The sequence below is a fragment of the Mya arenaria genome, chromosome 8 (assembly GCF_026914265.1).
Source record: "Mya arenaria isolate MELC-2E11 chromosome 8, ASM2691426v1".
Lineage (NCBI taxonomy): Eukaryota > Metazoa > Mollusca > Bivalvia > Myida > Myidae > Mya > Mya arenaria.
Window position 1 is genome coordinate 37,910,921 of NC_069129.1, and position 144,179 is coordinate 38,055,099.

Genomic DNA, 144,179 nt, shown 5'->3' on the forward strand with positions numbered 1-144,179 from the left:
ACATGATTGCGCCGTATTGCACCTCTTTGGGTTCCCGCGTAATTGCGCCAAAATGCGCCATCCTTATTTACGGTCATTTATTTATATATCTGATGGGGGGGGGGGGGGGTCGCAAAAAAATGCATTTTAATGTAGAATAAACATCGATAGATCGGCATCAAATTGTGTAATGCAGCCATTACAACTACAATGTCATTCAATAAAGTAAGTTGAGTAACACAACTACTCGAGTCCAGTATAAGAGACTTCCTCATTCTCCCTATGACACGCTCAACATGTAATCTCACATTGTGCTAATTTTCTGGACGCCCCCCCCCCCCCCCCGCCACGAAAGTGGAAAGTGTTAATCTATATGATATATTAGTTTGAAAGACCTAATCTATTGTTCATTAACACAATCAAGATATGGTCTTTGAGTGAAAGTCTTGCTAGTCTTTTTTTAAAGTGACCGTCTGATTCAAAATAAATACATACACATGTATAACAAACATACATTTTGAGTGATAAACCTTTATTTACTTACTTAATGATGCATTTATGGAAAATATTAATAATTGATAACAAGATTGTAACCGTGTATTTAATATCTGAAAACGCAAAAATATTAAATGATTGGTGAGCGCTAAAATATTCACTGCGATCTACTTTCGTTTAATAAGATAGAAATATCGTGTTTTCTGCGCCTTTCTTTCAAATTCATCTCGGTATCCTTCATAAGAACCATTGTTTTCGACATGTATTTATCTTTTTTGTATATTAAATTTTTTATATAAATTGTGGTAAATCTTATTTGGGAGTAAGAGTACATGGGGTTCTATCTGAGTATATCGAGGGGTGAATGCGAAAAGGTTCTAAGTGACATTAAATAAAGAAGCAGATAGAACCTTTTCGCTTTCACCCCTCGATATACATCCACAAGAATAAATCACGGGATATATATATATATACCTGTAAAAATGTCACCTTGGTGTTGTCAGTATTGTCAAATGTTATTTCAGAATCTTTCATTTTTGGACTAGGTCACTTGTGGGCGCTATCTGCATTCTCAAGCCGCATCTGAGGGTTCACTGACGTAATGTATTCATACGCTGTATTTTGATTGGATTGCCGTTAGCGAATTTGAATAATCAAAGTAATACCAGAACTGATTACAATGAAAACATCCAATAAAAATAGTTCTCCTAACAATTCAAGCTAACTGTATGTTCTTTTAATGAAGCACAAGAAATGCATACGTAGCGAGTGAGTTAATCGGGTTAACTACATGAATGTTCTTGCATACGGTCAGATATGCAATAAGAACATGAACATATTGGAAAAGTACGCATCGAATTTTTTACGTTAAATGCTCTGTATTGATCGACTGGTACAGTACCCTCTTTCTCTTTTATCCGAAAAGAAACCAGTATCAGCTAACCGCGTTGCTCGTCGCGCATTCGAAATGTCTTGTGAATTCATACGTATTAAAAGCGAATAAAGCGTGCGGTCTAAGTAGAAAACAACCAGAAAAGTTGGTTTAAAAAAACTATTGTTATCCTTTGTATACAATGTTGGTATTCCGACATTGCCAACTTTGGAGAAATCCGCTGAAGCGAAAGTGCCTATACAGTTATATAGGGAAAATATGGTTAAACAGTGTTCACGACTTAGTCTTTCAACAGATGAACTTACTTCCTACATATATATTAGGATAATTCTTGCACTTGAAGATGATGGTTTTGTATTGTATGATTTTTACATTTTGGTCCTTTTTAAGGGTTTTGTTGGTCATTAAAATTTACATTGAAATAAGAAGGAGCTAAAAAATGTTTTGCTGTTTAAAGTTGTTATAGACATCCGATCGCTTAGCTTCCAACGGATTACGATGCAGAATTTTTTTCTCTTTCAAATGCACTTTCCGAAATAATGATTTTTTAAATATCTTTTGGTCCTTTTTGAACATTTATGTAAAATTTGTAGAAAATCGATGCCCATAAATTGTGTATTCAACTGTACGATAATGGTTTTATGGCCCACCCCGCGGCGTATTCACAGCAGGATAGAAATAATCCATCGGCAAGGTTATGACACTGGGTATGACATGTGCAGCGAAGTTTGTCATTTATAGCAATGAAATTATTCCATTTTTTTTCCTTTTATCATTATTATATAATTGAAATTATATATGATACTCGATTATTCATTTACATTAGTTGTTAAGAAATGTCATATATTGTTTTTGTGTAAAAAAAAAGAAAAAAAAGAAATATATTAAGCAAAAATTATTCCCATTTTTAATCGCAATCACTATTACAGACAGTTAAAACGTAACACTTTTTCTTATAAAATATTAAAGTTTCAAGTTTAGTTGGCAATTTTGGAAATACATATGGGCTATGAAAGGCTATTGTTCATTAGTAATGCTTAAGTTCTAATTCTTAATGGTAAACATTTTGGTCTACCATTTTGCACTCAACCAAACATGTTCATAAACTTAGCGTAAATATAATTACTTATTTCATTTTAGCTGTTCCTTTCCGAAATTTCACACCCAATTTTGTGTTACACTGCTATTAGAAAAATTACCAAACTGTTAAAGGTGTGGAAATGGTCCCAATTAAATGTCTTGATAAACGATCAATTATAGACTTTTACAAAAAGACACGGAATATAATATGTATAAGAAGTAAGTTACTCAGAGATTATTTGATATTTCAGTACTTTATCAACTAACGTTTCCCCTATAGAACAGCTCTTCCTAATTATGGCTCGATCTAAAACCGCCCAAAACTGAAATTTTCTATCGCAACTTATAATAAAAGAACGGGTCAACTTTATGACCCTCATTAAATCTGTATTTCCTATCTGTCTTAATCTTACACTGCGTCCAGTAGACAAATAAGTGCTAAACTAGCGTATCTTAACGCTACTATTGCTCTGAGAAGAGAAATCGATAGAGACCGTCGTTACCCTGATAAGCTCCAAAGTTGGCAATGAGTCGGTCCCTGATCTTTTTTCGGCATAATTTGCATGTTTCCGTGATATTTTCTTTTCGATACAAAGTTTTTTTAACTAATCAACGCATGGCACTTAGCACTTTTTTTTTAAATACAACATGATTTTTGGTATTTATTGTTCAAATACTATTAATGTTAACTAAAAACCATATGCCGCGTACCTATATAACTTTATATTTTTGAGGAAAAGTAAATCAGGGTACCAGTCTACTTATTGACCTCAAAATTTACTCTGATCAGAGCGGCCGAATGATTCAGACATGTATGTTATCACTACTTCCGGATGCTGATGATGTGAATTTCATAGTGTTTTATTGAGGAAATTTATCAATAAAGCCGCCATTGTTGTTGTCGTTGTTGTTGTTGTATATCTTGTCCCTCCTTCTTAGGAGAACCGCACGGTGTGCGTAGTAAAAATTCACCTTCGCCCGTAAAATGTCAATTATATTTACGAATCACACTTTATGTACGCACATATTATGTTAAAAGTTCACAGGATTTAAAATGCTATCGCGTAGGTTTATGTATGTACGCACTATATAATAGATATTGTCACACTGGCATAAAAATAGTTCATAGTCAGCCAAATTCTCGTAACATACTAGTGTCAACTGACTGGTTTGTGGGGGGCTGGCAGACCTTGGCGCAGTGTTGCTTTGGGTTTTCTTCTCCTGGGTTGGGATGCGCCAATTGTTCGGATTCGGACCAGGTCCAGGTTATACAGGAGCCTGCAGCACTGTGTTTCATAAGGTCGTAGTTCCTCTGGATTAAGTCTTCTTGTACCAACCAGCGGCCAACAGTTGAGTATGTACTGTATCTTGAGGGCGTTGCTCTGCGCTGCAAAATCGATGTTAAACGTCTGGTCCAGTTCCGAGATGATGTCACTGAGAATTAGCCTGCGGACACCCTCTAACACTGGACAGGTTAACACAAAGTGCTCAGCTGTTTCGGCTTCGGAGTTGCACAGCGTGCAGGTATCTGGGACTCCATGCTGGTTGAAACTCTTTCTGTTAGTCTGAAAAATGTAGGTTCCTGTTGCCAGCTTCAGCTTTGGTTTTAACCTTTCGCTTTCCCGTGCGGTGTAGTCGATTCTGAAGAGTGGATGTACATTTGCTGGGATGTAACTGTCATCTGCCAGGTATTGTAATGACTTGTAAAGTTTCAAACTATGGGATATCTTCTCTCCCCAGTATTTGTTTATTACTGTATATAGTATATACTTGTGTTTTCCAACTGGCTTTAGTATATACTTGTGTTTTCCAACTGGCTTTAGTAGTATGTTGTTCTAGGAACTCACCCAGAGATGGAAGGTCATATTTCCACAGTATTTTTTGCACACATATAACCCAGCTGCTGCTGTCGACTGTTTTCATAGCATATTGTCTTTCCAATAGCTGTCTTTCAATACTGCATGGATCCTGTGCAGCCAAGTTATAAAGAAAAGTTAATGTTCGGATATGGATTTGAGCTTCTACTGGTAATAATCCTGTGATCAGGTACACCGCCGGATTTGCTGTGTTGTTTGGTAACTGCAGTAGTTGTTTCAGGAATTTCTTCTGGAACACTTCAAGTTTGTCAGTTTGACCGGCACTCGGCTGGATCAGTTCTAGTCCGTATAATAGAACACTAGCGTCCTAATGTTAAGACCATCATGGCCCCTAAGACCACTTCCAAACAAACTGTATGATGCCCGTCTAGTCTTCCGTAGGTTTTCTTCGATATTCTCGTTCTGATTACTGGCCAAGGATTCTGTTCTGATGATACCTAAATGAGTAGCCTTTTTAACAGTAGGAATATCTCTGTTGTTAATTGTGTATTTTTGTTCATCAGATTTCTTTCCATTGGTTACTGGAATGTGCACACTTTTCGTAGGTTGCAGTATGTATCTCTCCATATTGGCGAAGTCTGTGGATATATCCAGCAGGAGCTGAGCTCTGTCAGGTGTTCTGGCTGCCAAGCACACATCATCGGCACATGCACTTGCCGCACATCTGATATTGCCAATACTGTGTCCATGGTGTGTGCCCTGCAGTCTATCCAAGAGGGGGTTCACATACGCTTTATACAGGTCTGTACTCAGGATGCCGCCCTGGCGTACACCTTGGTTGATTTGGAACTTCTCGGAGAACTGGTCCTTCCACTTCACCACCGCGGAGCCATTCTGGTGAAAACTTTCTATCAGTGACCAATGCTTGTCGTCAATCCCCATCTGGTATAGTCTTCTCAGCAGGTGTTTGTGGTCTACTACATCGAATGCCACCTTTGCGTCTAGCAGGATCAAGTGCAGGGTTTCCTTGTTGTCTTTGGTTTCTCTATACAGCTCTTCGACGATGAATGCCGAGTTCAAAGGAGAAGCATTTCTCGTGAAACTTCTTTGGACAATGTTCTGTCTTGCCTCTATACGTGCCTCTAGGAACTCACCCAGAGATGGAAGGTCATATTTCCACAGTATTTTTTGCACACATATAACCCAGCTGCTGCTGTCGACTGTTTTCATAGCATATTGTCTTTCCAATAGCTGTCTTTCAATACTGCATGGATCCTGTGCAGCCAAGTTATAAAGAAAAGTTAATGTTCGGATATGGATTTGAGCTTCTACTGGTAATAATCCTGTGATCAGGTACACCGCCGGATTTGCTGTGTTGTTTGGTAACTGCAGTAGTTGTTTCAGGAATTTCTTCTGGAACACTTCAAGTTTGTCAGTTTGACCGGCACTCGGCTGGATCAGTTCTAGTCCGTATAATAGAACACTAGCGTCCTAATGTTAAGACCATCATGGCCCCTAAGACCACTTCCAAACAAACTGTATGATGCCCGTCTAGTCTTCCGTAGGTTTTCTTCGATATTCTCGTTCTGATTACTGGCCAAGGATTCTGTTCTGATGATACCTAAATGAGTAGCCTTTTTAACAGTAGGAATATCTCTGTTGTTAATTGTGTATTTTTGTTCATCAGATTTCTTTCCATTGGTTACTGGAATGTGCACACTTTTCGTAGGTTGCAGTATGTATCTCTCCATATTGGCGAAGTCTGTGGATATATCCAGCAGGAGCTGAGCTCTGTCAGGTGTTCTGGCTGCCAAGCACACATCATCGGCACATGCACTTGCCGCACATCTGATATTGCCAATACTGTGTCCATGGTGTGTGCCTTGCAGTCTATCCAAGAGGGGGTTCACATACGCTTTATACAGGTCTGTACTCAGGATGCCGCCCTGGCGTACACCTTGGTTGATTTGGAACTTCTCGGAGAACTGGTCCTTCCACTTCACCACCGCGGAGCCATTCTGGTGAAAACTTTCTATCAGTGACCAATGCTTGTCGTCAATCCCCATCTGGTATAGTCTTCTCAGCAGGTGTTTGTGGTCTACTACATCGAATGCCACCTTTGCGTCTAGCAGGATCAAGTGCAGGGTTTCCTTGTTGTCTTTGGTTTCTCTATACAGCTCTTCGACGATGAATGCCGAGTTCAAAGGAGAAGCATTTCTCGTGAAACTTCTTTGGACAATGTTCTGTCTTGCCTCTATACGTGGCGCTATACGGGCCCGGAGGACAGCTTCAACAACTTTTCCAAGCACTGGTAGTACAGGTATTCCTCTATAATTCGACGAGATGTTTGCCAAACCCTTGTTCTTGAAGATAGGTGTGAGAAGACCCGATTTTAGTGTATTAGGGTATTTTCCTGTTCTAATTATACAGTTCACAATATATAATATCACATTAATCAGCTTTGAGGTTTCAGCGTTACCACTTTTTAGGATATGTTCTTTAGTGATGTTGTAGATATCTGGCGACTTCCCAGTGTTGATACTGCCAATTGCTTGTAGCATCTCTTCACGTGTCACCGAAATAACTTCTTTGCTAGACGCAAGTTCGGACATGGCTAATGCATCCTCTTTAACCAGAGAGTGGTACTGGTCGTCGTACAGGTCATTACTGCTCTCTTGGGCGAGGCTCTCAAAGTGCTGCTTGAAGCCTTCTAGGATATTTTCTTCTGGGAATCTTCTTTCTCCCACATGCAGGTCATTAATGAAGACACTCCCTTTCTTTCGCTGTGCGCTGACCAATCTATGGAAGAGTTTGGAGTCGGACTGTCTTGCTTCTAGTATTTTCTGTTTCTCCATCCTGTCCTTGTTTGCTAGATTCTGTCTGTATACACTTCTGAATTTCTTTTTGCTCTCTTGTCGTTTTATCAACAGAGGATTGTCTTCTTCAGTAGGTTTTCCTACTTTTTTCCAGTTTTTATAGTGGAGTTTCATCGATTCTAATGATAGCTTTATTTCAGAGTTCCAGATACGTAGTTTTGGCTTTGCTTTCACCGGTCTTATTGGTTTACTGGACTTGGTAGCTGAGTCTTCCATCAGATGGCATAGTGTCTTCAGGGTATTGTCTACGCCAAGATCCTCAACGGGTGTTAAGTTTACATGGTCTAATCCCGAGTCTATAAAGGCTGCATACAGGTCTGTATCTACACGGTTCCAATTAATTCTGGACACTCAGGTTTTTTTACTGTTTCTTTCCTATGAGCAGGCTTGGTCCACTGTATCTCGCAACTGATTGGATAATGATCTGACGTGTTGTTACAGATATCTTGTAGAATGTTTTTTCTTTGCACTAAAAGGGAATCAGTAATGTTCATTAGAAAATAGTCTATTTCTGAGCAGTCTTTACCACTAGGAGAGAGGTATGTCTTCCCTGTCGTTTGCCACTTCAGGTCCAATTCTTCTAGGAAATCACACAAATAGTCACGCCTTTTACCGCCTACGCTGTGGTCTAGCGCTTCATTCAGGTCTCCTCCTATAAGAATATATGAGTTATCTATATGTTTTAAACAGATTTCTCTTATTTGGTCTATAGTGTCAAGAAGTCATTTGTATTGCCGGAGATGCCTCTTGTAGGAAGGTAGACAGACATTGAATGATTACCACCATCAAACGGATTTATTTTCATCTTACCGTGGGTAGCATTTTTAATTTGACACGTTAATTTTCAAGCAATACAAGTTCGTTTGAAAAAAATCATGTGATTTCAATTTTGCAAAATGGAGATAAAAAATATCAAATATGCGCATACTTATTTATGAAGTTTCATTCTAAATGAAGCCAAATGTATGAATATGTGCACAGCATCTGTGAATAAGATGATTGCTTACCTATGTGCATAGAAAAATATTGGAGCCACTCTCAGTGTAAGTACATGGCATTGTGATAAACCATTGCCATTGATAAAACAATCTTGCATGCTCAATTTTGATTTCCTCTCTTATATAATGTACCAGTGAATTGTTACCACGGCCCCCTCGGGGATATACCAGGGAAAAGGGCTGTGTTTTTACGTTTCAGGTGTCCTCGTAGCTAAAGAACTTCAGCGAACACATTATATATTACCTTTTTGGACGTGTTGTAAACATCAAAAAAAAAATATCAACATTACAGTTATGGAAGCTAGAACTAGTGTCCTCGCAATGCCGGGTGATTGCGGTGGTTTTGTCTTCCCTCAAAATATATCAGGAAATTGCTCTTACCTTAGATCCCCAGGGTGTGGGGCTATTCACGGGATTTTACCACCAGTTCATTCTCGCAGGGCAGGGATTTTACCGGGGACTCGCTGGATGGAAATCCGGGGGCGGGGAGGGGGGCGTGGTTACAATTGACTGGTGCATACTTTACAAGTTCTTTTTCTGAAGACGCTTTGTGCTCACTTTTTGTTTTCTAGCCAAGAATGAAAATCAAAAATCAGTCAGAGATACAGTATGGTGATGCATTGTTGTTGATAGATCAATATAAATTTGTGAAATATTTGAGGGAAAGGTATTTGGTTAAATAATTTACAAGTGTAACTTTTGAGTTTTATTTAACAATGCAGTGCCGAATATTGTGGAGATAGAATAATCAGTTGACTTGTGGCGTTTAGGGAACAAAATCAAAATATTCAATAAAGATCCCTAATCACCCAATGTTGTGGAATAGTAAAGTAATGAAGATTTAATAATTTAATCTCACAACAGTCTTTCTCAAATGCTGTCAAGGCTTTTTTTATGCTTTAGAATATCTAACCCCGCGATGTCAGACCAGAAATCATCTTGGCATGAGATTGGATCACTATGTATCATTATGCACCAGTCAATTGTAACCACGGCTCCCACATATGGGGGTATACCGGGGATAGCCGGCGAAATGGGCCATGTTTTTACCTTTCAGGTGGCCCCGCAGTGCCAGGTCTTCCCGGAAAATACAGTGTGGATGGGGCTTAACCTAATGTCCCTTGGGAGCGGGGCATTTGGTGGGGACTTTACCATCAGAGTATCTCCGCAGGTCGGGGATTTTAGCTGGGGTTGGCTGGACCGAAAGTAAAAGTCCCCGCTATTCCGGGACCGGGGGCCGGGGGGGGGGGCATGGTTACAATTGACTGATGCATTAGCTTGTGTATTCAGATAAAGTTAAGAATATATATTTATTTATATAAGTTATACTTTGTAATCTAAATCAAAGATTTGAAAAAGCTATCCTTTATCAATAAATACAAGTATACATAAATGACTGTGTAAATCTTTATACATGTATCATCCAAATATGAGTACCTTGCAGGATGAATGATATTTGTAAAAATTATACTAAGTGAGCTGTCAAGATTACCTTTCTAATCGCATACACAATGCAGTTTGAAACCTGAATAATTAAAACAAATCTTGGTTGTAGACCATTACTATTAAATATTTGATAAGTCACAGACATTATAAGGTACTGTTTAAAGGGGCTGTACTCAGTAAATGATGAAAAAGCAAAAATTTAAAGAAAACTGTAGAAAATTGACATAAACTTGGCATCGATGTGTACAATTAATGCATTGAAACTTACTAACTGATGATCCCCATAGTTTACAAATGTTTAATTAATAGCAGCTATTTCGTGTTTTTCCATTAAAAAAGATTACTAGGTATTGTCGTTCCAAGACAAAAATTTAAAAAGTTGTCAAAATGAGATTGCAGCTTTAAACTCATAATAAAATGTCAATGCACTTCATTTGACATAATTTTAAACAGATGAAAAAATGTTATTTTTAAAAAGCACAATATATCCTTCATGTGACCTTACATTATAATGCATTTATTCAGATCAGTGACTTTTCTTGCACTTAAACGTGAACAAGAAAGCTTGGGATTGAACACTTAATGAAACAAGAATGAAAATAAATGAATCACAAAATATCATCAAAACTATACACACAAATGTTCTTTGATATACCAAAAAATGAAACTTTTTAGACTTTCAAAAATTTAACATTTACTAAATACGGTTATATAAAATGATGAATACATTTGTAGGATTTGATATCCTACTAGATGTAACTCGGCTTCGTTCATTTTTCTAAACTTTCTCTCAGTGATGAGGAATAAATTTTATTCACTTCAGTTGTGTTTTCTAAGTTTATGAAAATAAGAACAATTGAAACAATTCATTAACTACTGTTGATCAGTGCAGCTTGTGGGAGGTCATGGTTGATTTCAATGAACCACCAATAAGCTCTGCCAAAATTGCATACTGATTGGTCAGTCAGGTGCTTTTGGTAGGCATGATTAGCATGAATGTTAATTTTAACCATCATTTATGAATGTTTACACAATCATTGAATATTGAAATAACAAGCGAAATGTTAGTTTGAATGATGAAAGCCATGAAATATGTGAAGTATTCAAAAAGAGACCAATTTTTCAGCTTGTGTAAAAAATGAGAAAATTGTTAAGTAAAATTATTCATTGTTTATCAGGAAAATGTTGAAATCTCATGTTTAGGCCTATAGTGATCATACTTGATTGCTATGTTTTATTCATTGCAATATTTATGTAAAACATTAATTTTTATGTTGACTTAAGTTTGTAGATAAGAACTAATGGTATAGGTGATGTGATAATGATCTCATAAGTATTTAAAACCCCTTTTGGTATTGTGAGTTTTTTGCTCAAGTCTTGTTCAGTTTAGCTTTTGAAGATTTTCAAAGTAACTGCAAAACAAGTCCAGCTGTCTAGAAAGACTAAGTCAAACCCTGACCAGATATAATTTCTTGTCTTTTCAAATTACCAATTTGGCAATGGTTTTATCATAACATAGGATATTGGTTTGAACATGTTAGTGTTTTTGAATGTGGAATGAAATATCATAAGTGGCACTAAATTGAACATAATTTATAGTTCTCATTGATATTACACATAGCCCCAAGTACATGTTGATGGAGATTTAAGGCTTGGATGGAGTCAGGGCAAGAAAAATGCATGTTAATATATTGTACTTTCCATCACAAGAACTGTTTGTTTATTCAAGTAAATCAGTGGCGGATCCAGGTTTCTCAGTTGGGGGGGGGGGGGGGGCGTAACTTCTGAAATTGACTTCTGTTGGCCGCTAAGGGCCCCATGTGTTTTCATGGTAATTCAGGGGGTCGGAGGCCTTCGCGACGGCCTCAAGCTCTTAAACAATTGCATGTGTTTACTATGGAACGCCGGGGCTCAATGCTTCTTGCGAAATGCGTTATGCAAATGCTATATATAAAACAATAGTTTCATTTTCGACCAATCGAATGGCCGGGTACGGAATTACGGAAGCTCGTGCTATGTGAAATCTAAATATAGTAATACCTCCTGAATAACGGATTTCCTTCGCATCTCGCATGAAGCATTTTAAAAGCATTTAGCATCTCGCATTTTGCACAAAAATCATTTCCCAAAAAGCATTTCGCATATGGCATAACACAATCAAATTGAATCGGACGAAATATTGTGCACGCTCCGAACTGCTACCGGCAGTGAAGGGGATGTAAGACATAGGCTACTGATACTGCTACAGAAATATTATTATACGGTGGAAGAAACGATACTCTTTCTAACCTAACCTAAAAGATGATACTATAAAATATTTTCATGTTTGATGGCGTGCGTGCCTCGTTTATTCCATGGAAAAATCCCCAAATACGTCAGTACTTATTTACAACTACCAATTATAAATATCATATATATATATATATGATATTTATAATTGGTAGTTGTAAATAAGTACTGACGTATCAAACCAGTCATATAGCATACTGCGGACAATCGAGCCCCGCTTTAACTCTGATGCGAATATGTATCACCACTTGCCATACTGTCTGCCAAGTTCTCTAACAAGGTCTGCAACCCACTGGGTCGCAATTTTGTCCATAAGCTGTAGGGCCTGCGAAATGTCAAACACGAACCCCTCGTAGTCAGCTTTGTAGATGCGACCTTTGTGGTATTCACTGTCACAGTTCCATCCCCAGTTACACACATTCCCTGAAACTGTTATGGTTTAAAAGCAGCAAATAAGACTAAATTTGACATTAATATTGCAGCAAATGATTTGTTTGAACAATGAATACTACAGATATAAACCCAATCGTGCAACATTTAACAAAGGACCTATATATCGACATAAGGATCAAGACAAATGATCCACTTTAAGAATGACATGTCGTAAGGTAATTCAAGAAAGAACCAATAAACATTAAACAACACGATATAGTTAAACTTGTTACACAAATACTAAAATATCGTTTGTGTATATGACGGGATAACCGCATTAAAAAGCTTAAAGAAATAGCTGATGTCCTAAGTAATGATTTTTATTATAAGTATGTACTCTAAAGCTTTAAGTTCATACATTTTCACATTTACACAAACGTTACATCCTTATAATAGATAATGTTGACTAAATACCAAACCCGAGTGATATCCATTTTCACATTCCATTACACCGTTCTCATTGATAAATACATCACTCTTATCAACGGCACAAACTCAGTTTCGTCCCAAACTATAATCATTGAACAAAATAAGAGATATTGTGATGAAAACCTTTCACTAAATTTTGATTACATATAACCATACAGTATTAAAAATGTTTTATATGTTTGGTTTGACTAATTGCGCAAAGACGATATTGTTTCGATTATTCAAACACTGACAAAGACCGATGGTAACATTATTAGAGCATTTTTTCACTTCAACGATACATTTATTAACCTTATTCAAATCTTGACTTTATCATCACTACATTACTATGTTTCATTAAACATAAAAAGTCAATATCAGATTGTAAACTTCACTCGACTACAACGAACAACCATGCAAATAAAGCCAAAGACGCCCAGGATTGTTCTAGCCATGCATGGATGCTTCGTAGCAGTACAATCAAGTGCATTTCAAGTAAAATCATTCTCTTTACAGAATGATTTTAATTAAAATATAAGAAAACATATGAATCGCTCACCCAGAAGGGCACGTAGGACACTGGAATTTTTCTTACTTTGTCCAAACCATATTTTCTTTCTTTAAAGCTGCGCTCTCACAGATTGATCTTTTTTTATTTTTTGTCATGGAACGAGCCAAATTTGCGAAAATGCATGGAAACCAGTTATATAAGACTGCTGACAAAGAATAGATCGCAGGTTTATATATTTGAGATCAAAAAATGAAAAACATTAATTTTCGAAATATGAATAATCTGATCTTATGTGAGTAATCTTTTATCATTGGTTTGCAGATATTTACGCAAAATCACTTTTGTGCTCTTTTGAAGACAAAAAATAAAAACAAAGTTGTAAAAATGATAAATCTGTGAGATTGCAGCTTTAAAGCAGAATAATGAATAAAGGAAATTCTGTAATATCAGTTAACAAACATTTAATTGTGCATTAAAACTCAGAGGACGAATGCAATTGGCAGATCTTACTTGAAAAATCAAAATACCTGTTATAGCAAAACAAAACAAGATTTTACGAATTTAATAAACTTCCTATTCTGGGTATTTTCACTATCTAAATCATTATTACATAATTTGATTTCTATTTAAATATCTACAGGCCGATTGTTACCGTTTTAACAGTACGTTCTTTAATCTGAGGGATTCCATGTTTACTTTTTGCATTTCTTGGAAGAAGGACCTGCTGCTTCTGGTTTATCCAACGAACGCTACTTCAAAAGTGTGAAATGTCATGATATAAGTGTGGGAAGCGCTTTTCTTACGCTTAAGTGTTCGGAATACAAGCAAAACAGATCATGTTAATATTTATTCATCGTAGCGTATGCACGATTTAAAAAATAAATACTATTATACATAATTACAGGTTAAACAAATAAATTTATTTTTGCATCATTGTTTTTTATGTTCTTGCTGTTTTCTATCTATCGTATTGCTCTCCAAGTGCCCGTATCAATGAAGCAGCCCACTCACTTCCATGTTTTCCAGCAAACTGTATTGCCATGGACAACGAGAAGCAAAACCCTTCAAAATCAGCTTTGAAATACTCCCCCTGGTGACAGTCCTGTTTGCATTTCCATCCCCACTCTACAATCTTTCCTAAAAAATAAATATGTATGTATTTAATATTGATCACACACGAATGACTTCACAGGTCATGGACCAGAAATGTGTCAAAATGGCTGTTTTACGATGTAGTAAACAAGAGTCTGGCTTTAATAATCACATGTCATTTGTCACTTCTGTTTCCAAAAATGGAATGTTTATCCGGGAATAAAAATGTCCCCGTACGTCTGTTTATCAAAGATAGTATTTTGTTATGAATACACGAATTATATTAATATTATATGTGATATGACCCAGATTCACAGCTGTTAAAACACGTGTTCTCGCGATCTCGATAAATACACAAGAATGCTGTCGTAATGATGCATTTCAGACCCTGATTTATTGCCTTGTTGACAAAGTATGATTATATTACTACGAAATTACTGTATTTTTTCAGAAAGCGATTTTTACGTTTAAAATTTTGAGTTGTACTATATGGCTTTGTTGAGGGCAATATCCAGTACGACATCGAGTTAATTAAATCCATTCCCAATGATGTTAAAACCGTTGCCAGTAGCTGACTCAGCATTTTATTTTAATATTTACAAATATTTTATTTAATTCATTTAAAAAACAACGAACGTAGACATTCGATTTATATTTAAACTTAATCAAAAATAGTTTTTTGTTTGTTTGCCCAATAATATTGAGTTTTTTCTTTGAACAGTACGTACATGATTTCTGCGATTTGAATATAAGTTTATTGTCAAATTTTCCGTTATGATTAAACTTATATCATTGGATTCGAGATTCAATACACTATTGACATTTATCAAATCAAAAGAAATACTACAAAAATAAGTTTGTGATATAAAGGTCTCAATTAATCTTCTATGCAGTAGGGGTACTAAAAGAGGCTTATTATCTATTGGGTACTGGTAATCAATGTACTGATAAGCCATGCCTAATATGGCTTGATTTGACATGAGGGAAAGGGGAAATAAATTATCTTAATGCGTTTTCTTCTATGTATATATTTCAACTAACAAATAAATAATTTGAATAATACGAATTTATTAAATTTGTAAATATTTAGTGAGCCTTGTTTTTTTCAAATTTAGATAAAAAAATGGTTTTCTGTGTCTTGGACCATAAAGAGCATACTAATTGAAAAACGATAATAAGACAATGGCAATATTTTCCAGTAACAATATGTATTTAAAAATACTGTGTAATATTATTATTATTATTATTATTATTATTATTATTATTATTATTATTATTTTGACTGATGGAAAGTACATAATAATAAACAAATAAAGGAAAAGGTGTTTCATTCCTTTTATGTTGTATAATATAAATCATATTAATGGGTTAATAACCCATATTTATAAGAATAAGAGTAATGTGAGATTATATATATATTATACCCGTTATTATATATATTACATCTAACATTACTCTTATTCTTACTCTTTAGCATTGTATTAATGATTTTAATATGATTATTATGATAAGTTAACAAAATGACACAATAAGATGTTCTGTTGATTTCTTAAAAAATACCTTCAATACTGCATATCTAACGCTGACAGATCTGAGACTTATAGACAGCAGGAGGCAAGAAAGATAAAGATCATTATAAAGATCAATACACAGAATTGTGTACTATGGGGAGGAGGTGCGGGCTTAAATTACTCCTTCAACTGATATTATTTCATTTTATAATGAAGCTGCAACACGAATAGACTAACCTCTAAAATATATGTTTATCTATATTATTTAGATTGCGGCGCCAAGGGACTTTGAAGTAACCGAGTAAAGGAGAACAATAAATAATGATATATCGGTATTAATGCTGGAGATGTTGGAAACAACAGCTGTTATTATTAAAAAATATTATAAACTTATACAATTGGCATTTCCTCTCCCAGTACAAGGAATGACTGAGCATGTAACAGGTTGTTATTTCTGACTTGTGGAACCTCAGTGACTCAGTTATGACAATTCCACTTGCAGCTGAATTTGGTACAGAATGCCAAACTATTGGATAATCAGTTATTTGCTTGTGATTCACTTGTAGTAATAGTGCTAAATATAATTTCAACAAATTCCAACAATCGTTTTCTAGTGATGTAAGTCTGCGTGGGAAAAAGCTAGGGAACTGAACTAGAAAATTCCCGTAATGTGTTAGCAATGACTGATACTAAGTGCTTACTGCTCACCACATTGTGGCACTTGATTTTTTTTGTATTTTGTCAATCTTGAATCCATGTCAGGTTAAGCAGAGAAATTAACTTGAAGAAAAAGTATTGGGAGCTTGCAAGTGGATATATAAAAAAGAAACAATTTGTTACCTTTTTTGAATATTTATATAGCACATTTAGTTTATAGTTTTTGAAAATGAAAGGTTAACATCTGTCATTCTTCAGTAGTGTCCCCTGGAATAATCAAACGATCCAAATCAGCAAACATTCTGGTAAATTACTGTAATTTGGTACTAATAGATTTCTTTATAAATGGACACATTTTTGTGTTTTATTATGCTATTATGTTGTTTTTCATTGAAAAAGGAACATAAACTGTTTTAGTTATGGCCAAGGTTAAGTTTGTGCACACCCAGGACAACAATGCTAAGGCTATGACAGTACCTAGACTTATTTGTGCACACCCATGACAACAATGCTAAGGCTATGACAATACCTAGACTTATTTGTGCACACCCAGGACAACAATGCTAAGGCTATGACAATACCTAGACTTATTTGTGCACACCCAGGACAACAATGCTAAGGCTATGACAATACCTAGACTTATTTGTGCACACCCAGGACAACAATGCTAAGGATATGACAATACCTAGACTTATTTGTGCACACCCAGGACAACAATGCTAAGGCTATGACAATACCTAGACTTATTTGTGCACACCCAGGACAACAATGCTAAGGCTATGGCAATACCTAGACTTATTTGTGCACACCCAGGACAACAATGCTAAGGCTATGACAATACCTAGACTTATTTGTGCACACCCAGGACAACAATGCTAAGGCTATGACAATACCAAGACTTATTTGTGCACACCCAGGACAACAATGCTAAGGCTATGACAATACCTAGACTTATTTGTGCACACCCAGGACAACAATGCTAAGGCTATGACAATACCTAGACTTTTTTGTGCACACCCAGGACAACAATGCTAAGGCTATGACAATACCTAGACTTATTTGTGCACACCCAGGACAACAATGCTAAGGCTATGACAATACCTAGACTTATTTGTGCACACCCAGGACAACAATGCTAAGGCTATGACAATACCTAGACTTATTTGTGCACACCCAGGACAACAATGCTAAGGCTATGACAATACCTAGACCTATTTTATAGCTAATAAAATGGAATTCTCCCGAGGACATTTTGGTAGACAAATTTTGAGTGGTATTTGATAAACAAATGTATGTGTATTCTTGAAACAATACTAACTTACAAAATCGAATTATGTATATTGTACAGTACATGAATTTGTAACATGTTCAAAGTATTATATATGTACATCTTTATAGCTCCCCTTTAAGGTATTCAATGCACATGTTGAATAGATGAATTGTTAACATGCTTGTTTTTAGTTGTAACAGGAGAAAAATGACCACAATAAATGGTAGCAAAATGCTATATTTCTATGTTTATACTTTACCACAATTTACATGTACACATACATTATATAGCTTTGTTACTGCTTGGGAACATGCACACATTTATTTGGCTTTGCAAGCACGGGTGAACTTCCACACTATCATTTACTTAGCTTTTGTTAGAACTGGTGAAATTGCTCACTAACATGTGCTTGGCTTTTGTAAGAACTGGAAAAAATGCACACATTTGTTTTTGGCTTTGTAAGCACTGCTGAAATTGAACACATTCATGCTTTTGGCTTTTGTAAGAACTGGTGAATTGCACACATGTTTTTGGCTTTTGTTAGCACTGGTGAAATTGCAAACATACATGTTTTTGGCTTTTCTTAGCGCTGGTGAAATAACACACATACACGTTTTTGGCTTTGTTAGCACTGGTGAAATTGCACACATACATGTTTTTGGCTTTTCTTAGCGCTGGTGAAATAACACACATACACATTTTTTGGCTTTATTAGCACTGGTGAAATTGCACACATACATGTATACGACTTTTGTAAGCACGTTTAAAATTGCGCATAAACAGGTTTTTTGGCGTTTGTTAGCTCTGATGAAATTGCACTCCTACATATTTTTGGCTTTTGTTAGCACTGGTGAAATTGCAAATATACATGTTTTTGGTTTTTGTTAGCGCTGGTGAAATTGCACAATATCATGTTTTTGGCTTTGTAAGCACTGATGAAATTGCACAAAAACATGTATTTGGCTTTGTTAGCACTGTTGAAATTTTACACAAACAGGTATTTGGCCTTGTAAGCACTGGTGTAATTGCACACATGTTTTTGGCTTTTGTTAGCACTAGAATTGCACACATGTTTTTAGCTTTATTTGCACTGGTGAATTGCACTTATGTTCTTGGCTTTTGTTAGCACTGGTGAATTGCACCCATGTTTTTGGCTTTGTTAGCACTGGTGAATAGCACTTATGCCCCTGGCTTTGTTAGCGCTTGTGAAATTTCATACATTCATGTTTTTGGCTTTGTTAGCGCTGGTGAACATATACACAGTCATGTTTTTGGCTTTTTTAGCACTGGTAACCATTTACAGAGTCATGTATTTGGCTTTGTTTGCACTGAAGAACAGTCATGTATTTGGCTTTGTCAGCGCTGGTGAACATTTACATGTATCTGGCTTTTGTTAGCACGTTTAAAATTGCGCATAAACATGTTTTTGGCTTTTGTTAGAACAGGTGAAATTGCATAAAAACATTTATTTGGCTTTGTAAGCACTGGTAAATTGCACTCATGTATTTGGCTTTTGTTAACTGTGGTGAAATTGCAAAATTGTTTTTTAATTTCTTAGCACTGGTGAAATTACACACATAAATGTATTTGGCTTTATTAGCACTGGTGATATTGCACACATACATATATTTGGCTTTGTTAGCACTGGTCAAATCGCACACATGTTTTTGGCTTTGTAAGCACTGGTGAAATTGCATACAAGTTTTTGGCTTTTGTTAGTATTGGTGAAATTGCACACATACATATATTTGGCTTTGTTAGCACTGGTCAAATTGCACACATGTTTTTGGCTTTGTTAGCACTGGTGAAATTGCACACAAGTTTTTGGCTTTTGTTAGCATTAGTGAAATTGCACACATTCATGTATTTGGCTTTGTTAGCACGGGTGAATATATACACAGTCATGTATTTGGCTGTAAGCACTGGTGAATATATACACAGTCATGTAATTGGCTTTTGTTAGAACTGGTGAAATTGCCCACATACATTAAGTTTTTGGCTTCGTAAGCACTGGTGAATTGCACACATACATGTCTTTTGTTTTGTTTGCTGGTGAACATATATACACAGTCATGAATTTGGCTTTGTTAGCTCTGGTGAACATTTACTTATACATGTATTTGGCTTTTGTTAGTACTGGTGAAATTGCACACATGCTTTTGGCGTTTGTTACCACTGGATAAATTGCACACATGTGTTTGGCTTTTGTTAGAAATGGTGAAATTTCACATATACATGTTTTCAGCTTTTATTAGAACTGGTGAAGTTACACATAAGTATTTGGCTTTGTTAGCACTAGTTAAATTGTACACATTTATTTGTTTGGCTTTTGTTAGCATTGGTGAAATTGCACACATTTATGTATTTGGCTTTGTTAGTACTGGTTAATATATGAAAAGTCATGTATTTGGCTGTTAGTACTGGTGAATATATACACAGTCATGTAGTTGGCTTTTGTTAGAACTGGTGAAATTGCTCACATACAAGTTTTTGACATCATAATACATGTATCTGGCTTTGTTTCCACTGGTGAATATATTCAGTCATTTGTATTTGGCTTTGTTAGCGCTGGTGAACATTTACAGTCATGTATTGGGTTTGTTAGCGCTGGTGAACATTTACACAGTCATGTATTGGGTTTGTTAGCACTGGTGAACATACATACAGTCATGTATTTGGCTTTGTTAGCGCTGGTGAAATTGGACACATTCATGTATTTGCCTTGTTAGCGCTGTTGAAATTGGACACATTCATGTATTTGGCTTTGTTAGCATTGGTGAATATTTACAGTCATGTATGTGGCTTTGTTAGCACTGGTGAAAATATACACAGGCTTTCAAGTAACCGTAACAAAAAAGTGGGAATAAAAGTAGGAGGATTTTTTTTTAAAAAGTAGGGAAAGTACGGATAGTAGGGCTCTTCACTTACCTTTTTGGATGCAAATAAATGACAACTAAACCTATTCATCAATTGTAATATACATGTAGTTATCTTTGATTAGAAACCAGTGCTTCAAGCGGAATTTAGCCACAGGATGAGGAGATGCGCCTGGAATAGTTGTCTTGACTTGTCAACATGCACCACTCATTCTCATCATAGAACCCCTCTTGCAGCACTGGTGACAAACTTATGCTCCAAAAATACTAGAAATTGCTTCAAGATTTAGATAAGTTCAAACAATGAATTTAGTTTAAACTTTTTATTATTTCTCAAACTATTTTTGTAAAAAAAGAAGAGCTAGTAGGGCTTTTTCAAGAAAAAAAAGGGAAAAGTAGGAAAAGAAGGGCCTGCTTGAAAGCCTGTATACACAGTCATGTATTAAGCTTTTGTTAGTATTGAAATTGCGCACATACGTGTTTTTGACTTTTGTTAATACTGGTGAAACTCCACACATACATGTATTTGGCTTTGTTAGGACTGGTGAAATTCCACACATGTTTTTGACTTTTGTAAGCGCTGGTGAAATTGCATACCTACATGTTTTTTACTTTTGTTAGCGCTGGTGAAATTGCACACATACATGTATTTGGCTTTGTTAGGACTGGTGAAATTCCATACATGTTTTTGACTTTTGTAAGCGCTGGTGAAATTGCACACATACATGTTTTTGACTTTTGTAAGCGCTGGTGAAATTGCACACACCCATGTTTTTGACTTTTGTGAGCGCTGGTGAAATTGCACACACACGTTTTTGACTTTTGAAAGCGCTGGTGAAATTGCACAAATACATGTTTTTGACTTTTGTAAGCGCTGGTGAAATTGCACACACACATGTTTTTGACTTTTGTGAGCGCTGGTGAAATTGCACACATACATGTATTTGGCTTTGTTAGCACTGGTGAAATTGCATACATGTTTTTGACTTTTGTAAGCGCTGGTGAAATTGCACACATACATGTATTTGGCTTTGTTAGCACTGGTGAAATTGCATACATGTTTTTGACTTTTGTAAGCGCTGGTGAAATTGCATACCTACATGTTTTTTACTTTTGTTAGCGCTGGTGAAATTGCACACATACATGTATTTGGCTTTGTTAGGACTGGTGAAATTCCATACATGTTTTTGACTTTTGTAAGCGCTGGTGAAATTGCACACATACATGTTTTTGACTTTTGTAAGCGCTGGTGAAATTGCACACACCCATGTTTTTGACTTTTGTGAGCGCTGGTGAAATTGCACACACACGTTTTTGACTTTTGAAAGCGCTGGTGAAATTGCACAAATACATGTTTTTGACTTTTGTAAGCGCTGGTGAAATTGCACACACACATGTTTTTGACTTTTGTGAGCGCTGGTGAAATTGCACACATACATGTATTTGGCTTTGTTAGCACTGGTGAAATTGCATACATGTTTTTGACTTTTGTAAGCGCTGGTGAAATTGCACACATACATGTATTTGGCTTTGTTAGCACTGGTGAAATTGCATACATGTTTTTGACTTTTGTAAGCGCTGGTGAAATTGCACACATACATGTTTTTGACGTTTGTTAGCACTGGCGAAATTGCACACATGGTTTTGACTTTTGTTAGCGCTTGTAAAATGCATAATTACATGTTTTTGGCTTTGTTAGCACTGGTGAAATTGCACACATACACGATTTTGGTTTTGTTAGCGCTAGTGAACATGTACAAAGTCATGCATTTGGATTTTGCTAGCACTGGTGAGCATTTACACAGTCATGTTTTTGGCTTTGTTAGTGCTTGTGAAAATTTCATACATTCATGTTTTTGGCTTTGTTAGCGCTGGTGAAATTGCATACATGTTTTTGAATTTTGTAAGTGCTGGGGAAATTGCACAATTACATGTTTTTGGATTTGTTAGCACTGTTGAAATTGCACACATACATGTCTTTGGTTTCGTAAGCGCTGGTGAACATATATATATACACAGTCATGCATTTGGCTTTGTTAGCGCTGGTGAAATTGCACACACAATGTTTGGCTTTATTAGCGCTGTTGAACATATACAAAGTCATGCATTTGGCTTTTGTTAGCACTGGTGATCATTTACACAGTCCTGTATTAGGCTTTGTTAGCACTAGTTAATTTGCACACATTCATGTGTTTGGCTTTAATAGCGCTGGTGAAATTTCACACATACGTACTTTTGGTTTTGTTAGCGCTGGTGAACATATACACAGTCATGTACTTGGCTTTGTTAGCGCTTGTGAAATTTCATTCATTCATGTTTTTGGCTTTGCTAGCGCTGGTGAGCATACACACAGTCATGTATTTGGCTTTGTTAGCGCTGGTGAACATATACACAGTTATGTATTTGGCTTTGTTAGCACTGGTGGACATTTACAGTAATGTTTTTTGCTTTGTTAGCACTGAAGAACATATACACAGTCATATATTTGGCTTTGTTAGCGCTGGTAAAATAGCACACATACATGTTTTTGGCTTTTTAGCGCTGGTAAAATTGCACACATACATGTTTTTGGTTTTGTTAGCGCAAGTGAACATATACAAAGTCATGTTTTTGGTTTTGTTAGCGCTGTTGAACATTTACACATACATGCATTTCGCTTGTGTAAGAACTGGAGAAATTGCACACAAAGTTTTGGCTTTTGTTAGCACTGGTGAAATTACACACTTGTTTTTAGCTTTTGTTTGAACTGGTAAAATTACACACACACACACGCACGCACGCACACACGCACGCACGCACACACACACACACACACAAATTTTTTGCCTTTCTTAGCACTGGTGAAATTACACACAAGTTTTTGGCTTTTGTTTGCACTGGTGAAATTGCATATATACATGTTTTCGGCTTTTGTTAGAAATTGCACACATGTATTTGGCTTTGTTAGCACTGGTGAAATTGCATGCATTTATGTTTTTGGCTTTTGTAAGCACTGGTGAAATTGCACACATTTATGTATATGGCTTTGTTAGCACTGGTGAATATAAACACAGTCATGCATTTGTCTGTTAGCACTGGTGGATATATACACAGTCATGCATTTGGATGTTAGCACTGGTGGATATATACACAGTCATGTATTTGGCTTTTGTTGTTACTGGTGAAATTGCGGACATGATGTTTTTGCCTTTTGTTATACTGGTGAAACTCCACACATACAAGTATTCGGCTTTGTTAGCGCTGGTAAAATTGCACACATGTTTTTGGCTTTTGTTAGGACTGGTGAAATTGCACACATGTTTTTGACTTTTGTAAGCGCTGGTGAAATTGCACACATACATGTTTTTTGTTTTGTTAGCACTGGTGAACATATACACAGTCAAGTATTCCGCTTTGTTAGCGCTGGTAAAATTGCATGCATGTTTTTGACTTTTGTGAGCGCTAGTGAAATTGCACACATACATGTTTTTGCCTTTTGTTAGCACTGGTGAACATATACACAGTCAAGTATTCAGCTTTGTTAGCGCTGGTGAACATACACAGTCATGTATTTGGCGTTATTCGCGCTGGTGAAATTGCACACGTTCTCTTTTTGGCTTTGTTAGGGCTGGTGAACATACACACAGTCATGTTTTTGTCTTTGTTAGCGCTGGTGAACATTTACACAGTCATGTATTTGGCTTTGTTAGCACTGGAGAACATATACACAGTCAAGTATTTGGCTTTATTGGTGCTTGTGAAATTGCACACATTCATGTTTTTGGCTTTATTAGCACTGGTGAACATTTACACAGTCATGTATTTGGCTTTGTTAGCACTGGAGAACATATACACAGTCAAATATTTGGCTTTGTTAGCTCTGGTGAACATTTACACAGACATGTATTTGGCTTTGTTAGCGCTGGTGAAATTGCACATATTCTTATATTTGGCTTTGTTCACACAGCAGAACATATACACAGTCATGTATTTGGCTTTGTGAAAGGTGGTGAACATTTACACAGTCATGTATTTGGCTTTGTTTGCGCTGGTGAAATTGCACACATTTATATATTTGGCTTTGTTATTGCTGGTGAACATATGCACAGTCATATATTTGGCTTTGTTTGTACTGGTTAATATTTACACAGTCATGTATTTGGCTTTGTTTGTACTGGTTAATCTTTACAGTCATGTATTTGGCTTTGTTTGTACTGGTGAATATTTACACAGTCATGTATTTGGCTTTGTTTGTGCTGGTTAATATTTACACAGTCATGTATTTGGCTTTGTTAGCGCTGTTGAACATACACACAGTCATGTATTTGGCTTTGTTAGTGCTGGTGAAATTGCACACATTCATGTTTTTGTTTTTTTAGGGCTGGTGAACATATACACAGTCATGTATTTGGCTTTGTGAGCGCTAGTGAACATTTACACGGTCATGCATTTGGCTTTGTTAGCGCTGGTGAAATTGTACACATTCATGTTTATGGCTTTGTTAGCGCTGGTGAACATAATTATACATACACATTCATGTTTATGGCTTTGTTAGCGCTGGTGAACATAATTATACAAAGTCATGCATTTGGCTTTTGTTAGCGCTGGTGAACATTTACACGGTCATGTATTTGGCTTTGTTAGCGCTGGTGAACATTTACACGGTCATGTATTTGGCTTTGTTAGCACTGATGAAAATATACACAGTCATGCATTTGGCTTGGTTAGCACTGATGAAAATATACACAGTCATGCATTTGGCTTTTGTTAGCGCTGGTGAATATACACAGTCATGCATTTGGCTTTGTTAGCACTAATGAAAATATACACAGTCATGTATTTCGCTTTGTTGGCACTGGTGAACTTCCACACATACATGTTTTTGGCTTTTTAGCGCTGGTGAACATCCATACATTAATCTTTTTGGCTTTGTGAGCAGTCACCAGGTAGCAATATATACATGGTACATTCAAAAGATAGTTTTAAAGTTGCTGTTCTTCGAATATTGGATACTAAGTTTATTGTCATTTGTATATTTAAAATACCATGATAAGGGTCAATGGCTATACTTGAGACTAAAAATCTCAAGTTCCATTTGATGTTACTAAATGTTGGTGGAGAAGAAAAATGTAAAAGACACCATGTTTAAAACTGTGTTGATTTAATTTGCTTGTAGTCAGTTATAATGATTGCACAAGAAAATATCTACCTAACATCATGTCATAAACACCTTGATTTAGAGAAAACTAGACTGTGCCCTTTCTAGCAAAAACAAAACAAAACAAAAAAAGCAAAACTATTTGTGTAAATAATTCTTAATTTTATAGTATAACACTATTTGGATATTCAAACCTACCTTGATATCTAGGCTTTCAAAAATGTTCACTGCAGGCTCAGTGAAAGATAGACTTAGAATTTTTCATATGCATTTACATCTGCTTTCGCTGACTACATGGTAAGATTAGAACAAACTATAGGGGCAAAACTATTTAAAAAAACCCTCAACATTTTAAGCCCAATCTATGGTGGACAAGTACTAATGTACATTGATTTTACCTAACCACTGGATTATCCATGGGCATCTGCATTTACTAGTTACATATCAGTCTTGGTTTTGTTTGGCATACAGTAAAAGGCACAGTCTGGTTCATTATCTATTAAACCAGAATGGCTATGATAAATGTCACAGTTCAACTTGATGATACTTAACAATCTATACAATATATAGAATATTTATCTGTAACAAGATGATACTTCACAATAAACTGATCAAATACTTCACAGAATGTACACCAATCAGCTACCTACAACATCTGTTAACATAATTAATATCTTTAACAAACTTGATCATGTTAATCTTAACATGTTAATCTTAACAAACTTAATCATGTTACATCTAAAAGCATGAATATAACAACTTAACAAAATGAAAACAAGTCCAAACAGGGAGACATGATTTAGTATAAAGGAGCAACATTGCTTTCAATTATAAATAGCGGTTAAATGGAGTTCATGTGAGTACTTTTAAATTCAGTGCCATGTCCCCATGTTTTGACTGGAACTTGTCAGTGTTTCAAAGGAGGCATTCAAGAAATATTATTTGCATTTCATGAAAGTTCTAAGATGATGCATGTAACCAAGCAACACTTTGTGCTGCAATTAAAATCATAAAATATTGATAAGGGAATTTTTTACTTAAACATTGAAGATTGCATTTAAAATAAACTAAAATACACAAAGTTTTTGATAAAATAACAAAGTAACAGCATGGGTTAGAGTGGAGTAAAACATGTAAAGCAAACTAAAAAGCATTATAAAAGTAATTTGTCTGTAGACATCAATATCTCCAGATTCGTATGTATAATAGCAGCAAATAGAATTTTAATGATTTTATCACTGTACATCTCAACTTGTACAAATACACTGTTTTTCATTCAGTATTAAATTCCTTTACATTTTTCCTTTAAAGATGTAATATTTTCTGACTGAAATACAGACAGACTGCATCCCAAGAGATTATGAAGTGACTTTGATCAGAATGCTTAATATTCAAACTACAACAATGTAAACAAAACAAAACAAACATACTGCACCAACATGGCAACTATCAGCACTTGAGAAAAACAGGGTTGTTTTTTTAAACAAATTAAACATAAACCCATACATGTGATAACGTCCCGGACGTCCGGGATTGTCCCGGAAATCGTATCTCTGTCACAGAGGGTGCATGTTTGTCCCGGAAAGTCATAAAAAAAAAACGAAAAAAATAATCTCGGAATCGATTACCTTAATTTTACCAATGTAAGTCATTTTATTTGCCTGTCCCGGACACTGGTAGTAAAACACAGGACATGTTGACACTAATCCGTTAATTGCTACGTGTGTCATAGAGGTCATCGATAATCACCCGATAATTGATCTATTGGCCTTTTGTTGTGCTTAACTAGTCGGGGAGGGTTCTTGTATACAAATTCATTGTTTTCATATGGATTTGTTTGGTCTTATGAATGATAGCTTTTAATTGATAAATTGATATTTTTCACACATTTTACCAACAAACGAGCATGAAGGTAAGTTCGAAGAAAGTGACAAAATGAGTAAAAAACAAAATTAAAACACGGAAAACATCCCATATTCCATTCAAATTTCAAAGTCGATACGTAGTTATACTTCAAACAACTTACGCGTCCATAAGGAATTTTAGTGTTTTGAACTTTTTTTCGAACTATCGTTGTGTATTTTTACGCCGAAATAAAACTGACGATATGGGGTTTTCAGGTGGTTATATAGAGTGCTTTAATCACGAGACCATGGTAAGTCACGTGATCGCTTTATACAGCCGATTGTTGACACGTCTCTATCAAAGTTATATGCATCTTCAAACGGAAAAAAGCTCATCGACTGGATAATCTTCTTGATCGTCTGGAAAATATTGTGTGGCATAAATTGCAAACATTTTAAATGTGATGAAAAAATAAATATTTTGTAACGCATGTTCTCAAAAGCGCGGGAAAACAGGTGCCCGTATAGTTGTTTATTTCCTGTTTTGATGAAACCGAAAGTAGACTGCATATCTTCCTGGTTAGCACTTCATTTAAAGCCTGGGAAAATATCTGGTGGTTTTATTTTTTCAAAAAAATGCAGAAAAAAACAACCCATGTCAAGTCAAAAATACGTCTTGGCAGTCAAAATAGGTACATTTTCCCGATGTTAAAAACGACTAAAATAGTCCCAGATATGCTCTAGAATGCACCACAGATGTTTCCCATTAAAAAAATATTCCGGGGGAAACCCCCCTAGTGTCCGAATGTCCCGGAATCGACCCAAGAAATTGTCACATGTATGATAAACCATTTAATACAATTGCAAACAGTTAAATAAAAATATTCACCATTTCACCTTGGGACCATATTCATATAGACTCCAAGTGAAAATTGTGTACTTATTTTGACAATGACATTATTAAATACCCTACTTTTCATCAAAAAGTTTAAAATCTAACCTAAGATGTTTTATGCTCCTTGAGGTAACGTAATAACATGGAATTGTTATCAAGTTATTTGCGAAGTTCTCTCCCCTGCGGTTCAAAACTTTTCATTGACCCCACAGTATTTGACACATCTCGCTATATCGCTGGTCAGCTTTTACACTAAGAAAATTGTGTTGGAATTGTGTGTGTAATATGTTACTTAAATATATACTCAAATTGATACCTCAACACTTATAATTATATACTATGATGATTTCAGTTTTATTAAATGTGTGTATATTTAGAACGTCATATACCTAGTTTTAGGTTTAATATAACTATCACATATTCTTTTGTATTACACACATGTAATATAACAATATCACTCTGCTTGTTTGGAAACTATTTCATTGGAAACTATAATTGCTCAATTGGTAATATTCCAAGAAGTCATACCTTTGTTTCTAAATTTGTTTTTTAAGATAAAGATTTATTTGAATCAAGTAGTTCATATTACATTTAAATTATTGGAGGAAAACTTTCTTTTTTCCTCTTGATTTCATAAAACGGATTTTTAAAACATTTGTCTCTTTTTGTATTAAATTCAAAATGATGTCATGAGCATACAACAAAATTATGACATCATGTGTGATGTCTCCATTTATAAGAAAGCAAATTTTTAATTTACCGTATGTTGTGATTCTAACTGGATATTATCTCAGTATTCATTTTACTTATTAACAGAATTAAAATGATCCGATATACATTTTGCTTTAAATATACAGTAAAACTGAGATCGCTCGAGGACACTGGGGCCTATAAGCTAAAACCTCGAGTGATCTGATGTTTCCAACAACCCAAGTTTCCATCTAGTCCATTATGAAATATTTAAACCTCAACTTCCATCCTTAAATGAACTGCCTTTCAGCAATGGCAAATATATTCTGAAGAACAAAACATCTTTGCATATGTTCAGATCGGGAATCATATCGCATAACAATGTACATGAACATTGAAAATTGTTTATCTTGTTATTGTTTGTATTGTGTCAGCAGGCCCCCCAAAAAATAAATCAACACTTATGAAAGTTAATTTATGATATGATAAATGTATTGTTGTCATTAGTGTTTCAATTTTATGTTTAAAAGTGATATTTCCCAAGTTATTGTGTCGTAATTTGATAAACTGTTTCTGGTTACAATTTGGTCAGTCTTTTTACAGAATGGGTGAGAACAAATAACTGTAAGGTTTTCTCAAATGATATGAAGTATTTTTTAAACAATTCTTGTGCATTTGGGACCAGAAATGGTGCTCGAGTCCGCGACTAATTTAGGTTTGGATTCATCGCCATGAAAATAGAAGGAATAATGATCGGGACTTAGCCTTGACCGATCAACAGTTCTCGAATGACCACCTGTTCAAATGATCTAAATTTTAGTGTATATTTTGTCAAAGGCTAACACATTTTCTGAACTCATTCAATGAATTAAATTGTGAAATTTAAAGATTTAAAAATTTGCTGATTTTATGACTTATTTACTTCAAAATAACATATTTAATAATTTATCAAAAATGTGTTGGTTTTTTTTCATAATCATAATAATGCTGAAAAATTATTAAAAATATTTTTTTGCAAAATTAATCTTTCAAACATTAATAGTAAATAATCTGCACAAGGGCAAATCCTTTTCAAAAATTAGATCGGATAAGATATTTTTTAAGTATTGTTGGGAAATAAAGGGCCCTAACTCCTAAATGATTAAAGCGATTTCCATGGCTATCGAACTTGATCAAGGTATTATGGTCACAAACATGTGTTAAAAGTTTGGTGAGGATTGGACAAACAGTTTTCAAGAATTAGATCGGAAACAATCCTCGGGACGTATTTTTCAAGTCTTTTTTTGCAAATAAAGGGCCGTAACTCCTAAATGACAAAAGCGATTTCCATGGCTATCGAACTTGATCAAGATATTATGGTCACAATCATGTATGTAAAGTTTGGTGAGGATTGGACACATACTTTTCAAGAATTAGATTGGAAACATATATTTTTGAAGTATTTTTGGCAAAAAAGGGCCGTAACTCCTAAATGACTAAAGCGATTTCCATGACTATCGAACTTGATCAAGATATTATGGTCACAAACATGTGTTTAAAGTTTGGTGAGGATTGGACAAACGGTTTTCAAGAATTAGATCGGAAACAATCTTCGGGACGTACGTACGTACAGACAGACAGACGTACGTACGGACAAGGGCAACCCTATATGCCGCCACTTTGTGGGGGCATAAAAAATAGTAATGGTAATACATTCTATTTCTTCATTAGATTTCTTAATTCATTGAAAAAAAAATCTTAATTCACTGAAAAAATATCGCGACAATACGACATGAAATGCTATATATAATATAGGAGCTTACAGCATATAGTATATTTTCATAAAGCTGCAGTTAGTCAATGATATATTAACATTTAAAACTTCTGATGTACAAGTAATTATGATAAATGTCAACACAGCTTAAATGAATAGGAAAACATTATATATATATAACATAGCCTCAATGTGCTGATGTAACAAACATCAACAACACATTGGTATTTTAGTATAAATATCTGTACACTTTGCCCTCATAACATCTCGAAATGTATTGTTAGAATATGTACGTAATAGAAAGGAGTTTCCTCCTGGAATTGTTTTAATTGTTCATATTTCCCATGAAAGAAAACAGTTACATTTCCAAGTACAAAATTTCTTTCTAAATAAACAAAGCCAACCTACTCAAGTTTTAATCTTGCAATAAAAGAAATCTAATTGATTTGAGGATTTTTAAAGACTAAATCATATAAGGTTAAGTCCTTAAATACAAGTATCTGTTCCACATATCAGTTGTTCTTGTCCCTTTTGATTAGCACAAAGCAGTGTAGTAGATGCAGTCATATTAATGTTTTAGGGGCCTACATTTATATAGCCGAAGTTATATGCATTTGTGAACTTATATCTTTAATGACAAAGATCTTTTTAAAAAAACGAATGGAAAAAAAACATCAATTGCAAAAACATGTATGCAGTATCATGTATGTCATAAAAATAAGCTCCAATGCTACTTAACAACCCAAACTGGGATAAAACCTTCACAGTTTGGCTAGTTTGTGAGAAATCAGTCTATCACAGTCATGTTTAAATGTACTTGGAGGAAAGACAATTCATTCACCTTGGGTTTGCCTTAAAAAACATGCATCCCTTTCATTTTCAAAGGAAATTCTGAGCTCAAATGCTGCTCCAATTAATGTCACAAAGAAAAAGAAGAGAGAAATATTTAAAAAACTTATATCCTTTTGATTATCAAATTTCAAAACAATTTTTACAGAATTTTGTTACTAATTTTTAAGTAACATGTCAATGTGCTCATCATTGCATGATTATTTAATTATAAAAAATCAAGTACTGTGAAATCATTAATGTTCGTGGGCATGAAATTTCGTGGTTTGCCGAAAAAAAACAATTTCGTGGGTACTTAAATTCGTGGATTTTCATTTTTGAAAAAAAAATCGAAGATGCGATCGTCCTAGATCGTCTGCATAATATCCACGCGCTGGCCCGTGATTTCCGTCTTCTACGTCACTCGGTTTATGACACTCGCTAATGTGGTACGACATGCCAATTAGTGCATATACCCATGTCACTTATCGATTTAATTGGGAATAAAGGTAATAAAAGAAGATGTACCCTGATCATAAATACAGATAGGGGAAGCCATTTAATTCTAATTAAGAATTTTGCAAACTGTGAAAACACCGAAAAGTGCGTATATTGTCACGTTCGGTGCTTAGTAACCTTCAATGTACTAGTAATCGATTAATTATTTCATTAAATAAAAAAATCGAGTACAGACACTCATCACGCACATCTTGTAAACTTGGAGATTTTCATTAACAGCACACGTGCTTATAACTGTCATTTGCTGCATAAAACACATTTAATTGATTTGGTTCATTATTTGTTAAAGGTAGTTATAATATATTAACAGAATAATGATCGTAAGTTATACAGTGAGACAGGTTTTAACACACTATACTGCGACCTCTGTAAATAATATACTAGAGTATGTACGTAACAAGGCAATTGAAAAAGTGAATAAAGGGTTTATATTTCGTGGGATCTTGAATTCGTGGATCACCTAACCCACGAAAACCACGAACATAAATGCCCCACGAACATTAATGATTTCACAGTATCACATCCCATGTTTATGCAGTGTTATGAATGATAATGTATCAATTCCAATTTTAATGCAGTGTAATAATTGATGAATGATAACAAACAAGCTAGAAATCCTTTGCTTCTAACATTTGTTTTCATATTTCAAAAAGAGCGGGCAAACATGAGCTAAAGTTCTTTTACACAGCCATGCACTTGGCTTAAGGCGTGGGGGAGGGTAGATGTTCCTGAGCTGACGTTGAACTGGGAATCTGTGAAGAGCCAGGGGAACTAAACGAACACTCCGTCTTCACCGGAGCACTGCTCAATTCATTGTGTCCAGAATCAGATCTATAACCTTGACCTTGGGGCTGAGACGAACCAGGGTTGAGTGAGAGCTGCCCCATGAATTGGTATCGGCTCTCCTTGCTCTTAGGGGAGGTGGCAGATTTCTGAATAATATCCTTTTCATACACAGAACTGCCCTCAATTTTGTTTTGCTGCTTGGAGATTTCTGCTGCGTGGACATCTACTTCTTTATGAGTGAGAGATATACACACATCACCCACAGTCAGTGTGTGACACTCAAGCCCATACCGTTTCATGGTCCATCCTGGTTGGCATGACGACCAGCCTCGCCCAAAGACAAAGAATGGATGCTCTGGCGGGGCTTCAATTTTTACCTGAAAATAAATAATACCAGAATTAAATATTTGAATTATTATTTTGTTAACGATAATATAAATTAAAGGAATAATTTAATCTCCAATAGTTTGTCTGATAATATGTAAATCTATCATGCAACTGTCAAGATCAAAATGAAACCATCTACCTTTGAAAACAAGCAATAATGTGTGTAAAACCTTGGGGAAACAAAGATTTCTCCCTCCTCAGATAAGTAGATACAATAATTTAACCATGCTAGAAATTCTTATCTTGCCCACGGGTGAAGATAAAATGCCCGTATGAAACTCCTTTTTAATGGTCAACACATTGTAATAACCTCCCTTCTAGCATCATGGAAACCTTATCTTGTGGCAAAATTTGGAACGCTAATTAATTATTTCTCGCTTCAAATGTCACAATAAAACAGTGTTCACGCGCCTTTCAAGAAATAATGCTTCACTCTCCTTAGAACTATTTAAAGACCGATTTTACTATTAACTTAATCTGAATCTGACTGCGCACATATCCATGACAACCACGAATTATCGCATATCCATATGCAATTATTTTCACTAAGCACAAAAGCAAACAATACATTTTTACTTAATTTTGTTTAACTGAGGTGGGAAAAAAAGCATCTACCATAGCCGCTCGTGTAAGATAGATTCATCACGACCCTACTGAGGGGTTTTTGCAGAAACTCGGTAAACCTCGTTTCCGCTAAACACCCTACGCTTGGGTCGGGATGAACCTATCTTACACTGTCGGCCATGGAAGATACTTAATATCTCTTTGAATTTAAAAGGGAATATTATTAACGTTCAAAGGAAAATAGAAGAGCACAAAGCTCAGCCTTAAATATTTCATAAAGAGGATGCAATTATCTGTTGACCAATGAGTATTGATTTTTATTCAAACTTCTGTGTCACAACAGTCAATGATGTCAGATAGACATCAATCAAACCTTCAATAATAATTGACATAATCTTCGATAGCTTAGTTAGGATTGATGCGGACAAATAGCTAAGAACAGACATTTTGTTGTAGGTTAGAATTTCAGCATATCTAGGAACCTCTCAGTCCTCTGTAAATTATATGTACTTAGTGTTTAGGCTCATGCTTCCGACACTTGGATCACAGATTTACAATTAATCATCTAGAAGAGCTCTGTCAACCAAAAATCCAATAGGTAGATTACAATGGTAAACTTCCATTCAGTAAAGAGGTAATTTCTATGATTAGAGCGCAATTACTCTCGGGTTACTACAGCAATTTTGCTAATTATCAAACACGTTCATACACATTCAGACCAAATTTGGTCATGATTGGTCAAGTAATTGATAGGACTACATACTGGATGGTGCCTGTCTGCCCTTCCATACGCCATAGGTGTAGCTATTATATGTCCAGTTTTTCAAACACATGACAAATATGTATTTGTTTAAAAAGATACAAAGGGCAATAACAATATTTTGGTCACAATTTACTGTGAATAAGTTCATAAAGTTTAAAGTTGGTACCTTCAATGATTTTAAAACAATATATAACAATAAAAAACAGATGACCCATATTCGAACTTGACTTAAAAATTATCAAAACAACCTTTCTGACATATTTCCAGGATATTTGGGCTGTAAATGTTACCTCTAGAGTGTTAACAAGGTATTTCCATATTTGGGCTCTGTAATCTAGTTTTTGACCCCAGATGACCCATATTCGAACTTGAGCTAGAAATCATCAAACAACTTTTCTGACAAATTTCTAGGATAGTTGGGCTGAAAATGTTACCTCTAGAGTGTTAACAAGGTATTTTCATATTTGGGCTCTGTGACCTAGTTTTTAGCCCCAGATGACCCATATTCAAACTTGAGCTAGAAATCATCAAAACAGCCTTTCAAACAAATTTTCGGGATATTTGGGCTGAAAATGTTACCTCTAGAGTGTTAACAAGGTATTACCATATATGGGCTCTGTGACTTAGTTTTTGACCCCAGATGACCCATATTCGAACTTGAGCTAGAAATCATCAAACAACTTTTCTGACAAATTTCCAGGATATTTGGGCTGAAAATGTTACCTCTAGAGTGTTAACAAGGTATTTTCATATTTGGGCTCTGTGACCTAGTTTTTGACTCCAGATGACCCATATTTGAACTTGAGCTAGAAATCATCAAAACAACCTTTCTGACAAATTTCCAGGATATTTGGGCTAAAAAATGTTACCTCGAGAGTGTTAACAAGGTATTTCCATATTTGGGCTCTGTGACCTGGTTTTTGACCCCAGAAGACCCATATTTGAACTTGAGCTAGAAATCATTAAAACAACCTTTCTGACAATTTCCAGGATATTTGGGCTGAAAATGTTACCTCTAGAGTGTTAACAAGGTTTTTCCATATTTGGGCTCTGTGACCTAGTTTTTGACCCCAGATGACCCATATTTGAACTTGTCTGAGTAATTACTGGGACAAACATCTCAATTTTCCAGTATTTTTTGCATTTTTTTTATTTGAGAATAGCGTGCACCACAAGATCAAAGTATGAACTTTATTTATGAAAATAATACATGATTGACCATGGCTTTTGGTTGATTGCCCAAGTGAAAATAATTGCCCTCGGGCAATTATTTCTTCCACTGGACCAATTATCAACCAAAAGTCATGGTCAATCATGTATTATTCTATAATTAGTTAATGAGGTCCCAACGACTTCAACATAACAGGTTTGGCTGTTTACGAGATTAATCATTGGGACCAACAAATAAGGTCAGGAACAAGGCGGAATCTAGCGATTGTATCTTCTAAACACAGAGTATTTTCTTGTCAGTATTAAAAGCGGTTCACCCATAAATAAACATGCTGCCTATTCTTTCTAGGAATACAGACATGAAATGCTTATCATCTCCCATCTAAACAAGAATAAAAAACTTCTGTACTCTAATCGGGTCAAAGTTTTCAAGTAAAGTCATGAAGAAGCCTATCCTTAACTTGTGATGGCAATGTGCCACATATCAATTGTCGGATATACTCTGACACTGGAACTGGTGGGGTTTCTTTAACTGAATCAAGTTATTCTATTCTGTTGGATTAAAATAAGTCTTTCAGACATTGAACATAAGCAAATGGGGGGGGGGGGGGGGATTTATGAGATAATGAGTGCAACATTTAGACCCATCCCCCAGTCCCCTCCTGGGTAATCAATATCCCCTGGAATTAAAAACATTAAAGCCAGATTTTTTATTTGAAAATGATTTGAGCTAGTGAACTAGTTTTTTAACCAAGAAGACCCATATCTAAACTTATCGGAGATATGTTCATACAAATAATATTATAAAATTTTATGAAGATCAACAGAAACTATTCCATTTCTGTGAGGAAAAATGAACATAAAATATAGGTCCCAGAAACCTAGATTTTGAACCCGAAGACACACTATTGTCTAAGATTTCATGCACACAAATATTTTAATCAAAGTGTTGAAAGCACTGATGGACTAGGGCTTCATTCAGGGGAATGTTGACAACCATGTTCTAAGCATTGAAAAAATCGGCTCACATCACAAGGGGTCACTGTTTAATGGGCTAGCTTAAACTTTAGACTAAAACTGCTTGCAGGCTGCAAAGGAAATTTGAAAAATCTAGTTAAGTGTGTGTAGAGTGAGGGGGATGTGTGTGTGGGGGGGGGGGGAGTCGTTAAATCAGACTTGTACAATTTAATTTACATGGTTGGCACACATACTTCTTTAATTTGATCAATTCCTTTTATATCAAAGGACTGTTATTTGCAGTTTCAGAGACGATTTTCAATGATGTAATTATATACTATATACAAAACCTGTCACCTCTTTTTCAGGGGAGCTTTAAACCGCAGGGCCATACTTTGAACAATCTTTGTAAAAGTCATCTACATTGTACACTTATGTCAGACTGCATACACAATGCTATTAGGAAGTAGTTTTTATTTAAAAAGTGAAGAATTATTTTCTCCCTCTTAATTTGTGCTTGGTATTCAATTCATATAACATGTTACCATGATAATGTAGTGCTGTTGATAAATATTAGGCACTGCCTTCTGTCTAATGCTATTCATATAACTGCTGCAGACTTTTGTACATAGCAAGGCAAGTTGAGTAGACTAAGATGAGATGAATATCGTTTTTAAAGAATGAAATATTGAAATACTTTGACCATCAAATTTCATAACATGGTGTCAGCAGTTCATCACACTGCTAGTGAGAATGGAATACCAAACAATTTTATTCTTTATTATACCCATCATCAATCCACATGCAATACATATCACAAAATACTTTAACCCATATTCCGCTCCAGTGCAATACGGCCATATACCACTCTTGTGACGTCACGTCATAACAAGTATGTTGCGCAATATTAAATTGACGTCATTAAACCAATGAGTGCATCCTTAAAATGAAATTTATTATGCAAAGATGTGGCTTCTAAGTGATCTAATCAGTAATGTATATAATAAAAGGATTATTAGTACTGCGTTTTGATCCGGATATGGCGGAATGTCATATTTGATTCTGGTAGTTTTTTTGTAGATTTTGATTTTACTCGGCTTGTGCCTTGTGGTGTCCGAATCTGCAAAAATCTACTTGAGTCGAATACAACCTCCTGGATCAAAACGCAGTACTTATAACCCTATTATGTACAAAACCTGTTACCCCGTGGACAGAGCATCTTTAACCCACAGGGCCATTGTAACTTTGAACAACCATTGTAAAAGACAACTACATACATGTACAAGATGCTTAAGGAAGTAGTTAGGAAATATTAAGAATTATTTTTTCCGTCTTAATTTGTATGCATTAGATAACTCAATAAATGCAGCAGTTGGCCATTCTTATATTGCCCTCTGTCACTGTCCTGATAGCTCCCTATCTCAATAGATGCAAAAGGTTTTGGTTCATGATTCTCATGGTCCAATATGTCATACAGAAAAAAGATGTTGAATGTAGAATCAAGAAGCTTTCTTTTCAGGCACTCCAAATTGAAAAGTACTGTAACATTTGGAGTGCTAAGAATTTGTTGGATTCCTAGGCAACAGGTATCAGGTGTTGCAGTACAAATACTTTGGCAAATACTTTTCACCCGTCCTTGTAAATCTAAAAAAGCTTTCATTTCGCAAAAGTAGTTCATATAACTAAATTAAGGTTGCTAAATCAGAGTTTGAATAATTCTGAAAACTAGATGTGCCTTTAATTGCAGCAATTTGAACTCCAACTGATAATGTCAATTAAGCTGGTTATGCAATACTGCAGTTCCTTGGTGTTGGGATTGCTTTATTTACTTGAATAAACAAACAGTTCTTGTGTTGGAAAGTACAATGTATTAACATGCATTTTTCTTGCCCTGACTCCATCCAAGCCTTAAATCTTAGATCAACACGTACTTGGGGCTATGTGTAATATTAATGAGAACTATAAATTATGTTCAATTTAGTGCCACTTATGATATTTCATTCCACATACAAAAACACTTACATGTTCAAACCAATATCCTATGTTATGATAAAACCATTGCCAAGTTGGTAATTTGAAAAGACAAGAAAGTATATCTGGTCAAAAGCTAAACTGAACAAGACTTGAGCAAAAAACTCACAATACCAAAAGGGGTTTTAAATACTTATGAGATCATTCTCACATCACCTATACCATTAGTTCTTATCTACAAACTTAAGTCAACATAATAATTAATGTTTTACATAAATATTGCAATGAATAAAACATATTGCAATAAGTGCCAATAACATATAAAGCAATCAAGTATGATCACTATAGGCCTAAACATGAGATTTCAACATTTTCCTGATAAACAATAAATAATTTTACTTAACAATTTTCTCATTTTTTACACAAGCTGAAAAAATGGTCTCTTTTTGAATACTTCACATATTTCATGGCTTTCATCATTCAAACTAACATTTCGCTTGTTATTTCAATATTCAATGATTGTGTAAACATTCATAAATGATGGTTAAAATTAACATTCATGCTAATCATGCCTACCAAAAGCACCTGACTGACCAATCAGTATCCAATTTTGGTAGGGCTTATTGGTGGTTCATTGAAATCAACCATGACCTCCCACAATATGCACTGATCAACAGTAGTTAATGAATTGTTTCAATTGTTCTTATTTTCATAAACTTAGAAAACACAACTGCAGTGAATAAAATTTATTCCTCATCACTGAGAGAAAGTTTTAAAAAAAATGAACGAAGCTGAGTTACATCTAGTAGGATATCATATCCTACAAATGTATTTATCATTTTATATAACCGTATTTAGTAAATGTTAATTTTTTGAAAGTCTAAAAAGTTTCATTTTTTGGTATATCAAAGAACATTTGTGTGTATAATTTTGATGATATTTTGTGATTCATTTAATTTCATTCTTGTTTCATTTAGTGTTCAATCCCAAGCTTTCTTGTTCACGTTTAGGCCAACCTTAAAAAAATTCTTGTTTGGAGTAACCCTACCCAGATTTTTTAAGGTGGGTAGGTAGGTAGGTTTTTTTTTTTTTTTCTCCAATGACAACTGGATCTTGTGTACAGTACATTCACTACATAACACTAGTTATTCAAGGCATTGTAATAAACTTTTGAACAACAAACATCTTAACTTCTGATCCTTTATTTTTTTAATTTCAAAGAATTTCAATCTACTTAAGACTGACACAGAGATGAACTCAACAAAACAAACTTATGACACTCAAGATAAGCAAACGAAAATGTGAAACAAATTGGTTTACATACAATCATACAATGGCTTTGTGTACTTGTAGTTCACTTGATTTTACATTGTAAAATGTTTCATTATGTTTTACCAAATAAAATCAATTCTATCGGAATTTTCATTCTCCATTAAAATATCAAATACATCGTACCATGTGTAGTCGACATTGAATTTTCTTACAAAGTTGTTTTTAATTTTTTTATTTAAGTAATTTATTGTCACACAAAACGTAAATTCGTTCGGTTCACGTTCGACAAACTTGCAGTCAGCCATGTTTTCGAAACGCTCATTGCGATCAGCGATAAAAAACCGAAGCTCTACGAGTGTGTCTACAAATCGAAAAGAACCGAAACAGAAGAAAAGAGCAGAAACAGAAAATAGTAGCGGAAAGGCGTTGAAAAAAAAATTCGCGGATCAAAATGAAAAAAAAAAAATTGAGTCGGCAACGATTTTTATGGGTCGGTCGCGTTACTCCAAACAAGAATTTTTTTATTTTAGGCCTTAAGTGCAAGAAAAGTCACTGATCAATCTGAATAAATTCATTATAATGTAAGGTCACATGAAGGATATATTGTGCTTTTTAAAAATAACATTTTTTCATCTGTTTAAAATTATGTCAAATGAAGTGCATTGACATTTTATTATGAGTTTAACTTATATAAATAAATATATATTCTTAACTTTATCTGAATACACAAGCTAATGCATCAGTCAATTGTAACCATGCCCCCCGGCCCCCGGTTCCGGAATAGCGGGGACTTTCACTTTCGATCCAGCCAACCCCAGCTAAAATCCCCGACCTGCGGAGATAATCTGATGGTAAAGTCCCCACCAAATGCCCCGCATCCAAGGGACATTAGGTTAAGCCCCTTCCACACTGTGTTTTCCGGGAAGACCTGGCACTGCGAGGCCACCTGAAAGGTAAAAACATGGCCCATTTCGCCGGCTTTCCCCGGTATACCCCCGGATGTGGGAGCCGTGGTTACAATTGACTGGTGCATAATGATACATAGTGATCCAATCTCATGCCAAGATGATTTCTGGTCTGACATCACGAGGTTAGATATTCTTAAGCATAAAAAAACCTTGACAGCATTTGAGAAAGACTGAACCTAAGGTAAGAGCAACTTCCTGATATATTTTGAGGGAAGACAAAACCACCGCAATCACCCTGCATTGCGAGGACACTAGTTCAGGCTTCCATACATGTAATGTTGATATTTATTTTTTTGATGTTTACAACACTTCCAAAAAGGTAATATATAATGTGTTCGCTGAAGTTCTTTAGCTACGAGGACACCTGAAAGGTAAAAACACAGCCCTTTTCCCTGGTATATCCCCGAGGGGGCCGTGGTAACAATTGACTGGTGATTATATAAGAGAGGAAATCAAAATTGAGCATGCAAGATTGTTTTATCAATGGCGATGGTTTATCACAATGCCATGTTCTTACACTGAGAGTGGCTCCAAGATTTTTCTATGCACATAGGTAAACAATCATCTTATTCACAGATGCTGTGCACATATTCATTCATTTGGCTTCATTTAGAATGAAACTTCAAAAATAAGTATACGCATATTTGATATTTTTTTATCTTCATTTTGCAAAATTGAAATCACATGATTTTTTCAAACAAACTTGTTTTGTTTGAAAATTAATGTGTCAAATTAAAAATGCTACCCACGGTAAGATGAAAATAAATCCGTTTGATGGTGGTAATCATTCAATGGCGGCTTTATTAATAAATTTCCTCAATAAAACACTATGAAATTCACATCATCAGCATCCTGAAGTAGTGATAACATACATGTCTGAATCATTCGGCTACTCTGATCAGAGTAAATTTTGAGGTCAATAAGTAGTTTGGTACCCTGATTTACTTTTCCTAAAAAATATTAAGTTATACAGGTACGCGGCATATGGTTTTTAGTTAACATTAATAGTATTTGAACAATTAATACCAAAAATCATGTTGTATTTAAAAAAGTGCTAAGTGCCATGCGATGATTAGTTAAAAAAACTTTGTATCGATAAGAAAATATCACGGAAACATGCAAATTATGTCGAAAAAAAGACTTCGGAATACCAACATTGTATACAAAGGATAACAATACTTTTTTTAAACCAACTTTCCTGGTTGTTTTCTACTTAGACCGCACGCTTTATTCGCTTTTAATACGTATGAATTCACAAGACATTTCGAATGCGCGACGGGCACCGCGGTTAGCTGATTCTGGTTTCTTTTCGGATAAAAGAGAAAGAGAGTACCAGTCTATCAATACAGAAAAAATTTCGATGCATACTTTTCCAATATGTTCATATTCTTATTGCATATAATCTGACCGTATGCAAGAACATTCATGTAGTTAACCCGATTAACTCACTCGCTACGTATGCATTTCTTGTGCTTCATTAAAAGAACATACAGTTAGCTTGAATTGAGAACTATTTTTATTGGATGTTTTCATTGTAATCAGTTCTGGTACTACTTTGCTTATTCAAATTTGCTAGCGGCAATCCAATCAAAAAACAGCGTATGAATACATTACATCAAATGCGGCTTGAGAATGCAGATAGCGCGGCTATGAACTAGGCCACAAGTGCCCTAGTCCAAAAATGTTAATTAAAATTTGGATTTAAATCTAGATTCTAAAATTTAAAATAAATAAATGCTGGGCTGCTTCTGGCACCGGTTTTTGACACGGTTCTGAACCATGACCTGTGATGTCATTCGCAAGTGATCACTAAAATATATTTAAAGACATGGGAACCTTTAACAATGATAGAGAGGTAGATTTAGGCCTCAAAAGCGGTAGAATTTCTAATTCCTTTAATTTTCAGTCAAAAACAATGATGGAAACCATGTAAACAAAAACATGATATTTGTTACTATGTTTAGATTTTCGGAAAATACGCAAAAAATATGTTGTGGTTGAGACTTGTCAAGTGTCAGTGTTTTTGATTGAGAAACAGAAGGAATAATACCTCTGACTTGTAAAAACAAGATTTTATTCAGAAGAGCTGCTAAAAAAATCAAATCAACCAAAACAGGTCGGAGTGTATTAGTGCAGACGACTGCAGAACTGTATGTCAAATTTCCCGCCAAATTGTCGTAAAATTTTATACACTAGATAATTAATAACACCTTGGAAATGTTGTTTTCTTTGATGTTTTGACAGTTTTATAATGTCTTTGATATTTACAAAAATGCTGATTAGTAGGATGCCAATTAACAAAGAATGCTGATTAGTGGTCTTTTGTACCTACTGGTAATTTAGCAATGATCTCAAGTGTGAAGTGATTTGACAAGTTGTTTATTGCACCATGTTCCTTAAAGTGACAGATTAATATGGTATCTTAGCATGGTGGATAGAATTTTGAGGTTTATAATAGAAAATTTAAGGCCAATTTGATACAAATACTATTTTTTTTAAGGGCTTTCAATAACGGTTGATTTCGACGGGAAAGCGGAATGGCGTTAGAAGGGTCTCAAAAGTGGTATATTTTACCTACTGCTGGTAGAGTTCACATGTATGTATTTATATGATACTTATTATTGGTAGTTTAAAATAGCTAATGATGTATTTGGGAATTTTCCATGGAAAAACGAGGCAAAAACGCCCTCAAACATGCGTGGTGAATTGTGAACGAATATTTTGACCCCAGTCACTTTCAAGTCGCCTTTTCTGAAAATCTTTAATTTTTAAAAATATATATTTATCGATGTTTATAATTCATAAGATGGATTTGTTCTGAAAATATAAGCAACAGATATGTAAATAAATGACCCTTAACAACGTAACGGTGCATTTTGGCTCAATCATGCGGGAATTGATCGAGGAGCATTTTGGTGCAATCATTCAGTAATGGGTAAAGGGGCCACTTGGAGTAATTATGTGGAAATAGATATCAGAGCATCATCGCACAATTATGGGGTCAAGGGTTATCTTAATAAAGTTCATATTTAAGGTTTCTTTCTACAATGACAGGATCCTGTGCAAAATTCCTCTGGATCTAATCACCCACATACTTAATTTATTCCCTGCATGTATTGATCTTAATATTGCCCTTAATCTATGTCTCTCTTGGACAAAATGACAGATTTATATCAGTGGTTTATAAATATGCATATGCAACATGCTCAAGACTCTGGGCTGAAATTACTGAGACAAACTGAGTAATCACCACACACTTTCCTTTCCATTTGGCATTACATGACTATTACTCACAAATTGTAGCAGGCCGAAAGTCTGTCAATACTTGAAGTGCTTTGATTTGAATTGTTAAAGCTGCACTCTCACAGATTGGCCATTTAAACAACTTTTTTATTTTTTGTCTTGGAAAGAGTAAATTTTTGCATAAATATCTGCAAACCAATGATACAAGATTGCTGACAAAAGATTAGATCGCAGATTTTCATATTTCAGTTCGAAAATTAATGATTTATGGCTTAAACCGTTATTAACAGTTTAAGAAAAATGCATAAAACATCAATTTTTTAACTTAAATATAAAATTCTGTGATCTGATTTTTTGTCAGCAGTCTTATATAACTGGTATCCATGGATATTCGCAAAAATTGTCTCGTTCCAAGACAAAAATAAAAAAGTTGTCAAAACGTTCAATCTGTGAGAGTGCAGCTTTAAAGTGTATAATATGCATTTAGTATTTATTAAAGGTTGTATGTACTTACAAAAAAAATGGTTTGATCCCACACAGGCTCATAACCTTTTATTTTGCGATAGTACATACGAACAATCTTAATAAAAACAAGAGGGCCCTGAAGGCCCTGAATCGCTCACCTGATCCAATAAAGATCATCAACAATAACATTTTGATCAAGTTCCATGAACATATGGTCATAAATGTGGCCTCTGGAGTGTTAAAATACTTTTCCTATTATTTGACCTGGTGATTCAAACTTGGCCTAGAGCTAATCAATATAAACATTCTGACTAAGTTTCATGAACATACAGTCATAAATGTCACTTCTAGTGCTAACAAGCTTTTCCTATGATTTGACCGAATGACCTATATTTTTACCGCACATGACCCAGATTTTAACTTGGCTTAGAGATTACTTATATTAACATTCTGACCAACTGTCATTAAGATATATTATAAATGTGACCACTAGAGTGTTAACAAGCTTTTTTCTTAAATTTGACCTAGTGACCTAGTTTTTGACCGCACATGACCCAGATTCAAACTTGGCCTAGAGGTAATCAATATAAACATTCTGACCAAGATTCCTGATGATACCGATGATACAGTCATAAATGTGACCTCTACGAGTGCTAACAAGCTTTTCCTATGATTTGACCTTATGACCTAGTTTTTGACCGCACATGACCCAGTTTTAAACTTGACTTAGAGATAATTAATGTAAACATTCTGACCAACTTTCACGAAGAAACCTTTGTAAATGTGACCTTTGGAGTGTTAACAAGCTTTTCCTTTAATTTGACCTAGTGACTTAGTTTTTGACCGCACATGACCCAGATACAAACTTGGCCTAGAGCTAATTAATATAAACATTCTGACTAAGTTTCATGAATATACAGTCATAAATGTGACCTCTAGAGTGCTAAAAAGCTTTTCCAATGATTTGACCTGGTGACCTAGTTTTTGACCGCACATGACCAAGATTTAAACTTGACTTAAAGATTATTAATATAAACATTCTGACCAACTTTCATGAAGATACAGTCATAAATGAGACCTCTAGCGTGTTAACAAGATTTTCCTTCAATTTGACCTGGTGACCTAGTTTTTGACCGCACACGACCCAGAATCGAACTTGACCTAGAGAGCATTAATATTAACATTCTGACCAAGTTTCCTGGAGATACAGTCATAAATGTGACCTCTATAATTTCCCGCCGAGGCCCAAACGTAAACACAGATATATACATGTATTTGTTATAATTCAGTACACTTTCATTTTAAAACTATTTGCTTATTCTTCTTTTTATATTGCTTTTTGTGACTTGTCAATATTAAAAAAAATGCGTTTTCTATGCTTTTAATTGCATAAATAACGCAGCTTATTAACTACCTTATTAGAGCAGATTGGTAATGTAAATTAGGTCTTAATTTAAATTAGGTCTTTGACCACAGCAGTTCTAACAGTGCTGGGGTTGATATGCCCATATGCGCATTGTCAAATGTTTAAAATGTAATGTGGATCTGCTGATGGTAGATTTCGATTTACAGGTATAGAAGTCTAGCGGCCTACAGCTTTAAAATTGTTGTAAATTGAGTTAGGTTCAGTTTGTGTGGAGAGAGTGGAAGAGTGGAAGGGAGGGAGGAAGGGAGGGAGGGAGTGAGGTTCAGTTTGTACAGAGAGAGTGGAAGGGAGGGAGGAAGGGAGGGAGGAAGTGAGGTTCAGTTTCTGTGGAGAGAGTGGAAGGGAGAGAGGAAGGGAGGGAGGAAGTGAGGTTCAGTTTGTACAGAGAGAGTGGAAGGGAGGGAGGGAGTGAGGTTCAGTTTGTACAGAGAGAGTGGAAGGGAGAGAGGAAGGGAGGGAGGAAGTGAGGTTCAGTTTGTACAGAGAGAGAGGAAGGGAGGGAGGGAGTGAGGTTCAGTTTGTACAGAGAGAGTGGAAGGGAGAGAGGAAGGGAGGGAGGAAGTGAGGTTCAGTTTGTGTGGAGAGAGTGGAAGGGAGAGAGGAAGGGAGGGAGGAAGTGAGGTTCAGTTTGTACAGAGAGAGTGGAAGGGAGAGAGGAAGGGAGGGAGGAAGTGAGGTTCAGTTTGTGTGGAGAGAGTGTTGGAGGTTAGAGTCAAGGTTGAATGGACTATATCCAACTTAAAAACAGAGTGGTTGTAAGTGTGTGTGTGTGTGTGTGTGGGGGGGGGGGGGTCCTGAAATGGCTCATTTGTATTGTTTTTTTCTCTCCAAATCCACTAGTGCAAACTCTGAAATTTCTAAAGCAGGGCTTGTTAAGAATTAGTGTAAGAATTCTGGCTTGTTCATCTTTAAGTATAATTTTAAGAGTGAGAGTGTTTGGCTCATTCATTTTAAAGAATTCGTCAAGGTTTGGCTTTTACCGGTTAAAACTTTCAAAGGCAAAAAAGATCAAGGTTTCTTTTTTTCAAAAAATTAAGACATTGAAGTCCCAGACTTGTTCACAGAGCAGTTTTTGAACAGGGTTGTTTTCAACCCTGTTAAGTGTAGCCACAAATTCGACACTCACAACATAAAATTCCTATTAATAGTAACAAATGTCGCCTGCCGATTTACCACCAAAAATATAGTTTGAGAAAGTGCGGACTATTTAAATTGCAAGCTATGTTTCCAATAACCAAGGTAGATTTGACAAAGCAAGAAGCAATCATAACGCAATATCTATTTAAATTATTTAATCTGTTGAACTAGATAAAGATAACATTAAAGTAGTATCCCTGCGCCAAAATATGAATGAACATCGAAACGTAAACAAAGAATTACTATCCAGTCAAAGCGCGTCATTCAATCACGTGACACGATGATGAAGCCAAGTGAATTTACAGTCGAAGAGAGATAATCCTGTAATGAGATAATGCAGTAAGTTAATCAGATTTGTCTCCCTTGCCTTTGTAAAGAAGAAGCGGGAAATCTCAAGCTTGAGAGATGTCGTTTTAGAAAACTTGATTGTTTTACTTGGAATCTGATAGTTAGTATTGATTTGCGTTTGTAGTCTTTTGTGTTTGTCTTGGGCTAGCAATGGATAGGAATGATCATTATTTCATTCAGCTGCATTTATTTAGTTTTGTCATCAGGGTTTCCGCCAGGAATTTCATAAGGCATGTCGGAAGGGGAGGGTTTGGGAGGGGTGTTTCACGAACATAGTCAATTTTTTTTTTTTTTTTGTATCCAAAATGGTGCAATTTCCTGCATTTTAAACAAGTTTACAGTTATGTTCCTATGACTTACAATTACCAACTCAAGTCCGATTAACATTAAAAATATTTTGGTTTCTCCTCATTAATTATTGGTATTTCTCAAGTTTTCTGACTATACAATATCGATGATATTGATCGACTCTTGTTTCGTTTAGTGAGGGTATTATTTATATTGACACCGTTGACGTCACAGCAAAACGTGTAAAGCACGCTGCATGCTGGAACACAAAAGAGCCCCGGAGCAAAGCGACTGCAGTGGGTGTATTCGTATTTAAAGTTACAACAGCTTATATTTTTAAAGCCGGGACGGCTAAATAATAACTTAAAGGGAATGTAATTTCAGTATTTTCAGATTTATTTATCTTTTTCTAAATAAATTAAAAGAATGATAAAATTATCGAAGTTTAATAATAAGCAACACAAAATATAACTTTACACTAAACTAAAGACGGGAAACAGACTCAATTAAATACGACGACATAGCATAACCCTTGTTTATAATAACACAGATATCTTAACACGGTTCTCAATTACAATTTAATATTTGGTTAACAAACGGACTCGGGATTAAGAAACAAAATATAACAACACATGATTTATGTTTCCGAAATCAATTAACACTTATTGTTTACTTTGCGTTCATAGATGATTATAGGGATGGAGGTCGCAATTACGACAGTGGTGTTTTTCACACATTCCCATTTTAATAAAATAGGAGGAGTTTGGTTAATTGCACTGTTGAACCTCACCGACACGCCTTCATGCTGTCGTCGATCCTGAATGGCTGATACAAATGCCCTAATAGTCCTGACACGCCTTCTGGCTGTCAAGTCAACCGTTGCAACCGCAACTAAACTGTCAAAACTGATGATTGTTTTGATAAGGATTGTCGCTACGTGGATTAAAGCATGTCGGCATAATTAACGCGTGTCGGTAATTAGCCTTAATTGCCAGCGGAAGGCACGTCGGGCCCGACAAGCCATGAAGGGCTGGCGGAAACCCTGGTCATGTATTTTCACGACATCAGCAGATTTTGTATTTAAAACGAGAATGGCAGTTCCGTGATATTCTTTTAGCCTCTTTCCATATACTAATATATACACAAATGATAACATGCATGGATAACAGAAGTCAACATGGGAGTATGAGAGAGTAGAAGTGTTTGATTCCATTAATCAGTAAGTTCCATGTCAATGTTTTGTTTTATGATGTACTGTGTTGTTGTTGTTGTAATCGCTTGTATTATATGTGTGTTTTATATGCTTGAGCCATTTAATTTAATCTGCCACTGCACACGATTAAATCATATAAGATATTAGACTGTTTACGATGTTAACTTATAAACATGTTATTATTCATTATCTTATGATTGTTGTATCTATATTTTCAGGTCGCTTCGATATTATATCTACATTCGATAATGTTGAATATAGAGATATTGAAAAACACTGTGTTTGTTGTTTGAACAATCAAACTGCTACATATGGTAACCTGGACATATATACCCACCCTCGCTTAGAAATTGCAAATGTATTCTCATCTTAAAACCTGGAATGACCTAGAAAGCAACAATGCTTTCATTGATCTCAATGATCGCAAAGTTTCCCTGCTAAAAACATCACGCAATAGCCCACGTGGGAATAACAAACGCACGCATGACAGGCACGTACTAAAGTGCTGACAAGTTACCTGACGATATAGAAATAGAAGAGAGTTTCTGACCATATAGACTATGAAGGAAAAAAAAAATGTGAAATTAAAGATTTTATGCTAACTTTATTTTATATTTATATATTTACACCTCTTATAGTGTACGTATAGACGGATGTTTGTGCATTTATTTTTGAAAATGGAATTTTATTGAAATGAATCGATTTCTATTTTTGCTGGTTTGGTGTAAATATGAGAAAATATCGAGGATTTAATAACTTTTTTAGGTGTTTCATCTATAATTGTTTGAAATCAATTATTTAAATTTTCATCATTTTAATTAAGAACCTATTTCTCTTTAATCTGTTGTATTTTCAAAGTTGTTTTGTGAATAACAAGGCAAACATATGCAAACTCTTTCTAATGAGTAAAGTTTGATTGGTATATATATATATATATATATATATATATAAATATACTCATATGTAGCACCATATGATGGAGTTCTGCTTGGATTGGTTACATTCTCCATCCTTGTTTGCCTTCTTACACATTAATTTTATTGTCATTAAAATATTAATTTTTCATTTACCATCATGCTTGAATAAACCTTGGGCGGCCCATGTGGTTGTTTTACACGGGGACTCTTAGATTCACTGTGCAACATATCAGCACCTTATTAATACACACAGGATCGTGAATCATAATGGTGAAAACACGTATAAAACCCTGTTCATGCAGCGCTATCAGCGCTTTGATTACTATTCCTATACAAGGTGTGGTATAATTGTGAATGAATATATTTCATTAAGTTTACTGATATTTACAAGAGTGTAAACCCAATATGGACTCTACATTTGTAAAACATTCTTTAACCTGTATGACTGAGTTAACAAATATTCAGTTTTGTCATTAAAAGTCCCATAAAAACGCTTGTTGAAGTATTTATAAATTTCAAAGAAGTCACATAACAATATTTTGCCTTGTCATCATAATTTTGTTGATATTGAACAAATGCCTTTCACACCTATTAATGCTGACTTGAAGGTTTATTGAAAAAAAGCTTCAATATCAAAATGCTAAAATTAGAAATGAATTAATGAGACTTAGAACTTGTATATCTATATAACTCTATAGAAAAAACACACAACATAAATGAAGCCAAGGGAAACTTTTTCAAATAATAACAAACTTCCCTGAAACACAGGACTTCATAAACTTAAATTATTAATTGAACCCACGTGGTGATATCATCATTTACAGAAAAGGAAAGGAGGTACTTACAGGAAAGCTTGAAGTAATTGCACGTCATTCAAAGGAAATTCATTAAATTTAAGAGTTTCAAGAAAACACTTGAATACTATACATACATATGATAATAAGATTATAGACTACAAGCCTGAACATAATTATAAGTATATTAAACAAGAGGCCCAAAAGGGCCTATGCTCTACTGGCATGGCTTTTGTGGTCATATCAATCCAGAGCATGTATGTATGGGTAAAAGGCAACAGACATATACTTTATGTTTTGTGTTTGGGTTACCTGAAAACGTAGCAGGTTCAACATCTGAGCCCAGAAAGTATTGTAAGCAGATTAGTTGCTGAACTATTTTAATATGTGCCAAGTAAAAGTCATCTGACAAAAAAAAATGCTTTCAAAACTGTACTCATAGTAAAAAAATTCTGTAGTTTTAAAAGTTAAAAAAAGTTGGTCAAAAGGTCAAAGTCAAGGGCATCCTAGGACAACATTGATCAATTTGAACAAACATTCACAATCAATTGTGCTGAGATGGATGCACGAACACACAAAAAGATTTTCGAACCTTTCCAGATTTATGTTTACCAAACCTGTGAATCCTGGGTGTGGCCAGAAATGACACCAGGTGCATAACTTAAACATTCACAACCAATTTTAGTAAGATGAATGCGCAAACTACAGAACTTAAAGCTAAAAAATGGCCTTTGGGCTTTCAACAAGAACAAGGCAAAGTAATTCACAAAATCAACTGCAGAAGCAAAAAGCAAATTGTCTCCCAAAATCCTAGACTTGCAAATTGTCTCCCTTAACTCTAGACTTGAATTTACATGTACATGTAAACTTGGCTAAAAATAGAATTCGCTCATGCAGACCTGGCTAAAAATAGAAAGCATTTCTTTAAAACTTTCATGGCCCATAATCTAGGCATTTATGGGCGGATCTGGCTGGTTTTCGAAAGGAACCGAGCTCTAATGGATATCTAGATACTGTACAAGTTTCATCGAGATACAATCAAAACTGAAGACTGTATCGTGTTCACAAGCAATTGTTTACAGACGCACGAACGCACGGATGCACATACTACGTACACATTACCATCGCATAAGCTCTTCTGGCCTTTGGCCAGTAGAGCTAAAAAACACCAGATTCATTTACAAGCCTTAGCTTGATTTTGGGCTTGCCACTAGTGCAAATTTCCATCACTGTAAAAGGGAATTGTAAGAAAGCATAATAATAACCTGCACTTTGTGTTCTCCAACCACGAAGCCAAGTATACATGTACCCTGAGCCTCATTCTCACTAATCTGCACGACGGTGCTCGAGTCTATCCTGAGATCACTGCTTATGTCCGCACTATGTATGAAATCATCTGTCTCCAGATCTTCAACTCTCTTCAGCTCACCATTCCCTAGCTGAATTATCGAACCTTTCATAAAATGGTTCGGGTATTTAAGTCCTGATTCAGACATTTGCTGATCAGGTTCTTTTTCTATTTCTGATTGGTCGATAGTTTTAGTCCTTTTTGGTAAGGGTTCGTCTGTTTTGAAAGCACAATGTGAGTTTTCAGATGGATAGGAACTAGAAGATTCTGATGGGCGTAATATTCTGTGTTTGAGGCTACCTCTCCCAATGGGAGTCTTATAAAAGTCACCTGAAGAAGAAAGCTCCCGCTTATTGATGGGTGATTCTCTTAGTGAGGACACAGACGCCCGTGAGGGCTCAGCAAAAATAGGTGGCACAGAGAACTGATGGGATTTGTCATCTGTTATAACACTTGTGCTATAACGTCTATGTATGTCCGTCACTTGTTCCCTTTTGTAGCGCATCTCCTCCCCTTCATGTGTGGACAATGAAATACCACTCGAGTAGCCCTTTGCGACTGGTGCTGTCGACGGCAATGAAAACTGACCAATTATGCCTGCACCTTGGGAATATGGTGAACGCGGCACCTGGGACTGTGCAGCATTCCCTATACTTTGTAAAACTGCTGAATATGTACCGAGTTGTGGGTCCAGATTTCCGTGCACTGAGCTTGAGCTATAGCTAGCTGGATATTGACCATAGAAAGCACTGAATGGGCCCAGATTTGAGCCATGGGTGGCTGAATACAGTGGAGAAAATGATCCAACTGCTGAGGAACCAGCTGCAGCAGTTGTATACGCCTGTCCGTAGCGCTGTGGGTCTGTGACGGAATGTGGAGAGCGAAACACGTTAGTGATCTGTGTCGGGGGACCTGCCCCAGCGGTTCCTGCCACAATACTGCGAGTGTTGAGATGATCGTTCAAACCTGCACCACCAGCCCCTCCCACACGCCCTAATAACATGCCCTCACTGCTTGCTATAAGGGGCTGTGTGTGCCCCTGGGCACCTGAACCATCTGTTATATGACTTAAATTTGAATTGCCACTCCCAGTAGAGCTTCCAGTCATTCTATTCCTGTCATACCCATTAGAACCCGACATCCGCCAACCACTGTCAACATCATTTCCGCGAAATTTCAAACGGTTGTTGATAAAGCATTTAGAATTAAAATTTGAATTAATATCCCTTTCCTCATGCTCAGATTTGTGATTGTTATCTCCCAGTGATGCTGCTTTTAGTAGATATCCAGATTCAGGCTTAACCCCAGATTGTGATGTCGCCTCAGTCACAGTACCATTACAGTTAATGTTATGCTGGTGAAGGTTTTCCTGTGTGAGGGCTATAGCAGAGGAGGGTTTATGAGCAAGGTTGCTAGGTTGCCATGTGATGGATGCTGCCGCGGGGGTAGGGCCACAATCATCGCTCGTCAGGGTCGGGGAAATAAAGATTTCGGAACACAGCAGCGACTGGGACTCTTCTTCTGAAAATAGATGAGCAAAAAATAACAAAATATTATATTCTCCCTTTACTGTTTGAGAGATGGATTGGAATAGAACTGAGCCTGAACTGTGCAGAGCTTGTTCTTGTAAAGTGTTTCTGAGAAATAAATTGCTTTTCACAGAAACATCAAAAAAACATTTCAACACCATATTTAGAATATATAAAATATTTTTTGCCATTTGTATTTGTAATTGGTATGTATTTAGGTTTAAGTGAAAGTAAAATTTTTATAGATAGTTGTATAGCGAATCAAAACTATGCATTGCTTCAGCGAAATGTACAACTACCATATTAGTCAAACCGACAAATATGAGTAAGAACAAATTAACAACTAATTTCCTTGTACTTCAGAAATGAAATGTGTACAAGTGGCCTGATGTTGGTTAATGATGGGTTCCAAAATTATTATTGTTTATATTTTACTTCCTATAAAAGTATTCATAATGATATCTATTTAAGTGAAATAAATATTTGCTGTTAACTCAATGACTAAAACAAAGCCAACGCAAGTGGATGCCAATGCTCATTATTGTTGTTTCTTTTTCAGTTGAAAAAGCGCATATTCAATAATTAGGCTAGATTTTATTATTTTTTGTTATAAAGGAGCGCAAACCTTTATATTATAAAACCACAGAGACAGCGCACTTGACTATTTCGCCGCTTTTTAATGTAAGGATTGAAAAAAATTCGGCGAAACATGCATGGATCACTGTAAAATGAGATTATAATGATGCCTGCCAAGATTTGTGTAAAATTAAAAAACATTCAGCCTTTAATGAAATACAGACTTGATGGTATGCTTGATCGTTGAGTACCATTGTATTAAGTCTCAATTCAAAAAATCAAGTAGTTGGTGAGATATTAACCTATATGTGCTTAAATGCAAAACCTTAACCAGAATTTCTAAGTCAATTAATAAAGGCCCATAATTTTCATTATATTCAAAAAAGAGTTATCTAACATCATTAGTTTAGTAGGTTAGATAGTTGGGAATACTTATCTAAAGTTTCAATGCAATACATGATGTTTTTGCTGAGATATTGACTTAAATGTGGTAACAGGCAAAAACCAGAATTTTTAAGTCGAATAATAAAGGGCAATTATTTTGCAGTATATTTAAACTAGAGTTATATAACTTGGTTAATTAAGTAGGTTGGATAGTTGAGTACCCTTGTATAAAGTCTCAATGCAATACATCAAGTAGTTGCTGAGATATTAACCTATGTGTGCTGATGCTAGGATGAGTAGTAATTATAGCTCTCCTTCGAATAGTCGAGCTAAAAATGAATTTCAAATTTGTAAGTATTTTTAGTATTTTTTTTCCCTTCCGTCTTGCTCCAGTACAAAATAACATTAGTGGTACTTAACCTATTAAAGGTTATTTTCATAATAGCTAATATTTTACCTACAGAATGTTTTTATAGTTATTGGTGTTGAACAGTAAAATAATCATACTATGGAACAAGAGCACCGCCTGCAAGTGCTGAACGATGGTCTGATTTTATCCTTTTACAGTTGAAAAGATTTTCAAACATTCCCAATTTAAGTATACCAAACCTGTGAACCCCGGGGGATAGCCAGTAATGACCCCAGGGGCATAATTTCAACAAACATTCACAAGCAATTGTATTTAGATGAATGCGAGAACTACAGACACTTGGGCCAATAGAGCTAAAAATGGCCTTTGGCCTTTCAACAAGAACAAGGGAGAGTAGTACACAAAACCAACTGCACAACCAAATAGTAAGTTGTCTCCGAATAATCCTAGACTTGACTTTACATGTAAACTTGGCTAAAAATAGACTTCGCTCATGTAGACTTGGCTAAAAATAGATTTAGCTAAAAATAGCACTTTTTGTATACTTTCAAGGCCCATTATCTAGGCATGCATGGGCGGATCTGGCTGGTTTTCAAAAGGAACCGAGCTCTGATGGATATCTAAATACTGTACAAGTTTCATCGAGATACAATCAAAACTGAAGACTGTATTGTGTTCACAAGCAATTGTTTACAGACACACTGACACATGCACTGACGCAGGGACGCACATACGACGTACACATTACCATCGCATAAGCACTTCTGGCCTTTAGCCAGTAGAGCTTAAAATGGCGGATTCCTTGAGTAAATTGGTGTGTTCAAAAGATATTTTGACATGGTAAGTTTATATCACTTTAATCACAATATAAATACGCATACCAGGAGGCATGATGCGTAGGCTCCTCTTGATTTTTAGGCTGTGAGGCCACTAGGCTTGCAGACTTTTACGCCTGTGCATGCATTAATTTTCAAATGTTAAAAATGTTTTGTCAATCTGCCGATGGTAGATTTCATTCACTTGAGCCTCTCTCACCTCTAGAGTGTTAACAAGAATTTCCTTTAAATTTGACCTGGTGACCTAGTTTTTGAACGCACTTGACCCAGGTTCGAACTTGACCTAGAGATTATTAATATTAACATTCTGACCAAGTTTCCTGAAGATACAGTCATAAATGTGACCTCTATAGTGTTAACAAGCTTTTTCTTTAATTTGACCTGGTGACTTAGTTTTTAATCCCAGCTGACACAATATCGAACTCTTCCAAGATTTTATTGAGGGTAAAATTCTGACCATGTTTCATTAAGATTATACCCCAATTGTGACCTCTAGAGTGTTAACAGTCAAATTGTTGACGACGGACGACGACGAAGACCGACGACTATGACAGACGACGGACACAGGGCGATCACAATAGCTCACATTGAGAAAAGCCTAAATGTTGTACTCGAAGCATTGCATTGTCTATGAAACCAAGTTCAAGATAAGGTTTGATATGCAATTGAGTATTACTCCATTCTTCAGTAATTATTTGGGTATTCCATATCTAAATGAGTATGTCAAGTGACTGTTACTCCATGGTTTTGATTTAATTGAGTATCGTTAAACAAATCTATAAGTATTTTCAAAGGAATTCATGAGCATGTATATACTATCTTTATACGTTTATGATAATTTGTTTTACAATTACATGACTATACTCACAAAACATAGCAGGCCGAAAGCCTTTCAACGCTTTAAGCGCTTTAATTAGAATTTCTAGAGGCCTTAACAAAAAAACTTTATCGAATGTATATGCTAAACGGTTTATTTACAAAGTGAAAATATAAAATCAGTCTGTACAATAAAAATAATAGTGTGTAAGTGTGATAAAATATTGCTTGCATTTTGTTGCATAAGTACCCTAACATACACATCTTAAACCTGCCACTAAATGCTTAGTTTTCGTTTTCGATAAGCTCTTAGTTATATGACGGGTAAATATACAGTATGCATGCGTGTACATATTGAAAGCAAAATTTGAAAGATTGGTTCAATCATTATAACCAATCATTGTAAATAATCATACAACTATATAATATGTAGTATGCATGCGTGTACATATTGAAAGCAAAATTTGAAAGATTGGTTCAATCATTATAACCAATCATTTGTATATAATCATAAAACTATATAATCTGTATATTAAGTAATGTACTTTTTGAACATGTATTATTTATATTATTAACTACATTGTATGCCATGTCACTTATATCATATGGGCTGTTTCAAAAAAAATGGTACCAGAGGCAAAAAATATACTCATTTTGTAAAGTGTTTACATCACTTCATTTAACATACCATATGATGTACAATTATCAAAGTTTACAAAAATGCAAATGGTTCAGTGAAAACAACCAATATAAATTGTAAGTGGAACTTTTAATGAACTTGATAAAGGAGAAACATATGAATTACTAGATCAGCTAACATATCAAAATTTTGAAAACTACTCAACAAAGTAAACATAGACGGTTTTGAGTTTCAATGGCAAAGAAGTTTTACACAATTTAACACCTTCAAAACAACTATATGTCCAATTTTGAACTAGAAATATGTTTTTTATTACAATATTGTGTTTTTTCGCAATGTGTGCACACAAAAGTTTATAGCCAGATTAAAACATTAATATCCAAAATGTTTATTTGAAAGACAATCTTGAACTTTCTGAAAGTTTCAAAAGAGTTAATCACTGTTTAAATTTTTGATGCCACAATTTATTTACATATCTAAATTGCGAGAAACGTTGCACTCCTGACAAAAAAATCATATGTAAGAAACTGCACTATAACATTTTCTTCATTAAAAGTATGTGCATCAGTTATGATGATCTTCCTTAAAAATCAATCATATTTGTTTAAATAGTGTAAAAACAATACATATTATTGTCTTCGCTTTGTATTCTGAAAGCGAATAAATTTTATTGGAATTACGTGAAAAAGTATTTATTCATCGTTAATTTAAGTTTTGAATTAAACAAACAAAAGTGCCATCATATCATTCTGTAATGATGGTATGCATAATAAAAAAAAATCCAGAAACATTACACTCAACAACTATTGCTTCTTGAAACTTGGAGAATATCAGTCTATATTTCTTGTAAGCTTTAGCCTTTGTCCTTAACTTGTTTTACTGTTCTTTTTTCTTTTCATGTAACTGTTAAGCTCTTTTCTATCAAGTTGTAAATCCATGGTGGAAAATGCCAGCTTCTACTTAACATCTGACACTTCTTTTCTTGGTCTTCCAACTTCAAGTTCAATACTGACTCCCGCCCCTGCGAGAAAAGTTCTAGAACTAGCATCAAGTTCTTGAACGTTCAAGAACTGTTCTAGAACCTTAAGAACTGTTCTAGAACTACTGTTTTTAGTTCTTGAACTGGCGTTCTAGTACACAAATGGTTCTAGAACTCGGGTTCAAGAACTCAAAGTTCTTCAATCTTGTTTAAGAGCCTTTCATGTTCTAGAACATCAGTTCTAGAACTAAAAAGTTATTCAATCTTCTTCAAGAACTGTAACTCAAAGAAAAAACAAATTATTTATTTTGTAACGTAACAGTTAAGTGATTTTGTATTTCCTTTTTTAAGCGAGAGACTAAACAGGTTAGAAGATGAATATAGATCTCTGAGGCACATTAATACTGCAATCTAGAAGAGAGAATGTCTAAGCTAGAAGGAGTCCTGAAACCCAAGCAGAGCCAGTCACCCAGTGGACTGGATTAATATTAAAATAATAAATGAAATTAAATCAGGTTGTGCTAAATGTAAGATAAGATATAAGGGTTAGTTTGGATGCTGGTTACATTATTCATACATGCTATTCTGTGGGTCGATGGGGGACAGGCCCTTTTGTACTCTGTTAGTAGGCAAAGGGCGGCTGGCCCATTTGAAGCTTGTGGGAAATATGCATTTTAAGGTTCCAAGATTACATTTAAACATAGCTTTTCTAGTTGTTAATGTACCAGTCAGACAATTGTAACCACGCCCCCCCTCCCCCACCCGGTACACCAGGGATTGAGAGGGGATGTTTTTACCTTTCTTGTTTATCAACTTCGTTTACAGAAGATTTTTTCATGAACGCAAACAACTGGTTCTAAAATATTTTTTGAATCGGTTAAGAAATAGTTTTCTCATACAACTTCTGTTTTAGTGACCATGCTGTACATATATAACTGATAGGCATTTATAGTCGTTTATGTGACTTTTAAACTTCACAATGGACTTACGTTTTGTTTAAGCAAATGTCTGGAGTCTTTGGTTTGCCATGACGTCAATATATCAAACAGTAGTTTTTCATCTCCACTATTAGACAGCGTGAAAATGTAACACATTGGCTGATAGCTGGTAAGATCATTAATCTATGTGATTTCTATCCTCTAGAGCAATTCAAAGTCCATTAGTTGTCTTAATCACTGACAAAATGTGTACAAACAACTGAATAACAACAATAAGCCGCCATTTTGAATTGAACCGGAAGTACACTTTTGCAGACGATAATGGATGAAGCTTTCAATTTTTGTGTCGTTTATTTGACCACGATGGCAAACTGGTGAGTTTTTACCTATCACTTGTAGACTATTTCGAACTAAATTGGTTTTGACTCCTTACTTAATGTATAAAATTATTCCATGACAATATAAAGTGACTGTAATTTCTGGAAAGAGAATGTCAATCGTCAGTTTGAATTTTCTTTTAATTAATTTAAATTCTTATAATTAAATATTTATTTTTTTTTACAAAAAAAATCATAAGCACTTAATGCAATTTCGTTTCATCGCTTTGAAATGGTTTTACTTGTGTAATACTTTCATTTGATCGGAAAAGAGACAATTTAAAGAAGTCGCGAAAATATGTGACAGTTTAGACTTCATGATTTGTGACTGCATTCATTTAATGTTCTTGGGTGATTGGGTAAAGAAACCATGTGTTACTCATAATTGTTTATGATATTCACTGAAATATTTGTCCATTTTAGACTCAATGGAGACGAGTAATACACAACCAGACCGTTCAAGTGAGGATGTTAATTTTCCCTGTTTCCGGTACGCCTGACCCCTGATCACTTGGACACCGTACAGACCCCCAACCCACCAACATGTCCTGTACAATTTCTGCAGGTGTTCACTTGTTTATGACACCAGAGTTATTGGTAAGGATTTGAGTTAAGATAATTTTAAAATTTATGAAGTTTTTTCTTGTCATGAAAGCGTCATAGTGGATTTTAATGGAACCAAATATATATTTGACAAAGTGAGTGTAGCTGTAAATACAAAGTTGTACATTTATGGGTTTTTTCTGGGAGGACCCATTTCTCTCAAACATAGCCATTCTACTACGAGAACAATGCCTGTTAACTGTCATATGACTTGACAGTAGATTGCAAATAGTTTACTTTTACTTTGAGGCTTATGTAAATCGCCCTGTACCTACAATTAATACTAGTGAATTTTGTTTCAACGTCAAAGTAAAACTTCAATGTGAACAACTTAAAATCTCATCAATTCTATAATCTTGAGTTCAAATAATTTACAATTGGCCTTATTTAAAGAAAGAAGACTTTATTTTAAACTTGCTTCTTGTTAAAATCTAAATTCAATGTCATATATTTTTCAGGAAAAACGGACTTAAAATAGAGGAAGACAACTGCCATTTGAGAAAGAAAAGGAGTACATGGGCGATACATATTACTGCACTGTGCACAGTATAGAATCAAATCATCTACCAACTCCATGTTAGTTGCTGTGGGCATCAACATTGATACAGATGCAATTTTGGAAACTGTTCCAACAATAAGAGTTACTCTATCTTAACTAATGCAGAAGTAAAAACCGTTTCTGTATAGTGAAGGACTTGTTTACACTAACTAGATGCTAAAAAATTTCTTGCAAGTTGCTGTGATTAAATAAATTACAAACTTACACATCAACCCTAAAGAAGAAACATCATCATCTACAATGATGTAATCATTTTGCAATGTGTATATACTCACAACAGTGTTATGTGTTATAAAAAGTGGAAGTGTTATAAATGGACGACTCCCTGACAAAACCATAGAACTGTCATATTTTCTAATGATTAGTCTTGTTTCATTATAACTTCTTAAACCATTATTAAAATTTAATGAATTAGTTTTATAAATTAATATGTGTTCAATTGCATTACTTAGTTTTTTTAATTTCAAATGTTTTTGTTCTTTAAGATTTTGTTCTGTAATGCTGTTGATTAAGCCTGGAAGTAAATATGTTGTAACATGTAATATGGACAGTGTTCTCAATAAGAACCGGCTGCCGGCCAAAATGGATGGTTCAAATGGGAACTGGGCCGGTTAAAATTTTGAAAAATAAATTAATTTTAAATAGAATAAGTAGAAGCAGGTCGGTTACTTTACTCTTTGAGACGGTTCAACTGAAACTTATTGAGAACCCTGATGGATATTGTTTCTAATTAATGTCACAGATTCTAGTGGTATTCCACTAAAAGTTTACTGCTGGTATACCACTGAAATACCATTGGTATACCACCAGCATACAGCTGGTATTCCACTGACATTTTTACTGGGACTATTTCAGGCAATTTGTTGTTCTGGAACTGTTCTAGAACTTGGGAGTTCTTCAAGAACTAATAGAACAGTTCCAGAACAGTTCTAGAACTTGGAGTGCTTGAGGACAAATGTTCAAGAACTAGTTCTAGAACTAGTTCTTGAACAACAAATGGCCTCTTAGATATTCAAGAACTTTCTTCAGAACTTCTAGAACAAGTTCTTGAACTCATCTATTAAGAGTTCAATTACTATTCTAGAACTGGGTTCTAGAACAAATTTTCATAAGTTCTAGAATTTGGTTCAAGAAGTTCTAGAGAAAGTTCTTGAACATTTAGTTCTAGAACTGCCATTTAGAGTTCAGGTACTATTCTAGAACTATCTTCTAGAATCTGTTCTAGAATAATTCTAGAATTCCTCGCAGGGGCAGTTCTCCTTTCCTTTATAAATCACTACTTTCTCCTAGCAGCTTGGACCTTCTTCTTCAGGTGGCTTTTATCAGGCAGGTGTCCAATAGTTTTGCCCAAGCTCTTTGACTTGGGTATTTGCCTACATGCTCAGCTCTCTTTCTTATACTAAATCTATCTGCTGCTTTAAAGACTAGACTTTTGGTTTTCATTGGAAGTCTTACAGGTGTGTATTGGTGTGAGCTTTTTAGTCTTCTCTTCTGTTTTAGCTTTCCTTTTGCGGCTTACTTACTGCCATCATCTGATATCTGACAATGCTTTTGCATCATAAGTAGGATTCAATAGTCTTTTTTGTTTTATTTCTTCTTTATACTTTGGTTTTCCTCTTCCTTTCTGTCTCATTTTCTTAAGGTTTTCACTGTTGCCTCGTAGTTTATCTCGGATCTCTTGGATCTCTCTGTCGAGGCATTTATTTGTATTGTGGAATGTGTATTTGAGTTTTATTTGTGATCTTCTTATGACAGGTAAATCAACAATAAGTCTCTCCATTATTTACAGTCAAAATAGTTCTTCAAATAACACTAGAGTCACTGCAAAATATAATTACTGTGTCTTTTTTAATCAAACTTTTGGTTTCATTCTATAAAATTTTGTCAGGAGTGCAACAAGTTAAGCTGTGTTAATTTTCAAAAAAAAGGGAATGAATCTTTCTTTAAAATTCAACTTAAATGTTTGTTCTAAACTTATTACATTTACTTTAATGTCATTCATTAGTAAGGTCTTATTTTTAAATGTCAATAGTTATATTTTTCATGTTTCAGTTTCAATAAAATTTGAAATATGGATTTAATACGTAAACCAATTTTATCATTTAAAACTCATTTCAATACCAGTTTTTCATTTCTAATACATCTTTTATATGTCTACTTTGAAAAAAACAACAACAGGTAATCCTAGTAATAAATTTACATTTTCCTATCGGTCAAAACAGCATGTCACATAAATGCTTCGAAAAGCGTTGCACTCCTGACATGCAGTTATAAGCCTAATGCTGATAGTGAGTGCATCAAGTACAGTTATTAGTGCTGAAATCTGAAAGTATTGGTCAAATACTTCCTGGAAATGCAACTTCACCTGTTTTTAACTGAACCATTAAAATTTACACACCACTAAGTAGAAATGTTGCACTCCTGACAAACTCTGGTTGTCATCACATAGTGTCAGATATTGGAGGAATAGTAGTCCACAACAGGGCTTCTAAAACTTTGGAACCTCAATCGGTCCAGAACTAGCGACAATCGGTCTTGACCCAGCGACACCCCCCCCCCCCTCGAAAAAAAGAAAGACCTGTTCAAAAGTCTGATTACTTAGAAATGTCACACATTTTCGCGACGTCTTTTCTGTAAATATTTTTTCGCGACGTCGCAATTCCTAAGAGGGTTCTAGAGCCGCATAGCCGATTCAGATAGTCATTGATACAAGCTTAATTCAAATGAGATTCTCATCGAGTTCTGCGGCGTTTCTAGTAAGAACGACTGTGATCGTAAATAACTGTGGCTGTCGAAAAGTGGTCAGACGACAAAAAGTGAAACAGTACTAAGATTTATTTACTTAATGCATCCACAGTGGGTCAACATTCACCTGATACTCTTGAATAATAATATATATCTAGATTTATAATAGTGGCTTCAAGCTGATAAGTGTGATATCGACAACGATTTTTTCATTACTCCGAATTAAAATGACGTAAGCGGCACACTCAGCTTCCAGACTATGTAGTTAATCAAGCGTGTCGCTGTTGATATCTATGACTAGGTTCGGATTAACAATGACATATATATGCACATTTAAAAGAACAATTTAAATTTAACAGTTTGGTAATCAACAAACGGATATATCATGTAATGATTGACGACGACATAGCATATTCATATTGCCATGTGAAAATATGGACCGATTTTAACACTTAATCAGGATAGCTGCAAGCACACAATTTACACATAGTTTGTTTGATTGTGTCTTCCTCGACCTACCAATACACGTGATTGGACCGATTGCAAGCGTCTGCTAAATAACAAATAGGCTATAGAGTGATCAGTGTTGCGGAAAAAGCAGCTGGTCGCATTAGTCACATGGTAACTAAGACACTTTTATGGCCTATTGGGGGTAGTTTTGAATGTGTGAATGACCCATGAATATTTGTGTATTACAATTTCTGCAACTTTTACTGGCCTAGTCGTTTTGGACCGAAATTATAAAAAAAATTTCGGACCAATTTTTTTCTTCACTTTTTGAAACTGAAATTGGTCTGGCCGGGTCAAAATCGGTCCAGACCGGCAAATTGCCGGTTTTTAGAAGCCCTGGTCCACAATGTACATTTTTTGGCCTGAACTCAAAGATTACATGTATTGCTTCACAATTAACATTTTAAATCTAAAGAAAAATACTTGCACTAGAAGTTTAAGACTTTCTTTTGAAAAGTTTCCCTAATTATTTGTCCAATTATTTTTTCATAGTATGTTTGTTCATTGCCATGGTTTTAAAAGATAACTACAATTACAAGCATTCTGAGGAAAACCAGCTTAAGTTAAGGTATTGAACTAATGAACAAAGTTGGATTTTAACTGATAAATGAAGTATTTTCTTAACGAGAGCCATTCAAATTATCCATGTAATTGTAAATGTCCCAAATATCTGTTGCACTCCTGACATTTTTGTTATGTTTTTTTCAAATAACTTTTTTTTGGTCTGACATATTCTAATCAAACTTTGCAAAGTAGTGCAAAAAGTTGGTACATAACTGAAATACAGTGAATTGTGCATATTGCTTATCAAGAAATAATTATACAATAGAAAAACTTAATGGTACCATTTTTTTTGTAACAGCCCATATGTTAAATAACTGAAAAGTGGAATAAAAGAGAATATATACTATAAACTGTGTTCTTAGTCAAAATATACTGTTCAAGGACCAATATTAGTTAAATTTTATCGAGTTTTTGCTTCTATTTCTTTACGATGTTTTGTGCACTAAACATGGTAACTATTAATGTTATATTTAAACATGTTTTATGTCTGCCGTGGAACTTTTACGCAGTTTTTGTTCGCTGCAGAATTAGAATAAGCGTGGTTAATATAAGTATAATTAAGACACAAACTGTAACACATAATAATTGTTAAAAAACTAACATGGAGTATGGTTTCCTTTTTAATGTGGATGCAGATGATGAACAGGGACATCAGATGCGGTGAACATGACTACCTGTACGCAAAATTTTTCATTAAAAAAATATTAAAAAATTACCATAAATTTTACCAACAACTGAATCTTCACATAAAAAATAACTATTAATTCTCTGAATATCTTAAAGTGCCTATACCTGAATACAGAACCAATAACTACTTTTTGTTACCTAATTATTTGTTAATTTCTCAACAGAAATAGGATCTGTTGGTTTTATATAGAAACAGTTTATCAATGAGAGTAAACAGCTTAATTATGTCTCCATCAAAGCCTATTTTTGATAGTAAATTATGTACATATCTGAGATGAACTGCTGTCCACTGGAAATCTAAGCCTAAGTATGTTTATTTTTACTATCCGGTTTCTATCCAACATAAAAGATGTAATATTTTTACTATCCGGTTTCTATCCAACATAAAAGATGTAATATTTTTACTATCCGGTTTCTATCCAACATAAAAGATGTAATATTTTTACTATCCGGTTTCTATCCAACATAAAAGATGTAATATTTTTACTATCCGGTTTCTATCCAACATAAAAGATGTAATATTTTTACTATCCGGTTTCTATCCAACATAAAAGATGTAATATTTTTACTATCCGGTTTCTATCCAACATAAAAGATGTAATATTTTTACTATCCGGTTTCTATCCAACATAAAAGATGTAATATTTTCACAATTTGATTACCCTTATATTATCATTTACACTGGTTTTACTAAGTTAATATCATGAATTCCTTTTTCATAACAAACTAGACCATAGTTTCTCACCAAATAAAACGAGTAGCTAACAGTTCTTACAATAAGCAAGACGATTTATCAATATGCACTAAATTACTACTGGTTGAATTGTTATTACATATAAATTTACTGATAACCTTTCATATACGAGTTGGCGATCTGTCAATAAACATTCAAGTATGAATTCAACTTGTTAAACTTGCTTAAATCATCCATTATGTGGTTCAATCAATTGTCTACCTACGCATTCAACTATTTTTGTGTAATAAAATTCATTGAGTTTCGTCAAGCATAAAATATTATGACAGAGAAAATTTAATAAATATATTAAATCATTTTTTTGCACAAAAATTATGTGAAAAGTACATAAAATTCATAACTTAATATTTACCATATAAATTAATGAAAAATATTGGCCCAAAAAGCTGAATATGTTAATATTTTGCTTTACAATAAAGATAATCACAACATAAAAAGCTCATTGTCATACAATAGCTGAAATCTTAATTGACTTATAGCTACAGTACATTAAGTTTCTGTCTTTTTACTTAAATTAAAAAAACGTAACTATGGACTATACTTAAATGCCCATGAAAAGAATGCCACACAGTAGTACGGTAATTGGTAACTTACTTAGCTTTTCATGGCGCAGGACCACACATTTGTCTTTTCAATGTTAGCCCAGATGCATTTCATACAAATAAATCTTGTTGTTCAATTACAAATTTGTAAGAATAGGTTTTAATTTCAGTCAAATTCAGAAATTTGAAGTGTACATTTACAAAGTAATTACTACATAATAGGAATTAAATCCCCTCAAGGCATGCTGCCAAATACAACTATATCCAAATGGCACACATCTGGTATGTCCAAACTATAGTGCAGAACATGTTGAAACTATATAGAGCGGAAAATCTGGCTTTAATTCACAAAAGAATGGAATAAAAAGGGACTTACATTTTTACACCAAAATGTGACAAAATAAAATACATTCAGCTCACTGGATCATGGAAATCTGCACATTTACTATTTGAGATAATATAAGTGAATATGATTTACCATATTTGTTCTTTTACCAGGTGCAGGACATGCCATGCATTATACACATTTAATTGTGTGTTTTTTTAACAATTAAGGTGTTAAATAACCATTTGCTGTTTTCTAGGGTAGTGGGTTTTATAACTGATTTCCGCAGGTGCAATGAAAACAAATTGGCAACCAATTACAATGTTGGAGTAATAAGCAGCTTTCTTCTATCTTTGAGCCAATTAAGCATTAATCAAGCTGGTAAAATGCTTCAGAGAATGCTCAAAATTGGATTTTATTTAACATACTGATAGTTCACTTGGAACATTTCGGGTTAGTTCATGGATGCCTCCATTACAATCTTGTAACATATAATTTGCAATGTGACTATGGACTCCATGGCTCTATTCATAACAGAAACTGTGCCAGTTTCAAATGTCATAATCCAGTCATGCATTTTGCTACTGCCATTTTTTTCAATTAGCAAAATGGTGGGTTCCACTAGCAGTTATTTAAAGGCTGTTTTGCTTGCTGTAAGTTGCCAAATTAATAAGTTGTTTTGTTGTTGCATTATGTACAACTGTTTACCAAATGCACTGAGATAAGAATAAACTATAAACCTTTACCATTTGTGTTTAATTAGTACATAGACAGTCACATATCCAGCTGGCCTAACTAAGCTTCTAGTTACTCAAAAGGCTTGAAACACTAGTAGTAAGTGACTACACTCCTCCCCACCTAAGATTATACTTTCAAAAAGTACTTTCAAAAATAAATTGGAGAGGAGTTTTACATCACTATTAGCCTTTTTTTCCCTAGGCTTCTGAGTAAACAGGTGCTTAGTTAGTCCAGTTGGGTAGAGGACCAGACTTGCAAGCAGGGGCTCATTATTTAGGTTCAAATCCTACACAGAGTAGATGTTTTTCTCTTGAAAATTAAATGTACATTGACATTTCTCCATGGTAATGTAATTTGCAAAACTGGCCAAAATATAGAGGTTCTAGCAAGTATTATGGGCAGGGTGCGAGCTGGTGATTACTAAATAAAAACTAAAATATCAACTGTAGGCACTATAGTATTTTAGTTTCTAACTTTTTAAAAAATGCTGGCAAAATCTTTACAAACATCACACCGCATTTAAACATCACACCGCATTTTTTAAAACGATATCGCCATCATTCTTGATGTTCAGCTCCATTTCCTATTTTTTAACGGTTCCTACAGATGCTGTAGAAACGGACTGGGACCTTTTGGTTTGTGACGAAGTACCCATGATGGATGCTTTTCTGCTAGATTTGGGCGTCTTGGGGGCCTTTGGGTCAATCCCCTCATTGCCATAAGCCTTTTCACCTTTTGCAGGCCTTCTTCACTTGAAGAAACTGGGATTTTTCCTCTCCATTTTTGGCAGTTGCGATTCACAAACCAGACAAATAAAGTTATCTTCTACGCACTTACTTACATATCCGATAACATCATTTGAGAACAGCGACAAGCGTCCATCCATGGTCACATGATTATCATTAGAAACATTTTTGTTTTCGAGGCGCTTTCTTAGATATATCTGATAAAATCATTAATTTTGTATACAGCGACAAGGATCCATAAATGGTCACGTGATTATCTATTATAAACTTCCGGAAAGGAGATTTTAAAGCCCAAAGGACAGTTTGAGCAAATTCATGAATTTTATATGTGCTACGCTTTTCAATTTTTACTCGCGTTTTGCAAGTTAGCGACCGTTAAATTTGATCCCTGTTCATAAGGAACCTTGTACTCAAGGATTTGACCGTCTCCGTGGCCTAGTGGATAAGCGTCCGCCTACGGAGCTGGAGGTTGTGGGTTCGATCCCTGGCCGCGTCATACCAAAAGACGTTAAAAGTTGGTACAAGTAGCTCCCTTGTCTGGCGCTTGGCATTTAAAGGGTAGTGCTTGGAAAAGTGGTGTACTCAGTACTGGTTTAACCCAGGAAAGTTGTACCCCGTGTATCGGTGCTTTACACCGAGCACGTAAATGAACCAAGGGGTCTCTTCGAAAAAGAGCTAGGGTCTCGCACCCGGACTTCCTTGTATCCCACCACTGTCTCTTCAGCGTGCTGTCCCTTCAGCAAAAACAAAGGACCCCGTTGGAAATAAGTGCTTGCACTTTCACGGGTTATCCTTGATCGCAAGGTCTAAAGAAATACATACATATCTAACAACTGTCCATGTTCGGTGAAGTTAAAATAAAAACTGGAGGCTCTAAGCTCAAATACTGCAATAATGTTATTTTCAATGTGCAATAACTCAGTCATGAATGAACGGCTCTTGCTGAGGAACAGTGATTAAGTCAATATCTAACTACTGTATAAGCAAATTGGAATGATTCAAGGGCTATAATCAATTCATGCATTAGCAGATCTGGCTGGTTTACGAAAGGAACCAAAACCTTATGGCTATCAAACTACTGTATAAGTTTGTTTGAGATACAATCAAAACTGAAGAATTTATCGCATTCACAAGCAATTGTTTAAGGGTGCACAGATGATGGACACTGCACCTTGCATAAGCATTTCTGTGGCCTTTGGCCAGTAGAACTAAAATGGATGCCAGACATAACAAGAAAGATTTATGAAAAATATGTCAATTAATTTAAATGAAAATTTCTAACATTACAATGTTTTATGTGCATGCCTTAATGCAATATTTTTTGTCAGGTTATTGCAAGTCTTTTTTGGCACTTTCCATTTTAATAATCACAATTACTGGATAGTTCACAGGTGTGTAAAAAGCCAGGTAATTTTAGGTGTTCTATCATTGATATCTTCACGTTCTTTCATGAAATCTTGTGCCAAACAAAGTGCTATTTAAACCACTCACAATTTTAAAATTATTCATTATTGATGACATCATTATTGCACAATTATCAGGTTTTTCTAAAGATAATATTTACTATGGTGTCAAAGGTTGCCAACAGGCCTTTTTCCCCTTTTCAAAGATAGTTTTTATCAATGATTTATCTCTTTGGTATCTGAAAAACCAAATTAAAGCAAGCTGGGTAGATTACCCAGTAAACCTGCTTACATCAGTTTCAATGCACACAGGAACAAATTACCTGGAATGGACATACAAATGAAAGATACCTTGTTCTCACACCAAAGGTAAAAATATGTAGTTTCTAGTAAGAAATCTAAAGGCTGTTAATTACGGAATTATCAGGCGAATTAAATAACACATGCATTGTATTAATTGGATACTTGGAAGTTCATCTAAAATGTTTTTACAGATAAACGAAATGGAAAAAACAATTCTAAAACTATTCAGGAAACAGATCATAGACATATATGGACATAGGTTTTGGTTACAAAAATTGGTTACAAGAATGGACATGAATGGATTCCATTCACAAATCAATAATGAGGAACCTGGCAGAGCAGGCTACTGACACTACCATAAAAATGCCTATAAAACAAACCTTTCTTTTCAACAAGTTCAAGTGAATCTTTATTTTGATCTGCTAGTTGTCATAAGTAGTAACATAACAAATCAAGAGCTGTCACATTAAGTGATAAATGCCCCTAAAATGCAATCCAGTTCAATACACTAGGCCACACCAAATTGATCATTAGTTCATCGGATTTGCCTCACCTAAAATTCGAAAAAAGGCAAAAAAAAATATAATTTTTTTTTTTTCACCTGCACATACTATTTGGCCACCAATATTATTTTTTTGTTTACTTCTCAGTTTCCTCTATTTTCTATTACTTAGAAATTAAACCTGTAACGTCGACCTCTCCTTTTTTTGAAGGTATTTCCATGCTTTACATTATTTGCGAGCAAACTTTCCTCCTGTCAGGACAAATCAGGTCTGGGTAACCACAAAACAACTGATATTTGTTGACCTTCTTTTTTGTCGGGAATATTTTGCAGGACGCACCGTTGTTATTCATTTAAGGTATTAATTTTCAGGTTACTTTCAGTTTTCATAATGTAAAATACACGTTTTAAGTAAAAATCAGTGTCATAGTCAATGGATTATAGTCTTCAGTAAACAACAACAGTTTCACAGCATCGAAGGCAATAATTATATATATTTATGTGTGTTTTAAGTCATTCATTGTTTTTTACTCAAAATTTAGTGCTATATAATAACTAAATCAGATTTTGAGCTCAAAACGTATATCAAAATACACGGGACACACGACTTACAACCACTGAACATGTTTTCGCGATTTTTTTTTTTAAATTCTAAAATGCATTTCTCAGTATTCATATACTCAATTGTTTGAAACAGTTAAAAAAGTAGGACTTGTATTAAAATGTTTTAGAAACAGTCTGTATTTACACATACAGTATAAAAATAACATCAGTAAAATAAAAAAATAAAACCTCTTATAAGTAAAATGACTGTTTTAATTTTCTCAATTCTTTGTTCTTATCCACTTATTTTCTTTGATAGATTAGTAATAAAGTGGCCTGTTATTAAAGTGGCCTGTTTCTTACGGGCATTGAAGCTATTGAGGCAGTCATATTATTCTTTTTCAAGGCACGGACCTATAAACCATAGGTCTGTGGTCAAGGTGAGGTCTTGAAACCAAAACATCTTTAATCCACCACCTGCACTTAATTTAACAAGAGGCCCAAAAGGGCCTATGCTCTACTGGCATGGCTCTTGTGGTCATTTTCAATGCAGAGCATTGTACGTTTGAGTAATAGGCAACAAATATATAGTTCACTTTTAGTTTTTGGGTTAGCTGAAAACGCTGCACGTTCAACATCTGAGGACAGGAAGTGTTGTAAGCAGATTAGTTGCATGAACTATTTTAATATGTGCCAAGTAAAGGTAATCTGAGGGTAAAAAATATTTGCTTTCAAAACTGTACTCATCGTCAAAATTTCATTTCTGTAGTTTTAAAAATAACAAGTCGGTCAAAGGTCAAAGTCAAGGACAACATTAATGGTTGTTTGCAAAACTGTTCACATGGTCAAAATTTCATTACTGTAGCTTTAAAAATTAATGAGTAAGTCAAAAGGGATGGGGCCAGCTTTTGCCCAAGGGGCATTATTTCAAATGTTTCAATTGCATCATATGATGCTCCACAACAAATATCAAAGGTATGGGCCTTGTGGTTTGAAACAAGAAGAGTTTGAAAATATTTCTTAAATAAGTCTCTAGGAAAATAGTGACACCCAGGGCAGTGTCAGTTTTGACCCAAGGGGCATAATTTGAACAACCATGGTAGTGGACCAATAAATAAAGCCTTGTTCAAAATAGCAAGGATTTGCATAGTGGTTTCAGACAAAAAGGTTTTTAACATTTCCGAATTTAAGGTGGGGGGGGGGGGAGTCCGTCCCTTACAAGGAAAAGAGAACTCTTTCCTGGGCCTCCGCCAACATCCGAGGTCGTTTGCATTTGCCGCACTGGTCCCTTGCGGGACAATCTCCGTGGGGGGGTGGGGGGGCAGTAATGACCCCAGGGGCATAATTTGAACAAAACTTCACAAGCAATTGTGACTTTACATGTAAACTTGGCTAAAAATAGACTTCGCTCATGAAGACTTGGCTAAAAATAGACTTGGCTTAAAATAGCATTTTTTATACTTTAAAGACCAATAATCCAGGCATGCATGGGCAGATCTGGCTGGTTTTCAAAAGGAACCGAGCTCTAATGGATATTAAATACTGTACAAGTTTCATCGAGATACAATCAAAACTGAAGACTGTATCATGTTCACAAGCAATTGTTTACAGACAAACTGATTTTTTAATACTTTCAAGGCCCATAATCTAGGCATGCATGGGCAGATCTGGCTGGTTTTCAAAAGGAACCGAGCTCTAATGGATATTAAATACTGTACAAGTTTCATCGAGATACAATCAAAACTGAAGACTGTATCATGTTCACAAGCAATTGTTTACAGACGAACTGATTTTTTAATACTTTCAAGGTCTATAATCTAGGCATGCATGGTCGGATCTGGCTGGTATTCGAAAGGAATCGAGCTCTAATAGATATCTAAATACTGGACAAGTTTCATCGAGATACAATCAAAACTGAAGACTGTATCATGTTCACAAGCTAGTGTTTACACAATAGCATTTTTTTAATACTATCAAGGGCCATAATCTAGGCATGCATGGGCGGATCTGGCTGGTTTTCGAAAGGAACCGAGCTCTAATGGATATCTAAACACTGTACAAGTTTCATCGAGATACAATCAAAAATGAAGACTGTACCGTGTTCACAACCAATTGTTTACAGACGCACGGATGCACGAATGCACAGACGCACGGATGCACATACTACGTACACATTACCATCGCATAAGCCCTTCTGGCCTTTGGCCAGTAGAGCTAATAACCAGTGCCACATTTGCAGATTTGTTTGATACTGCTTCAATTATATTGTCCCGCAATTCAATCCACAGTTTCTTATTTTAGAAATGTTCTGTTATTTACATTTTCGATCTGCTGCCATGCCAAAGTCACTACAATTTTATCATGTGCTTCAAAAGGTTCAAATTTAGACCTGACCCAATATTTGGAAATGCTCAAATGATATATTACTCTTACTATTCTAAAATGTTTTTTGCGATAGTAAGTTAGATAAGTAAGGAATTAATACAATAGTTTTGTTTTTGGTCTTCGAATAATTGCATGTTACTGTGAGAAATGCTGACTTTACAATATATCCACGTTTAAATTGCTGATGCAATGAAAGTTAATAGTAAAGCGCTGGATATTATTGCCATTTGTTAAATATTGAGACAGAATTTTATGTGATACAATTGAAACCTTTTCATTTATAACCGAGAACCTTCGTTTGCAATTAAAAAACGCATTTCTTGACACAATTGTTTGATAAATTTGGTAAGAAATATACATTTTTTTTTTTAATTTTCGCTTTGCTGACTCGCCTCTGATTTGCCTTAAATTATTATTTTTTTATTTTTTTTTCGCTCACTCGCTCCTACTTTTTTTGGCAAAATCCGTAGAACAAATGATCAATTTGTTGTGGCCTTGTGCAATAACTAATATGCCTTCATTCAGGAAAGGCTATATCATTAACTTTATTTATGCCAGCTCCAATGATGACTGACATCGCTTGTGGAGGGTTTGCACCTGACAATGTCATTTGTATGTACTGAACTTGTGTAAAAAATATTTTCTTGCATGACAAAGTCACTACCTGTCACATGACCAACTATATATTCTATCTATATGCATCTATGAAGCATTCCTTAATGATTAAACTCATTTTGAAATCCCTCCATGCATGACAAAGTTAAAGCCCTTACATCAATACTCTATGTGCATAGATGCAGCATCCCATAATGACTGAATTCAAGTTTGACCTTGAACTTAGCAGTAGGGTATTGGTTCCTGCACGCAACGCTTTGCCTTTAAGTACTGAACAAATATGCCAATATTGGTTCCTGCACGCAACGCTTTGCCTTTAAGTACTGAACAAATATGCCAATTTATTTTAAAACCATTCAGACCATGAAAAAAAAACATGTTGCCATCGCGGGAGAGATTGTGTCATCGCGGTTAATTGTGGCGATATATTCCACTGTAGCCATGCGGTGGTTCACGTATCACTGCGTTCATCTGCTGTGAATCTATGCGAAAATGCATGGAAACCAGTGATATAAGACTGATATAAAATCAGATCACAGATTTTCCTATTTAGGCTCAAATAATGATGTGTTATGCATTTTTCTTAAACTGTTAGTAACAAACTTAGCCATAAAACCAATGGTTTTCGAATGGAAATATGAAAATCTGCAATCTGATCTGTTGTCAGCAGTCTTATATCACTTGTATGCAGATATTTATGCCAAAAATGGCTCATTCCAAGACAAAAAATAACAAAAAAAGTTTTCAAAACAATATACCTGTGCTTTAAAGGAACATCACTGAATGAATTACGGACACTACGGACCATGGACATTACGGACCAGACATTACGGACCAGATTTAGGGACACTACGGACCAGATTTAGGGACATTACGGACTATCTTCGGAATCTTAAGGACCATGATTTAAACATTTTTTTTTTAAATTAATCTTTCATTAGTTTATAATTTGTTAATAAATGCTTGAATATTAGTGCTCAGTATGACGTTATATCTTCCATAAAACTGTGAAAAATTCCGTGAAGTTCGAATAGATCTCAATATAAAATCTTGTGAAATTCCAAAAGGTGTTAAAGACCTATGCATTTATAACAATTATGTGAACAATAATGAACGAAATTTGAAAGATCGTCAGTTAAATCAGTTAAAAGCAACAGAAGAAACATTTTCCAAAACAGTTTATTTCCCAAAATAAATCGAGCAGAAATATTTTCCAAAACAGTTTATTTACCAAACTAAATCGAGCATATATTAAATAAACGATGTGTGTTTGTTGCAATTCTTGCAAACTGATGTTTAAAACTGGCAATTTCTGTTGCCTTAATTAGTGTTTATTAGTTATAATTGTACCCGTAATTATCGGCGGTATATAACAAAAGAAACAAACATTATACTGACAAACTTTAATTGGCAATCATAAAAGTGTGAAAACCCATTGTAACGGCGCACTTTCACTGAACCCACGGCTCAATACACAATCCGACTGGTAGGTTACAGTGCCATTTATCATTTTGGCTCAGATTTAGCGGAAAATGAGGTTATGGCATGTTGACATTAAAAACCAGTCGAGTGTAATTCGTTGATCTTGTTCAAACGTAAGTAAAAAAGTTAAAGGTTATATTTTTGGTTTGGACACTAAAAATAAGTCAAAGAATTCACAGTCAAGACGGAAGCCTATATATGCAACTGCAACCTATCTTTGTAAAAATCGGAGCTGCAACCTATCATTTTCTTTTCGTTTTCATATCTTTTAAAATAATTAATATATTTGTTCACAAATACCCGTACCTGTTATATTTAAACAAAACTTGAGTGTTTTATGCGGTTTTCCCGAACTTTTATCTCCTTTTCTACTACACGGCCTCTAAACGCCAGCTCCACCACTTTACGGTGGTGCAAAGAAAAAGAGCTGTCGACACTTCCGTGGTGGAGCTGTGCCCTATGTTTACATGAACAAACGTGAGTATGATTTATATTTTATTTGATAATTTCATTTAACGGACATATTTCGAAAATCGGAGAATGTGGTACTATGTAAGAACACTTCTACTGTAGGCTGGTTACTATTTCGTTTCAATATTGCGCAAACTGTGGTGCCAGGAGCTTTTCTCCCGAATCGGACTTGTGCATATTTTGAGATCTGATTACCATAGCAAGTACATTTCGGGGCTTACACACCCCGTAAGAACATTCTCACGCATGCAAACATAACTGTTATGTATAGTACCTATGCCAGAACACAACAAAACTGATAAGCACTTCTTAAAAAGGAAAAATGCACATATTTATAAAAGTGGTGGCACTGTTGCCCTAGTGGTGGCGCTATCGAGTATGTTTTGTGCTTGAAGTAATATAAAAAGTTAACGCTTTTGGAATGAATACAACAGTTGCTATGTTTATCATTCATTGAACATTATGCTGGTAATGAATTTCTTGACACTGATGAAGTGTGAGATTCAAAGGAACGCTTTGGCATCATTTGGCCAACATGCCCAACATGCAGGGAAACAAAACCTATCAAGACCAGAGGTGTTAAGGAAACAAACAAGAGGGCCATGATGGCCCTAAAACGCTCACCTAAGCAAAGGGCTACAACTCGGTGATAAGGCATGAAAAAAAATGTTTTATATTTGTAAAGGGTCATGCAATGAAGCTACCTGTAAAGTTTCATTGAATTTGACTTGGTAGTTAGTAACAGAGATTTTTTTTAAAGCAAAACAGTAAGTCAGCCATTTTGTTGTTGTTGTTGTTGATCAATCTCAATGCCTTGTTGTATTCATGTAGAGGGTCATGCAATGAATCTTCCTGTACAGTTTCAGTGGACAGTGGATGTTTTTTAAAGCAAAACAGGAAGTTGGCCAGATTGTTGTTGTTGTTCATCAATCGCGACCCCTTTTTGTATTTTTGTAGAAGATTACCCAAGGAAGCTTCTTGTAAAGTTTCATTGAATTGGGACTGGTAGTTTAAGAGGAGATGTTTTTTAAATCAAAACAAGAAGTTAGCCATTTTGTTGTTGTTGTTGCTGATCAATCATGACCCCTTGTTGTATTATTGTAGAGGGTCACCCAAGGAAGCTTCCTGTAAAGTTTCATTGAATTTGGAGTGGTAGTTTCAGATGAGGTGTTTTTTTAAAGCAAACCAGGAAGTCAGCCATTTTGTTGTTGTTGCTGTTGTTGTTGATCGATCGTGACCCCTTGTTGTATTTTTGTAGACGGTCACCCAAGGCAGCTTCCTGTAAAGTTTCATTAAATTTGGAGTGGTAGTTTCAGAGATGTTTTTAAAGCAAAACAGGAAGTCAGCCATTTTGTTGTTGTTGCTGTTGTTGTTGTTGTTGATCAATTGTGACCCCTTGTTGTATTTTTGTAGAGGGTCACCCAAGGAAGCTTCCTGTAAAGTGTCATTGAACTTGGACTAGTTGTTTCAGAGGAGATCTTTTTTAACGGACGACGAACAAAGACCGATCGCAATAGCTCACCTTGAGCACTTCGTGCACTGGTGTGCTAAAAAAAGAGTGCAAAAAATGGCAGTTCTTCCACCACAAAGAGATATTTTGAAGACTTAATAGAGACAATGAAAACTGATGTGTTTAAAGGTGTATTTGTTTGGTTCTTGTAGTAGTATTTTTGCTTGAAGCTCTGAGCATGCGACACAAGCACAAGTGAAACAGACATACTGTACTTATTTTTTTTTGGTGTGGTGAGTTTGAACTAGAATGTTATAGTTGGAAACAATTAGAATAGATACATTCAACATTTAGAACATAGATCTTTCAAGCGCAAACTGTTTGCGATTTTCACTATAGTTATAGTGTACTACAAAGAGACATGTAAAACAGAACACATGATATAAAAACAACAGACTTATACAACAACTTCTTTTCATTAATGAAAAAAATAAAATGTAGACACATTTAATTACATATTTGAGTATTTAAAAAGAGCATAAAATTACTTTAATCAACTTATTTTCAGTTCAGAATAGTGTTGTAACGATCCACTGTAAGCGGCCGAAGGTGCGTTCATAATAATATTCCGTATAAAATAAAAATGGTAATATGCAAATTAGCAAAGCCCGGGCTTGTGAGAATAGAGAAGTTAAAGTGTATATAAAGACCAGACAGTGGACCCCTTCAGGGTCGTGCATGCTTTTCCCTGAAGGGATCTGTTGGTGTTTGTTTCATTACACCAGAAAGCTCGGCTATCTGGTGTTTGTTTGGCTCGCATGTTACAGTGTCATTTCAGTTCAAAAGTATTATCAAGGTGCAAAAAAGACAATAATTTTATACGTTTGTAAAAAAAGTTTTATTCTTACTTTTTTTGGTTGGTCGACTGGGAAAAATTTTAACATTTCTTTTTTTTCCATTTCTGTTTCTATTTACATTTTATTAAAATATATGGTATAGCATGTTGTTTATTTTAAGATTTTTGTTAAGTTTGATCAATTATAGTGTAATAAAATTGAAATTCCATCCAATGTTCACAGCTTTTTTCGTTTGTTAATAAATATCATATATAAATAATTTAGATCACATTCTATAAATCATAGTGTAAAGGACGTATAAAGGACGCACCCCCACACCCCAAAAAACGAGAAAAATCAAGAAAAAAAAAACAACTTAATACCACTAATAGTATATATAGGACCCATTGAAAAAATGTCAAAATAGGCAGCAGCCAATTATTTGTCAAAATCAGCTGCTGCCATATTTGTATTGACGACAAATTCAAAAAACATGGACACTTCTATAATTACATATAAAATAGCACTGCTAACACTTTAGCGCTCAGACGCCGAATAAACATTCTTTTATTGCATGCATTTTGACATGTACGTCTAGGGAATAGATATACCTAACATAAATGAATATACTCCGGTAATTTTTGTACAATAATATATAATATGCACAGGTAAAACAACCCTAGTTTAATCGTTTTTGATATCTCTATCTGTTCCACCTGAACTTGTGGGGTTCGGGCTGTTAGAAATATTGGTAATTTTTGCTCTCAACCTTTATCACTTTTTAAGTATTGGAGATATGACAAAACAGACTTCAGATTCGTGTTCAGGGCACCTATTTGTCCATTATATCAAAGTATTATTTGATATTAAAGTCCAAAAATTTAACCCCAATATATCAGCCAGGTATACAGTGAAATTTCTTGGGTTAGCCAAAAAAAATGACATTGGTTGAAAAGTTGTTTTTAGTTGTTTTTGACGCCGAACACAAATCCGGAATCTGTTTCGCGATTTCTAAACCCATTCTGTGTTTTTGGGGGTGGGCCTTGGCTTTGGTCATTTTTGCGTTCAACCATTTTTTTTTACTTCTGGTGACCCATACGGCAACATAACTTGTTGGAAGTGCATTGAAATACTTATTAATGCAAAATTAAGATTTAAACAAGAGATGTTTGTCAAACATTATGCCCCCCCTGAGCGCCATGTAGTCAGGATTATATGGACAATTGAATGAAATATGCATGGACCGAAATGACAGCTGATTTGTTGCTGTTTTAAGATTATGACCATTAAAGTGTGAGGATAAAGTGTGTTATGACCGTCATGACCTTTGACTCTATGAACTCAAAATCCAGAGTCATCAGCTGGTCACCAGAAATCTAAATGTCAAGTTTGAGGGCCATGGGTGCAGGCATTGTCAAGTTATCACAAGACAAGTTTTTTTCGTTCAAGGTCACTGTGACTTTGACCTTTGACCCGATGACCACTTAAATCATAAGGGGTCATCTACAAGTCAGATGCAACTCCAAGTTAAGTTTGAAGGCCATGGGTTCAGGCATTATTGAGTTATCACTCGGACAACCTTTTACCATTCAAGATCACTGTGACCTTGACCTTTGGCTCTATGAATCCTAAATCAATAAGGGTGATCTACTGGTCAGGCTTAACATCCATGTCAAGTTTAATGATCATAGGTTCAGGCATTGTTGATATAATCAGTGGGGGAAGATTTGTTAACTCTTTTGCGTTAAAGGTTACTGTGACATTGACCTTGGCCTGATGACCCCCAAAGTCGATTGGGGTCATCTACTGGGCAGGCCCAACCTTCATGTCAAGTTTGATGACCATACGTCCAAGAATTGTCGAGTTTGCTTTCAAGGTCACTGTGACCTTGACCTTTGACCCCTAAAATCAATAGGGGCCATCTACTGGTCAGGCCCAACATCCATGTCAAGTTTGAGGGCCATGGGTGCAGGCATTGTTGAGTTATCACTTGGACAACCTTTTATCATTCAAGGTCACTGTGACCTTGACTTTTGGCCCAATGACCCCTAAAATTAATATGGACAATCTTCTGGCCGGGCTCAACCTCCAAATCAAGTTAGAGGGCCATGGGTGCAGCCATTGTCAAGTTATCACTCGGATAACCTTTTACCATTCCAGGTCACTGTGACCTTGACCTTTGGCCCAATGACCCCTTAAATCAATAGGGACCATCTTCTGGCCAGGCCCAATCTCCAAGTCAAGTTTGAGGGCCATGGGTGCAGGCATTGTCGAGTTATCACTCGGACAACCTTTTACCATTCCAGGTCACTGTGACCTTGACCTTTGGCCAGATGACCCCCAAAAACCATAGGGGTCATCTCCTGGTCAGGCCAATTCTCCAAGTCAAGTTTGAGGGCCATGGGTGCAGGCATTGTTGAGTAATCAATCGGACAAACTTTTACCATTCAAGGTCACTGTGACCTTGACCTTTGGCCCAATGACCCCCAAAAACAATAGGGGTCATCTACTGGTCAGGCCCAACCTCCAAGTCAAGTTTGAGGGCCATGGGTGCAGGCATTGTCACGTTATCACTCGGACAACCTTTTACCATTCAAGGTCACTGTGACCTTGACCTTTGGTCTGATGACCCCCAAAAACAATAGGGGTCATCTCCTGGTCAGGCCCAACCTCCATGTCAAGTTTGAGGGCCATGGGTGCAGGCATTGTTGAGTTATCACTCGGACAAGCTTTAAAATTATTTTACCATTAAAGGTCACTGTGACCTTGACCTTTGACCCGATGACCCCCAAAATCAATAGGGGTCATCTACTGGTCAGGCCCAACCTTCATGTGAAGTTTGATGACCATACGTCTAGGAATTGTTGAGTAATCACTCGGACAAGCTTTGGTCTACCGACGGACCGACCGACCGACATACCGACATGCCTGTGCAAAGCAATATACCCCTCTTCTTCGAAGGGGGTCATAAAAAGAAAAAGTTAGAAACAACCCCCATGCCGCACCCCATAACCCACCCTCGATAGGGTATGCCTAGTGTATTTCTGGCCACCGGTGACCAGAAGAATTCTGGTTTTCTACTTACTAAATTTTTAGTTTACCAGGGTTTTAGTGTACTTCCAGCCCTCCTAGTGTTTCAATGTAACCAAGAGAAATGAATTTGAGATTTGAATAAAACAAAACACCTTTTTGGACTAGTTGACCGCAGGATTCCGTAAGCAAGCTTTTTAGCCGCCATTACCTGGGCCGAGGGGTGTTCTGCAAAGGTTAAGGCAGGTCCCCGGTGTGACATTGTGCTCCTGTGTATTTGATGGACGCCAACCTTAATTGGTTAGTTTTGCGCTAGGGGATAGAAAAGGGCGATAATTCATAAGAACTTTCCTGTAGGATTTTTGCTTAAGGTGTCCTGAACAATAATCAAAGTGCTGAAAGCACTGATGGACTATGGCTTCATTTAGGGGAAAGTTGATAACCATGTTCTAAGCATTAAACAAATCGGCTCACATCACAAGGGGTCACTGTTTAATGGGCTAGCTTAAACTTTAGACTAAAACTGCTTGCAAGCTGCAAAGGAAATTTTAAAAGTGTGGGTAGAGGGAGGGGGGGGGGGCTAAAATGTTTAGTCAGATAAAGTAGTTCTTTTGAAAATCTCAATGTCGTTAAATCAGACCTAAACAAATTAATTTACGTGGTTGGCGTATGTTAACCAAAGTACACATACTTCTTTAATTTGATTAAATCATTGTATATCAAAGGTCTGTTATTTGCAGTTTCAGAGAAGATTTTCAATGATGTAATTATATCCTATATAGAAAACCTGTCAACTCTTTTTCAGGGGAGCTTTAAACCACAGGGCCATACTTTGGATACTATTGGTAAAAGACATCAATAAATGCAACAGTTGGCCATTCTTGTATTGTCCTCTGTCTCTGTCCTGATAGCTCCCTATCTCAATAGTTGCAAATGGTTGTAGGTTCATGATTCTCCTGGTCATACAGAAAGATGTTGAATGTAGAATCAAGAAGCTTTCATTTCAGGCACTCTGAATTGAATAGAACTGTACCATTTGGAGTGCCTAGAATTTATAGGATTCCTAGGCAACATGTTTCAGGTGTTGCAGTACATTTACTTTACTACAAATACTTTTACCCGCCCTTGTAAATCTAAAAAAGCTTTCATTTCGCAAAAGTAGTTCATATATTAAACTATAATAAGGTTGCTAAACCAGAGTTTGAATAATTCTGATATCTAGATGTGCCTTTTAATTGCAGCAATTTAATGTCCAACTCATGATGTCAATTGAGCTGGTTAAGCAATACTGCATTTCCTTGGTGTGGGGATTGCTTTATTAACTTGAATAAACCAACAGTTCTTGTTGGAAAGCACAATGTATTAACAATGTTACATGCAATTTTTTGACATGACTCCATCCAAGCCTTAAATCTAAGATCAACATGTACTTGGGGCTATGTGTTTTATCAATGAGAACTATAAATTATGTTCAATTTAGTGCCACTTATGATATATCATTCCACATGCAAAAACACTAGAATTTTCTTTAAAATCACTAGCATTAATATCCTATGTTATGATAAAACCAATGCCAAGTTGATAATTTGAAAACACTATAAATTTTATCTCGTAAGGGTTTGACATAGTCTTTCTAGACAGCTGGACTTGTTTTGCAGTTACTTTGAAAATCTTCAAAAGCTAAACTGATCAAGACTGGAGCAAAGAACTCACAATACCAAAAGGGATTTTAAAGACTTATGAGATCATTCTCATATCACCTATACCATTAGTTTTTATCTACAAACTTAAGTCAACATAAAAATGTTTTACATTAATATTGCAATGAATAAAACATATTGCAATAACATAGCAATCAAGTATGATCACTATAAGCCTAAACATGAGATTTCAACATTTTACAGATAAACAATAAATAATTTTACTTAATAATTTTCTCGATACTTACACAAGCTGGAAAATGGTCTTTTTTTGAATACTTCACATAGTTCATGGCTTTCATCATTCAAACTAACATTTCGCTTGTTATTTCAATATTCAATGATTTTGTAAACATTCATAAATGATGGTTAAAATTAAGATTCATACTAATCATGCCTACCAAAAACAGCTGACTGACCAATTAGAATCAAATTTCGGCAGGGCTTATTGGTGGTTCAGTGAAATCAACCATGACCTCCCACAATCTGCACTGATAAACAGTAGTAAATGCATTGTTTTCATTGTTCTTATTTTCATAAAGTTAGAAAACAAGTGCAGTGAATAAAATTTATTCCTTATCACTGAGAAAAAGTTTAGAATGAACGAAGCCGACGGTTACATTTAGTGGGATATCAAATCCTACAAATGTATTCATCATTTTATGTAACCGTATTTAGTATAAATGTTAAAGTTTTGAAAGTCTAAAAAGTTTCAATTTTTGTATATTTTGTGCTTCATTTAATTTCATTCTTTGAAATTTGTTTTCATTCTTTGAAATTTGTTTTTCTTAGTGTTCAATCCCAAGCATACTTGTTCACATTTAAGTGCAAGACAAGTCTCTAAATTATGATCTGAATAAATTTTTATATCAATGTTAGGTCACATAAAAGATAAACAATGTATTGTGCTTTTTAAAAATAACAGTTTTTCATCTGTTTAAATAAAATTATTTCAAATGCTGTGCATTGAAATTTGATTATGAGTTTAAACTATGACGGGAATAATTCAAGGGAATGTTTTTTTTGTGATTTCTAGCATTAAAATTGTCTGAATCGCATGAAAATTTATCAATTACGTAAGGTACCGGGCATTCTCAAATTGGTCACACTTGTTGAACGTTGTACTGTCTTCTTTTTGTTTGTCTCAAATTTAATACAGCATTGGCTTCACTTGTTGTTTATTAAAGGGACTGTACACCAGATTGGCACCAAAAAAGTTTTTTTTTCTTTAACGAATCGTAGGACATTTTTTAATAAACTATTTTACTCTTTGATATCGTTATTGTAAATAAAATACCAAAATGTAAAAAAAATGCAGTGCAGTGTCGAATCCACTATGCTATTCAGACTTATTCTTACTGGGTGGAATTTCCAGATATATACCTAACTCGTTTAAATCATGTAATAACATCAACAGCAGATTACGCATAAGGAATGAATTATACTCGGAAGACATACAATGTACCGATTTTTTTTTTTAATGGAAAAACACGAAATAACTGCTATGTGCATCATCAGTTAGTAAGTTTCAATGCATTAATTGTACACATCGATACCAAGTTAATGTCAGGTTTCTATAAAAAAGAAAGTTTTTTTTCTTTTTCATTATTAATTAATTGAGTACAGCCCATTTAAAATGTACCTTATAATGTCTGTGACTTATCAAATATGTAATAGTAATGGTCTGCAACCAAGATTTGTTTGAATTATCAAGGTTTCAAACTGCATTGTGTATGTGATTGGAAAGCTAATCTTGAAAGCTCCCTTAGTATAATTTTTTTAAAAATAACATAGACCCTGCAAGGTAAGGGATGATTCATAAAGATTTGCACAGTTATTTATGTATAATTGCATTTATTGATACAGGTTACCTTTTTCAAATCTATGATTTAGATTGCAAAGTATAACTTATATAAATAAATATATATTCTTAACTTCGAATAAGTAATTAGTTAATTTGTCAACTGCGCACCAAAACATTGAATCTGAATGTATACGCAAGCTTATGCATCAGTCAATTGTAACCATGCACCCCCCCCCCCGGTCCAGGGAATAGCGGGGACTTTTACTTTCGGTCCAGCCAACCCAAGCTAAAATCCCCGCCCTGCAGGGATGATCTGATGGCAAAGTTCCCACCAAATCCCCCCCAGCACCCAAGGGACATTAGGTTAATCCACATCCGCACTGTATTTTCCACGAAGACCTGGTACTGCGGGGCCACCTGAAAGGTAAAAACACGACCCATTTCCCCGGTATACCCCCGGATGTGGGGGTCCTGGTTACAATTGACTGGTGCATACTGATCCATAGTAATCCAATCTCATGCCAAGACGATTTCTGGTCTGACATCGCCAGGTACCGTATTTTCTCGACTATAAGACGGGGAAATTGGGTCCCGATTTTTACCCCCAAAGTAGGGGACCCGTCTTAAAAGCGAGTCGATAAAATATTAAAAAAAGATTCAAGTCAAAATCAGTTAAATTTTACATAGGGTATTCGTCTATCCAGTCTATCGTCTGCTGATATAAGTATGGGGCAATTAAGTAAACAACAACACGAAATCTCTTCACCGCGCGTGCTCTGACGTCACACAGTGTACCGTTATATCTGCATTTTTTCTCATGGCGCGTGTCAGTATAATTAGTATGACAGATATATCAAATCAATAAATTGGAATGTTAATATGATGTAGGTACCTAACTGTCAATTTGATTAAGCAAAAAAATGACAATGCGAATATGAATCCTTTATGTTCGTCGCCAATCAAGGGACAATATTGCCTAAAGCATTATTGCTAAACAAACACCTATTCATGCCTCGGCTTTTCGCAGTTATGTTATTGAAGCCATTTATTTTGCCGAAGAACTTCATTGGTGTCTTCAATAAAAAAATAAACTAAAACAAACATATGTTGTTATTAATTAATTATTACAATTTCGATAAGTAACGACCTGTCCTGCAAACTTATGTACTCATTTTTAACCTACCTCCAAATAGAGAGCTCACAGTTGCCCGCCATTTTCTTTGAGTAAAACAAAAACAGTTACCGCGAAAGTCGATAATTGTCCGTTGAGCTTGAACATTTTTACACATTAGGAAGAATTTTAGCATTTTAGATTTGCTTAAAAATTGACCCCGTCTTATAAGCGAGTCGAAACAAAAAGCACCAGATTTCATAGGCAAAGTTAGGGGGCCGTCTTATAAGCGAATCGCCTTATAGTCGAGAAAATACGGTAAGTTATTCTTAAGCATAAAAAAAACCTGGACAGCATTTTAGAAAGGCTGTTGTGAGGTTATATCTTTATTACTTCACTATGCCACAACATTGATTACTGATTTTCATTCTTGGCTAGGAAACAAAAAGTGAGCTCAAAGCGTCTTCAGAAAAAGAACTTCATGCACCAGTCAAATGTAACCACGCCCCCCCCCCCCTTCCAGGTCTGGGGAATACTTTGACTTTCAGTCCAACCAATCCCCTATAAAATCCATGCCCTACCCTGCGGGAACGAACTGGTGGTAAAATCCCTGCTAAATAACCTCACACCCCAAGGTTCTTAGGTAAGGGTAATTCCCCGATATATTTTGCCGGAAGATAAAACCATCGCAATCATCAGGCACTGCAAGGACACATGAAAGGTGAAAACACTGCCCTTTTCCCTAGTATACCCCGAGGGGGTGGTAACAATTGACTGGTGCATAATAAGAGTAGAAATCAAAAGTGAGTAGGCAAATGGCGATGGTTTATCACACAATGTCATTGAACAAAATGTACTTTCACTGACAATGGCTCCAAGACTTTTCTATGCACATAGGTAAACACTCATCATATTCATAAGCCAGATACTGTGCACATATTCATACATTTGGCTTCATTTAGAATGAAACCTTCATTTAGAATGAAACTTCATACATCTTTATCTCCATTTTGCAAACTTGAAATCACATGATTTTATCAAACGAACTTGTATTGCTTGAAATTCTACGTGACAAATTAAACATGCTATCCAAGATGACAATAAATCCGTTTGATGGTGGTAATCATTCAATGGCGACTTTATTGATAAATTTCTTCAATATAACACGTATAAAATTCACACCATCAGCATCCGGAAGTAGTGATAACATGTACATGTGTGAATCATTCGGCCGCTTTGATCAGAGTGAATGAGTCAATACAGTAGACTGGTACCCGAATTTACTTTTCCTCAAAAACACAATTTATAACGTTATACAGGTACGCGGCATATGGTTTTTATTCTACATTAATAGTATTTAAACAATCAATACCAAAAATCATGCTGTATTTAAAAAAGTGCTGAGTGCCATGCAATGATTAGTTAAAAAATAAACTTTGTATTTAAAGAGAAAATGTCACGGAAACATGCAAATTATGTCGAAAAAAAGAACAGCCCTGTTAATAAATTAATACCAACATTCTATACAAAGGATAACAATACTTTTAAAAAACCCAACAAATATCCTGGTTGTTTACTACTTAGACCACACGCTTGATTCGGTTTACGTACCCACAAAACATTTCGAATGCGCGACGGGCACCGTGGTTAGCTGATATTGGTCTCTTTTCGGATAAAAGAGAAAGCGGCTACCAGTCTATCAATAAAGAGCTTTGAACGGAAAATGTCGATGCGTACTTTTCCAATATGTTCATATTCTTATTGCATTTAATCTGACAGTATGCAAGAACATTCATGTAGTTAACCCGATTAACTCACTCGCTACGTACCCATTTCTTGTGCTTCATTAAAAGAACATACAATTAGCTTGTCTTGTTAGGAGCACTATTTTTATTGGATGTTTTCATTGTTATCAGTTCTGGTACTACTTTGATTATTCAAATTCGCTAACAGCAATCCAATCAAAATACAGCGTATGAATACATTACGTCAGTGAACCCCCAGATGCGGCTTGAAAATGCAGACATCGCAGTTATGGCTATGAACTAGGCCACAAGTGCCCTAGTCCAAAAACCGAGGTTAGAGGGGGTTAAGATAGAAACCCACCACCTAGATAGAATCGACATCGCTTTGTTGGCGAGGTATACCCCCAGTACCAACATTTTTCAGCTGGAACCTGTAAAAAAGGTTTAGTTGGATTGAGACCAAACAAATGGCATATTTTTCTAAGCCCAGAAGAGACCTACAGTACACTCAACGAGTTAGACCTACTATTTGTTTCTCTCCGCGGATTTTGGCTATCACAGCCAACAATCCTCTGAGTTTGAATTTAAGGCCCTCGGAGGGTTATCAGTCGACCGAAGAATAACGAACGCGGCATTCCTCAGAGGGCTTAACTCCGTGAAACTCTGCGGACACTTTATAAGAATCTATGCTAAAGTAATTTTTTTATTAAAATTTTCAAGTGATTATGACGGCTCCAGTAAATTGCCATTATTCTTTTTCCTCTGCCCATTTTGCATGAAGTTAGCTTACCACAAGAAAGCAGTCATATTTCACAAGTTGCACATGCATCTTATAAACATGCTTTTGCTAATGACTGAATACATTGATAAACATTTCACCCGAGAAAGGCTAGGTTACACATTTTCGGAAAACCAGGAGGTCAAACACGTGTTCACAAGTTCACAACACATGGTTGAAGGCCTTCTTGCCTTGTTTTCTGTGGAAATTTCCCTAAAGCATCATAGCATATTCTACATTGTATTGATCACGCGCTTGACGTCACAGGTCATGGTTCAGAATCGTGTAAAATGTCGGCTGTTTTATGATGCAATACAATTAGTGGCACTACTTTAATGATTCAATGTTTATTATTCAAGACAATATTCAATTGGCGTTTATGGACACAAATACAAATTAAACGTTGGTAAGAATCTTTTACAATTAACAATGTGCATTTAAGCATTAATACAAATAACTTCTGAACAAGAATGATTTCTTGCTTATCTGATTAGACACAGAGTCATAAAATCAGACAACTTCCAACGCTATCGTTCATATTAAACTCGGCGGTAAGCCAGCCACTTGGAGGAACTCGGGTAGGATTTTAGCGAGGGCAACAGTTTTACCCTCGGACGAAATCCGCGATCATCAACTTTATCCCTCGGAGTGAGCGAGGAAAGTGGGTCTAACTCGTTGAGTGTACTGTACTTAACCCTAAGTGGTTATTTTTGCTCTCCAATGTTGACGGGTCCCGTGACCTAGTTAGAGGAGTAAGGTTAAAAAAAATAATTAGCATGGCCTCCTAGGATATCTAAACTTAGGTTTACCCCCCCAAAAATTAAAACTCCACTAACCCCCAATTTTTTTACCACTAACCCCCAATTTTTTTACATACCAAGTTGCTAGTGCAATAGTGAACAAATTATTTTGCCCATACCCAATCATTATCAGTTGACCTACAACAACAAACTGATCTGCATCACATAAGAGTTTATAAGAAACAGATAGTGTTGTGCTGATGATCGATTATAATCGACAATTGATCGGAAAGGCCTACGTCGGCGACAATCGATAGTGAAATTTGAACAATCAATTACAGAAACAATGGACACCACCGCTACCGACTACCAGTAAAAATTTTGTTATTAAAATATGTTTTGTTTCTGGTTAATACTAGTTCAAATGCTAAGGTGTTACTACTATGTTAAGTTATCTAGTAATATTCTTATCAAGTCAGTAAGTCACTATAGTACCTTATTATACATTTTCTTTGTAATTTAACTGCTAGAGGAAGGGTTCTCAACTTCTCATGTTTGTGGTTTAAAAGTGATTTAGTTTTAAAACAGGTTACCGTTTATTCTTACCATGTATGAATTTATTTTTCTCAGTTTTCTGAGAGAAAATGTTCTTGAAAAACATAAAATATTCAATTGCTTGTAGTACTTGTTACTGACTGCTTATTAAAACGAAATTTAAGTATTTCTTTGTGTTTATTTTACAACTGTATACAATACTAATGTAAGACAAATCTTAGAGCATGTGGTCTCATGATCGGTAATAGTAACTTGTAAACACTAAAGGATAGTTGCGTTCTGAATAAATAATGTAATTTATACAAAGAAATGTACAAACAATATTGTAAGGGAACATTGGTGTTTAAAGTGACACTCTTCTTCAAAATCAATACATACACATGTATAAAAACATGTATGTTTTGACGGATAAACCTTGAACTACTTACTAAATAATGAGGTTATGGAAAAGATTAATAACAGATAACAATATTGTAATCGTGTATTTAATAGATGAAAACGCAAAAACATTAAATGATTGGCGAATGCTAAAAGATTTATTGTGGCCTACTATAGTCTCATAAGGTAGAAATACTGTGTTTTTATCATTTCTTTCAAATTAGACTTGGTATCCTTCATAAGAACCATGTTTTCGTTATTTATCCATCTTTTTGAAATATTAAAACAAAAGTATTAATTATGATAAATCTTATGTGGGAGTAAGAGTGCATCTTTAAAACTGGTGCATGTTCTCTATCTGTAAGCGTTAAATATCTTGACCAAAGATAATATAATTAAGATTAAATTGATTAATAATTGATCAGTTTCATAAACCGATTATCGATAGTAGTTTTTCAATCCGATTCCCAACACTAATGTCAGGATATAATCACTATAGGCAAAATTCATTCATTTTAATAAAATATATGAAAAACATACTTTTGTTACTGTCATTTAGTGATCTATTTCCATGTATTATACACATAAAGCTGCTTTGCATTGCAGTTAGAGTGCTTGCCATATGCAAATCCATCATTGGTTTATTTGTATTTTTGTTGTTACTGATCTAGGTCAGAACTCCAAGTGAATTTCAGGCCAAGATCAATAGAAACAGATTTTCATAGAAAGGAAGCCTTTCCTGTTATTCTTATGAAGACAACAAACTGATATGTTTATTATGCATGGGGGATGAACAAAAAAAGTCATGTGACCACAAATGCAAACGCCAGTAGTATTTTGGCTCGATTGATCGTCAATCCAGGTAAGTTTCTTATTAATATATTTGTTTTACAGGAGGGTCCGTTAAAGTGACATAGTGAAAAAAAGAATGCATTGTTTTGTCTTTTGATCTGTGTATTGGTCACCATTCATAATTGCATAGTTTCCAAGAACACTTCGATACAAATAGTGTCCAGGAATGCAAACGCACGTAGCTAGTGTTAAAATGTCATAGCTTTAGACAAAAAGCCACATTATTTTCGAAAGTATTCCTTTTAGTTGCTAAATAATGCCACATATTTTCATATTCACATATTGTGTGTTATGTCAATATTTTTTCGCGATGTGGCAATTCATAATAGGGCTCTAGAACCATCATAGTCGAATTAGATATTAATTGATACAAACTTAATTTCAAATGAGATTTTCATCGAGTTCTGTGGCGTTCCTTACAAGAATCATGTCATAAACCTTATGGTCGACGACATAGCTAGCAGATTGCTATGTGAAAATATGGACCAATTTTAACACCTGATCAGGATAGGTGGCTGCAAGCACATAATAAACACATAATTTGTTAAATTGGGTCTTCTGCGACCTACCACTACACGTGATTAGACCGATTGAAAGCATAATATGCTATTTAACATATATCGAGTGGTCTGATGGTAACTAGGACACTTTTATTAGGGGTAATTTTTAATGTGTGAATGACCCAAGAATGTTTGTGTGTTACAATTTCTACAATTTTAACTGACTTAGTTGTTTTGGACCGAAATTATAAAAAAAATGAGAAAATTTGAGACTGATTATTTCGACACTTTTTAAAACTTAAATCGGTCTGGCTTGGTCAAAATCGGTCCAGACCGGCAAATTGCCGGTTTTTAGAAGCCCTGGTCAAAACATATTATCACGTCATAAAAGTAGCAAATGAGCTAGGCTCAATGAGTTCATATATATTTATATATATGTCTAATTACATGATTGTTAAGGTGTTTTTGTTTTGATCAAATGGTTATAATAACCCATGATCTAAATAAAATCTTGAAATGTTAATAAACAAAAATCAAAATTACACTGAACGAAATTTAATAGCATACATTAAACTTCAAATTACAAAGTACACGTATCAAAAAAAAAAAAAAAGCACATATGAATATTAATTAGCATTACTAAAATTGCACTATTTTCTGCTTGTAGTGCCACCATTATATGCTAACTCGACACCTGACACAGTATACATTTGCGCGACTTGCTGTCGGCTACTCATTTGAAATAATTCCACGCTGTGGACTTTGCGGGCAGCCTAATTAATTGTGATATATGTTTATTTGTTTACTCTTCAAAATTTTACTTCAGAATGACAGTTCTTTATACTGTAATATTGTTGTTTACCTCATTTATATTCCTAATTCCTAATTAAATATATCCACCAATCAATTGTGATGAGCATTGCAAAAATACGCCAATTAACGAATCAATGCTCGAAACAGTCCTTCCTCATTCGAAACAGTCCTTCCTCATTCGCTCTTCAACATAATTTTTTTGGTGAAAACTCTTTCATTGATAAACAATATAATTGTGCAGGAAATGTACCGCTATCAAAACTTCACTCATTGACATCAGTGCTAATTGCAAATTAGTTGAGACTTTATAAATCATTGTCATTTAACTAGTAAGGGTCAATTGTGTACATAGCAGGGATTAGAGGAACCATACATGTTCATTGTCTTGTTTGCAACATGCCAGTAGTGTTAAATTGTCTGTGTATCCTGTATTTTGTGATTTTTTTTCAAAATAGTGAATTTGTACACGGGTACTCGGATGATCGATTGAGTACTCGTTGCTATCCCTAATAAAAAGATATTCTGGTTTTAGTGGGAACCAAACCCACGCCGGTACAGTCAAGGAAAAAGTAGAAAAATGACAACAAAACTACACGCCACCAAGGACTCTTACACAAACGCAAGTCTTTTGTTGAAACAAGTTACTTACACTATTCAAATTCATTGACTTCAAAGACAATATTTCAGCATATATAAACATTTGTTGAAGGGTTCCAGACGTCAGTATCTTAGTTTTAACACTCTTAATGATGGTCCTCACTTTATATTGTGATACAGAAGAAGTGCATTTTACAAAAACATGAGCAAGTCCCTTTAAAGAAAATGTTACATTAAGTTAATGATCTTAGATTATACATTAAGTTAATGATCTTAGATTATACAACAAGTGGTCACTATGAAGGCTGATTCACAGTCACTTGATATAGTGACTAATCTTTCTCACTTGCTAGGGGAGGTTATTATCACAATTAACTGTTTTCTATAAAATGTACAGGGTTTCTAGGTAGGAATGTCACAAAACAATAACTGTGTAATCTAACAATCCCAAGGCACAAGCCAAAATATGAGTAATAATCATGGAGTTTGATATCATTTAGCACCACTTAAAATAAATCTAGGCATAAAAGCAAAAATATTTAAAAGGTCTTCTCTTTCTATATTCACTTAGGACTCAATGCAGACAACTGTCACTGCAGACATAATAACAGCATGAGATGAAATATGTTACACACCTCTCAAGACATGTGCTCTGTTGACATACATGTTGCATGTTTATAACAAAAGATCCACAAGATTGCGCTTTTCATTGCTCAAGGTAGAAAAGAGTGGATATTTCAGGTAAATTTGTTCAATGACAAATCAAGGGCCATAATTCTTATATCAACTAATCAATTGGCTTAAGCGATCTCGCTAATAATAAACTTTATATATATTATGTCCTTAAGCAGTGCCATTATGCTTGATGATAGCAACGGCTTATTGCTCAAGATTGAGAGAGGACGTTAAGTGAGTTTGGTAAAATTTGGACAATTTGAGGGCCACAACTCCCAAGTGACTTCAGTGCTTGTAATCAAGTTGGTCATAAACTATGTACATATGAAGTATTATCAATGACATGGCCTTCGATATTTACTTGCTTCGGATCTGTTTGTAGTTTTCCCATTTGTTCATCTTTTTAAAAAAAATGTTGTGTTATGGGTTGATAGGTTTCTCAAGTTGTGTGCGATATTATTTAATTCTTGAGCAAGTATTCATCATATATAGGCACCCATATATCAGCGAAGACATATGTGTACTTTTATAATGAAATGAGGTTAATCTGACAATATACAAAAACAATGATCACTATTTTTCAACTGTTTAGAAATTAGTTTTAACCTCCTGATTGAACAAACTAACCTGATTGTAAGTTTGGTAGTCCAACACTATACCACAACGTTTTCAAAAGCCTTATTTTTGTGTTTTTTAATCCAAAACATTCATGATCCAAGCTGTACTGCCTATATTGTATGTGCCTACAGCCCATCCGCTATGGATGATATCTTGCGTGTATATATGCAAACCAATGTAAACCTCAGGTCGGGCTGTGAGAGAAAACTGCATTCCTGCTCACAAAACCGTGGCTTACAACTGTCAATTACTCAATACCAGTCCTATTTATAAGCCATGTGGTTTACTACAGCCTATATACTCCATAGACGCTAATTGGCATTTCTCCCACCGAAGTCAACCGAGTCAACGCAATAACCAATATTGTACACTACAGTACTTGAAGTAGAGATGGAATTTCATTAACACCAGGACAGTCAAATTCAGTGAATTAGTTAGTCTGTTAATTTGTTAAACTGCAATTCTTACCTCTTCTTGCATTTCTTTTTGGCATTGCACTAATTAAAGGCTGATAGTTGGATTTCATTGGCTGGAAATGTAGGTTATATTTTAAATGAAGATAATTCACAATGCATGGTAATTGTTTCAAACGTGTTGACATGCCAATTATTAATTATTAATGAATTTGTTATATTGTGTTGGAAAATTAATGTTAGCCAGGAGACCAAGGGAAAAAATAAATATGGCACATAATTTCCAGTAAAAAACCCCAAACAGATATGATAATTTATAAATGACATCAAAATATTGATTTTAAAAATATTTTATAATTATACAGTGCTACTGATAAGGGTCCGTTAATGGCATAAAAACCTTTAAAATGCGCCAATTTCGATATAAAGTCAAACATCTGTTCGATTCGGAACAAACACTAATTGTTATAAGGGCGTACTGTTACTAAGATCAATTTACGACCATTTCTGGAACAACTGTTTTGACCAAATTGAAGATAGCCACTAAACTTGTGTAGAATCACTTAACTCCTACGCAGTGATTTAAATTGAAGGGCATTTTTCTTTTTATTATGCAAAGGGAAGTAAGCGCTTTACGGTGTTTTTAATCAATGCTGTTCTGCTTTTAGGATCAAGCCTATACATGCACATTTGCACTTCAATGTGCCAGTAGACTTTAACAATCTCCATTACACTTTATTGATTGAAACCAAGGTGTACATTACGTACACTTCAAATTTACATATGGGCATACAATACACTTTAAGTAAAAAAGGTTATCTGTAGCTCTGATTATATATATGTATATATATATATATATGAAATACCTTTGTTAGATGTAGGAGGTTGAAACCCTTCTCTTTCTATATATACATGGAGATTTATCTCCATTATGGTGTTCTACTCCATTTAGATTTTGTAAACATAGGAAGAACAACTATGAAATACCTTTGTTAGATGTAGGAGGTTGAAACCCTTCTCTTTCAGTCAACTGTATTCAGGGGTTATGAATCACTTGGGACTCAAGAAGCTGGTACACATTAAACAAATGTTCAAATGTGGCATTATTTGGTAGCAGACTGGCAATCTAGTTTAATATTGAATAATTATTTGTTATGCAAGATTTTGGAAGAAAATGAATGAGTATTTGGTTGGCAAGGGAGGAGGGGTATTACACCTCAAGTAGGTGTTTTTATTCATTCATTTATGTTATTCTCAAAATAGACAATTCCATTTATTGAAAATCCAGCCAACTAATTAGACGATTTCCTCAGATACATTCAAATGTGACTATTTAGTTTTTGGTTTGTCACAAGCTAACAACAGAGAGTGTTTCACTTTTTCTATAAATGTAGTTTTACCACACCATGACATCGTGGGAGGGAAAGAGTACTTTTAAATCTGCTGATCAAGACCTTGACAACCAAGTATCTTCAATAAAAGTATCAATCAATACCAAACAGAGAAAGAAAATATTGCAAATAAATCCTCCTTGCAATCAATACAGCTAGCAGTGAGAAAGGTTATTTGTCTGTATGAGTGGGTGGCAGTCGATGAGAAAAAAGTTGAGCTTGCCATATTTGTTCCATTGGGTCTTTTCAAGCTCTGTATGTAATGTATAATGTTAAATCTCATATAAATACATAAATAACACAGTGGTTACATAATAGAGCTCAGGTGGCCTTTAAAAATTAGTAGATAAAAGTAAGCAGGCACAATAAAATATTTGTCCAAAATCTAAAGAAATTTGGTTAGTTCATGCCATTTAAAGCACATCATTGCAAATATGATGCAGAGGAGTGCTTCCTCATATCATGTGGCAATTGTCATAATTATATCATCTTTCATGGCTGCTGTTTTACTTTATAAAGTTACTTTATTCCACTAGAATATCATTTATGTTACTATTATTTACACTATGTAATATGTAACAATGAACACAGAATGATATAACAAAAAAACAAAAACAAACGTTTTGTTTTGCTGGTTAAATGAATATCATAGGAGAGTGGAGGCGACTCGTTGAAATAACAAGAGCTGTCACAGTATGTGATGAATGCCCCTGAATGTGACATTGACCTTTCAACAATGTCAGTATATAAAAAAGGGAAGAAAATAGCAATGAAACATCCATTATGTCTAACCAATATGGCTGGTGCATTTGCAAGACCACAATCATGGCTTTATGTCTAACCAATAAAGCTGGTGTATTTGTAAGACCCCATTGCATTATGTCAAACCAATATGGCTGGCGCATTTACAAAACCACATGGCATTATTTCTAATCAACATGGCTGCTACATTTGCAAGACCACATGGCATTATGTCTAACGAATATGGCTGGCGCATTTGCATGACCCCATTGCATTATGTCTAATCAACATAGCTGGTACATTTGCAAGATCCCATGACATTATGTCTAACCAATATAGCTGGTGCATTTGCAAGACCAAATGGCATTATGTCTAACCAACATGGCTGGTGCATTTGCAAGACTACATGGCATTATGTCTAACCAACATGGCTGGTACATTTGCAAGACTACATGGCATTATGTCTAACCAACATGGCTGGTGCATTTGCAAGACCACATGTCATTATGTGTAATCAACATGGCTGGTGCATTTACAAGACTACATGGCATTATATGTAACCAATATGGCTGGTGCATTTGCAAGACCACATGGCATTATGTCTAACCAACATGGCTGGTGCATTTACAAGACTACATGGCATTATGTGTAACAATATGGCTGGTGCATTTGCAAGACCACATACCATTATGTCTAACCAACATGGCTGGTGCATTTGCAAGACTACATGGCATTATGTCTAACCAATATAGCTGGTGCATTTGTAAGACCACAGTTATGGCATGATATCTAACCAACATGGCTGGTGCATTTGCTATACCATGTGGCCTTATGTCTAACCAATATGGTTGCAAGACCACATGACATTATGTCTAACCAATAAAGCTGGTGTATTTGTAAGACCCCATTGCATTATTTCTAACCAACATGGCTGGTGCATTTGCATGACCACAAGGCATTATTTTTGTTCCATAGGATTGAAATTCCTTAATGCCTGACAACAATACAGCGTGGGTCTTTCAAATGCAACATTGCTTTTATGTGTCAAATACATATGGCAAGTTATTTTAAATTGCTTCTGAACATAAAAAATACCACCCATATTTGACAACCTACACTCTTATGTCCTTATATGCAGCATTCCTTAGTAAACAAACACTTTGTGTGACCTTGACCTTAGAGGTAGGGATACGGGTCTTGCATGTGACATGTCATCTTGATATGTTAAAAACATGAGGAAAGTTATCTTAAAATCTGTCCATACATGAGAAAGTTACATCCTGGACACAACCACCTATACTCTATATCCTCTATATGCTGCTTTCAATAGTATTCAAACATTAAGTGTGACCTTGACTTTAGAGGTTGGGACACGGGTCTTGCACACGGCACGTTGTCTTGGTATGTCTAACACATGTGGCAAGTTATTTTTAAATCCCTCCATGCGTGAAAAAGTTAAAGCCCGGACACAGCCACCTATACTCTATGTCTCATATGCAGCATTCCACAGTATTCAAACACTAAGTGTGACCTTGACCTTAAAGGTAGGAGCACAGATCTTGTATGCGACACATCGCCTTTATATGCCAAACACATGTGGCAAGTTATTTTAAAATCTGTCCATACACACCTCAACCAATACACACCTCGACCAATTCACACCCAAATCATTATATACACACCTCAATAGATACACACTCATCTCAACCAATACACACCTCAACTGGTTACATGCCCCAACTAATACATGCCCCAAAATGATAGATGCTTCAACCAATACATGCCTCAACTGATACGCCCATCAACCGATACTCTTCCTGAACTGATATCCGCCTAAACTGATAAATGCCTCAACCAAAACAAGCCTCATCCACTACACACTTAAACCAATACATGCCTGCTCAACTCAAACAAGCCTCAACCAATTCCCGCTAAAAACGATAATGCCTGAACTGATACTCTTCCTTATCCATTACATGCCTTTAAACCCCAACTCTTCTTGAACTGATACACAACTCGACCAATACATGCCACAACTGAAATAAGCTTCAACTTATATATGCCTCAACCGATACATGCCACAACTGAAACAAGCTTCAACTTAAATATGCCTCAACAGATACATGCCACAACCGAAACAAGCTTCAACTTAAATATGCCTTAACAGATACATGCCACAACTGAAACAAGCTTCAACTGAAATATGCCTCAACCGATACATGCCACAACTGAAACAAGCTTCAACTTAAATATGCCTCAACCGATACATGCCACAACTGAAACAAGCTTCAACTTAAATATGCCTCAACCGATACATGCCACAATCGAAACAAGCTTCAACTTATATATGCCTCAACCGATACATGCCACAACCGAAACAAGCTTAACTTAAATATGCCTCAACCGATACATGCCACAACTGAAACAAGCTTCAACTTAAATATGCCTCAACAGATACATGCCACAACTGAAACAAGCTTCAACTTATATCCTTGACCAATACATGCCACAACTGAAACAAGCTTCAACTTATATATGCCTCGACCGATACATGCCACAACCGAAACAAGCTTCAACTTATATATGCCTCAACCGATACATGCCACAACTGAAACAAGCTTCAACTTAAATATGCCTCAACCGATACGTGCCACAACTGAAACAAGCTTCAATTTATATATGCCTCAACCGATACGTGCCACAACTGAAACAAGCTTCAACTTAAATATGCCTCAACAGATACATGCCACAACCGAAACAAGCTTCAACTTATATCCTTGACCAATACATGCCACAACTGAAACAAGCTTCAACTTATATATGCCTCGACCGATACATGCCACAACCGAAACAAGCTTCAACTTATATATGCCTCAACCGATACATGCCACAGCTGAAACAAGCTTCAACTTAAATATGCCTCAACCGATACGTGCCACAACTGAAACAAGCTTCAACTTATATCCTTGACCAATACATGCCACAACCGAAATAAGCTTCAACTGAAATATGCCTCAACCGATACGTGCCACAACTGAAACAAGCTTCAACTTAAATATGCCTCAACCGATACATGCCACAACTGAAACAAGCTTCAACTTAAATATGCCTCAACCCAAACATGCCACAACTGAAACAAGCTTCAACTTATATATGCCTCAACAGATACATGCCACAACTGAAACAAGCTTCAACTTATATATGCCTCAACAGATACATGCCACAACTGAAACAAGCTTCAACTGAAATATGCCTCAACCGATACATGCCACAACTGAAACAAGCTTCAACTTATATATGCCTCAACCAATACATGCCACAACTGAAACAAGCTTCAACTGAAATATGCCTCAACAGATACATGCCACAACTGAAACAAGCTTCAACTTAAATATGCCTCAACATATACATGCCACAACTGAAACAAGCTTCAACTTATATATGCCTCAACAGATACATGCCACAACTGAAACAAGCTTCAACTGAAATATGCCTCAACCGATACATGCCACAACTGAAACAAGCTTCAACTTAAATATGCCTCAACCGATACATGCCACAACTAAAACAAGCTTCAACTTAAATATGCCTTGTGTAGTTTGGACCGACTATATCGCTTGACTTCTCGACATATTTAGGTTTCGATGCAGCGTAGGTATATTTTATATGAAAATAGAAGGGAAATGTTCGGGACCAAGCTCCGACCTCGAGGGACCGCCGGTTCTCGAACAACCGCTTGTTCAAACGACTGCAGTTTATTGAGGCTTACCTGATAGTGCTTACTGCAATATGCAGTATTTTAACAGGTACAGTTGGTAAAAATAGAAGATTGTAAATTGTACCCTGCTTGCAGAAAGGCTTAATTTGGATATTAATTTTTTTAGTGTTTGTTAAAGCATTTTGGGGAAATTAGTTAATTTGTACTAAAATATAGCTGCGAGCGGGCTCTCACACCTTAAGGAAGAGTTTGCACAAGTAGCTGCGTTCGTTTTTCATGCATCCTTGTTGGAAGAGCAGAGATTATTGTAAACTTTTTTAAGTGTCAAAATGAATAAAACAATATTGAATTTAGTTTTCATAAGTAATCATTGCCAGGTGACAGAAAAAGTATGAAAATATTTTTAGCCTATAAACCTTTCGACCAATAGTGTGTATTCACAAATCATGATGATTGCCATGAAGCACAGTAAACAAATACATCACATTTTGACAATTGACAAATGTTTGTTAATATGTGAATTTTGAATGATAAAAATGTTGTGAAACCACAAAACCATTTGTTTTACTCTGTAAACATTTACTATCAGGGGCGTGCGTACCTAGGCATACTCCAGTACGCCCTGGCGTACAATGACTTAACGTTCCCATGAAATGGCCAGTAAAAAGTCCCACATCAGAGATATCGGTCCCGCTCCAACCCCATTAATCATATTGGGACCAGAATATAGAAATACCTTTACTTTTTTTCACCGCTCTCAAGTGTACGAGCGTACATTTCAAAATGCTTCAGGTACGCCCCTGACTATCAGTATTTTCCCTTATATCTACCAATGTGACATTCATACCCTGTCCCAACTGTACCTAAATAAGATTTGCCTCTTACACTAAATGATTTTCATCAGTACAGGTATTTCTGATAAAGGCTTAGCTGTCTTTTGTTTCAGAAAAAAAATGATGAGACAACGCAGAAAAATGACACATTAAAAAATCTTTTATTTTTCTTATGAGTATTTTTTTTTTTTTTATGAATAGTTTTATTTTTACTCTAAAATATCTTATTATTCACCTCAAAGATAACATTTGATAAATTCTAGTAGATAATAATATTGTATAAATTCTGATGGGTTGTTTTATCTGGTAGCAGATTTGTAGTAAAAATTTCTGCACTAAAATTTATTTGATCTTTGTTTGTCATGCCCTGACAGTTGAAGTTTGAAAAAAATAGATCAATTTGTTTTCAAGAGCAGGGTTTGCTCATAATATTATTTGTTACCTTTTATTTTGGAAAAGAAGAAAGCTGATTGTATAAAGAGGTGATTGGAATCATAACTAAACCTGTTTGTGGGATGCAATATAAAACATTTGTTAAGCAATTTTCAGGTTATTGTACTTTAAGGAATTGTGAACATTATTTTCTAATTTATTAATCTTAGAAAGCAACAGTTAAGATTGACTTAAATTATTGCATAAAATGGGTGTTTTCGGTCTGTTATCATGGTGTGTTAAAACATAAAACCCTGAGCGTTATCGGTAGAAAATGTGCGTTGTTCAGTAAATTAACGTGCTGTTAATAACAGGCTTTTTCTTTTACATAAGCGGTATTAGGGCCCGTATCATAACAATGGACGCTGAGCGACCTGGTTTCTAGCTGAAAGTGGGTCAACGATGCAAACTTTTGCACAAAAACATATTTCAGCATATGTAGCCGTTAACAACTATTAGCGAAATTAAATACACCACATTTAACTTACATATTTTCTTCTGAGTTGTCTTTCCCTGGCAAGCTGAGATGTGTTTACTAGATAGTACTTTCGGCAGTTGTTTTGATTATTTGTTTGCTTTAAAAGCACTAATTTAAGTCTAAAACCTTCAACTCCTTCCAACTTGAGTTATATCTGTCAATTTTATTCAGAACAAGCAACTAATATGGACATGATTCCATTATGTCATATGCAATGAAAAAAGAGTTTTCAAATATTTTTTTCTCTGTCATGCTAAGATGCTGTACATTTTGTCCAGAACATTTTAACATTTTTTTCCGGTTAAAGTTAGTTGCCAAAACATATAAATGTTAAAGTAGGAATGTATCGGTAATTAATCGATTACCTGATAGGTATTGTATGTAAATAATCCAAGTAATCCATGACATCGCTCATGACGTCACACAAGTACCTATTATGGAGGTTATATTGAACTAACTGTTTTTGCATTTTCATAACATTTACTCATGGTGTGTATTTTATGCACTAATAGCAAAAATACACCTTTTTTCGGTTGTTACCATCTACCTTAAAATAGTTTACAACCCTTGTGCTATGCACTCGGGCTGTACACCATTTTGCTGGCTTTTGCAGATGGTAACCCCCTCAATAAGATGTATTAACCCTATATTGAATTTCGTGAGAAAAGCAGAATGGGTGCAGGAAGTTATGGAAAGATGGGCCACAGGGAAGTGTTCAATAGTTGTTCCCCTTCGTGAGTATCTAAGGAAGATAGTGGTCCCATTTTCGAGGACTGAGAGATTTGGCTGATTTTCAGATCAAAACAAAGGACCAGAATCTGATAAGGAAGTTACTTTGATGGCGGATAAGGGATGACCTCACATCGCTATGGATTGCGTGAAATGTAAATTATCTTAAACAAACAAGAGCTGTCATAAGACAGTGCGCTCACTAAGCCGCTTTGCCTTAGAAGTGAAAACAATGATGTAATATGTGCCTGTCAAAAGCAATAAAAAAATCAAATTAAAAAGTAAACAAGAACCCTGATGTGACAAAAACGGGTTTTTTAATGATTGGCAGAAGAGATTTAGTTTCAACTGCTTTCTTCTATTTTTTGTAACAGAGACCTTGATCCTTGGAAGTCCTCCATAAACTCTTCCTACATATCAAGTTTGATCACAGTATGTCAACCATAACTAAAGGTATTTACTATTTTTAGTAACAGTGACCTTGACCCTAGGTGGCCAAAAGGCAATCCAATGAAAGGTCACCATAAACTTGTCCTATTTACCAAGTTTGGTCACACTATGTCAACCATTACATAAGTTATTCAGTACAAACCATATTTCCATTTTTAGCAACAGTGACCTTGACCATAACTCTTGGGGCCCAAAACATAATCTCATGAAAGGTGTCTGGAAAAATCTTCATATAATATTACTAAGTTTGGTCGCAATATGCTGACCCTTTATCAATTTATTTAATACTAACCATTTTTCTATAAATAGTAACTTTGACCTTGATCCTAGGGGTCTCAAACGCAATCCCATGAAAGGTCTCCATAAACTCTTCCTATATATAAAGTCTGGTCACTTGATGTTAAACCTAGCTAAAATTATTTGATACATAAGGTGACTTTGCTGCTGCTCTCCCACCAGCCCGCCCGAACAATGACACAAGTTATTCTAATAAATAGTTTTCCCTTTGTGAAAACCGGGTTAAGAATATAAAAAAATGTGGCTGTCAAAATGAATAAAAACAAGAGGCCCAAAAGGGCCTATGCTCTACTGGCATGGCTTTTGTGGTCATATCAATCCAGAGCATGTATGTATGGGTAAAAGGCAACAGACATAGACTTTATGTTTTGTGTTTGGGTTACCTGAAAACGTAGCATGTTCAACATCTGAGCCCAGAAAGTATTGTAAGCAGATTAGTTGCATGAACTATTTAAATATGTGCCAAGTAAAAGTCATCTGACAAAAAAAAATGCTTTCAAAACTGTACTCATAGTAAAAATTTCTGTAGTTTTAAAAGTTAAAAAAAGTTGGTCAAAAGGTCAAAGTCAAGGGCATCCTAGGACAACATTGATCAATTTGAACAAACATTCACAATCAATTGTGCTGAGATGGATGCACGAACACACAAAAAGATTTTCAAACCTTTCCAGATTAATGTTTACCAAACCTGTGAACCCTGGGTGTGGCCAGTAATGACACCAGGTGCATAACTTAAACATTCACAACCAATTTTGTTAAGCTGAATGCGCAAACTACAGAACTTAAAGCTAAAAAATGGCCTTTCAACAAGAACAAGGCAGAGTAATTCACAAAATCAACTGCAGAAGCAAAAAGCAAATTGTCTCTCAAAATCCTAGACTTGCAAATTGTCTCCCTTAACTCTAGACTTGAATTTACATGTACATGTAAACTTGGCTAAAAATAGAATTCGCTCATGCAGACCTGGCTAAAAATAGAAAGCATTTCTTTAAAACTTTCATGGCCCATAATCTAGGCATTTATGGGTGGATCTGGCTGGTTTTCGAAAGGAACCGAGCTCTAATGGATATCTAGATACTGTACAAGTTTCATCGCGATACAATCAAAACTGAAGACTGTATCGTGTTCACAAGCAAATGTTTACAGACGCACGACCGCACGGATGCACATACTACGTACACATTACCATCGCATAAGCTCTTCTGGCCTTTGGCCAGTAGAGCTAAAAAAATCAATGAAAAAAAAGTCAATCAAGGGCCATAATTTGTTTTAGGGTTAAAATGGAGTTATGTAACCTTGTTGTAAGATGGTCGTCAATAATTCTGCAAAGTATTAAGTCAATTGAATGAAGGGTATAGAAGTTTTTTTTATTAAAATCCCAACTTGCCCTAATACTTTAACCTGCCCTTAAACTTTAACCTTAGTTCCTTAGTCAATCAGGGGCTGTAACTTTGATCAAGGCTAATATGGAGTAATGTAACCTCGTTGTTTAAGTCCTGAACAACTGTGTGTGTTAAGTATTATGTCAATTGAATGAAGGATAAAGAAGTTATTAATAAATATCCCAATCTGCCCTTAAACTTTAACCTAAGTTCCATAGTCAATAAGGGGCCATAATTTGTATAAAGGATAATATTGAGTTATCTAACCTCATTATGTGATGGCCCTGAACAACTGTGTGAAGTATTAAGTGAATTGAATGAAGGGTATTGGAGTTATAAGTAAAAAACCCAAACTTGTCCCAAAACTTTAACCTGCCCTAAAACTTTAACCTAAGTTTCTAAGTCAGTCAGGGGCCATAACTTGTATAAAGGATAATATGGATTTATCTAACCTCATTAAGTGATAAATATCCCAACCTGCCCTAAAACTTCCATAGTACTCAAAATACTAACTTGCCCTAAAACTTTAACCAGATGCCGACATTGAAGCTGGGTCGAGTATTAAAGCCTCCTTATTCTTCAAATAGTCGAGCTAAAAACAAAATCTCTTCATCTAGAACTTGCATAACTTTCTAGCACTTGCATGTTGACAACATAAATATCTGGATTTTCATGAAAAGTGTTCTCCTACCTTAGGTTATAGCAATTGCTTCACAAAGTTCTAGCTATTTATTGACAAAGGATGCCTTTTTACAAATTTTAGAACTTTATTTGCTATACTAGGTGCACTTGAGGCTTGAGTTTGTGAACAATGTGGTGCCATTGAATAGGTTGTGGTGCTTGTGAATTGTTTTTTTTTTTGAGAAACGAATTGTACAGAAATGAAATCTTACAGAAATACCGATGTTACTTTTTTATTTTTTGTTTTGGAAAGAGGAAATTTTTGCGTAAATATCTGCAAACCAATGATAAAAGATTGCTGACAAAAGATCAGATCAGATTTTATATTTCGTTCGAAAATTAATGTTTTATGGCTTAAACCGTTACTCACGGTTTAAGAAGAATGCATAAAACATCAATTTTTGAACTTAAATATAAAAATCTGCGATCTATTTTTTTGTCAACAGTCTGATATACATGTAACTGGTTTCCATGCATTTTCGCAAAAATTGGCTTGTTCCAAGACAAAAAAATAAAGAAGTTGTCAAAATGTTCAATCAGTGAGAGTGCAGCTTTAAGCGGGAGGGGGGGGGGGGGGGCGCATGGAACCTCTAGAGGATATATCAGCATTTATCATAGGCGACAGAAACCTTCCTCTTTTGAAAAAGGGGAATAGTAAAATATTTTCGCCAACACTGCAAAGAAGGATTTTTTTGGTATGAGAATTAAAATGAGTGCTTAATAATCTATGTGGTTGACTTTTTAGAATATTTTTTCTGGCAAATTTGTGACACAGTGTTATTGTATTTATTGAATAGGTTTCCTTTAAAGACACACATCTGATAATTTATAAACACAATCGTGAGTTTTTATGCTAAAACGTAGATATTAGGATGTTCAAAAATTATGTTAACAGTTTTCTTACATTTTGCACAAAGGTCAACAATACGTAAATCATTCAAAAATATAAATGATGGCCTAAGAACATTAGTCAAATCATACTTAAAATGTGTGCTTTGAAATACAAATTTAAAATGAAAACGATCATTTGTAATTTATTTAAGTATTAATTTATTAAGCACCAAGTGAGCCTTAAAGTTTGCCAGGCAGTGTGGTAGTTTGACATACTTTAAAAAGATATTGACAATATGATTAATTAAGTTAATTATTAACTTTTGTTTTATGGAATTATTTCATTTTTTTTCTCTATTTATTTCCAGATCATGAGCACCACAACTTATTCATTTGCAACACAATGTTCACCAACTCGAGTCTAGTGTATCTGAAGTAAAGCAATAAAGGTATAAATTTGGAAAAGATGCAACCTTTTGTCAATAAAAATCATATTCACTTTTTAAGTCCTTTTCCACTTATTGGCACTAGCAGAACTGAAGACACATTTTCAACCTATAACAGAATGTTATGGCTCCAATGATTGCTGCTATACAAAGGTTCAGATGTCAGTTTGTACCCAAATTGAACACACCCTATATAACATTCATAAGTGTCTGGAGTTTTACTTTGAGTATGTGTGTCAGTTATGTATGCTGGGATTCATGCATCAGTATATATAATGGAACATATTATTTGCTCTGAAAACATTTTCCATAATATGACAATAATTCAACCTGCCTCACAAGGAAACAGTGACAAAGGTCCGTGTCATCTTGCAAACAGTCCCCTGCAAAACCTACAGTACTTTGATTCAGTTTGCAATTATTGACAAATATTGAGAGTTGGATATCCATAAACAAGGTAAAAACCCTCAAAACATCTGATTTGTTGACTGTCCCAAATTTTTATTACACATTTGTGTTGTGTCTGTCCTTTTTACACGTGGTCTATGTAGTGTTTATACACCAGTAAATTGTAACCACAGCCCCCCCCCCCCCACCCCCCCAGGTCCGGGGAATAGCAGAGACTTTGACTTTCGGTCCATCCAAGCCCGGGCAAAATCTCCGCCCTCCGAGGACAAACTGCTGGTAAAACCTCTGCCAAATTACCCCCGCACCCCAGGGACCCTAGATAAGGCCAATTTCCTGCTGTATTTGGCGTGAAGACAAAACCACCACATTCACTCGGCACTGTGGGGCCACCTGGACGGTAAAAACACGGCCCATTCTTCGGCTATCCCCAGTATACCCCCGAGGGTGGGGGGGGGGCATAAATAACTGTGTATTATAGGACACACTTTTTTCCCCTTGAATTCCTAAGAAAAAAATCCATGCATCTTATCTATATAGAATTAGGCTTTTGACAATTTCTGGCCGAATTTGGCAGTGTATGATGAGTAAAGAAAACATTAGTTATATCAATTTATTTTTTCTATATTGTACCATTAGTATTGATGTAAAATTATTCTGTATTAAGATAATAAAATAAACATGCATACTGTGAAGTAGCATCATTATGCACTGTCAGTGCTGTTCTCAATGTGTACAGGTGTGAAAAATTCCCTCTTCCTTTAAGAAAAGTAACATACTTATTATAGCGAGTGTTAAAATGTCATTATAAGATGCCAACGTGCGTTTGCCATTTTAGGTAGACCACGTATGTTTGCCTCATAAAATGCCAACGTGCGTTTGCCAAATATGAAATACTTCAGAAAATGCATTTTGGTACAAATTGCATCACACAAATTATTCATAAAAACAAATAAAAACCAAAGCAAGCAATTAAAAGGAATACATTTGAAAACAATGTGGCTTTTTGTCTAAAGCTATGACATTTAAACACTAGCTACGTGCGTTTGCATTCCTGGACACTATTTGTATCGAAGTTTTCATTGAAACTATGCAAACATGAATGGTGACCAGTATACACAGATCGAAAGACAAACTAATGCATTCTTTTTTGCGCTATGTCACTTTAACAAACTCTCGCGTATAACAAAAATATCGATAAGAAACTTACCTGGATTCACGATCAATCAAGCCAAAATACTACTTGCGTTTGCATTTGTGGTCACGTGACATTTTTTTGTTCATCCCCGTTGTACTATCCAAATTGACAATGATGGCTCTAAAGCACCGTTATGAATTGCCAAATCTCGAAAAAAAATGTCAGAATACACATAAAAAATGTGTGACATAACTTTACCGACATTTCTAGGATGGTAGAGGGGGGATTACAGGTGTGTGCCCAAAGTGAAAAGACCTCTTAGTTCTTACAATTTACCAAAACTGAATAAACCATATTCTGAAGAATATGTTTTAATGCCAAATTTCAGGTAAGGGAGGTACAGATTTTAGAGTGTTTGGGTATGTCACATTTGAAGTATGAAAGCCCTGCTGCATGCAGAGCATATTATTTATCAACTCTTTAAATATAGCGGAAAGAGTCATTTTTCATTTGTGAAACAAAATATTGTTTGTGTGAAAGTCATGGAGATATTTATTATTTACAGTGATAACTTTAGTTTTTAGATTTGTGTGACCTAAAGAAAATGTACATCAATGGAGCAAGCCATTGAAAATGAACTATTAAAAGATATATGAAGCTGGTCTTTGGGCCTAACTGATCTTGTATTTTCTATTGTAGTGAAGAAATCAATTCAAAAGGTATTGCATACCTTCTTTACCAAGTTGCGTGAGTGTGTGTGTAAAATCCATTCATGATCAATGCATGCTAAAAAGCGTTTTGTTAAAACTAAAATGCTTTATGTCAAGTTGGGGTTATCTGCTACTATCAGTTGTAACTTGGTTGAGTAAATGATCAACAATTGTAAACACTGTAAAATGAAAAATAACGCCCAATTTTAAGTACTTTAAAGTTGAATAGAATGTGGACAAGTAATGCTTAAGTGCTGTAGAAATACGTCACCATTGGTATTCTGTGTGATCTTGTATAGTTTTATAGGTGTTCAGTATCAGTCATTCCTTATGAATTTGTGGGAGACAGTTATGGTTAAAATAGGTATACTGAACAAAAATACTTACACAATTTTAATCATGATTACAGATAATCGAATGAGCCATGTCACACATATTTTGATCAACTATAAACAAGTAGAACAAGTTCTACTACTCTTGCTGAAATAAATCAGTTTAATAGTCTCTTGTCCAAATTGGAATAATGATCACCTTATTAAAATGAACTGTTTCACAGTTTGTCCAAGATCTCTTGGCAGTTATCATATCATTATATTATGGTATTATTTCTATTTATCAATATGATAATTCACAGCTATAAACATGTAATTGTAATTTACAAAAAGTTTACTTTAAGGCAGCAACAGCTTTTCATTATGTGACATAAGGATAGTTATGCAGATTTCTGTCTTATTTTTCCCTATTTTTCAGTACATACAAAGTGTCCTGAATATAACAATGTCCAAATTGATGCAATAATTGCATGTCATTTAAAGATCCTAAAATATTAAAGATAATGAACTACATCTCATATAAATCATAACTTTTTCTGATTCGTAATGTAAAAAAACGAATTATGGTGTTGTGTAACCTTCTGTGTAGAACACTTGGGAACACTCCAGTTCTGACATTATGCATAACAAGGAAGACCAAAGGATGGCTATAACCCCCAACAAATAAGTAGGTCACTCAATGAGGGCAGCATTTGTACCTAGTTATAAGTTAATCAATCCATGCATAAGTTAGTTATAGCGCCGACACGAGCATGTTTACTTGACCTTTAAATGCCTCATGTTATCTTGAACTTTGAGGTATTGACCCGGGTCAAGGTCACTGCCCATCACCTAAATGAGCATGTGTACTCTGACCTTTAAATGTCTTGTGTGACCTTGACCTTTGAGATATGGACCAAGGTCAAGGTCACTGCACATCGTCGCATTGAAGACAACATTTGTACCAAGTTATATGGTAATCCATCAATGCATAAGTAAGTAATAGTGCCGACACAAGCATGTGTACTCTAACCTTTAAATGTCTTGTGTGACCTTGACCTTTGAGGTATGGACCCATGTCAAGGTCACTGCACATTGTCTCAATGAGGACAACATTTGTACATCTTTATATGGTAATATATCAATGCATAAGTAAGTAATAGTGTGGACACGAGCATGTGTACTCTGACATTTAAATTTCTTGTGTGACCTTGACCTTTGAGGTATGGACCTGGGTCAAGGTCACTGCAAATGTCTCAATGAGGACAACATTTATACAAAGTTATATGGTAATCCATCAATGCATAAGTAGTTATAGCAAGGACACGAGCATGTTTATTCTGACCTTTAAATGTTTTGTGTGACCTTGACCTTTGAGGTATAGACCTGGATCAAGGTCACTGCACATCGTCTCAATGAGGACAACATCTGTACTAAATTACATGGTAATCCAATAATGCATAATTAAGTTATAGCCCGGATACAAAATGTTACCAAAATGTTACGGACAGACAGACAGAAAGAAAGACAGATGGGCGGACTGACAGACGGACATTGTGCATTCCTATAATCCCCTTCAGGCTCCATGGTGGGGATTAATTAAAAGTAGCAGGGTTCATAAGTCTTGATTGTATATAGGTTGTAGTTCATGTATTAAAAATTAAACAGAAATATTGCTCAAGGGAGGGTCAGCAACTGTAGGAAAATGTTTAATTGTTATACAGTCATGAACTACAGCTGATTTATAGTTGATCATTGGAACTCAGGTGAGTCTTGTAAATGTCATATTAAATATGAATGCCCTAATCAACACACCAGGAGTCTTTTCGTAGGTCTATTTTTGATAAAGCAACATGAACACTGATAACCTTAACTTTGAACTCCAAAAAAATTCAATTTGTTCCGATAAAAAGCTTTCCATCAGCAGCCAATTTACGAGCCCCTGCTAAGGATGCTGCCGTCATGCATATAGTATTATACGGTAAAACCGGTAAAACCATACCTATTGTATATAATGCAAGGTGCGATAAAAGTCACTTGATATATGAATAGGTCCTGTGATTGTTGTCAGGCATAATAAAAGGTGACAAATATTCATAGTTGTATCGGTTTTATGTGCCATCCATAAATAAATAGTATGTATTCGGACATTTTACGTTCGCTCGCTCCAATTTTGGCAAAAATCTGAGGAACAAAACATTAATTTGGTGTGGACTTATGGATGGCACATAAAACCGAGTATTTATTCATCCGTATACACACATAATATGGATAAACCAAATTTTTAATATGATTAAAACATATTTTAAGTATCATGATCATTCATTATAAAAAAATGCTGCTTTCAGGAAAAAGTTTGAAACAACCTATATAAATCCACCTGAATCACTTTAACATCATTTGCAACTGTCTTTAAATATTCATTAGGATTGATTTCGGATGTTTAAAAAAAGGTGTTTTACACTGGCATCATTTATTTAAATTTCTTGACTTAATTTTGTTTCGATTTTCACAGTAAATGCAATAGCATGTGCTTATCGAAATGAAAAGTACAAGGGTATGTTCAGAGTACTTTTAAGGTCAGTGAGATGTTTTTAAAATCCCGGATTATGTTGTAAAAGAAAATAGAAATTAAATTGATAAACTTAGGCGAGGCTTACCTATTTTTTGGTCTATCCTGACCAGTGTTATTATGGAAATTTGTGAAGATATTTGTTCGAAACTGTTGTTTTGTCAGAATTTGCTCAAAAGTGACTTTGATACATCAAATTGGACCAAACAATGAACCAGTGGCGGATGTACCGGGGGAGGGGGGGGGGGCACAGAGGGCCCATGCCCCCCCCCCTAGAAGGCCGGCAAGTAATGTTTTTGGGAACATCTTCATTCATTTAACTGTACTAATAAGTTGTTTTGTTACAATTTAAGTTTTATATAAGCATTTGAGCAAATAAACAGTTGAACCTGATTATCGAGTATAATATAGTATACGACACAAAGAAGACTCTTGAAAATGACCTCGGGGCCTGAACATTTGATAATGAAAAATTGGCGCCGCATTTTACACAGACAGCTGATCAAAAGTAGACAAATATGGCTGCAGTTATATGCTTAAGTTTACTGTTTTCAGAATATATCATATACCAGAAATATAAGTTGTTTTAAACTGTTAACATGTGCACATTATATGTTCATCATTGCTTTTAATAATGTCATCGTGTGTCAATAAGATATGTGTGTGTGCATGACGTGCATTTAACAAGTTTAAATTCAAAACGTTGCCGCCTTGAAATTTTCCATTTCGGCCTTTATTATCGTCTAGTGCTCGGAATTATGCTAGAGCCTTTGTAAATTAATGCCATGGACCGGTTTATAGGTCCGTGTTAATGCATAGTTATTTATTTGAAACCATTTTTGGAATTTGTTGCAAAGTTGTTTTAACTTCAGTTAACTTAAATGACATTGACATCCGAAGTACCTTCAGTATCGTTGAGTGCAATCAATATACTGTGGGTTTATATAGCATTTATTCTACAGCATATATATTTGTGTCTCAAGTGGACAAGTGGTTAACGACTTAGCCTGTTAATCTGTCAACCTTGGTTCCATTCCCCAAACCGGCAAGATATAGTTGTTGTTTTTGAAAGGTTTATCTTAGATCAATAAATGCTATCTTTTTAATTCAGTTGATCTTCCAAACATCATTGACAGTCACAGGAGACAAAAATTAATTCCATGTCATTATATTATTAAAATAATGCATTAAAAAAAGTTTGATATGTTTATAATTAGTGCCCCGCCATTTAGAGATTCCTGGATCCACAACTGTGAACCATGTTCCTGTTTAGTGAAGCTGTCTTCTTCAGCATCGACATCATCATTCCTAATTCCATCCAAAAAGAATCATTAATGACGCAATATTATAGCTACCAGTATCAGATACACATGTTTTATTGCATAATTATTGATTCAATTCATGATCCTTTTATAGTGCATGAGACGATGAACAATGACTTCCAGCATGGTCATAACACATTTATTGTAAAAAATAACATTAAATTTCCAAAATTTGATCCACAGTTTTTATACCCGAAGCCGCCATTTTTATTGAATTAATTGAAAACAATACTAAAATGATCGATTCACAGTATAAAACACCAGGTATTGGTAATAATATAAATGATTAATTCTTCAGTCTTTACAAAAAATATTACAATAAAAAATATGGTTGGCGGTTAAAATATAGGAGCGGGCGCACAAAAAAAACTAAAATAATTTTTTTACATTTTCAAAAAAATAGGAGCGGTAAATCCGCGGATGAAACATCCATTTGGTGTGGCCTAAGGAATAAATTTGAGTCAGTTTTAAAATTAAAACAGATAATATGTTCGAACTCAAATGTTCTTCACAATTTTCTGCATTATTATTGAATCAAGTTAATGCTTTTGTCTAGAACTTTTCAACATTTGTTACACAGCATTCTCAAAAAGACAGACGCCTGCTGCGTTTAATAGTACATTTACGGTAGATCATTATTTGTATTGATTGCTGAATAAATAAAGTGACTCAGTCAAATAATCCAATATTCAAAAAAGATATTTTGATGCAATTGGCTTGTTAAAGCAATGAAGTTATAATAATGGTTAAGTTACTCAACTTGACCAACTAAGTTGAACATTTGCAAGTTGAACATTTGCAACCACCTGGGGTGTTCTTGATTTTCTTTATTTCCCATATTAAAGGCAACCAAGCACAAATGCTTCTATAAACCTCATAAAATACAAATTAGTGATACACTTTATGTACTGCACATCAAATCATCATGATCAATGCTTTAGTTGAAGATTATTGCAAAATAATTATGACAAAGCAACAAAAATGAAACACATTTACTGAATGATCAGTTAATTCTGTTTTTACTTTGGGGGAATCCCTCAGTCTTAAGGGTACATATGATGACCGAAATCAGTGATTTTAAGAATATGAATTTATAGTGGCTTGTTTTTTCAGGAAGTGTTCATTTATCTCTTAAAGACATGTAAACGAGTTTGGCGAAATGATTTTTATATCATAATTTTCATTTTGAAGATGGACTTGTACCATTACTTTGAAATTTCATAATTTCATTCTATCAATCTCAAAAAAATCCATTGTCAGCCTCGTCCAAATTGAAAACTACACCTGTGATTGGCTGTATAAATAAATACCTTAATTTTATTCAGCGATATTTCCAAATTCAATACCCATAATGCTTAACCTTACTTTTATTTATAAACATCTGGGATATTGTTACCATTTATATAATCCTTGTTCTATCAGCATTCAGGCAGTGATGCTGAAATGTTAAAGATTTACTTATTATATAAAGCTGTCAAAAATTGAAATTGATTCCAAAGTTACCATGGAGACACATTCTTGTATGAAAAATGTTACTTTAATTTTGCAAATGCTGTTGTTTTTCATAAAAAACATTTATGTTAATCTTTGAAATCTATCCAATTTAAGTATTTTTGGGAATTATGAAGATTCACACTGTAAATAAATGCAACTAAGGCCTTTTTCTTTAACTATATGTTTTACGAACGGCCAGAGATGTAAAGTGTCAGAGGAGGAGGAAATAAAATTAAAAATAAAATTACATTTCTGGAATTTTATTTTTTGGTCGGGAAAAAAACACACAGAAAATCAAAAGCTATTATGTGTCCTTCATGATTTCTATTTGAATGTCAAGTCAATATGTAAGTGTGTGCACATTTGTTTTTGTTTTATCTGACAAGTTCTCTTCATATTTTCATTAACCACTCTTTATACTTGTAAATGCATGTTATAATAGACAAGTGACATAAAAAAATCAATTATTTTCGGTAAATTTATTTGCCATTAAGAATTTAAGGAATCGGCCATCACTCCACGGCGTTGTCTTGGCTGCAAATTGTCCGATACCAATGCACCAACCATGTCATTGTTACAGTTAGCAAAAGAGCTTTTTATCTGTTTATTTCCTTATGTACAGCGAATATTTATCCGCCAGGAACTAGCGAACCAGGAACAAATGGGGGCAGCCATTTTATCAATGATGATGCAAATCCGGGTGAGCTAAAACCCGGTACCAGGTATCGATATCGAGAAAAGCCGTTATCACAGTTTATGATACCGGATTATGTTGATACTGTGTTATTTAAAGTATGCATTGGTTGTCAATGAGCAATAAATCACGGATCGTGGATACTTGGATTTATCGTCTGATAATTATCTCGATATCAACATAATCCGGTATCAGAAAGTGATACCGGATACCGGGGGGTATCAGGTACTGGATACCAGGTTTTAGCACCAGCCTGCAAATCCGATGAATGTTTTTCATTGGCTTAAACTTTTTCAGAGATGTTTAAACCAACATTTTTACAGCTATTGCGATGTCCTCTGCTTTTAATGATTTGCCGCAATAAAGTTTCATCGGCGGAAATAAAAAAAAAACGAAATCACAATTTTATTTTTATTTCAAAAATGAGTTTTTTTGAGCGGCGGTGTTTGTAAAACATAGAATAAAAAAAGACGGCCTAAATGAAAAAATATGTTATTGGTTTTGTTGTGCACAACATTTGTTATGTGGGCTGTGCAACAATCAAGGCTCAGCAATTGTGCAGAAGATTGTTTGCATTTCACCAAAATGTGGGTAATATGCTTGCAATAAACAAAATGGGGGGTTAAAGAACCAAAAATCGGCAAGAAAACATGTACAGTCGTGTAATATCCATGAAGTATGGTAAATAGGAATATATACATGCAAGCACAGTTAAAACATGCACAGTTATACAATATTTGCCTAGAAAATATGAAAAATTGTGTATAAAATCAACACGTTTATTTGTAACCATTGCCAAAGTAATGAAACCAAACTTAGATGACAATCGAAGAATATGTTTTTCGCCACACAAAGTTGGTACCTGAATCGGTACTTTTCATCCTAATTCCGCCATTTTGTTTGCCATGAAACATTTTTCTCACTTAATGTTTGCATAAAACGAAATTACGTCCTCCCCCTTGTACTATATAATTTATAAAAACCTGATGGATAGCATTGTTGCATATTTGTAAAATAGGATGATGTTTAGATTATATTTAATTCAATGGATGTTGCAACTTCTTCCATATTGTACTATTGCTTTCATTATATGCATTGTTCACAGCTTACTACTTACATCATCCATTTACTTAAAATAATCTAACAGATTGTTAGTGCTTATCACTAATATTTTGCAGAATTCACAGACCATCCACTAAAACCACATTCCTTCCACATTACAAATTTCAACAGTTCTTACACATAAGTGATGTTCAGCATTCAAGCTATTTAAATTCCCCATCTAGCAATCAGCTCTTCAATGCTTTGCTTTATCAAAATCAGTCTCGACACCCACTAAACCATTTCCCCAGTCTCTCAGCACTGTCAGTCCTTTGATTAAAACAAAAATGCTCCAATGTATGCATGCACAAATACCAAATAAATGTATTTGTTCTTGATTGATCAATAACTTTAGAAGCCTTTGTCCAATCATCTACGAATATGGAAAAAATGTGTTTGGGCAGAATACCTCTGTCAGGTTTGACAACCAGCTATGTTTTGCCTCTGAGTCACTAGTTATGACCCTTGGGTTGGCAAAAACTTTATTTACAGTGTCCGCTCTCCAAATTTACCAAACTTTGTTTACTAAAAATAACCACGAGCATATTTTGTGACATTCTTGTATTTTTATGATACTTCATACATTTCCATCCAGGTTACCTTTTTTAACATGCTAGCCTTTAAGGCTCATGCCAAAATAATAAATTTCACCCAGGTAAATTTTGCAAAGTTTGAGAAGCAAAGGATAAAGATCATTTGGTGAAAAATACTTCATAAGATGAGTACCTATTATACATTTGTTTTACCCCATGCCTTTTTTGAATATGAAATAGCTTAAGGAAGTATTTTAGACTTTATTATACACTTTTCTGAAGTGCATGTTATACAGAGACATCCTAATAATGGAAGCAATATTTGTCAGAGTCAAGTGTAATGCTTTATTTCATTTGAAATAAAATCCCTGACCTTAAGTTTTCAGTATGGATAATTATGCAGAAAGTATTGAATGAGAACTATACAGTGATTTCACAGCGAATGTTTCTCCAAATCTGCGAATACATTTATTTTCATAAAATGCAATTATAACTGCCTGTATATCTCTGATACAAGGCAGATAACTGTGCCATTACTTTGTATTGAATAGAGTCTTGTCATTGTCCAAAGACGTTACTCAAAAGTAATTAAAGATATAACATAAAAATTGGGCCTTATGTTTGCAATGACAATATACATGATTATGTTTAACATACCGCATGCCCTATCAGTTTAGTTATACCCCTTAATATGGACTAGTGTTGGAATCCACTGATGGTGCTCTTGAGTGTTTAGTTATGAAGAAGACGATAATCTTGCACTCTTTTAAAGGCTGTTTTTTTTTGGTAAAATATTTGTCAATGTGAAAGTTAAGAGTCACATCTTGTTGGCTTAATATCACTTGGCTCGATATCCTCGTTGGCTTGAACTGGATTAAAAGGACTGGTTTTGTTTTCCTATAATATACATAATGATTATGTTCATATACCGTAAAATTCGATCAGACGGCTCATTTTCTCGAGGGTCGAATTTTTCATGCTCTATGTCATTTTTGCAGTCCCAGATAAGAATTTCAAAATTTGTTTTGTTTGCATGGCTCGATGTCAATTTCACACTTCCAGGCACACATGTGATAATTTCTTGGGTCGATTCCGGGACACTCGTCGTAATGTCAACGCACACTAGGGGCATGTATAGGGGCAACAATCGGTATAGCTAGATAGCGAAAATAGCCTATTTTCGCGAAAATAGCCTATTTTCGCGAAAATAGCATCTCTCTACGAAAATAGCCTGCTATATCATTATATTTAAATAAACTAGATATTTATTTATATAAGTATATATAAACGAAACATTATAGAAAAAATGATTTTATGTTGTTGTTTTTTCCTTTTTAGTGAGTTTGAAAGATGTTTTTTTTTAAAATAGCCCATTTCTGCGACACTAGCCTATTTTAGCGAAAATAGCATTGGACTACGAAAATAGCTTGCAATATCATTATATTGAAATAAACCAGAAATGTATGTACATATATTATTATATTTAAACGGAACCTTATAGAAAAATGATTTTATGCTGATTTTTCTTCTTTTTTAGTGACTTTAAAAGATGTTTTTGAAAACAGAAAAACGAAAAACTCGTACGATAATAACTAAGCCCTTACGAAAATAGCTAATAAAATACGTTTAACGCTAGTCAAAACAACTAAATCGACATAGTGTTGTAGATATGTATAAATATGATGAGAAAAATGATTTGGGGTTAGATATTAAGACGACAAAATCAACATCTATTCAGGTAATAAAAGTGAGGTGACGAAAAACATGTACGAAAATAACTAAGCCCTTACGAAAATAGCTAATAAAATACGTTTAACGCGAGTAAAAACAATTAAATCAACATAATATTGTAGATATGTATAAATATGATGAAGAAAGTGATTTGGGGTTAGATATTAAGACTCCGAATCGAAATTTATTTAGGTATTAAAAGTGAGAAACTCTTAAGAAAATAACGGCGCTTTCTTTATGCGGTCTCTGTTGATTATGATACAATTTCAATCTGTTTTGTTGTTCACACATTCAGTTCTGAAATATGCGAATAGCAAGAGTGTTTAGTAGCCTGATGTCCCTAATTGATGATGATTGATACACGTGTCCCCTGATTGGATTATCACACCCTCATCGTCGAAAATTTGATAATTGATGATTGGCATGTTTTAACTGATTGAAATAACAACCCTTACTATATGTTTGCTATAAACATGTAATTTGTTTTTCAACATTAAATATATTGTATTGTGTGATGTCCTGCAGCCGAAAGAAAACTATCCTTTGATGAAATAAATTAAAGAAGCTCCGACTTTGGCTTAATGTATAAATGGTCCACAAAATCAACCGCATGTTTAGGAAACTAACTAGTGAGAAATCTGTCTTTTAAAAAAATAAAATAAAAATTCCTCACTAGCTAGTTGTTATAATGACAAGGATACGTTGTATATAAACACTTGCTACTGTAAAGAATTTCTTCATATTTTTTAAAATGTAGGCTGAGCCTAAAATGTTTGTATAGAAAAAATCATTGTATAATTTCAATGATGTATTTTAAGTGTTCGATTTCAATGCGTATGTGATATATTCTTAAGACATTATTTAAATATTGAATTTTTAACCAGAGATTTGTACATACTGTGTAGGGTTATTTATATATATACAGTCCAAAGCACCCACGCTACGATTAAAGACAAGATGTTATAAATGCTATTAAATCTGTAGAAATACTGTAAAAGTAGCGTGCTCGCCGAATGGGTATAACCCGATGGCGAGGGTAAATAAGCTCCCCCCCCCCCACCCCCACATGTTTTATTCTTTCAATCAGTCATTAGTGTTTCGTATGTGATAGTACTGTTAGAAATAGTCGGATTTCAATCCTTGTTATGTGTGTACGGATAATTGTGTTGCCCACTGCATCTTCTTTGAGGTAAGTGAAAATCATTTTACACAAATATCTTAATATTTCGTGAATTCAATTAGTTGAAATTCACAATTAATGATCAACGTGCATTTTCAGTGAAATCCTTACGATTTTTACAAGTACAGTCTCAAAATTTGATTATCTATGTCATCACTATGTTTATTGCTTTTATGTATTGGTAATATGATTCATTTATTGCTTGGGTTTCATCAAAGCAGAATAGTTAAATTTTAAGTTGTAAATATTTATTATCAGCGTGTTACTAATTTATTCAATACCCGCAATTTGTTTGTCCCAAGTATAAAATACACATAAAGCTTATGTTTGCTTTTAATTCAAAACGAATAAATAATTGATATTTGATAATATTCAATGTTTTTAAAATGTTTTAAACCGGAGCGTTTGTAATAATTTTATTTGGTGTATGATCGTTTGTTTTACGTTTTAAGTTGATAATAAAATGCGTGTTTAAGGCCTAGTTTAAGGAATGTTGGGCATGATAACCCCCTGCTGTGCATCTCCTATTTATTGTACAGGTGTCACAGTAGGGGCCATTTCCTGTGTATATGTTTATTGGATATGGGCCATTTAGGGTTGATTACAAATCGTTTTCAGTGGATGCGTAAATTTTATTTCTATAATGTTCAGTTTATATATACTTATATATATAAATAAATATATAGTTTATTTCAATATAATAATATAGCAAGCTATTTTCGTAGTCAAATGCTATTTTCGCGAAAAGAGGCTATTTTCGCTATCTAGCTATACCCGGCAACAATCATATAGTTCACATTTTGTGTTTGAATTAGCTGAAAACTTTGCACATTCAACATCTGAGGACAGAAAGTGTTGTAAGCAGATTAGTTGCATGAACTCTTTTAATATGTGCCAAGTAAAGGTCATCTGACGAAAAATAAATATTTGCTTTTAAAACCGTACTCATGGTCAAAATTTCATTTCTGTAGCTTTAAAAATAAAAAAAGTTGGCCGCAGGAGCATTATTTCAACTATTTTGCTAGACGGTCATCATATGATGCTCCACAACAAATATCAAAGGTATGAGCCTTGTTGTTTGAAACAAAAATATTTTGAAAACATTTCTTAAATAAGTCTCTTGGAAACTTGTGACCCCCGGTGCAGTGCCCGTTTGAGATTGGCCCGTTTTGACCCCAGGGGCATAATTTGAACAACCATGGTAGCAGACCACTAAATTATGCTTTATTCAAAATAGCAAGGGTCTGCATAGCTGGTTCAGACAAAAAGATTTTTAAACATTCCCAATTTAAGTATACCAAACCTGTGAACCCCGGGGGATGGCCAGTAATGACCCCTGGGGCATAATTTGAAACAACATTCACAAGCAATTGTGTTTAGATGGATGAGCGAACACACAAAAAGATTTTCAAACATTTCCCAATTTAAATATACCAAACCTGTGAACCCTGGGGTGTGACCCGTAATGACCCCAGGGGCATAAGTTGAACAAACATTCACAACCAATTGTATTCAGATTGATGTGCAAACAACAGACACTTTGGCCAATAGAGCTAACAGGAGCGGTCACAGACAGCTATATCCCCCGCCTCATGGGGACATTTTTTGTAACGAAAGCCAATCAATGGTAAGGCTAGTTTCTCAGGAACATAAGAAATGCGTAAAATTAAGAAAGGGCAATAACTCTTTCAAAAAAGGTCAAATTGCAAAGCCTGACAATTTGCACTGTGTCACTATATAGTCATAAACGTAAGAGGAGTTGCGAAGAAACCAATTTTAAATGTAAAATAAAGAAATGGCAATAACTCTTTCAAAAATTGTCGAATCGCGAAAGCCCGACAATATGCGCTGCGTCACTATATAGTCATCAACCTGTGAAAGTTTGGTAAAAATTAAATAAAAACGTAAGAGGAGTTGTGAAGAAACCAATTTTAAATTTTAAAAAAGGGCAATAACTCTTTCAAAAATAGCCGAATCGCGACAGCCCGACAATATGCGCTGCGTCAGTATATAGTTATCAATCTGTGAAAGTTTGGTAGAAATCGCATGAAAAACGTCAGAGGAGTTGCGAAGAAACCAATTTTAAATGTAAAATAAGCAAAGGGCAATAACTCTTTCAAAAATGGTCAAATCGCAAAAGCCAGACAATATGTGCTGCTTCACTTTATGATCATCAATCTGTGAAAGTTTGGTAGAAATCGCAGGAAAAACATAAGAGGAGTTGCAAAGAAAGAGGAGTTGCAAAGAAACCAATATTAAATGTAAAAATAAGCAAAGGGCAATTACTCTTTAGAAAATGGTCAAATCAGGAAAGTCTGATAATATGCGCTGCTTCACTTTATGATAATCAATTTGTGAAAGTTGGGTAGAAATCGCATGAAAAACGTTAGAGGAGTTGCGAAGAAACCAATTTTAAATGTAAAATAAGCAAAGGACAATTACTCTTTCAAAAATGGTCAAATCAGGAAAGCCCGACAATATGTGCTGCTTCACTTTATGATCATCAATCTGTGAAAGTTTGGTAGAAATCGTATGAAAAACGTAAGAGAAGTTGCGAAGAAAACAATTTTAAATGTAAAATAAGCAAAGGGCAATTACTCTTTCAAAAATGGTCAAATCAGGAAAGCCTGACAATATGAGCTGCTTCACTTTATGATCATCAATCTGTGAAAGATTGGTAGAAATCGCATGAAAAACTTAGGAGGAGTTGCGAAGAAACCAATTTAAAATGTATAATAAGCAAAGGGCAATAACTCTTTCAAAAATGGTCAAATCAGGAAAGCCCGACAACATGCACTGCTTCACTTTATGATCATCAATCTGTGAAAGTTTGGTAGAAATCGCATGAGAAATGTAAGAGGAGATGCAAAGAAATGAATGTTGGACGGACGCACGCACGCACGCACGGAATCAGGCCTACCATTATTAAAAATGGCCTTTGACCTTTCAACAAGAACAAGGGTGAGTCATTCACAAAATCAAATGCAAAAAGCAAGTTGTCTCCCTTTAATCATAGACTTGACTTTACATGTAAACTTGGCTAAAAATAGACTTAGCTAAAAATAGCATTTTTTTCAAACTTTCAAGGCCCATAATCTAGGCATGCATGGGTGGATCTGGCTGGTTTTCGAAATAAACCAAGCTCTGATGGATATCTAAATACTGTACAAGTTTCATCGAGATACAATCAAAACTGAAGACTGTATCATGTTCACAACCAACTGTTTACAGCACACTGACGCACGCACGGACGCACATAAGACGTACACATTACCATTGCATAAGCTCTTCTGGCCTTTGGCCAGTATCTAGCTAAAACACAGCAAAAAGCAATACAGCAGAAAATTGAATTATTTCTATTCCACTGCTTTCATATTTGTAAACAATTCAAAAATAGGTTGGCAAAGATCGTAAATTCCTGGTTGAATGATGTTATGCGCTAATGGAGCGTTCTTCCATAGGACAATCTACAATACATTGCAGCCTCATTTCGAGATTGACCTGAACTTAATATCACTATGAAAAACAAAACAAAACAAGTTGGTAACTAGGGAAATAACTAGAGATTGCTTTTTTAAAAAGCGCTTGTCTCCCCTATTGTGTGTTCGTATCTGAGAAAAAATAAATGATGGACATGAAATTTGTAATTTTGGACTGGAGATGAACCAACAGTGAACTTTGGTTTATTCACCCATATTAAATAGTGAATATCTACTGCGACCTTGATCTTTGACCTAGTGATCTCAAAATCAATTGGGGTCATCTACTAGTCATGACCAACTAGCATACCAAGTATGAAGTTCCTTGGTGGAAGCATTCTTTATTTATTGAGCGGAAACCATTTCTTCACCTAAAGGTCACGGTGACCTTGACATTTTACCTACTGATCACAAAATGAATAGGGTTCATCTACTAGTCATGCACAACTAGCATACCAATTATGAAGTTCCTGGGTGCAAGCGTTCTTTAGTTATTGAGCGAAAACTGTTTATTCACCTCAAGGTCACGGTGACCTTGACCTTTGACCTACTGATCTCAAAATCAATAGCAGTCATCTACTAGTCATGAACAACTAGCATACCAAGTATGAAGTTCCTGGACCAAAAGGATCTTTAGTTATTGAGCAGAAACCGTTTCTTCACCTCAAGGTCAAGGCGACCTTGACCTTTGACCTAGTGATATCAAAATCAATAGGGGTCATCTACCAGTCATGACCAACTAGCATACCAAGTATGAAGTTCCTGGGTGCAAGCGTTCTTTAGTTATTGAGCGGAAACGAAGTGTTACGTACGGACTGACTGACTGACTGACTGACGGACAGGCCAAAACAATATGTCTCCCCATGAATGTAAACTAACATAAATTGTGACTCTTCATGCAGGAAATATATCCTAAAATGATTTACTATATATACAGTTACATTTTAAAGCATGAACGTTATTTTAAAGCATGAACGTTATATCCAAACATGGTAAACAGTTTCGCAAATAACTATCTAGATAATGTCAATAATATCATCATGCCGATTTGAGCAATTTTGCAAAGCTTAATTGGCAGCCAAGACAACACATTGTTGTGAAGGCCATTGGCATGGTCATTTGAACGTACTAAATATAATAGAAATTTGTTTGATGTCACTTGCATAATAGGCAGTTATTGTTATAAAATTATGGCGACTGTTAATATTACCCAACAATATGTCCCTTATTGACACATGTACAGTGTATTGTCATCAAGTTCAAACCTCTGGCATTAGGGGCCAATTGTTGTTTTTAAAAACAAGACTAAGAAACTTTATATGCAACAACACAGTTGAAGGCAAAAGGTTTATTATTTTATTTATTCAATAAAAAAAACCCATTAAATATTGGAATACTGATTTTGACATTTGAATACCAAACGTTCGATTGAATGTTCATTTGCATTCCTACTCATAACTCTGTCCAAAGTATTTTTTGAGTTATGCCCTTTAGCCAAGATGAGCAAAACAAAGAAGCATTTATAGCACCAGCAATTCGTACTTTATAAGCTATTTGTATTAGTCAAAGCTCCTGTCACACCTAGCCATGTTGCCACTGCAATTGCACGGCGTTGTTTCCCAGAACGCCGTGAGATCGCAGAAAAAAAATGAAAAATTCATGAAGATGGCAATGTCATGGCGTTCTCACAGTGACCTTTGCGTTTCTACAGATCTCCATGGCGTTCTACTGCGTTCCTACAGAGTTCTAGTTGGCCATTGTCTGCACTCTCATGGCGCTCTCACGGTGCTTTCACTGCGTGCATCAAGTTGTCACGGTACGCTCACTGCATGTGCACTGCATTGTCACAGCGCTCACACTGCACTGGTAGCTTGCTTGTTTTAAAAACAATATCTCCATCAGTTCTCCATTCTTCCATTTGCTCTTGAACATGCCCACCAAAGGATGTGGAATGGGGAAGAAGGCAGAATGAGAACCAAAGTGACTGCACCATCTGCGATCAGCTGGATCTGCTGGACCTGCATATAGTCAAGCTGTAGTCCTACTTACTGTTGCACATCAGTCATGGTGAAATGAATGTTTATTTGCATATATCATTCCTTTATACTAAATTGTTTTGGTTGATTCATTGTCATACAATCGCCAATTGACACAGTAGAAGCACATTGGGAGTGCAATGATAGCCGTGGCGGCTCCGTACCACATTGTAAGAACGCAGTAAGGAAAAATAAAACTCCTTGTAAGCAGCGTTAACACGCCATATAAGTGCTGTCTGCCAGCATTTGTTTTGGGCATGCTCAATGTTTGCGCCGTTGCTCGACGTTCTATGAGATCCCACAGCGTTCACTGGGGATGCCACTGCCTTGCTGCTTGCGATTACATGGTGCGCAGATCAAGGACAACTTTCAATAAATAGCATGCAGCATGAGTGAATAGCATGTAATTTAGCTTACCGCATGGTAGTTATAGAACAGTCAGGCCCATTCTACTTGTTACTCTTCTGATATGGGAGTCAATATGTATATGAAAACAAAGAACACTCCCAAACATGGATACTGAATTTAACAAATGGTTAGTCAATGCTTGGAATTATACAGGTGATGGTCAAAATTAACTTATATTGAAAATAGAAGTAACAACAACTAACTTTTGCTATTGATTTAAAATGTTATTTTAGCATAAAAAGTCAGATTTTAACACTGATGCCTTTAGTACTATGGGTGTTGATTTGCTGCTATGTCAGCGATCTTTTTGATACTTGATCACAGCATGCAAAATTGATTTTATGGTGAAATAAATTTGTTTCTTTATTTTGATGCTTGCTAGGAAAAGAAAATCATAATGTCAAGCTCATTTAAACAGTCATTTACAATTAACAAAGTTACAAACATAGTTTAAGAAAAAATCATTTCTATTTTGAACACCTAATGCTTGAGACTTAAAAGAAACCAATTTAAAGTAATCTTCAAATGGTAGTAAACAAAAAATATTTTTGAAAGGCATTTATAATGTAGAAATTGTCCACAGTGCAAGCTATTTACAGAGACCATTACCAGGGAAATTGTTATCAGCACTCCCCCTCTTGCAGTACTTGTGTCTCAGATTGATCCAGTTAATGAAAGCCTGCGTCACAAATATTTTTAGGCTGATAGCTATTGATCCGTGTTCCATTTGCTGACCCAACACATTTCTTTCCCTTGGCAATTATGAATGGCATGGTTTCTTGCAATCATCAATACTTGTTTCCTTTAAGAACTTTTATGACAATTTTTAAGAATGAATCTGGTTATTATCCCCCGCCGAATCGAAGATTTCGGGAGGCGGATATTGTTTTGGCATTGTCAGTCCGTCATTCCGTCCGTCCGTCCGTCCGGTACCATATCTTGGTAGGCATTGATCAGAAAATGTTCAAACTTGGTCAGAATTTTCCCATTGATCAAATCTCGACCACTTTTAAAAGTGGCTCACTTGGGTTCAAAAACTAGGTCACTAAGTCAAATCTTAAAAAAATCTTTGGAACATACTTGAGGCATTATACATTGTCAAATATTTATTAAACTTAATCAGGATGTTTTCCTTGATGAACTCTTGGTTGTAAATAAAACTGGGTCACAAATGATCGAAAATGAGGTCAGTAGGTCAAATCTTAGAAAAATATTGTCCAGAACCGTTATCATGGTAATAATTGGTCAAGTTATGTTCACAATTGGTCATGATGTACCCCTTTAAGAAATATGGACCACTTAAAAAAGTGGGTCACATGGGGTCAAAAAACTAGGTCACTTGGTCAAATCTTAGAAAAATCTTTGGAACATACTAGAGGCATTATACATGGTCAAATATTCATGAAACTTAATCAGAATGTTTTCCTTGATGAACTTCTTGTCATAAATAAAACTAGGTCACATATGATAAACAATTAGGTCACTAGGTCAAATCTTAGAAAAATCTTGTCCAGAACCATATCATGGTAATGATTGGTCATGTTACGTTCAAAATTGGTCATGATGTACCCCTTGATGAAATATAGATCACTTATAAAAGTGAGTCACCTGGGGTCAAAAACTAGATCAGTAGGTCAAATCTTAGAAAAATCTTTGGGACATACTAGAGGCATTATACATGCTCAAATATTCATAAAACTTAATCAGAATGTTTTCCTTGATAAAACTATTGGACTGATTTAAAACTGGGTCACATATGATGGAAAACTAGGTCACAAGGTCAAATCTTAGATTTTTTTTGTTGATAGGCATAGGGGGACTCTCCCTCTTGAATCATGTGGGAATTTAAGCATGTTTAGTTCTAAGTGGCATTTCATTTAAACATATTTTATATAGTTGTTACTGCACCAGTCTGGCAATTGTAACCACACCCCCATTTCTGCAGACGATAATGGATGAAACTTTCAATTTTGTGTAGGTCATTTGACCACGATGACGAAGTGAGATTTTACCTATCGCTTGAACATTATTGTTGAACTAAATTGTTTTTGACTCCTTACAATGTTACTTAATGACAATATCAAGTGACTGTAATTTCTGGAAAAAGCATGTTAATCATCAATTTGAATTGTCTACTTATAAATTATATTTTTTTTCTTACAAAAAAATCATTAGCGCTTATTGTGATTATGCTCCATCATTTTAATATGGTTTTACTTGTGTAATACTTTTATTTCGTCGAAAAAGAGAAAATTTAAAGAATAAAAATTTACTTCTCAGATACCACTAAAATACCATTGGTATTCCAGTGGTATACCGCTGAATTTTTTACTGGGGCTGGACTTAGCTGATAATAAAATTCTGATTGTATCAATTGTCTTGTCCTTTCAATTGTGTCTATTTTTATCGCCAGTAGCCATTTCACAATAATCCAAAAGAGGCTTCCTCCATATTTGTAACTTTCCCTTACTTGACCGTAGTCACCATTTATCTTATTAACTTCAATGATCCAGTTGCCAATCTTCTGTTTCCGATCCGATTTTTTTTTCGAATATGATTGCAAAGGCCTACCAGTTATGAAAATGCTGTCAATATAATCTTAATTAAAATGGTTAATAATTATGAAAATAGAATGAAATCTAATTGTATCAATAAGTAACACAACCAATAACTGATGAGAAAATAATCTGAAATGGCAAATTTTCAACTTCAGGTACATGACCACGTTCCTCCGAAAATTATGAATGTCGGCCGATTTTAATGAAACTTGGAACAAACAATTGTCAATGACTCTTCTTTAACGAGGTGTTGTTGTTTTTTTAATCCCGTTGTTTGTTAATTTACAGCGCCACCTAGCGGACACATGCTATTTGGTCAAGATACAGTCCGGACAGGTTCACTGATGCACTCATATGCAAGGAACCATTCTTGTGACAACTATGTCTAGCTCACTGCACACAGGCTTGACAAAAATTGAAACAAAGAAACTTGATTTTTATTTACACCAATTAAAGTTTGCTTTATTCCCGACAGAAACATCTTACAGATGCAATTATCAGTGAGAACAGAATTCAAACTTGAATGTGTTGGGTTTGGTGATACATTTTTTTATCATCTACATTATTGTTGTTTCAGTTATATTATTATAATGACATGTTGACAAATTTTGACAATAATGGATATACAGACATTCGTTGTTAGTCCGGCACCACCACTAGGAGGCAAACTTTGTTCCTTCTTATTTCAAACCATGTACCAACAATGTGTTTATATTAAAAGCAGTATCAGGGTGTGCTTATATTCAAACTGGAACTTGGCCTGATACCAAATGTCAAGTCATTAGTATAACAAATTTTGCGTTCAACTTTAACTAGTACATAGTTTGAAAGATGCCATAAAAATAAATGCTTGTATATATATATAAATTTAAATTTAGTTTGAAAGAGTGTTGTTGATAATTCTTGAAAAATGAATGTATTACGTTCCTGGGCGCAAGCGCTCAAGTTTTTTGTGTAAAAAACATTTTTTACTTCAAGGTCACAATGACCTTGACCTATTAAATAATGACCTCATGTCAACAGAGGTCATCTACTAATTATGAACAATTAGTATACCAAGTATTAAGTTCCTGGGTGCATGACAGTGTTCTAAAGTTATTGAGCTAAAACATTTTTCAGCTTGAGGGCAACGCCAACATCGTTTTTTTTACCTGAAAGTCACTGCGACCTTGACCTTTGACCTACTGATCTCAAAACCTGTAAGGGTCCTCTTTTTGTCATGAACAACTTGCACACCAAGTATGAAGTTCCTGGGTCTTAGCATTCTCAAGTTATTGAGCGGAAACAAAGTGTGACGTACTGACTAACTGTCTGACGGACAGGGTAAAATCAATATCGTCTCCCCATGAATGGGAGAGAAATAATTGAACCAATCTTAATAGAAGAAAATAGAAATATTGTAACGTTTCTTCCCTAACTAGCTCGGACACGCTACCTTAAATTAAACTATAAACCTATTCTCGGACTGCATTGTCCCAAAAATTAAGTATGAAATTAATATTATATACACGTGATTGACAATGATTGCTTACAAAACCGAATGATTAGAAATAATTGGTATGGTTCAAGAATCAACGTTCAATTATCCCAAAAGCAAGAACGAACAAACAGAAACACTACAACAACTATGCTATAACTTCAAACAGGACCAGCATACAAAACGCTTATAAACCAATCACAATATATCAGCGAAACCCACAGTCCTAAATGTATAGCTTTTACGGGGAATCAAACCATTGACCCTGTTCCGTCTGTATCGCAATGATCCAGGCTTACTAAGAGGCCAAAAAGAAACCCCACGGATGTCCGAACCTGGAAACTAGAAGCTGTAGCGCAATGCTTCACTTTAATTCTCCTAGCCTCCAATAGTTCAGAACCCGCCCTAAACAGTACAAAAAGATACTTCAAAGCTTCCCTATATATTAACTTGATGTTCTCACATCGGCGTCGAGACCCGAACTAACTATTTCTATGCATTTCGCTTCTTATATACCCTAACATCACGTGACCAAAATGGAATGGTCCATTTTAACAAACACGATGGGCGAAACCATTATATATAACTAACGTTACAGAGTAGGGGTGTCAAGTTTATCAAACTTACGAAAAAGTAGAAAACTATTAAGAATACAACTTAGTTCGTATTAATTAATTATTTACTAGCTAAATTTAGACATTTAATACTAAAACCATAACATTAGTATTAAATACACGAAATCATCATAAAGAAGTCATAGCGATAAAGCGAAAATCAAATACTCTACAAAATTTACTAAAACAGAAATGATTATTTTCCGGGCTCCGGACTACATGAATCCATGAACATTACAATATCAGTACAGAATTCCACAGAGACAACTAATCTTAATGACATGACATTCAGTTGCGTGACAAAATGAAATAGTGAAAAATTTATGTCTGAAAATGGAACACCTACTAATCTACATTAAAAGATGAATGAAAATAATGAAGAAAACGCAATATAAATACATTTAACTAAAGGCTAGTAGGGAACGCGCAACATTTACTTACATTAAGCTGTAACACAGACAGTAAACTAAATATACTGAAAAATCCCAGTTACATTAAAGGCTATTTTCAGTGACATCCATTTAAATGGTCATGTATCTCCTTCGGTTGTTTTTCTAAATATGGGCTAATGCTATTCTATTTCGAGACAACATCTTAATCAGACCTGGCGGCTTTTCTCAGGTTTTCCATGTTTATGTCTCTATATATAATCAATTACAGAATAAAAAACTTGCAAGGAAATCGATAAGAGAAACTTTTCATTCACAGAACTTGTAGGCACTCTTAAAACTATATCACACTCATTGATTGACCATGATGAGGCTGTTATTTAATGTTACAGTCCAAAAGACATAATTATGTACAAAAAATAAAGTTGCCCACATCAAGGGCAGTGCTGGGCACTGAATTTGATATCCTTAATTCTTCTTCACTGGCTGTTTAAAACATTGGCACAGAATGTAGCACAATCAATACAGAACCATTTGCTCTTCTTTTTTATGACATTTATATTATTTAAAGGGACTAGACACAACATGGTCCCACAATCGGAAAATACTGTATTTCCTCAAAACAAGCCTAGACTTAACAATACAAACTAGGATAAGGCCAATAATACATCATTTTACATGATTAAAAGGATATTTTGTCTTTGTCGCAGCTGAGTCAACCTTTATAAAAATAAAGCATAATGATTTCCCACTTTACAGTTTGTATATTTAGCATGTGAAAGTCACGTGAGAAGTACTAATACGTACTCCAACGCTATTTTTAAATTTGCTGGAATTAACTTGGAAGTCGACAAGCTGGGCGTTTTTGTAATCTGCTTTATGTATCAGTCTTCGTTGTAACTGGGTTTCCCAAAGCCCGGGACAAGTAAATACTGTTTCAGACAAGTCAAAATTCCCAGGTGGTTGCCCAAACGGGCAATTGCATTTTTCCGAAATTTAAATCCCTCAGTTTTCATAATTTCTTCATCAACAACTCACAAATCCTGAATGAACGTTCTAAATATTGGCTTTCCTGTATTTACATATGAATTGGTGACATCACAGCATTCCACATGCTCAGCATTTGTAGTATTCAATTTATAAGCGTCTAAGCTTCTGCCCGACACTTAGATGCTTATTAATTAAATGATAAATTTATAAGCATTTACGCGACTGCCCGACACTTGGACGCTTATGAATTTAAAACTTCTCCCGTTCATGTTTTTGTTTTGGTCACAAAATTATGAATTTTAAGTATTTTGACGGTGCTCAGCCAAAAAAACGGAAAAAGCAGAAGATAATACTAGTACATCAGGAAATAAGAAGAGGCATGAAGAAAAAAGAAGGATCTTCTTGAACAGCGTGGCAAACAGATCGTCCATGGCTAAAATATGAAGAGCAATGACTGAAGACCTTTTTTTTCAATTTGCTGTTATCCTTTGGGGAATAAATGAACACTACAATTTGATTTTTTTACGTAGTTTTAAAAGTTATTTTGGGCAAGTAAAACAGTTTTCGGGCAAGTGGTTTTCTTCAATTACTTGCCCGAAAGGACAAGTGCAAATTATTTTTAAGGCAAAGACTGATGTATATGTTTAAATTGGCCATCTACAGAAAATGGAGCAAGTGCAGCGAAGCCAAAGGTGTTTGCACCGAGTTGACCCACTTGCTCCACCTTTTGTGTAGTCACATGGTATTTTGGTGTATTGAATCTGGTGTTGTTGTTTTTTATATAGACTCTTTTATAAGACAGGGTCAATTTTTAAATTAAATCCAGACTTCCAATTTCTCCAAATCTGTGTTAATGTACAAGCCAAACAGTCATGGACTAAATATGTTAATTAACTTGAAGAAAATCACCGATTGTCAACTATGAGCTCTCTAATGTGGAGGTAGGTTAATTATACAAAAGTCATGCGGTTATGGATTTATTTTACGTATCTTATTTTCGTACAATCAAAGGTTCATTCATATTTGTTGAAAATTCAAATATTTCTGCCATGATTTCAAGGTTCTCAGACGGCGATTATCATTTTTAATTTTCTAACCAGCCTAGACACAACTGTGGGAGTAAAATGGGATCATACATCATTCGACTGACCGATTTAAATACAAACCATTTCCATGCGCCCTTGATCTAATCACTGCTCGTGCTCTGACTTTACAAATTGTACCGTTTGATCTGCAGCTGACACATTACTATACATGTATATAAGTTAACTATCACAGGTGTTTGTTTGGATTTCAGTTGATGGGACTTAAATTAAGGTGAAATAAATAACCATTGATAATAGCGGATAAATTCATGTAACACCTGGCAGTTAGCCTGCATGATATACGCAAAGCCTAATCGAAAGAAGCCTACAAGATATAAGCAAAGCCTAATCAAGAGAAAAATGTCAGTTTTATTTCGAACATGGATTAATAACACCACGAAACAATATCCAAAATATTTTCATTATAAAGGCAGCAAAATGTGTCTCCTGTGATCAACCATGTGTTTGGAACGATAACAAGTGTTTGCCAATTAGAAGAGATCGGACATGGTGAAATATTCGCCAAAGTACGCTTTAAAAGTTCAATGCTGTTGAGAAAAGACCTCAGGCATTTTATGCCCATAAAATGCAAACATATTATGACGTCCACTGACAGTATTGACACCGACATTTTGTTATCTTGTTGACAAAGCATCGCAGTAATACATATCAGAAATGAAAAATTATTCTTCGGATCGCAAAGGATCCAGGCCCTGAGTGAGAGACAGAGAAACAACAAAAATAATGACAATACATTTAATTTTTGAAATTTTAAATTATGCTTAAAAAAAGATGACGGTTGGCGAGGAAAAAAATAGGGTCGGTCGGGTTACCGGAAACACAGGTGTGTTTCTTTTATGGCCTCATAATGATCAACAAAAGATTGCATATATTGGTACTGAATTTGCTTGATTGGTTGTATATTATAAAGAACATATTAAAAGAAGAAATTTAAATGAGATTTGTATTTGAATATTGTCAAAGAAATATTATAATAGTGCACTGAGAGATGTCAATACGATTTGATAGCTCAGCCTCAGATTACACATCTATTTCCAATTTGGCTTCAACTGCCTAGTATAGACAGCGGCACCCTTAGCTGTCAATTATAGTTACTTCATGCTTGCACAGAGGGCAGAGCTATCTATGAACAAGAGGGCCAAGGTGGCCCTATATCGCTCACCTGAGTAAAACTTAACCCTTTACTTCATGTAAAACCAAGCCATATCAGGCTGCCAGTGTATGGCTTATCAGTTCATATCAGTACCCCTACTTCTTAGATTATTGGTTATTATTGGAATTTTGACCCTCATGTATTACAAACCTATTTTCTTAGTATTTCTTTTGGTTTAATCAATAAGTCATCAATGTAAAGCTTTTAGAGAATTAAATTTCCAATCCAGTCATATAAATTTTATTTTGTTATCTCAATTGTTTCCACATGATATTCATAAACAAATAGAAAAACATGTCAAATTTGATGAAAATTAAATTTTATTACACTTTTATTTATCAAACTTAACACAAAATATTATATTAACAACATATTATTATAATTCATTTAATGCAACCTGAATTGAAACAAATGGAAATAATTAAAAAATAATTCCTAACAAAGAAGCACGGTTATATAAAATGTGAAACAGAAGAAATAAAAATGAAAGTTGAGCCACTGTCACAGTACGTATTGCATTTGGTAATTAAACAAACTACAACGAACAAATAAAGTTATTATTCAACTACTAAATGAGGTCTACATGTTGTTGTTTACTAAATTAATATCGTTCATTGCATGTCCAGGTATTGTCAATATTGGGTTTGATTATATATAAAATCCTCATTTGACGTATCGTTGTGCATGAGTCGCCAAGGTCCGAATTCGCCATCTCGACGTCGTACTCAACATCACAGATTCACTTTAATTGAAGCCAGAATGCTCAGATTCATCAGACAATCACTGAAATATAATTGACATTATTCAGCAATGTTGTTTTGAACCGAAGTGAACAAGGGCAGAAATTAGTTCTTAATTGAATTCTTGTTTATTCGAAAACACATGTTTCAACAGCTGATCGATTTTAAATTGGGTCTTGTCAAAGTTTAACAATAGGGATAGTCATTCTTTTATAACATATTTGTAGTTACTTTCAATTTGTAGAAGCAGATGCACATTTTTATGACCGGATTAGCGAAACAGAAGTGACTCATATGTGTCATATAATGATTCATGGTCTTTATTTATACAAGCCAGACGATTTTTTCTTTATCCAACATGGCCAACATTTTGACACGATTCTGAACCATGACCTGTGACGTCAGGCGCCTGATCAATAAAATATAGTTGTATTATTGGCAGTTAATTATAACTTACAGCATTGTGGTAATTTCCACAGACAGGAATGCCCACAAACCTGCGCAGTCAACATTTTACGCATCTTTGATACCAATGACCTTATTTCGCGATTGTGAAATTCTTAAAATAGTAACATAGTGTTTTTTTTAGTGCATTGTATTTATCGATGTTTACACTTCTAAAAAAATGAATTTATAGCAAAAAAACAAGCACAGAGGCGGTAATCACGTGGTACATTGTTTTGATACCAAGCACTAAAAATGCCAGCGCCCAGTGAGATGGTATGTAATTTTGTTTATTTTCTCTCCATAATTAAACAATTAAATTTCCTAACATCGACCATGTTCCAGCGCTCAATTTTCACTGTAATTTGGTACCTTCATTTTGTCAGACAGTTCTGTAGTTTACATGAAATGCGTGTCACAAGTTTTTAATCGAGGCGAAATGTGCTGCGGAAATCTTTGAACCAAGCATGAACTGTCCATTCTTTCATAATTGTATGCTTAATATACGCAATTTCGTTAACAGACCTATTTATAAACATTGCACGTACACCTATCGATATGCTCTAAGTCATGTTTCCATATCAACGTACTCATGTTACAGAAATAATGTTACAACCATTCTTCAAACCAAGCACTTACAAAATATTATTCGAACCAAGCACTACATAATTTTTATTTTGTTGTAGAATATGCTACGCCGACATTGTGGGAAATCATACAATACCAAAGGCACAATAAGTTTTAAATTAAGGAAAATATAGAGGCTCAGCACCATACAGATGTTCTTTAGCCAAAGCCACTTGAAAAGCAACAGGTAAACTATCCCTTTCAGACTGCTGTATTGCCAAGTCGTTACTTTTATGGTAATGTATGCATATGAAAGAGTAAATTCAATGTAAAGAAAGATTTAAAATGTTTCAATTTGCAAATACATGATACGAATACTCTTAAAATAGTTATTAAATCATATTTCAGGGGATGTGCCCAAGTTGAGGGAATGCAGTGCAAGTGCACTGACTGTGACAAAGCGTTCGCCACCAATGGTGATTTTTTAAACCATCTGAGAATGGTACATACAGAAGCACAGATCAAATGTGACATTTTTGGTGCTTAATACCACATTTGACGAGATCTGGCGGTCATCTGTCATATCACCAAGGGGAGAAAATGTATAAATGTAGCTCTGCTAGAGGATACGTTTTATGTTCCGGCCTGAGCTATCATAGAAGGGTCCAGAAGTGCACAAATAAGTGATTGTGTGAACTGTTGTTTTCATATTAATGTGTTGTTTAATTACTTAAAACATTTGAGAAAGGCTAGGCTTGAAATAAAATAATTTTATCACAAAAACGTAGTTCAATCGCAATTTACAGTGCGCGCTTTTGCCATGGTACAAAGTTGCTTAAGCAAATATACAAAACGTTACTTTATTTAACAAACTTGGTTTTATAATTCTTTTTCCGGAATCCTGAAGTCAACAAATATATTTTGCAACGATAAGCGATATACTTGGCATGTATCTTTTGTATTGATTTCATTGTTTATGTCCTGTTATACATATAATGTGTTGCCTTGCTCGGCACTGTAAGTGCAATTCTGTAATTAACACTCTCATTATTTAAATGATCTCTTTTATATTTGTTTTGCTAAGGCCGGGAGCAGCTATAATCGTGTTATTTTTAATTGTGTAACCTTGAAGAACGATTATTAATAGTTGTATCATATATCTTTATATATATATATATGTATATATATTGGGCTCAAACTGTATTTTTTCCAATTTATTGCATGTTCTGTGCATTGATAGAGGGTGTATTGTTGTAAAATTAGAGTCATTATTTGCTTAAGTCAGGTTTTATTTCCTAAAACATTTAACAATTTGGTACTGTGTAAGAATGTTGGTCAATTTGGGTTTTATTTCAAATTAAAAGCAATGATTACTTTTGTAAACTGTCTACATTGAAGCCAATAAACATCATTGAAAGAGTATTTCTGATTTTGGTCAATTAGGGGGCAAAATTGATAAACTTAACCAATAAATTAAGATGTTCGTCATTTATATACGGTGTTTAATTAAGCACCAAATGTGCAATAAATTGCTTATCTTGTAAAAACATCTGTGATTATCAGCTCGCCTATGTTTTAAGTACAAGTGGAGAAATTGTGATAGATCTGTAGTCCTTATCGTCAGCGTTCAAAATATTAACAAGAAACCTTTAGTATTACAATAATGTTGTTGAAGCGTGCATAAGCACACGTGACTCAGTTTTTTTTTTTTTTTAAATTTAATAGTGTTATCATCGGCTTGTGATGATCGGTTTTTAATCCAAGTTATTGTTATATTAATCTGTGATAATATTCAGTTTATGTTTGCCATTTGCAATCAATATGTTGATAACACGTTCTCGAATTTTGTTTAATTGTTGTGATATGTTCATGGTTGTAAATTTTTGCAGAAGTCAAAGAAAAAATTCACAATATTTATTACATGAATATAGCATGTCCATGTTTAACAATGTTTTATGCAAAGTTTATACACATCCAATACAAACACTCATACTGTTACGTTAGTTAGGTGTGTTGTTCACACTGTGCACATGCTTTTCTCAGGAAAATAATAAACATTTATTCCAAATGATTATCTTTGTTCCTCATACAGTTCCCGAAACTAATACTTTTAAAGGATAAGAAATTTATAAGCTAAATGTTCATTGATGTAGTTTTGAGTTTTTAAAATACAATATGTTAAGGTAGGCAGATCAACAAGAGACAATTCGACAGACACATTCAATGTTAAGAGCTAAAATGCATAGCAACATATATGCTCTTGGTTATTTTTAAAAGTTATAATATGCAAAGTTATTGTACGATGTACAATGATGTTCAGTACAATTCTCATTGAATTAATACTACGGTAAATCGTTATTTATTCCAAGCCCTTCCGTTTTGAAGTTGGCATTTTCGAGACATATCTACAGACTTTCTCCGAACGCACACCTAGATCGCCCTTAAGTGAGGCGTTTTTGTCAGTTGAGACAGTCGCATATTTTGCCACAAATTGCTGATGAATCAAATGCATGATACCTGTTTATGCAAATACATAAGTTTGTTTAGTAATGAGTTAAAATAAACGATCACACAAAATAGTACTTGAAAAATGAATTGTTTTGACGTATACGAAAATGGCCATTCTATTATGCATTAATGTACCGACGAAAATAAAATACTGCCAACATGGTGCAGAAACATTTCCTGATATATTTCAAATAACTTCAAATCCATATCTTCGATGAGTGTTTTAATAGTTCATCATTTTTAAATAGCTTTGAGCGGAGAAATCGGGTTATATTGATTTTGAATAAGGTTTTTTACCATCAAAATAACAATGCTCGGACTGTTCTTCTTGAAATGAAATGGTATAATAAATTATTAGAAAACATACACAACCTCTATATTACTATGTTACTCGAGTAGTGTGCCTTTGAAGCTGTTAAACGGCTTGTTTATCAGCCTGAAAAAGAAGTACACTAAGCGTATACAATTATGTAGTGCTTGGAACGAATAATATTTTGTAAATGCTTGGTTCGAAAAATGGTTGTAGCATTTATTTCTTTAGCATGTGTACGTTGCTTTGGAAACATAACTTAGAGCATATCGATAGTTGTACATGCAATGTTGATAAATAGCTCTGTAATATGGTATTGTATGATTTCCCACAATGTCGGCGTAGCATATTCTACAACAAAATAAAAATTATGTAGTGCTTGGATCGAATATTATTTTGTAAGTGCTTGGTTTGAAAAATGGGTGTAACATTATTTCTGTAACATGAGTACGTTGATATGGAAACATGACTTAGAGCATATCGATAGGTGTACATGCAATGTTTATAAATAGGTCTGTTAACGAAATTGCGTATATTAAACATACAATTATGAAAGAATGGACAGTTCATGCTTGGTTCAAAGATTTCCGCAGCACATTTCGCCTCGATTAAAAACTTGTGACACGCATTCCATGTAAACTACAGAACTGTCTGACAAAATGAAGGTACCAAATTACAGTGAAAATTGAGCGCTGGAACATGGTCGATGTTAGGAAATTTAATTATTTAATTATGGAGAGAGAATAAACAAAAATGCATACCATCTCCCTAGGCGCTGGCATTTTTTAGTGCTTGGTATCAAAACAATGTACCACGTGATTACCGCCTCTGAAGCAACAGTTATGAAAATAAATGACCCTAAATTACGAGTCAAACCTGTATAAAGTGGCCTTTGAGGAAAAGTAAAAATGGCTGCTTATGACAGTTGGCCACTTAGTCCAGGTGGGACTCTTCTGACACTTTGGCTTTGTTCAAACAGAGGTCGATTATATAAATGTATCTTAATGACTACCTCACAACACAATCAGTATCATCATTACCATTATAGAAGGTTGACTGCAAATGTAGAAAAAACAACTTTATTGCAAAATTACAAACAGAATGCAAAAGATAAAAGCTAATACATAGCATAAACAAAAAACACAAAAAAATAGTCCACTCAACTACATGTACATTTTTAAGTTCAATTGTTAAAGTACCGTATTATATTATGCATAGGACGCACTTTTCTACCCCGGATTATCGTCTTAAAAATTGCCTACGTCCTTTCTATGCTATTAGGATTTTATCCGTTTTTCACAAGTCCATTTCAGGCCGAAAATGTCGGACCGGAGACAAAGGCGGTAATGGTAAGTACCGATACTCAGTGTCCACCGAAGAGAACAACTGACGTATGTACAATCACGCAAGTTAACACACGCAGAAATATATTGAAGGTTTACTTTAAAACGATTTATTGAGATATAAATTGAAAACAAAACATGAGTGTTTACTTTTATACAAAAGGGACGCTACTCACAAAAACTCAATGTGAGTCAGCGCTTTAACTGGATCAAGTTATAACGGCAAAGGAAAATCGGGATATGAGGTAAATATCAATTAAACGTTGTTCACGATTTTAACGTTTCGATAATTTACAAAACATTTTGTTGTATGTTACTGTTTTAAAATAATAATAAAGGAATGTGCATACCGCAAAGTAGCATTATTGTCACTATCAAATCTTTTCAAATGTGCGAAGGTGTGAAAAACACTCGCTGTCAGTCATTAGAAAAACATCAATAGAACGAACTATTGTGACGGTAATACCGTATGGTTGTTTGTTCGCACTTTACCACGTGTTTTAATACTTATCTGAGGGTGTTGACATTTTGAGAACATTCAGCATACTATAAGACTTATATCATTGTTCTTTACGATACACCGTCAGAAGTTGACGAAGGCGAATTGAAAAAAAGAGTAATCAGGTTAACGGAATAAAACTGTATTATTATCTGTGCTACTGTTACTTTTCTTGCGTATCTAATGTATAAATTTACTTGAAATAAACAACGAAGTACATATCAGTTTGCTATAAAATTTAATATCGCATGGTTTATAATGACCTTTGCCATTTCCATGATCCCAAAAAATAAATCATAAAAACAAATATGGCGGATACTGGACTTTAGGAAATTCGCTAAATTACTGATATACGACGACAATTATCGAAATACACAAGACAGTTACCAAAATATGCCTTATATGCATTTGTTTTTATTGCTTTTACTTTTAATATATGTTATAAATACTTTACCAACCTAAATTTTTCAGCTCCAATTTTGACATTTTTCCGCTGCGTCCTGTCTTATATATTAAGGGTTTTTCCCCGTTTTTTTACCAATTTTTTTTTGCCTGCGTCATATCTTTACTAGCGTCCTATACATAGTATAATGCGGTAGTCTGTCATTTTCTTTTGCTAAACTTCTTTCTCTTATTTAAAGTGAATTTACATTGAACCGACATTATCATGTCAAGCATGACACTATGTGAGTCAAAAACCATGAATACACAAGTGCATTGAGTTCCTCGTTTCCTGTTATTTTCCCCTGTCTTTTAGCGTTTGGATTTCCATTGTTAGCATAAGCAAGAAATTGACTTGAGTCCGTCCACAGATCTTCTTTCACGTAACGACCATTTCCTAACAATTTAATACACTCGACATGTTCTTTAGAGTTAAACACTTTCGATCTGTTTCATTGTCAGCCATAATCAAAATTAAAAAGAATATCACGAACAATGCAATGTAAATATCCTTTCGTAGAAGTAAAAAAAAAACGTGCTCTTTGGCAATTAATACGGAAATGAATACACATCGTATCTCCTTTCACACCATCAAGTGACAGTGCAAACTGTAAATTCATAATTATTATAACCGGCGTTCTTTCTCGGTATTTGACAATTAACTTCATAATTATTAAAATAAATTCATTAAGTGTGTCAATTCTGATCAAAACATTCGCCGACGTGTTATAAACATGATATTTCGATGAGTTAACATGCATTGCAATCCTGCGATGTTATATGCATTTTCATTGGATGGCGGAAATATCCAAGGCTGTCGTTCTTTTCCGTCAACTTCAGTATCATTTAAAGCTAATAAGTGTTTTAATGGCTTCACGGGGTCAAAAATTAGTGGCCGTGTTAGACAGTTGGCCGCTTAATGCACGTACTTTATATAGTAAAAACGTATGGGGGGAATTTGGAGTGGCCAAATAAGGCAGGTGAACCTTTAAAGCAGGTGACCGTTCAACTAGGTTTGACTGTACGTAGAATTACGTATCTATGAAGCTATCGATAAAGCGTGGATCTCCTAATTTATGAAGCTATGGAGAGATAAGAAAAATTGCGTATCTTTAAAGTAAAGGGTTAAATGGTGTTGTACATTTTTATAATTCTCATGTGACTACAGAAATTTGGTTAGTTATCGAAGGTCAAGGTATTATGCCCATACTCATTTTGACCAAATTTGGTGATGATTGGACTTTTCTATAATCAATGGGCAATAACTTTCCAATGAATCAAGCCAAAAAGCTGATTATCATTTTTTCTGAAATACCGTAAATGACTGGTTATAAGATGATAGTGGTTATGAGACGCAGGCAAAAAAAAACCTGTGAAAAACTCGAGATTAAAACTTTTAATCTATTGTATGGGTTATAGGACAAACTGAATAAAAATGTCTGCCACCATTGGTCATCATGTTTGTTGACAGTAATGAAATTTAAAAAAATCATGAAAATTGCGCTGGTTATTTTAAATCATGCAATACTAATACAAAGCAAAATATTCTTTCTGACGGTGTATCGTAAATGATAACCTGTCGAGAATGAAAAGTTTTGTAAAGCAAAAATAAGCAGCAGGAATATTCCTGGAGAAACTAAAATGCTCACCTTTTGATGAGCATAAAAAAGGTACAAAAAGAAAGATGAAAACAGCAACATGTAACAAGCGAATTCCAAAGAAATTGATGAAGATATCATGGGGGGAAATCAAAAAGATTAGAAGTGACATTAGATAAAGAAACAGAAAAAAGCTTTTGCCTTTCATCACCCCATATATACTACCATCAGGGGGCATCACTCCATATATACTACAATCAAGGGGCAGCACTCCATATATATTACCATCAAGGGCCATCACACCATATGTACTACCATCAAGGGCCATCACACCATATGTACTACCATCAAGGGGCATCACACCATATGTACTACCACCAAGAGGCATCCACCATATATACTACCATCAAGGGCCATCACACCATATATACTACCATCAAGGGGCATCACTCGATATATACTACCATCAAGGGCCATCACACCATATATACTACAATCAAGGGGCATCACTCGATATATACTACCATCAAGGGGCATCACTCCATATATACTACCATCAAGAGCATCACTCCATATATACTACTGTGGCAATTTTATATCTATAAAATGTTTAGTAGGACACTGAAAAGTGAAGTTTTCTTTTAATTAGTATTTCTGATTGGGAGAAATTATTATGCACATATGGTGTTATCTAAATTATCAGTATAAGCTTCTGAGTAGTAGCTGTAATGTCTACTTCTTGCCACTCTTATCATTCCCAGGTCTCTAGACAGAATAGTAATCATGCATTTGTGTATTCAGTGGCCTCTGTCAATGTTATGCAGAATTATATGATAGTGGCCGGCTTTCTTCGGCCATAGTGTCCGGCTTTCTTCGGCCATAGTGTCCGGCTTTCTTCGGCCAGAGTGTCCGCTTTTCTCGGGGCCACTATTATGTAATACTGTCCGCATTTATTCGGCCACTGTCCGTTTAAACTGGATATATAAACCGAGCCTTTCTCAGGAAGGGGGGGGGGGGGGGGGGGGGGGGGGGGGGGTTGAGATGATGGGAGTGGGGAGTTGAGAGGAGAGGGAGACTAAGTAGAAATTAG

General features: G+C 35.0%; 1 protein-coding gene across 1 annotated transcript; it reads right to left on the reverse strand.

The window, feature by feature from the left end:
- Positions 1-25,752: 25,752 nt before the first annotated feature.
- On the reverse strand, positions 25,753-94,636 carry LOC128243000 (uncharacterized). The gene is made up of 3 exons (XM_052960472.1): positions 94,426-94,636; positions 52,230-53,833; positions 25,753-33,458 (listed from the first exon to the last, which is right to left on the reverse strand). Exons 1-3 carry the CDS (start codon positions 94,550-94,552, stop codon positions 32,997-32,999), a joined length of 2,193 nt encoding a protein of 730 aa, XP_052816432.1. The 5' UTR covers positions 94,553-94,636; the 3' UTR covers positions 25,753-32,996.
- Positions 94,637-144,179: the final 49,543 nt, after the last annotated feature.

Coding starts and splice junctions, on each gene's coding strand:
- LOC128243000 (XM_052960472.1), bottom strand. CDS start 94,552: ATGGGCTGTAGGCACATACAATATAGGCAGTACAGCTTGGATCATGAA. Junction 53,834..94,425: donor ACTACCAAACTTACAATCAG/GTTAGTTTGTTC, acceptor ATCTATTTTCAG/AAGAAGAGTCCCAGTCGCTG. Junction 33,459..52,229: donor TTGGAGAACACAAAGTGCAG/GTTATTATTATG, acceptor ATTTATTTTCAG/GTAAAAATTGAAGCCCCGCC.